The 144,179-nt window shown below is 37.1% G+C and overlaps 5 protein-coding genes and 1 non-coding gene across 13 annotated transcripts in view; 3 read left to right on the forward strand and 3 right to left on the reverse strand.

Annotated features, from left to right (window-relative positions):
* The first annotated feature begins 292 nt into the window (after window positions 1–292).
* Window positions 293–21,888, forward strand: LOC115232590 (glutamine amidotransferase-like class 1 domain-containing protein 3A, mitochondrial). The gene is made up of 7 exons (XM_029802555.2): window positions 293–498; window positions 3,925–3,977; window positions 7,699–7,809; window positions 11,592–11,711; window positions 16,157–16,249; window positions 19,759–19,912; window positions 21,461–21,888. The coding sequence occupies exons 1-7, from the start codon at window positions 391–393 to the stop codon at window positions 21,584–21,586; spliced, it is 765 nt and encodes a 254-aa protein (XP_029658415.1). The 5' UTR covers window positions 293–390; the 3' UTR covers window positions 21,587–21,888.
* Window positions 21,889–33,065: 11,177 nt separating this feature from the next.
* LOC115232547 (pre-mRNA-splicing factor SYF2) lies at window positions 33,066–47,709 on the reverse strand. The gene is made up of 7 exons (XM_029802487.2): window positions 47,595–47,709; window positions 44,826–44,915; window positions 40,429–40,554; window positions 37,558–37,675; window positions 35,990–36,080; window positions 34,684–34,782; window positions 33,066–33,581 (listed from the first exon to the last, which is right to left on the reverse strand). The coding sequence occupies exons 1-7, from the start codon at window positions 47,619–47,621 to the stop codon at window positions 33,416–33,418; spliced, it is 717 nt and encodes a 238-aa protein (XP_029658347.1). The 5' UTR covers window positions 47,622–47,709; the 3' UTR covers window positions 33,066–33,415.
* A 204-nt stretch (window positions 47,710–47,913) lies between these two features.
* Window positions 47,914–47,984, forward strand: Trnag-gcc. The gene has a single exon. It is a non-coding gene; the product is annotated as a tRNA-Gly (tRNA).
* A 26,052-nt stretch (window positions 47,985–74,036) lies between these two features.
* On the forward strand, window positions 74,037–76,080 carry LOC115228090 (CAAX prenyl protease 2). Its single transcript, XM_029798760.2, has one exon. The coding sequence runs from the start codon at window positions 74,065–74,067 to the stop codon at window positions 74,935–74,937; it is 873 nt and encodes a 290-aa protein (XP_029654620.1). The 5' UTR covers window positions 74,037–74,064; the 3' UTR covers window positions 74,938–76,080.
* Window positions 76,081–105,121: 29,041 nt separating this feature from the next.
* Window positions 105,122–112,502, reverse strand: LOC115232393 (protein catecholamines up). Of its 2 annotated transcripts, XM_036512370.1 has the most exons (4): window positions 111,998–112,502; window positions 111,463–111,964; window positions 107,332–107,564; window positions 105,122–105,707 (listed from the first exon to the last, which is right to left on the reverse strand). In XM_036512370.1, the coding sequence occupies exons 1-4, from the start codon at window positions 112,427–112,429 to the stop codon at window positions 105,456–105,458; spliced, it is 1,419 nt and encodes a 472-aa protein (XP_036368263.1). In that variant the 5' UTR covers window positions 112,430–112,502; the 3' UTR covers window positions 105,122–105,455. The 2 variants fall into 2 exon arrangements, with proteins under 2 accessions (XP_036368263.1, XP_029658110.1); XM_029802250.2 differs by having other exon boundaries at window positions 111,463–112,502.
* Window positions 112,503–118,437: 5,935 nt separating this feature from the next.
* The window catches only part of LOC115229345 (armadillo repeat-containing protein 8), a 79,767-nt gene continuing 54,025 nt past the window's right edge, over window positions 118,438–144,179 (reverse strand). For 3 of the 7 annotated variants that reach the window (XM_036512375.1, XM_036512373.1, XM_029799712.2), the window contains exons 14-20: window positions 133,540–133,632; window positions 132,786–132,935; window positions 123,569–123,664; window positions 122,693–122,788; window positions 121,511–121,583; window positions 120,112–120,205; window positions 118,438–119,133 (exon numbers count right to left, since the gene is read on the reverse strand). In XM_036512375.1, the coding sequence (XP_036368268.1) occupies window positions 119,103–119,133; window positions 120,112–120,205; window positions 121,511–121,583; window positions 122,693–122,788; window positions 123,569–123,664; window positions 132,786–132,935; window positions 133,540–133,632 (633 nt within the window). In that variant the 3' untranslated portion in view covers window positions 118,438–119,102. The remainder of the gene's footprint in view (window positions 119,134–120,111; window positions 120,206–121,510; window positions 121,584–122,692; window positions 122,789–123,568; window positions 123,665–132,785; window positions 132,936–133,539; window positions 133,633–144,179) is intronic. The other 4 variants (XM_036512390.1, XM_036512383.1, XM_036512397.1 and 1 more) reach the window with 2 other exon arrangements.

A 144,179-nucleotide genomic window follows, 5' to 3' on the forward strand; every position in this document is an offset into this window, starting at 1 on the left:
TTTTAAAATAAGTATTTCTAATAAGTGTTTTGTGAAGGAATTAAATAGTTTTATATGACCACCACGGAAGAAAGATTTTTTTCATGTCCTAGTTTTGTTTACGTCACAATAAATTTCTTACTTTCTTTACATTTCCACCTTCAGTTTCTCCTTTGCCTATTGTAAAAGTCTGTGTTTTTGTTTTAAAAAAAAGATCGATTGTCCTAACGAGTTCATGGCTTTTTCACGTTTGTTTTGTCTCGTCTCCGTCTATGAATGATGTTGTGTATGTGTGTGATCATTTCGGCAACTTTCGCTAATCTCCGTCAGCCGCCGTCACTGTTGTCGATCTCTCGTGGCGTAGTGAGAAATTTCTTGTTTGGTTTGTTTGATCAAGAAGAAGGGTTCGTTATGTTATCTTTTACAGCTTCCGCTGGTCGGACCCTGTACGCCGGTTCGAATGCTATTCTCCGCAGGGCCTTCAGTTCAAATATCCCGGCCGAGGCCAAAGTTGCTGTGGTAAGTATCAATCCTAAGCCTTTAACTCTTTCTTTCTGTCTTATCATCGCTCTCTGTTTCTTTTTTACTTCAATAATTAATTTACTAACTGCGGTCATTTAACGCACAAACATCATCCTATATTCTCAGTGCATCTATCTATCCTTCTATCTATCGATCTATCTCCTCTTTCGCAGATTTATAGAGATAGGTTATGAGAAAGTTGTAACTTTAAAATACCCATATAAAATATATCTATATTTATTTATCACAAGGACACCAAATTAGGACATTACATAGACATTTGCAAGACACGGTGGAAATGAACTGCTTTTACAGTAAAAAGTTTTTAATTGATATATATATATAATCCGAATTTTATATTGTTAAGTATCCATCACGGCTAGTTTCACCACACACACACAATTCCGTAATAGGGTAGCCACATGAAAGCACCTTGAAAAGCAAACGGTCCAATGTCCTTTACCCAATTGAGTGATGCAAGTGTCCTACACCAGACAATTCCCGATAACATTAACCGACAACAACACCCTCGTAAGGTCATAGGGATCAGATGATGTTTCACTTATTAAGCTATATCGGGCAAGTTCATCTCCACACATACACATTTATAGTTTTGGCGATGCAAACAGGAACAATAGAACTCAAAACATGCGTATATATACGTGTGTGTGTTATTAATATTTAACTGACTCAACAGAGTGACACAAGGGCTGAAAGTTTCGTTCATTAGTTTTGGATCAATTGAATTTGATGTACAGATAGGCGCAGGAGTGGCTGTGTGGGTAAGTAGCTTGTCTACTAACCACATGGTTCCGGGTTCAGTCTCACTGCGTGGCACCTTGGGCAAGTGTCTTCTACTATAGCCTCTGGCCGACCAAAGCCTTGTGAGTGGATTTGGTAGACGGAAACTGAAAGAAGCCCGTCGTGTATATGTGTATATATATATATATATATATATATATATATATATATATATATATATATATATATATATATATATATATATGCGTGTGTGTGTTTGTGTATCTGTGTTTGTCCTCTAGCAGCATTGCTTGACAACCGATGCTGGTGTGTTTATGTCCCCGTTACTTAGCGATTCGGCAAAAGAGAACGATAGAATACGTACTGGGCTTACAAAAGAATAAGTCCCGGGGTCGAGTTGCTCGATTAAAGGCGGTGCTCCAGCATGGCCGCAGTCAAATGACTGAAACAAGTAAAACAGAGATAATTTAATTAATTTTTTTTTAACGAAACACTTTGAAACTTCTGATACTGGTACAATGTGTAACATATAACAGGGTTTGCGCTTAATGACAAAATTTTGTATTTTAGAAGTCGCAAGTTACAGAGTGACAATGGACAAATTCGTGTTTGATAAGTGCCAAAACACGAAACTGTCAGGTTTTGACTTACTCTCTAACTTCTGCCAATGATATATATGCTTATTATACATATACGTGTAAAAAAATCTCATCACACAATCAAATCAATGAAAGAGCTTCTACCTTCTCACTTGACATGCAAAAAAAAGCAGCCAATGTATCCCCCTACCCAAAATTTTATAAAGTAAGATCCTAAATTATTAATTGACACATTATTAATTATCTTATAACAGCAATGCCTGGAAAAATCATGCATTACATAGAAAAATATGAGCATGAAAAGTAATATTCTTAAGATTATATAAGTTATATAAGTTATTATACTTGTAAAAGTATAGGACAAACTATTACTTCAAGTAAAGTAAAGAATAAGAAACTTTTTACTTAAAATATTGCAGCTAAAATTAAAATTTGAATATTAAAAAATATTTTATTATAATTTACAAATAACACTATACTTATTTAAGTAGAATTTGGCTAATTTACTACCTTAAATACAGAAAAAAGTGACTAATTAGACTAACTTACAAATTAACTGAACGGTTTTGTACAATAAATTTAAAAGATGAGAACTGTAAAGAGTGATAAATTAGAAGAACTGGCATTCTTTGCTGCAATATTTTAAGTAAAAAGTTTCTTATTCTTTACTTTACTAGAAGTAATAATTTATCCTATAGCGACTGAGACCTTTAGAGATATGTTGTGCTTGAGAAGACTTGGCAAGTCTAGTGAGATCGTAGTCATTGCTGTTGCTAGTGTCATATAACTGGTCCAGTTAAAAGCCTCCTTCACTTGTTGGAAAACATGCTATGCTTGTAAAGACCTGTTGAACCAAGTAAAATCATAGTCAATGCCATGCCGGTGGCACGTAAAAAGCACCCACTACACTCTGGGAGTGGTTTGCATTAGGAAGGGCATCCACCTGTGGAAACCTTGATTGGAGCCTGGTGTAGTTTCCCTGCTTACCAGTCCTCAGTCAAACCATCCAACCAGCATGGAAAGTGGGCATTAACCAATGATGACAACCTTGAGGATGAGGATGATTATATATATATATATATATATATATATATATATATAGAGAGAGAGAGAGAGATAGATAGATAGATAGATAGATAGATAGATAGATATGTATGTATGTATATATAATGTTTGATTTATGCTGGATTAATGAGAAATATTTGCTTAATATTTATCAACAATATGGCTTTATTGAAGTTTGAATCAGGAGATAATCTTTGTTTCGGTAAAACTGTGTATGTCTATTTGTCTTTGTATGAATAAGTTCCTATTTTGCCTAACTGTATACAACTGTGTCCTTGCAATCTGTGTTCTCGCTTGCAGTCAGCTGCTGAGGCAGGTCCCAGCTTCTTTACACTTTAAACAAAGGACTCACTCAGACCATGTTGTTTGTTTTCTGTTCATTGCTCAATTGATTAAGGGATTATTACCTTGCTTAGAAATAGATGAGGGTTGGTAACGGGAAGGACGTCTAGTTGTAGAAAATTTACCTCAACTAATTCCATTTGACCCATGCAAGCGTGGAAGAAAAAGTGGATGTTAAAACAATGATGTTGATAAGATAATTCTTTGTATATAGGCACAGGCATAACTGTGTAGTTAAGAAGTTTGCTTTTCAACCACATGGTTTAGGGTTCAGTCCCACGGCATGACCCCTTGCTATGGTCCCCTACTATAGTTCTTGGCTGACTGAAACCTTGTGAGTGGATTTTTTTGACCGAAACTAGGAGAAGGCTGCTGTTTGATTGACTTGGGGATTATTGCCTCATTAGGAAACAGGAAAAGCTTTCACCCATTGCAAAATCTGCCCCAACATTGTCTGGCCCATGGAAAAGTAGATGCTAAGTCAATGATGATGAAGAAGTAAGGTAAAGGAGAAATCAATCTCCATCATGCTCTACTTTGTAGCCTAACCCTACACTGCATTGTGCACATATACACACTCACACATGTTACCACATATACACACTTTTTTTAATAGAAATATTAAAATATAACTTTAAATTTTATTTGTTTTTAGGTTCTCTCCGGTTGTGGTGTTTATGATGGCAGTGAAATCCATGAAGCTTCTGCGTAAGTAGATGATGATAATGATAAATGTATTTATGGCATGATAGCAACACACTTACCTTCATCTGTACTGAAAAGAAAGCAGCATATATGAAGAGTATGCATAAGAGAGAGGTGTGTGTGTGTGAGTCTACTCATGTACTCAACACGACCAACTACTGAAATTGAAATAGTTGAAAGGGCAATCAAGGACATGAAGGTAGAGAAAGGAGCTGGACCATCAAATATCACTGAGACATTGAAAATATTTAGCAATGCGGTTTGGCTGTCTTTCAGTTGTGATGACAATTGTTCCAGTTCATCTGATCAACTGAACAGCCTGCTTGTGAAATTAATGTACAAGTGGCTGAGCACTCCACAGACACACATATCCTGAATGTAGTTCTCTGGGAGATTCAGTGTGTCATGGAATGTGACAAGGTTGGCCCTTTGAATTCCAGGTACAACTTATTTTTGCCAGCTGAGTAAATTGGAATATCATGAAATAAAATATCTTGCTCAAGGACACAACACACCACCAAGATTGAACTCATGACCTTACAATTGTGAATCAAATACCCTAGCCATAAAGCCACATGCCCTCTCTCACCAAAGTAGAACATGTTATACACTACTGAAGCTTACCAGGGAATCGAGAGTGGTTCCTTATGGCAGTATCATTATCGTAGTGGACAGTAGATAGTTTGGAAAGATATAGATCGTTACTATTTGATTTCTGGCTGTGTGTGGCAAAGTAACAAAATTTCTTGTACAGAAGAAGAAAGGAAATAAATCTACGAATTGCTACATAAAAATATATATTTAATTTTCTTTGAATTATAAAGTTGAGTTACTTAAATCTAATATTACAAAGTATGAAAATTAGTCGTGTAAATAGTAGAGTTAGATAGTCTTTGCAGGAAAAGCAAAAATTTGGAAATATGCTATGCTTGAGAAGACCTGGCAAGCTAAGTGAGACCTAACCCTTGGCCTATGCCAGTGGTGTAACCAGCCCACTTATGTGTACCTTTCCTTCATTGGACACTAAACTCTGCTTGTGAAGACCTGTTGAGGCAAGTGAAATTGAAATCAAATTCGATGACTGCACTGCACTGCATGACTGGCATCCGTGCTAGTGGAGCGCTGAGAGCACCATCCGAGTGTGATCATTGCCAGGGCTGCTGTATGGCTCCTGTGCTGGTGGCACGTGAAAAGCACCATCTGAGCATGATCATTACCTGTGTCGCCTTACTGGCACATGAAAAACAACATTCGAGCGAGGTCGTTGCCAGTGTTGCTGGACTGGCTCCTGTGCAGGTGGCACATAAAAACACCATTTGAGTGTGGCTGTTGCCAGTACCACCTGACTGGCCCTCGTGCTAGTGGCACGTAAAAGCACCCACTACTCTCTCGGAGTGGTTGGCGTTAGGAAGGGCATCCAACTGTAGAAACTCCGCCAGATCAGATTGGAGCCTGGTGCAGCCATTATGGAAAGCGGACATTAAATGATGATGATAATGATGTAATAACAGAGACGAAAAGAATACGACAATAGAAACATGACTGGCTATAAGAATAGCTAAAAGCAAATCACTGGGTTTGCGAGCTGCTTTTATAAGGAGAATCTTGGGATCTTTTCGGTTTAAACAGCAGTTTTTTATAACGGTGTCATATGAAATTGTCACCCATAATTATGACCCTAGTATCGATCTATTGCATTTCAATGTTTTAGGGTTAGGGGTGGGGGAAGGGTATCTTTTTTTCTTCACAAATGTAAATAAATCCAATCTGTTTCTTAAACGAGGGGCATATTCATACGGCACAGAATGTTTTCACCTCAACAGACGTCATTGATTGGTTGAAATTGCAGACACTGAAGAAAAACAACAAATATCTTACAAACTATAGAATCTTCTCAATAAAGCCTAGAGAAAAAGATGTTTTATAAACACATTCTACCAGTATACGAAGTTTAAAAGTGTTTAGTTACGTGGAAATTATTTTAAAAAGCTGCCGTTCAAACCGAAAAGATCCGAATCCTGGAGTTTTCTAGAACATTCCAGTAGCTCAAATTCTAGAAGCTTCCTAATACGCACGCGATAATCAATAGCAATCAAGGGAGCTCACTCACTGATTTTCCTGCGAAGGGAGCTAATTCTGCGATTTTCTACATTATCAATTGTTACATTTCAAGACAAAATGGATGCTCTATGAAGTGACTGTGGATGCATGAAATTGATGGAGCGAGTAATGAATATAACAGGAAGATTAATGAATTAAGAGTACAATTAGTAAGAGAATTAGCTTAGATAACATGCCACTCAGGTTAGCAAAAGAATGTGGTACCATACACTTTTAATTGCTGAGAACACTAGCTAAATCTGTTGAAGAGTTAGGGATGGGTGTTCCAAAAGCAAAGTAGCCTGAGTAAGAAGTGGGTGGACATCATTCAAGGAGCTATTATCTCTACTGAAATAGTAATGGGATTGGCCTTTTAAGGGCAGAGAGTAGGATGCATATGTGCAATATTGCATAACAGCAAAATATAAACATAGGTGCAGGCATTGCTGTGTGGTAAGAAGTTTTCTTCCCAACCACGTGGTTTCAGGTTCACTCCCACTCCGTGGCATCTTGGACAAGCGTCTTCTACTATAGTCTCAAGTTGACCAAAGTGTTGTGAGTGGATTTGGCAGACAAAAGCTGTAAGAAGCCCATCGTGTTTGTGTTGTGTTTATGTTCCATAACTTAGTGGTTTAACAAAAGGGGTTGATAGAATAATTCCTGAGTTTGTTTCACTCAAAGTTTCTTAAGGGCAATGCCCCAGCATTGCCACAGTTTGGTCAAGGACAAAAGATGTTGAAAGGTTGGAAAGAAATGAGACACTTTTACTCCACCAGACACATGACATTCATGTGAATGAATAATGGACACAAATGAACTGAGAGCAAAACAATAGAAAAGAGTCAGATGTGGTGTATTGGAATGAATGTATGTTGTGCCAAATGATGTTGATGGAATGAAGCTGTAGAAGAGAAGAAGATATGGTGAAGGTCGATCTCAGAATACAGAATCTCATGAAGGAGATAAGACGTCATAAAAAGTGACAAGACATTTTACTAGAATAAACATATCTTGGATCAAAGATGTTTCTGCCATGGTTATCCAGTATTTCTGTATATCTGAAACTAATTCAATGTGGTCTTCATTTTTTTTCTTAGATGTTAAGAAAATTTGACTGTTATTTCCAATCAGTTGTCAATAATTTGTTTGCTATATTTTTACTTTTATACTTTTAATAATTTTGCTTTGTTTCAGATACCATTTCAATGTTGTAGATGTCACTCAATAAACATGATTAAAATGAATATAGAAAAATGGATTTGGTTTTGAGGGGTGTTTTCTTTTTTTTTTTATGATAGTTACCAGCATTGCAGAGTATTATTTGCAATATGAATCCCTTTTCAAGTCCTTGTTGTAACTATTTCACTTCACTTGCATTACTAATGCATGTAAGAAGGGTTAGAATGTCAACAGACTTCCCTGTCCTTTATATATCTAAATCCTTAAATCCTTACATGAAATTACTGTTGCTTTATACTTTGTAGAGAACCATCAGAAATGTTTCATTTTTCTGTTACCCTTTTGCATACCTGAGGAGTCGTGTTTTTCAGAGATGCTGTTGATATTTAAAACGAGTTTAAAATTAATATATTTTCAAATCCTCTCCTCAATTTTTACATGACAGTGTATTGGTGCACTTGAGTCGTAATCAAGCCTGTGTTTCCATGTTTGCACCAGATGTTGAACAGATGCACACTATCAACCACCAAAAGGGAGAACCCATGGAGCCAAACAGGTAGGGGTAAATATCTTTTTGGTTTCTAACCATAGTAGCACATTGTAATCTGTTAGTAATTTTTTTCTGTGTGTGTGTTAGCCTGCATACTCACACACATAATGACTGCAGCTCACTTTCAAGCAATGCCAGTGCTTGATTATTTTCTTAAACATGAGTATTATGGATGTGGATTTTCAGTCCTGTGAAAGACATTATTTTGTAGAAATGTGGAAATGATGGGTGCCTCTTGTAACTGTTACAATATTTTTTCGCTAAATTTTCATATACTGTTTCAGTCTGCCTCCTGATGCACATTCTTTTCCATACTACCTCCAAATAGAAATGTCATATAATGTGTAGTTAATAACAATCCTGAGTATGTGGTTACTCTTATGGCTTGTAAGAACTGCCTTACTTAGACAGATGCACCCACATTCATTGTATGTTAGATTAGGCTTTGTGAATAAACTCTGGTAAATTCACATCAACACCTTTACAACATCTCTTGAGTTGTTCATGCTTGATGTTCTTTTGCTCAAATTCTCTCCTCCTATCATACACTGTTTACCTTCATAATGAACGATTCTTAGCAAGATTTTCCCATCCATTTCCCATGATTTTGCTCTTTTTCAGCGTATTCTTGATGCAGTCCTTATAACAAAATCTTTGGCTGTGCACTGGTCTTTTATCTTGGGCTAACTCACCAAACAGAAATTGCTTAGGGATACAGTCGTCTCCATGCTGGTCACATGACCACTCCATCATAATCTATACTGAAGTACTAAGGATTCTATACTAGTAGACAGACTCATCATCATTATAATTTAACATCTGTGTTCCATACCAACATGGATTGGACAATTTGATAGGATCTGATATGTCCAAGGACTGGATCATGCTCCAATGTCTGATTCGACATGGTTGTCCTTCTTAACACTAACCACTTAACAGTTGGGTTTGTCATACAACACACCACTACAAGCCCTGGGGGCAGGGTGTCAGCTTCATGCTAGGGGATGAGGGATTGAAATATGAGAAGGGGTAGCAGTGCAGGTTCTTGTAGAGGATCTGCATGGTTACTCACATCTAGTAAGTAAAAGGAAGACATAAATGGACAGCAGGGGCTGCAAGAGATAATGGCATTGAGATATTTAGATGATCCCACAAGGCACAAGGTGAGTTGAAGAATCAGTTTGCAAAATTCTATGGGAAGTAGAATGAAGGGATGAAGGTAGGAGTAAACTACTGGAATGGGCAGGGTTGAAGGGCAAATGAGCAAGGAGCCATGAATTAGGGGAAATACACAGTTGCAGAAGATCTGGGGTGGGGAGCTGTAAGTGCAGTAAATGTAATACAATTGTTTGGGGTGGGGAGGGAAAAAGAGAAAGTTTGTAGGAGGCAGGGAGAAGAGGTAGGCCTAATGCATGGGAGGGGGAGAAGAGTCACCATAAACATGGGTGGTAAGCACAATACAAAGCACTTCTAGAACTCAGTTTTGCCAATGAGATGGGCCTTGTCAACAATCTCTTATCACTAGAGATCCCTGTCCTTTGTCATCTTCTCTGTCTGGCTCAGTATCTCGAAGTCACCTACAAATTTGTAGCTCTCTGCAGCCCATCGTAGATTGTCCTGTTGGAACTTCTGACTGGTCTACGTCACTAACTCCTTTTTATTAAAAGCTTCAGTTAAGATGTCTGAGTCCTTCGAGCTCTACATTTGAAATTACTCCTCAGTAACCCATTTGAGTTGTACATTCATCATCTAGGAAAGACTTTGCATTTTCAAGAACGAGGGGGTACATAAAAGTAACCAGAAACATTGTCTGCGGGATAAGCCTGTTGTAGTTCAGGCTTCTGCTGCTAGAAGCCACTTGATGCTACCCTTAGGCATCAATCTACCAACTGGCATTGTCAAGTGAACTCTTACTGCTGCATGGTGTGTCTTGTTTTGCAGGGTTTCTCCCCTGTTTGTCAATTTTTGCGGTGGTTGAAATGAAGAGACAGTGTGCTTCCGTGAAATTCGTTTTACTGCTGGGGAAAATGGCAGCCAAAACAGTTGTGAAGCTTCAAACAGCTTACGAGAAAAACACAAGTTTATAAGTGGTTTTCACACTTCAGGAATGGTTATTTGTCAATTGAAGACCAACCTCATGAAAATTCTTGAACTGATCTTGGAGGACCATCACCAAACAAATGACTAACTTATTGATATGACTGGTGTGTCTTGGAGTTCCTCCCAACAACTTATGAGTGAAGAATTACAAATGAAAAGAGTTTCAGCAAAATTTGTACCTCATTTGCTCACAGAAGATCAAAAGTAGTCATGCATGCCGTGAATTGCAAAAACAGTTGGAAGTTGATCCAAACGTTTTTCAAAGGTTCTCACTGATGATGAAAGCTGGTGTTATGGCTACAACCCAGAAATGAAGCAGCAATCAAATCAATGGAAGCATTCAATGACTCCCCCCCCCCCCCCCCAATGTGTCTCAAGTGAAGTCCAATGTCAAGATGCTGCTGCTTTGTTTCATTGATGCAAAAGGAATTGTCCACACTGCTAACTAGACATTCTACTTGGCAGTTGTGAAGCATTTGCAAGACATGATGAGATGAAAACGTCCTGACATGTGGCAAAATGGAGAGTGGTGGTTCCAACATGACAATGCACTTTCACACACCACCTTGAGTGTCAGACAGTGTTTGACCACCAAAAATGGCACGATTCCTATTCACCTGATCTTGCTCCTTGCAACTTTTTTTTTGTTTCCCTGAATGAAATAGTCCTTAAATGAATATGTTTTGCAGATGTGGGAGAGGTGAAGAAACAACGGAGGCATTAAAAGGCATCACTTTGCAAGAGTTCCAGCTCTGTTTCAAACAGTGGAAAATATATCCGGACCAGTATATTGCTTCAAATGGAGAATAATTTGAAGGCAATAAAAGTGTAAACATATAAAACTAGGTGAATAAAATAGTATTGCAAAGTCCCAGTTTCTTTTGGGTACCCAGTCGTATCTGTTTTCTGCTGAGAATGTGGTCAACCTGGCTTGTATGTCCACCACATCGATAGGTGATCAGTTGTCTGGTTGATTTCCTGTAGTATTTCAGATCATCAAGTCATTTGCATCATAGAATTCCAGAATCTTTGTTCCCTTCTTGTTTTTAGGGCCAATGCCATAATCTTCATTTGCATTAGTGTGCAGCCCAGTGTCCATTGAATTCACTAACCACAACAGGAAAGTCAATGTCATTTATCATTGAGGCCATTGAAAAGAACTGTGCAAAAATTTGTCCTGATCATCCTGCCAGTCTAGAATGTGGCTTATAGGCAGAGGTAAATGTAGATAAGTATGAGTTAGCAGAAAGCAGTGTATGTATCATCATCATAATCATCATTTAAGGTCCATGTTCAATGCTAGCATGGGTTGGACTGTGTTGAGAGACAAACATCTTAGTGTGTGAATAAATATAAATGTCTGTGTCTAGCCAGTGACTAGCATAGCAGTATCATTACAAAGACAAAGTTGTTTTAGAGAAAGGAAATGACAAAGGCATCAAATTGTTGGACCAGGTTTTGAAGGCTATAGAAAGATTAACTGCACAATTAGCTTAGATGAGATGCAGTTTGGTTGTATGTCTGGCAGGTGTACCAAAGATGCCATCTTTCTACAAGAGAAGTTATTTAGCCGCTATACCTAGCATGCATCAATTTGGAGAAAGCCTTTGATATGGTGACACAATCTCTCATCTTATGCTCTCTGTGTTTCAAAATTTTCTCTTTTCCTTTCCGTTTTTTCTCCTCAGGAATGTACTGTTAGAATCAGCTCGCATTGCAAGAGGCAAAATCTCTTCTCTTTCTGAACTGCAAGCAAGTGCCTTTGATGCAGTAATCTTTCCTGGGGGATTTGGAGCTGCCAAAAATTTGTAAGTTGTTTTCCTTTTTTTTTTTTTTTTTTAATCACCATCATCATCATGTAACGTCTGTTTTCCATGCTGGCATGAGTTGGACGGTTTGACTGAGGACTGGCAAGCCAGAAGGCTGCATCAGGCTCCAATTTGATCTGTAAAGTTTCTACAGCTGGATGCCCTTCTTAATGCCAACCATGCCAAGAGTGTTGTGGGTGCTTTTTATGTGCCACTGGTATGAGGGCCAGTCAGGCAGTACAGGCATTGACCACACTTGAATGGTGCTTCTGATGTGCCACTGGCATGGGAGCCAGTCAGGCAGTACTGGTGTTGACCACACTTCAATGGTGTTTTTTATGTGCCACTGGCATGGGAGCCAGTCAGGCAATACTGGCAGTGACCACGCTCAAATGGTGCTTTTTACATGCCAATCAGGCGGTACTGGCATCGGCCACAATGACTTCATTTGACTCAACAGGTCTTCGTAAGTGCAATTTATTGCCCAATGATTGAAGGGTACTCTTAAATGGGCCGGTTATGCTGCACTGGCACAGACCACGGTTATGGTCTCACTTGGCTTGCTGGGTCTTCTCAAGCACAGCATATCTCCAAAGGTCTCAGTTACTTGTCATCGTCTCTGTGAGTCCCAACATTCAAAAGTTCTGCTTCACCACCTCATCTTCCTGGGTCTATTCTCTTTATTTTTATTTTCTTCTTAATTTTTCTTTCTTTTAGAAACACATCTTTCTTTTATCTAAAAATACAGATAAATTGCTCAAGCATATCGTTTTACCACATGTTCATATTTCCACTTCTTTCCAGCATGTTTCTTATTATTCTTGTTAACTCTATTGCACCAGTCACCAGTCCTTCCCGTTCCTATTTGAATTTTGGTAAATTACCTTGTGTTTATTCCTGACTGTTGATGCATGAGTGACAGAAACACTAGAGTATTGAACAAAAGGACTTTTTTTTTTGTATTTAATTTTGTCTCTTTGGCAGCCTTCTGCGATCATCATCATTTAATGTCTGTTATCCATGTTGGCATGGCTTGGATGGTCTGACAGGGCTTGGAAGTTGAGGGCCTGCATAGACTCCAGTTGGATTTGGCATGGTTTTCTATGGCTGGATGGCCTTCCTCACACCAACCACTCTGAGAGTGTAATGGGTGCTCTTACATGCCACTGGCACAGGTGCCAGTTGCATAACACCAGTATCTGTTACAACTATGATTTCACTTAGCTTATAAACAATGTTGTTCATCTCCAGCACTCCATGGAAACATGTCTAGCTACAGTGAATTATTACCTTAGTTGAAAACAGATGGTGGTTGATGACAGGAAGGGCATCTGACCATAGAAAATCTGCGTCAGTTAACTCCATCTGATCCATGCAAGCATGAAAAATTGAACATTAAAATAATGACAATGACGAAGCTACTACTATTGCTGTTGTTGATTGAGCAGAACTTATAGTCAAAGGTGTTCCAATCATGACAATAGCATCATTTTTTCCAGATAGGCACAGGTGTGACTGTGTGGTAAGAAGCTTGCTTCTCAACCGCATGGTTCCAGGTTGAGTCTTACTGCATGGCACCTTGGGCAAGTGTCTTCTACTATAGCTTCGGGCCAACCAAGGCCTTGTGAGTGGATTTGGTAGATAGAAACTGAAAGAAAGCCATTGTGTGTGCCACAATTTGATAACTGGTGTTGGTTTGTTTACATCCACATAACTTAGTGGTGCAGCAAAAGTGACTAATAGAATAAGCACCAGGCTTAAAAAATATAAGTTTAGGGCTTGATTCATTCAACTAAGAATTCTTCAAGACATTGCCCCAGCATAGCCTCAATCTAATGACTGAAACGAGAAAAAGATAAAGTATAAAAATAAAGTGAACATAGGACTGCTTTATCGAGTGTGTCCTTCGTTTTTATCAAGACTTTAGAGTGGGATTTCAGTGAAATTTGGCTGCTGTCTTTTGCATGCTGAACAATTGTTTCAGCTCCCTTGTTGGCGCTTTCAGCTGCTGGCTGTACTGACTCTCCTGAGCTATTGTTCGCACCATATGCATGAAGACTCTCATCAACAATATTATTGTATACCTCAAGACATTAAACTGCTGCTGCTGCTAAAAGTTATTTATTATAGAGATTCATAGATGCAGGTGTGGTTCTATAATTAAGAAGTTTCCAACTATGTAGTCTTGGGTTCTGTCCCACTGCATGGCACCTTGGGCAACTGTCTTCTACTATAGCCTTGAACCAACCAAAACCTTGTGAGTGAATTTGGTAGATGGAAACTGAATGAAGCCTGTTGTATGTGTGTGTACGTTTGTGGCTTAGTGGTTTGGGTCTTTGGCTCATTCATGCTCTGAAGGTCATGGGTTCAATTCCTACCAGTGCATTGTGTCCTTGAGCAAGACACTTTACTTCATGTTGCTCCAGTCCAGTCTGCTGGCAAAATTGAGGTGTCGCTGGAATTGAAAGGGCTGGCCTTGTCACATTCGGTGTCACTCTGAATATTCTTCAGAAGCATGTTAAGGGTATGCATGTCTGTGCAGTGCTCAGCTACCTACATGTTAGTTTCACAATGAAGCTAAGGTATGACAAATGGACAAACATAGGTATCTTGCTATAGAGGAGATCCATGGCTATCTTAGGTCATAGAAAGGTAATTGGGGTAATTTCATATGCCTGTGAGCAGTAATATTGGTTTCAAATGTTTGCATAAGGCCAGCAATTTCAAGGGAGGCAGGTAAGTCAATTACATCAACCCCAGTATTCAGCTGGTACTTATTTTATTGACCCTGAATGGATGAAAGGCAAAGTTGATCTCAGTGGAAATTGAACTCAGAATGTAGAGATGGACAAAATGCCTGGTGTGCTAACAATTCTGCCAGCTTGCTGCCTTAATGTGAGCAGTAATATTAGTTTCAAATTTTGGCTCAAGGCCAGCAATTTTGGGGAAGGAGTTAAATTGATTACACCAACTCCAATGCACAACTGGCACTTATTTTATGAACTCTGAAAGAATGAAAGGCAAAGTTGATCTTGGTGGAATACTGCGAGCAGTAACTTTAAAAACAGGAGGGAACTAATGGAGCATTTAGGAAACAAATTGTAGAGAATATGTTTCTAAACAGTCCGAGACATTTGAGAGCCAGAGATCTGACTTTTTGGTATTAAACAGATGAAAGCTAATAATTCTCTGAATAGCGTGTGGGTAACATTGTTTCGGTAGATTCTTGTTCAGCTGAGCGAATGAAATTGTGTATATTAAATGTAATTCGGCCTAGGAATAAAGCTGTAGTACTTGCGATCCATGAGTAAGTATTCTTTACTCAATCTATGATGCAACTACTAGGTTCTGCATTAAAGTTATCATGCACAACTGTGAGATGGGGTCATGTTGCAAAATCTGTAGCTGTATGAAGATAGTATGAGATATGGTAGGGCTTTTATTTATGCTATTCCGCTATGTTTATTATAAATAACTGATAGCTCTGCTAGTAGCTGCATATACACTCATTTGGAGTGTTGTCATCTTGAGTGGTAGATAATGAAAGATGCATTACTTTGATTGAGATTGAATCCCTGAAGCTTTTTTGTAAATGTCAGTTTGTCTAAATTCACTATCATCATTTTAACATCCACTGTTCCATACTTACATGTGTTGGATGGAATTTGTTAAGCCATATTTTTTATGGCCTGATGATCATCATGTTGTCAACTGTCACCTGTTCTCAAAGTAATTATTCTCCTTGGTTGGACATACTTCCTTGAAACACTGGAAACAAACAAAATGACTTGTTTGATGGTAACGCTTGTTTACAACTATTGCATGATATCAAGATGTGACACACACACACACAAAAAGAACAAAGTCCAATCACAAGGCTTTTGTTGGCCTGGGGCTATGGTAGAAGACACTTGCCCAAAGTGTCCACAGTGGGACTGAACCCGGAACCATGTGGTTGGGAAGTAAACTGGATAGCAAATGTTTACAGTTCAGTGGATACACTATTCAACTACCTACTGGTTGCTGTGTTGACAATTCAAAACCATTTGCATACATTTGGACACTCAATGTATCTTCTGTGCTATGTTCACTGAGCTTTTGAGAACTTCCTGGTCATGATACTTGCAGTTTACTGACTTCTTATCCAGGGAAGAATTAATTTTATCATTTCACAATGGAAACAGAATTAAACATAGGCTATTACACTGTACATCAAAAGCATTAGTGATGTCTGTGTGTTTACAGGGGAAACACTTTTTTGTAGTGGATGTCCATGGTGGTAGTCAACCAAGGAAAACATCAGAAGTGGTTTGCTCAGATCTGAAAATGTTGAGCTTCAGGGCAAAAGATCTGGTTCCACAGATTTATTTGAGAGTAGGCCAACTCATTCCAGGATAAAAAAAAAAAAAGATTAAAATGTTGTTTGATAAATAATTTCATTTCAGATCTTCTTTTGCAATTGATGGGCCTGACATGAAGGTAATTGCAGATGTTGAGCGAATTCTTAAAGAGTTTCATGAAGCCAAGAAACCTGTTGGGTAAGTAGCCAAAGCATTAAAACCATCTTGCTGCAGGCAGTCATATCTTTTGGTTTACCTGAGGTAATGGAAATGGATTGAACTATTGATGGTATTCCTTGCTGGAATTTATATTTACCTTTCATCCTTTAGGTTGTTTGGTATCATAAATAACAACTATATTCAGAATTTACTACCAAAGCACTGGGTAACATATGTCAGTTTAGTTGCCCATAGCTGAAAAAAGTCTTTTGACATGCTGACAAGCTATATGCAATGAATATAAAAGTGTAGTCCAAAAAAGTTAGCACATTTGGAAAGGATTGGAATGCCAACAAAAGTCTTGTTTAATGAGTGTTTCAGCTATCATTTGCTGCAATGTTTCTCTCGGCACCTATTTCACTTAGTTTGATGTACAAAAAGGAAGATTGATATAGCAAATGTTTTTATGCCGTATTTGATGCCATGAGAAGACAGGGCCAAATTATCATTTGGACCAGCCAAATGTGGCTGATGCCAGTACCCCTCTGACTGGCTCCCATGCTGGTGGCATGTAAAAAGCACTATCTGAATGTGATCGATGTCATCCAACTGTAGAAACCTTGCCAGATCAGATTGGAGCCTGGTGGAACTGCTGGCTCTCCAGACCTCTGTCAAACCGTCCAGCATGGAAAACGGATGTTAAACGATGATGATAACAATGTTGATTGAAAGTTGTTTTTTTTACATTGATAGTAAAAACAAACTATGCAATGTTTGAGAAGAATAATAAATTTCCTATTGACTCTGTAATCATGAGAAACAAAGGGAAAAAAACTGTCAGCTATTATTATTGTCAATTGTGGTATCAAAATATAAAGGAATGGAGCTGCAGACCTAGAGATCTATTATTAGATAGGTGATATAAGATTGGATTAGATCACTGAAGACCAAATATAAAATAATCAGCATGGACTTTCAAAGATGAGATGACATGGGATCAAGATGCACAAAGATGCTGTGATACAGATCTCCTTAAATCATACCACCTTGGAAAACACTAATGATAATGGTAACAATATTACCAAGTAAACTCTGCTTTTATTGTTTCAAATAATAAATTATTAGCAGTGAGTGGAGTTTTAGATTTTGCTTTTTTTTCTACACTTTTTGGAATTAAGCTGTTACTTTTGCCTCCAGTCTTTCCTTTAAGTAGTTACACCTTATAGAGTGAAGGTGAATTTTTATGGTTAAGGTGAAGATTAGTTGTCAGATGAATTTGTTTGTTTCTTTTCAATGTTATTTAAATCATCACAAATATTTTTATCCTATTGTTTTATGGGTTTTTTTTGTAGCTCTATTCTTCTTCAACAACTTTTGTTTATCATTTTTGAAATTCGAATAAATTTTACCACTTTTCAGACATATGGCAAAGGGGTGCCAAGTAAACCCCCACCCACCCAAAAAGTTCATTTTTCACACCTGCTTCTTTTTGCTTTTAATCAAGGTTCCAAAGCTACTATTTGAAACATTTGTACTGTGTATTGAGAAGGTGCTGAAAGAACTGTACAGAAATGGTTTTTGCACTTCAATGTTGGGAAATTCAACTTCACAGACTTGCTCTCCATTTTCTGGCTGACTTATTCATTTCAATAAGAATTGATTGAATAAGTTCATCCATGAGGATCTTTGCCAATCCACCAGAAAATTAGCCCCAGCTGATGGGGTACACTCATATCGTTTGTCACCTTCACTTGATGGGTAAGGTCTAAGAACTTGTTGCAAGGGTTGCACATACTCTGCAATTCAGTGCTCCTCTATTACCATCAATTTGCTCACTCAGCATCAGGTTACTTGTGGACAAATGTAGAGTTCTTTATTGCATTATCACTGGTGAGGATAAGTGATATCTTTATTATTTAGTATGAAGCTTTTAGAGAGGCTTAGAAATATTAATATTTCTATTTTTGAAAACCAGGATGTATTCCACTGAATTTAGGTAAATAATCCTTCAATCAGACGGTCAGTAGTAACACCTGCCTGGTTTGGCTGCTCTACATTGATAAGGGGCAAATACCCTGAAACTAGTCTACAGATGCCAGTCCCGACAGGGGGAAGCGACTGACCCCCTCTGTTCGAAGGTTATAATGGACACAGGTTCATGTGTCACATAGCTAGCTAGAGGCGATGGCCTCTTGGAGCTAATCAATGGCAGCATTCGTCCTATTTTTCTGGACTGCCATGTTAGCTTGGCGATAACTATTAATATATATATATATAGATAGATAGATTTATGTAAATATATGTAAAACTGGTTATTGATACTTTCAATTACTTTTGGGTATACATGAGAAAAAATAGAACATTAAACTACACATCGTTTAATGGATGCCCTAGTATAAGTAATAAAGAAAACAATTCCTCCACTCAAAATGAACGAATTTACCTAACCACCCAATATCTTAAGCAAGAAATACTAATCTTTTGAGTTTTGTACTAATTACCTCTCCTTAAGCGTTTATCTGCCTTTATATAAATTCATTGGCAAATGTTCATCTCACTATGGTCTCTTTGCTTGAAATAGCAACCAAATTTTCCTCAAATCATATTCTACTGACAAAGAAGGACATATTGGATATTATATAAAATAGACAGAATGGTTATGATTGAAATGCTTTCAATCAGAGTTCTATTTGACCAAAAGTGATAAGGAGATAATTGTACTATGTAATTATATGACTGTTTTGATAGACAACAGTATTGAACATACAAGAGTCTGACATCTTATTCAGTAGAACGAATGTGCTGCAATAGCTCATTTGTGACTTTGAAAACTGGCCTATACTCCATCACATGACAACAAGTAACAGTGTAACAGTGACAATATCCATTAATGGATGAAATAATTCTTTGTTCTGAGGAAGAGATAAACAACCAGAAAAAGGGTACTTGAATGTCTAATATTCTCAACACAATTTTAGTTATGTATTATTAGTGCTGTTGCATAGTTGAAGATTGAGTTTTTAGACTGGTTTATATTACATTCCTTGTAACTGTATGTAAATTCCAATTAAATGTTTCATAAGGTAAAAACCCTGCCAAAAATAGGTATCTGCGAGATTATGATAAAGGAATTGTGAATGAGAATTTGTCAATCACCATAATACAGCACCCATGACTTCTGGAAACAATTTTTTGCACTCAGAATCACTGAAGAATGGAAGAAATTCCCTGTATCAGTTGTCAGCTGTTGGGACGCTACATCTTCAAAGCTTCCATGCTTCCTTACATTTGGTTTTCACCCCCAATTTATTTTACTTTTCTTTAAACAACTTATTCACTGTTCACTTTCTGTGCATATTCTGTGTACTGTTCATGCACTTTTGGCTACTTTTTCTGATGAGTTGTGGTGCACCTGAGCATTGTATACAATAAATTTATTATTATTGTAACCAAAGTTATAGTTAAGACAGTTGTTCCTTTTGTGAAGAGAATAACAATGATAATTGACAGTATACATTTCTTTTGAATCTTTTATTTCATTAAACCAGTTTGTGCTGCATTGCTCCTGTCTTGGCTGCTAAAGTGATACCTGGTTGTGAGGTGACAGTAGGATCTGACAAAGAAGACGAAAGATGGCCATATGCAAGAACAACAAAGGACATTAAGGAACTGGGTGCCACACATATCAACAAAGATGTTACAATATCCTTTGGTTTCCAATTTAAAAAGTGGTTCTCTTTTCATAAAACTAAAATGAAATGTATTTCTTCTTTTTTGGATTGCAGAAATCTGTTTATTGTATTATTAAGAAATTGGAAAATTATCGCTGTCTGGTAGCCTTTTTCTTAAAGTTTTATCTATTTATTTTCTCATTGAAATGGTTTTGGCTGAAAATGGTTGTATGAACAATTAGAAAAAAAGAAATTGCTGAATAATACTACACAAAATTGATAGAAATGAAAGTAATGTATCCCATCAAAGCCATATTCATTCGGGCAGTTGTTCTTTTGTTAAGGCTTATCACCAAATTTGTTGAGTGTATGCCATGGTTTATGAATATCTAACAATATATTACGAGATATTTACATGAAATTCATATCTTTGTATTACCTTCATCAGGTTGCTCATGATGGCATTACTCTAGTTAGTGTCTGTTGTTTGTTTGTCTCAAAAAATCCTATGGTCCATATTCTTTGACTATTTGGTAGAAAAATTCTGCCTCCTGAAATAACTGTAGACATCTGAAAAGTACATGTATCAGGATAGAAATTAATCATGTTAAGATGAAACACACATCATTTCTAATTTTCAGTATAAGCATAGTCATTACTATGCAGTGAAGAACTTCACTTTCCAACCATGTGGTTTCAGATTCAGTCCCACTGCATGTCCCCTCTTTTACTATAATCTCCGGGCCATAGAAGGGAAACTGAAAGAAGACTTGTGTGTTTGTGTTTACATCTCACTTGTTTCACTTTGTATCATTATCACTCATTGCTGCCATTCATCATCAAACATATACAACAGAGAAAAAGATGGCCAACTCTGATGTCTGTGTCTTATAGTACGAATTTTTATTAGAAATATTGTGTTTGACTGGACTAAAAAGTTCCTTCTACTCTGTATTAGAGTGTTATCTGAGTATCTGCCCTTCTAGATAGATAATCTATGTGGCTTATAAATTTCATCTGTTTGAAATACTATGATGGAGGTTTCAAGACCTTGGCCTTCCAAAAGAGCAAATTATTATTCAGTTGCAGGTTAGCTCTGAATGAAGAAACTTATGATAAAATGTGTTCCACTTGTTACTCTCTTGTCTTTTTGAGTATTTAAAATGATTTGTGGAAAATTTGTCTGCTATTTCTAGTAAGTTGAATGCCTGTATTGCTCCTAGGTTGGAAGGCTGTATGAAAATATAAATTTTTTTCAGTTCACAGAGGTAAGCAGAAAACTGAAAGGAGTTGATGAGGTTGGCCTAGGTAGAAGTGTCGTCAGTGGTTCTCTAACACTTTCTCAGGGTAATAGATGACCCTAATGGTGATTCATTTTGAAAATATCAAAGAATTTATTCAAATAATTGTTATTAAACTGAAGTTTTGATGTAAAGTTTTAATTTAGATAATTTTTAAAATGATGATTTGCCCTTGGTTCTATAATACAGTCTAAGGCAGGTTGGAATTGAAACAGTTTTGATAAAATGGTTTTATTTATTATTTTTTTGTTATTTTTCTTGACCATTTGTTTTTTTATGAAGCCCATATTGATGTCAATAACCGCATTGTGACTGTTCCAGCCTTCATGTGTGAAACAGCAGTACACGAAGTTTTTGATGGTATTGGTGAAATGGTAACAGGAGTACTGAAGCTGGTTAAATAACTTCTTTTTTTTTACTTCCAAGCGTGCAGCAAATATTGCTGTTTTGCTTCTTCTGATTGCAGTTTCATTCACTTATTAGATAACAGTAAAAAAAAAAAAACAATTCAATTATTTAAAAAATTAAATAACATGAAACTAAAAAAAAGAAAGATCTCCCTCAATGGCAACATTAATTTCACACTTGGGAATTTAGAGAAATTTTGAAATGAAGATGCTGTAAAATTGGGCAGATGTTCCCAATAAAACACTCAATGAAGATTTACTGTATTTAATTTTAGTCAAATATATTTATTATATTTCTACACATTTACTCCGGTTTGGTTTACTATATTTTTTGAAAATGTGGTGTATGTCTTCTTTATTTATTTCATCTTATCTAATGCAAGTGGGATCTCTCAGGTAGTTGAGTGGATAGATTTTTCTAAAATCCATTTAGTGTCCAGGGAAACTAGAGACAAGCAGATAAATCTGTCCTCTTTTACATGTTTCAGTCATGTTGGGACATCCCCCCCTCTGAAGTTTAGTCAAACAAATCAACCATAGTACTAATTTTTTAAAGCCTGGTATTTATTCTATTGGTCCCTTTTCCCACTCAAATGTGGAAGGGATATATCTCAATTATGCAAAAGCCTTTGATAAAGTCGCTCATGGTATGATATGTCACAAACTGCATGATCTCGGCATAGTCAGAAAATTGGGAGACTGGCTGTATGACTTTCTGAAAGATAGAAGTCAGGTGGTAGTAGCCAATAGGGTCACCTCCAATGACATGCAAATAGTGAGTGGTATTCTGCAAGGCACTGTTTTGGGACTACTACTGTTCATAATGGCCCTCTCAGACATGCCCTCAGCCACACAGAGAGCCACAATTATAAGTTAAGCAGATGATACAAAAGTCTCACTGGTGATACAGAACCCCGAAGACTGCATCTGCAATGTGAGCTGGATGAAATATACAAGTGGGCTGAAAAGAATAGCATGCAGTTTAATGCTCAAAAGCTTCAAGCCTTGTGCTATCAACATGCAAAGCTAAATGCAATACCTAATAAATACACTGGAACTGGTGGGAGTGCAATCCCAGAGGCACAGTCAGTGCAAAAACTGGGCATTTACATGAGTAATGATGCATCCTTCCATGTGCATATTGCTAAGTTGGCAATGAAATGAAGGTGGCTGATCTGATGGATTCTTAGAACTTTTAGAACAAGAGATTGGGAAACCATGATGGTCCTTTGGAGGACACTTGTTCTAAGACACTTTGACTATTGCTCTCAGCTGTGGTCACGAACCAGTGTCAGATTAATTGCCGAACTTGAGGCAATCCAACGAAGCTACAGAGAAAGATTCAAGAGATTAAGATTTTATTCCTTAGGGCGTAGGCGAGAAAGATATGCCATAATATACATCTGGAAGATCCTGGAGGGGCTTGTCTCAAACTTTGGCATCAAGAGTTACACAAATACTAGAACAGGTCGCCAAGGACTCCAAATTTGCATTCAAGAGATAGGACAAGATACTGCAAGAGCCTGGTCTTCAGGGAATCACAACTCTTCAATATCCTCCCAAAAGACCTGAGAGAACTGCATGGGGTGGATGCAGGTGGCTTCAAAATGAAACTGGACCTCTTACGGTCAAGTGGTCCAGATGAGCCAACTTCTCGGCAGAAGAGGGCAGTGGCATCAAACTCCCTCATGCATCAAGTGTCAATTTCTAAAAAGCAATAGTGAAGTAAAATTATATATCAACATCAAATGGTGGTGTGCCAGCATGGCAACAGCTCATGAGCAGAAACTATATCAAATCAAATCAAACCATATGTGTGTGTGTGTGTGGTAAGTAGCCTGATTAACAACCACACAGTTCAGGGTTCAGACCCACTGCATAGCACCTTGTACAACTGTTTTCTACTAGAGTCTCAGGCCGACCAAAACCTTATGATTGGATTTAGTAGACGGAAACGGAGAGAAGTCTGTCGTAGACATATATGTGTGTGTCTGTGTTTGTGTATTTGTTCCCCTAACATTGCTTGACAACCAATGCTGGTATGTTTACATCCCCTTAACTTAGCAGTTTGGCAAAAGAGAACTATAGAAAAGTACTAGGCATACAAAGAGTAATTCTTGGGGTTGATTTGCTCAACTGAAGGCGGTGCATCAGCATGGCCACAGTCAAATGACTGAAACAAGTACAAGAAAATATATGTGTGTGTATGAGTGTGTGCTTATATACATATGAATATGTATGTATGTATATGTATATATACAAATATATATATATATATATACATATTTGTATATGTACATATGTGTATATATATATATATATCTATGTGTATATATGTATATATAATATATGTGTGTGTGTATATATATAGGTATATTCAGGTACATGAAGCTACTGTCCCCCGTCCCAGGGTCTCACAGGCCCATACCTCCCACACCCTCAGGGTTGGCACACTGAAAGGTAGGTCTGGTGAGATTGTTGAGAAGCTTGAACAGAGATGTGTCGATATGTGCTGCATCCAAGAAGTAACAGGCACAAGATTTTCTGGGCAGGGAACACTGATGGAGTCAGGGGCGTGGGTATACTTCTTGCTGAGAAATGGGTGGATAAGGTAATTGAGGTAGTCAGAGTATGCAACAGAATACTTAAGATTAGATTAGTGCTTCATCATGGGTAGGCAACCATTATCTCGGCCTATGCCCCTCAGCCAGGGCTACCCGATGGACAGAAAGACCGATTCTATGACACCCTCTTGCAGACTACCTCGTTGACAAATGACAGGGACCTTCTCTTTGTGGCTGGTGACTTGGAAGCTTAAAGATCCTGCGAATGGACAGAGATTTAGAAACATATTACTTGAAGCCTTTGACGAAATAGAAGGGGATATAGCTTCACATGGTGTAGAAGACAACTGGAGGTTTCTATGGGACAACCTGCTGAGGGCCACTGACCAGATCTGGTGCAAAGTCCCCTCTCGACCCAAAATAACGTGGTGGTGGAACAATGTTTTTGACTGGGCTGTTAGAGAAAAGAAACAGGCTTGGAAGAACGGTAGTAGCAGGGAATTGTATTAGACTGCCAGAAGGGAAGCTAGGAGGCAGGTTTATTCAGCCAGAGGGGAAGCAGATAAGAAAAAATTTGCCAATGTTCTGCGCCGTGAGGACCAAAGACTTGAGGTATTTCGTGTTGCAAGACAGTGTGTGAGAGAGAATCGTGATGTGGTAGGAGAAAAATGTGTTCACATGGATGATGGTTCACTTGCGTTAAATGAGGATTCAAAGAGAGCGATTTGGAGACGCCACTATGAAAGGTTGCTGAATAAAGAAAATGAATGGGATAAAGAGAGTCTGCTGAATGTCGACCCAACAGAGGGACCAGCAATCCGAGTTGACAGTTCCTTGGTAGTTAAGGCAATTAGAAGCATGAAGACAGTGAAAGCCCCAGGCCCATCAGGAATTACTGCAGAGATGCTCAAAATATCTGGTAGTGACGGCTATAGCCTAGTCACCCGTATAGTTAACCAGGTGATACATGAAGGAGTTATACCCAATGACTGGTGTAGCAGCATACTAGTCAACTGCTACAAAGGTAAAGGTGACGCCCAAGATACAAATAATTACAGAGGTATCAAGCTGTTGGATCAGGTAATGAAGGTTATGGAGAGGGTCATAGCCCAACTGATTAGGGAGAGAGTCAATTGGATGAGATGCAGTTTGGTTTCGTGCCAGGGAAAAGCACCACTGATGCCATATTTCTGGTGAGACAGCTGCAGGAGAAATACCTAGCCAAAGATAAGCCCCTGTACCTAGCTTTCATTGACACGGAGAAAGCCTTTGACGGGGTCCCCCGATCCCTTATCTGGTGGTCAATGAGGAAACTAGGGATACATGAATGGTTCGTGAGAGCTGTGCAAGCCATGTACAGGGATGCTGTCAGTAAGATAATGAGTACACTGAAGAATTCAAGGTAGAGGTTGGGGTCCATGGAGGTTCAGTCCTCAGCCCCTTCCTATTTATCATAGTCCTCCAGGCAATAACGGAGGAATGCAAGACAGGATACCCCTGGGAGCTCCTCTATGCTGACGACCTTGCTCTAATTGCTGAGTCACTATCAGAACTAGAGTAGAAGTTTCAAGTGTGGAAACAAGGATAAGAATCGAAGGGCCTTAAAATCAACCTAGCTAAAACCAAAGTCCTAATAAGTAGGAAGGCAGGCAAACCACAAATCCCTTCAGGTAGATAGCCCTGCTCAATCTGTAGTAGAGGCATAGGTAGAAACTCTATAAGATATACCCAGTGTAAGCTATGGACACATAAGAGGTGCAGTAATATCAAAGCAAGGCTAACTGGGAAGATAGTTTTTGTATGTGGCAGATTCTCGGGAGCAATAAACACTGAAAATGTGCAGAGACCAACTTCTGCCACATTCCAGGGAGAAAAACTAGAAGTAGTTGATAGCTTCCATTATCCAGATGGCCAAGTCAGTAGCGAAGGATGGTGCGCTGAAAGTGTAGCTGCTAGAATAAGAATAGCTGTGTCAAATTTCAGAGAGCTCTTACCTCTGCTGGTGACAAAGGGCCTTTCGCTCAGAGTAAAAGTTAGACTGTATGACGCATGCATACAAACAGCCATGCTACACGGCAGTGAAACATGGGCCGTGACTGCTGAGGACATGCATAAGCTCGCAAGGAATGAAGCCAGTATACTCCGATGGATGTGTAATGTCAGTGTGCATACTCGACAGAGTGTAAGTACTTTGAGAGAAAAGTTGGACCTAAGAAGCATTAGATGTGGTGTGCAAGAGAGAAGACTGCACTGGTATGGTCATGTGGCAAGAATGGGTGAGAATAGCTGCATGAAAAATTGCCACACCCTAGCGGTTGAGGGAAGTTGTAAAAGAGGTAGATCCAGGAAGACCTGGGATGAAGTGGTGAAGCACGACCTTTGAACAGGCCTCACCAAGGAAATGACTAGCGACCGAGACTTATGGAAATATGCTTTGCTCGAGAAGACCCGGCAAGCCAAATGAGACCATAACCTGTGGCCTATGCCAGGAGCGTAACCAGCCCGCTTATGTGTACCTTTTCCTTCTTTGGTCACTAAACTCTGCTTGCGAAGACCTGTTGAGGCAAGTGAAATCAAAATCAAAATCAAAATCAATTCGATGACTGGCATCCGTGCAAGCGGGGTGCAAAGAGCGCCATATGAGTGTAATCGTTGACAGAGCGGCTATTCGAGTATGATCATTACCAACATCGCCTTACTGGCACTTGTGCCTGTGCTAGTAGGGTGCCTAGAGAACCATTTGAGCGTGATCATTACCAATGTCACTTCACTGGCACATGTAAAACGATTTGAGCGAGGTAGTTGCCAGTGACGCCTGACTGGCTCCAGTGCTGGTGGCACGTAAATAGCATCCCCTTCACTTTCGGAATGGTTGGCGTTAGGAAGGGCATCAAGCTGTAGAAACTCTACCAGATCAAGATTGGAGCCTGGTGCAGCCATCTGGCTCGCCAGCCCTCAGTCAAAATCGTCCAACCCATGCTAGCATGGAAAGCGGACATTAAATGATGATGATATACATTTATATATATATATATATATATATATATATATATATATATACATATGCATACATTCATATATATACATATATACATATTTATATACATATATATACATATATATACATATATACATATATATATATATACATGCATATATATATATATACATCATCATCATCATTTAACATCCGTTTACCATGTTAGCATGGATTGGGCGGTTTGACCGGGGTCTGGTAAGCCATGGAGGCTGCACCAGGCTCCAGTCTGGTTTGGCAGTGTTTCTACAGGTTGATGCCCTTCCTAACGCCAATCACTCTGTGAGTGTAGTGGGTGTATTTTACGTGCCACCGGCACAGGGGCTGGATGAGGCTGGCAAGCGGCCACGATCGGTTGGTGCTTTTACATGTCACCAACACGGACGCTAGTCAGGCAGCACTGGCACCTGCCACGATCGGACGGTGCTTTTTACATGTCACCGGCACAGGTGTCTTAACTACAATTTCCATTTGATATATATATATACATATATACTAATATGCATACACATATACCCATATATATATAAATATACACATATATATATATACATGTATATATATATATATTATTTATATATACACCAATATATATACATATATATATATAAAGACACACGCATATATACATACATATACACACACACACACACACACATATATATATACATACATACAAGGACAGAGGTTCACAATTAAAACTAGTTTCACCTGTGCCTCTGAGAACCTAATTTATGTAATAACCTGCTCGGGTTGCAGTCATCAGTACATTGGACAAACGAGTTTAACTTTGAGGAAGAGAATCACTCTGCATAAGGAGCAAATCCGTTTCCTGCAATACAGACAAATTCCTCTTTGTGAACACAGAAAAATGAGCAGGTAACATCAAACCAAATTTTACAGTCTTCCCTTTCTACCAGTGCAAAGACACAATCTCTCAACTAGAACGCTTAAATAAAGAAACTTTTTTCATTGAAAAATACAAAACACGTCTTAATATGCATGCATAACCAACTTTTATATTTTTACATATTACATCATTGTACATAAATCCCCTACTAAACAAGGTCCCCTTTTTTTAAACCTGTCTCCTTTCTGTACACATATTTTTTCCCCACCCAAAACCTAAACAGTCATCTATCTTACACACAACAATAACAATAATAACAACCAATTACCTCCCTTTACTTGTCAACTTGTAAAATCATTCACTCGTGAATTTCATTACAAACAACATCAACCAAATTTCTTCTTAAGAAAAAATATATATATTCATATAAATTAAACATTATATCATGAATAGCGATTGCGAAACCGGTCGATACATTAAAAATTATATTATAACCATGTAAGTGTGCGTATTTTCCTTTTTTAATTTCTTATATATATATATATATATATATATATATATACATATATATATATATTGATACGAACGCAAAAAATAAGACGAACAAAAAGAAAACATGTCCCTTTCTCCATTAGCTGGGATCGAAACGGTGTTCCTGTTGTTCAGGTCAGTGGCATTTCCTTTGTCCTGTCAAGGAGCACAGTTGTTTATGGCCGTAGGCACTTGAACTCTGGCCCTCTATGGTGACAGAGAGTTTAAAGAAGACAAGGTTTTGATAAAGGAAATACCCATTGTTTTGTACGGTATGCCTCTCTTTCTGGCTGGACGGCCTCATATATACGGGTAGCGTTGAGTTGCGGGGCAGTCAGAGAGAGACTGGACTGGGCAGACTTGGTCTGACAGAGACAGACAGAGGTAGAGAGAGATACATGGAGCGAGAGACGGCCAGCTAAACGACCAGGCAAGTGATGTAGTGGGATACTGCGCTTCGAGCTGAGACGTAAAATGAAGAAAATGCTGGTAAATGTTTTTGTATGTTTTAAAGGGAACGAACTTTGTTTAAATGTTAAAAAAAAAACTTTGTGTTGTTAAATGTTTCAAGAAAGAAAATAAAATAAAAGAGACTGTTAAAATTATGACCAGGCCTGGGAGTCAATTTGTTTGACTAGAATTCTTCAAAGTCGGGTTCCAGTATGGGCACAGTCCAACAACTGAAATAAGTAAAGGACAAAAAATTAATAAATTATATGAGTTATCTCGCTTGAACATTCCACGCGTTGTCTCCCTTTACAGAGTTTGTGTATTTCTTTCCAATTGAGTGTCTTTTAACTTCAGTTGAGAATTACGAACAGAGTAATTCGCTTTTGCTGCTTTCTTCAATCTACAATGTCTTGCCTGATAACACTGATGAGCAATGTGACAGCAGATAGGTAAAGGAAGTTGCAGGATATTAGAAATGAAAGATTATGTCGATGAAAGCGGTTTCATCATTGAAACTGTTTGATTAACTTTTCACATCACCAAAGATATTCTTTTATTTTTGTTTACGTTTCAATGATTTTGACTGCCACCAAGCTGGCCGTAAATAGTTTTTAGTCGAAGCAATCGATCCCGCCCCCCAGAACTTATTCCTTTCAAGCCTAGTATTTATTCTATCAGTCCCTTTTGCCGATAGACGTAAACACACCAACATTGGTCGCCAAGCGATGGTGGTGGAGTACAAACACAGACACACGCATAAATATATACATATATATATATATATAAACATATATAACGGGCTTCTTCCAATTCCGTCTACCAAATCCATTCACAAGGCTTTGATCGGCCCGAGGTTATAGTAGACGACACTTGCTCAAGGCATAATACAGTGGAATTGAACCCGGAACCATTTAGTTGAGAAGCCGGTTTCTTACCACACAGTCATGATTGTGCCTGACATGTCCTGGCATCTATTAACTTCTAAAACTTTATGTAAAGAAACAAAGAACTTTTTCTTCTTTATGTGAGAATATGATGTCATAGCAATAAAACATATCTCCTTTGGCCTTTTTCGAGAAAGAAACTGATACATTGTAGTATTATGCATAAAAAAATCTTGAATGAAATTGGATGATATCCTAGAAACAAGTTGAGCACAAGTTAGTGGAGAGAAAAGGATAATAACTGACATATGCAGTAACATCTTTGATATATATTCATGTTAAGCAAATAGATAATATCTGTTAAGTGTAAGACTGCCATGTAATGGTAGTTAAAAGATACGAGAAAAAACGAGAACTGAAAAAATCTTCAGAAAAAGACTAAAGTTTAATGATAAAGTGATGCTTCATTTTTAAATCCAGTGGAATGTGTTTTATATTGCACATCACCTATTCCTCCAATCACTCCTTGCACCTCTGTTTCATTTCTACCCATCTTGTACCTTAAAAGTTCATCCTGACACCTCGTCACCACTACTTTTTATCACTTTACAGCTCCACCCTATTGTCTTATAAAATGCAGGGAGTCATGCTCTGCTCTGGCCCTTTTCTTTCATGCTTTACCCTTCTCTATTCCTCTGGCCTAAACTTGCCCATCCTGCCATGATTTGTAGCCTTGTAAACTGTATGGTAACCTCACCAGTGCTTCCTGAACACATTGTAAAGTGGTTGACATGAAAAAGGGCATCCATCCATGGAAACCATGCCAAAACAAACCACTGGAGTATGATGCAGTCCTTGGACCCATCAGATCCTGTCATACCATACAACCCATGCTAGCATGGAACGTTAAATAATGATGATGCTCTTTTCAATTTACATAATAAAAAATAAAATTATTTAAACTGTAAATTCTGGTAACTCTTATAGCTGAATTACTGTTTAAAATTGTTCATTACCATTAACACCGTATTTCTTTACATTTTGTTTCAATTGGTTCTTTGTCTCACTGTCTTAAAAAAAACCTTAAACCCACATGTGGGCCATAAGTCACACACCAAAACATTTGACAATGTTAATATTTGTGTGCAATATATATTAAATGAATTGTTTTTCTTTCTTTTTGTCTTGGTGCATGACTTTTGGCCTAACCTCTAGACAGGTTCAAAACTTGGAACATTTATTTGTAATATAAGCAACATTTCAAGAAAATTGGTGGCGAGACTCAAGATAATTGGATGCAGTCATTTGGATACTGATAATTTGGCATGGCTGAATGAACATTCAGCCTGTTTTGGCAACACTACATTTTGGCACTAGAAGCAAACACACGCACACACATACATGTATACATGCACATACAGCTAGCAAAAGAGAAAGAGATTATACATACATATAAGCATAATTGGATCCTCACACAGTGAGAGAGAGGGGGGAAGAGAGCATGAACAAGAGATATTTCTCTCCTCCCCCTCTTTCCCAGCTTAAAATATCAGATGTCAAATAAGTCAAAATCAAATCAATGATGCCAAATATACAGCTGTGCCAAAACATCTCATACTCATATTGAGTGACTCTACACGGTAAAACTCTGCCCATGGAATATAAACTTATTCTGATCTGCAGGCATTATTCCTAATACAAAGTGATAATGCTCAAACCACTACACTACCACAGTTCCTATATTTACAATCACAGTGAATTGACCAAAATATAACACCATTTGAGCGTGGCCATTGCCAGTACCGCCCGACTGGCTCTCGTGCCGGTGGCACGTAAAAGCACCCACTACACTCTCGGAGTGGTTGGCATTAGGAAGAGTATCCAGCAGTAGAAACTCTGCCAGATCAAGATTGGAGTCTGGTGCAGCCATCTGGTTCGCCAGTCCTGTCAAATCGTCCAACCCATGCTAGCATGGAAAGCAAACGTTAAACGATGATGATGATGATGATTTTTAATGACTACTTTTCCATTTTCCAAGCTTGCATGAGTCACACAATTTATGTTGGATCAGTGTTTTCTATGGTTGGATGCCCTTCCTGACACCAACCTTCACCTGTTTCTAACCTGCTATCTATTGATAAATTTGAAAGACTAGTACATATTAGAAAATAATGACTAGGAAAACAATTAAACTAGTAAATTGTTAAAATCTTAACTTAAAATCATTTCATTAACCTTACATTTCCAAAAAATTACAATGTAAAAGAAAAGCAATATGATATTAAATTAATATATTTAAATATATTTTTAGAAGAAATAAGTTGTAGTAGTTATCTTTAAAAGAAATTTAGAACAATATTTCCCAAGAGAAATAAATTTAACATTCCAATGAAAGTTGGAATAATTTGAAAAAAAAAAAAAAGAAAAGAAAAATGTATCTACAAATTCTCAGTTGAATTTGTAATTTATTCTGTAGTTAAATTTATTATAAATAAAATTATAAGATTTCTTTGACACCATGAATGTTTGAAATATATGTTAAGAAAATTTTTCTTCAATTTACATAGTACAAAAATATAATTTTCTTAATAGTAAAGAGGTAAAATAACACAAATCTGAAATATTTATTAACAATAAAGAAAAATAATCAGAAATATCTAAGACAGAGTATCAGAAGGAAATGAAAAGATGCACATTTCCATTTAATATCAATATATTCTTATAAACCAGATACAGTTTTTCTTTTCCTTTGGAATAATTTTATGGGCAACAAGTCATTAGGACAAAGTTGCACTGTACATTATTGTAGACCTATGATCACAGGCATTCTAGTCATGACCATTCTGCTGTTTTGGAAGTATATAGGATCACACTGACTAATGTGACCTTCCTTCAGTAAGATGGTAGGTTTAGTTTCAACGAATTTGGTTGCTATTTTGAGCAGATTGAACAACTGCATAGAGGCTGCTTTGTTGGCTCAGTAGAGTTTCCAGGTTCTATTTACTTGGTATCAGGAAAGAGAACAGTAACACCAATATGCCAGAATAAATGAGAAATGACAAATAGTTTGTGGATTTACAGACCTAAGATCAAATCTCACATGATTAGGAATCTATCCAAGATATCTGATGAATCAGATTTTATTTATACTTCCATTTCCCTAAGCCAGCATAAACTAGATAGTTTTCTTTGTTTCCTTATTTCTGTTGTTTTTTTTGTTTTCTTTTGTATTTTTGCAAAGTTTCTTTAACCTGATGGAAACTGTATATCTGCTACAACTAAAAAATTACATGTACAAAAATCTCATCAATATTTTTATTAAATTATACTTCCTTTCATTATTTACAGTAGTTCACTTTCTTAGACTTCCAATCCCTCTAATTACACAGGATGAAATGTTCTGTTAAATTATGATAAATACATCATCAACAACCAGCTTTCGAAAAAAACCTTCTGCAGCATTACAACTGGAAACCAAGGCATAGAGAACCAGCACAAGCTAATGGAATATCAAACAGCAGTACCACGTTCCAAATTCTGTTTAATCTCTGCTGTATATTTCCCATAGAAACGTTCCAACTTTTTGTTGAATTTCATATTTCTCTCATTGATGTAGTCAATATCAGCAGCCTCATCATAAGGTCTTCTTCGGCTGTATTTTTCTCTTTTGTTGATCCTGAAATGCATCAAAAAGGCAAATCAGAATAAAACTATGTGTATACTGAACTTTCATTGTATTACAATATCTTTCTTATCTGTACTTTTAATGTTCATTTTCTTAATCTAGGATTACCAATGAAAGAGTTTACAGCTCATTTCTTGTCACAAACATTATGCTACATACATAAGCAAAACACTTAAATCTCAAATTCCCAATCCATTTGCAGCAATGAGTAACATGAAAAGCACTGCTCACTGCTATAAGCAGTTGGTTGTATCTCTGCATGAATGAAGAATATTTCATTAGATTCAAGTGCTAAATTTAAATCCTTCTATGAATACCCACCAAATTGACTTGCTTTAACTCTTTAGCATTCTGATTATTTTGTCAAATGTAATACTTATTTATACACATTATTTTGTATTAATTATGCATTATCTCATAACTTTTAATGATGTGATTGTTTATTTTCAGAATGACATTTAAAGGTATGAGAGGCTAGATCTGGCTGGTTTGAACATAAAACAGGTTGAATGTTTGGGCTGGATATGGCCGATTTAAAATGCTAAAGGGTTAAATACACTAACTGAAGACCAAATTTTAAAATAATGCTCCTATGATGCTAAAATCTATAAAACTCATACATATATTTCTTGCCATTATGAACTCCTTCATACCTTTTCTTAATCAATGAGCTTAGTCCCAATTCTAGATTGTACATCCGGCAGAGAAAACACATATCACAAAGCAATGACATGCACCAACTCCATGTATAATTGGAGCCTCTTATAAAAAACAGAGGCTCTGAAAAATGGAAAAAATTTTTACAATCATTTTTTCCCCTGAAGTTTCCATATTCGCAGCAATGATCAGATAACAAATACCAGAAATATTTTCTAACTTGGATAGAATGATGCTTTTCCTGTCACTAGAAGTGGAAGTTAACATTCACTCTGTTTGCTGTTTTTCAAAATTTGCACTGCATATATTCTTTTGTTTAATTTTAATTTTTGCCAAATTAGTGTGACTGGGATGGTAATCAATTTTGAGGTAGGACTCACATCAACCTCATGCTAACATAACAAAAAGTTATAAAAATGCTAAGAAATCAACTTACTGTTTCTCCAAATCATTTACCATTCTATCGACGGCTTTCTCAGAGTCAGTGTGTTGCTGCAATCCTAAAGTGTTAGCATCAGGAAAAAATTCTTCTCCTCTTTTTTCAAGAAAATACAAAAGAAAAAAAGAAAAAAAGAGAAATAATCAAAAATGATATTCCTATAGTAAAAAAAATAACAAATCTTACTAAAACAAAGAAAGTAAAAAGAGGTATAAAGTAAAAGATGAAGGTAGATAATAAAAGTATATAGAGAGGTAGGGATAGGAATAATGATTTGTGATGGGAATACAGTTATTAAAGACAGAGGCAGGGATAGAGTTAGACAGAGGTAGGTATAGAGAAAGTTATACAGTTAGCAATAGAAATAGACATAGAAACGTAAATATAGGGAGATAAAGAGGTAGAAGAAATAAAGAAGGGATAAAAGTAGGGACAGAGGGACACATGCAAAGAAAATACAGGAGACAAAAGGAAAATTCATCATTACATTTCTTCATGAACATAACTATTGACATGTCAAATTAAAAGCTGACCATTTACTTTATTCAGCAATTGTGTAGTGCCTGGCTTAGTGGTCAGAGTGTTGGACTCATCACCATCAGATTGTGGTTTCAATTCTTGGACCTGGTGATGCATTGTATTCTTGAGCAAAACACTTAATTTCACATTGCTCCAGTCCATTCAGCAGGCAAAAATGAGTAATCCTGCAATGGACTGGCATCTCACCCAGTGGGGAGTATATACACCAGAAAATCCAGGAAACAAGCCCTATGACTCAAGAAGAATCTTTATCCTTTTATTAGCTAAATTTTATAAGAGTGAAGTATGTTCAATTGAATTACTTCTCATACATATTATCTTTTATTTTCCTCATGTGAGTGAAAATTCATTGGTGAGCAATTTCAAATTTAGTGTCAGACAAAACCTATGGACAAGAAGTTTCCCTGTCTTTGTCTACAGTCTCACAAACAAAATGGACTCATTTGGACAATGTAGTAAGAGTCATAGCTATACAAACAGATAGGATGGTTACATTCAAAATGCTATATGGCTTCAGGATCACACCGATCTAGAGTTAAACAACAACTATACTGAATAAGCACATACTATAAACCCAACAGGCTTCTCTACAGTTTCCAATTTCAATCATGAGGCTCTGACTGGCCTGAGGTTACAGTAGAAGACTATTGTCCTAGGTGGCACAGAGTGAGACAGAACTTGAGATCATGTGGTAACAAAGCAAACCCCACATCTATACAGCCACATCTGCCCTAAATCAGCAAATGAAATTTAAAAGTCTTACTTTTTTTCCATCTGGTTAAAATAAGAATCCATGTCTGGCTTAATCTGTTTGGTATTCCTTTGATACTGGCGGAATGTAGCAGCTTCATAATCTGGAAGTAATAAAGAACTGAATAAACAAAAATTCATCCCATTTCTACCTCAGCTTTATTCATATACTAGCTGGTGTACCTGGTAATTCCTGGGGGTAAAGATGTTCTATTGAAATGCCTTATTACTCTGATATAAGAAAGCAATTTCGTTATAACTGCCACAAAAGGTGTATTTTCTATCACGTAAAAGTACAAAAACTGTCAGCTGGAAGAGGGAGAGATTGTATGTATATAAATATATGAATGAAGTGTTTGAAGAAAGTGCAATAATAACGTTCACACTCGCTGATGGTCACTCTCAGTAACTGCCTTTAGTTTACAGAGTTCTAGTTTTTATAACTATCGAAAAGCAGCCAGAAGGATAAACATATTGTTGAGAACAAATGATTACATTGGAGGTCTGTTATCTCCATTCCAGCCCCTGGTGGCCTAGAAGAGGTTAGAAGGGTCAAGTGGCAAAGACATTATTCTGCTTAGCAAAGGCATCTGGGAAATGTATAACTGCTATCATTCACAGAAAAACTATTGTTTTACCGTGAGAAAAGTGCTGTTGAAGTGTTAAGTGAAACTTGGCAATTGAGGATCGAAACCATGCTATGTATGCATAAAGCCACTACAAATACGTTGTGGAATAAAAAATTTATCTACTGTCATGGAAAAGTGTAACTGTAAAAATGCAGAATTGTCAGATAATGGGCATTCAAAAAAGTATGTATCTATAGAAATGTATGAAGTCTTTAATGCTTAAGATTCAAATTATGGAAATGCAATAATAATGTTTAGCAGTTCAAAACTGTGAGTAGTAAAATGCAGAACTAGGTCAGCTGATTGTGAGAATCAAATATTGATTGCGTCACTAGAAACTGCAGGTGGTATGGGTTATTTCCCTTAGGTTTAAATAAAATATTAGTAATATGTAGTATATAGAAGGATCCATTGGAGGGGCCCTATTATCGATATTTTTCAACAATCTAAGTATGTCACAAGGTTTCCAGACATGAGTTGTACTCACATATCAAATAAAGTAAAAAAGTGATATTGTCTGCAAAAATTAGAAATTGGATACACAAAATATCAATATTCAAAGTAATCAAACATAAACAATGAAATGGGTTATTTCCCTTGAGTATTTAAAAAAAATAATGCAGGTGCTATGGGTTATTTCCCTTGAATGTTAAAAAAAATTAGTTATATGAGGTAGATATAAAGGTCTCTTCCAGGGGCCATATTATTAATTTTTCAACAATCTAAGTATGTCACAAGGTTTCCAGACATAAGTTAAATCAATGTAGGAGGAGTTAGCTAACAACGCCACAAACAAACAAACACCGATTTTCCACATATGTAGTAGATAAACCACTATAAAGATACAAAGAAAATGACAGGATGGTCATGTCTGGAATGCTTTTCACTTCACAATCAGGTTTGATCTAAGGCCAACAACCCAATAGTGTCTTATCCTAAATAGAAAACTTACCAGAGAAACCAGGATCAGGATTCTTCTTTTTTTTCTTGCGTTCCCATTTCTCAGCATCTACAGCACTAATATCAAGCAACTTCACTTGATCATAGTCTTCTCCTTTCGCACTGCATTCCTATTTAGACAGAAAAATATACATGAAAATAAATAACTGGAATCTAACAAGACCTTAATTTTTGAAGAAGGGTGTAGCTAATTAGATTGACCCCGCTTCATGATGAGTACTTTATTTTAATAGCCCTGAAGGATAAAAGGCAATGCCAAACTTGGATGCAGTTGAACTTAGAATGTAGACGATTATAACTAATTACTACAAGGTATTTTTGTCAACTGTCACTTAATGGATTTATCAATCAACAAATTATCAAGAACAGAATTAACCAATCTTTTCTGAAAGCACCAATAATGTTTACAATTATTGCAAATGTAGAATTTAACTATATTATCTATTATTTACATTATTTACGTTTGACGGATATTTGTCTTCATCTTGTTTGTTGTTAACAACTTTCAGCTGATATACTCTCCAACCTTCATTAGGTGTCTTGGGGAAATTTCAAACCTGGGTTCTCATTTCTAAGGTATTTTTTGATTTTGTTGTTATTATTATTATTCAGGTCACTGCCTTGAATTGAACTTGGAATCTTGTGGTTAAGAGCGCAGACTACTAACCCCAAGATTCCGAGTTCGACGACGACAATAATAATAATAATAATAATAATAATAATAATAATGATAATAATATGAGAACCCAAGTTCAAAATTTCCCCAAGACACCTGATGAAGGCTGGAGAGTATATCAGCCGAAACGTTGTGTTAACAACAAACAAGATGAGGACAAATATCCATCAAGTGTAAATAATGTAATGTACATAATTCCTCATCTCTTAAATATAGAACTGTCTTATATCTATTCCAATTGTTTTTAGAGAGATAAAATAAAGAGAAAGCACAGCACTACAAATGCAGAGGTTACTGAAATCTAATTAATTTTATATATTAACAGACCAGACATGTGGCTGGTGCAAGGTCCCAGATAGAGTGAAGGGGATGTGGTAGTGAAATGACAAGGCACATCAGTGCTTCTTAAAGAAGGTGGTACTGCCTATTGGGTGTTTAGGTGGAATTTTATATGGGTACTAGAGACAAAGGGGGCAGTGAAAAGTAATAGAAACATCTGTATAGTGCTCTTCTTAGTCTTTGTCTATTTAAATATTAACTTTAAAATATTTTTAATGTATAGATGCAATAAACACAAGAAATGAACAGAAAACTGATTCTGCCAAATTCCGGGGGTGATACTTAGAAGTAATTGATAGTTTCTGTTATTTGGATAACCATGCCAGAAGTGAAGGTGGATACTCCAAGAGTGCAGCTGCTAGAATAAGAATTAGCTGGGCAAAGTTCAGAGAGCTTTTACCTTTGTTGGTAACAAAGCGCCACTCCCTCAGAGTGAAAGCAGATTGTATAATGCCTGTATGTGGACACCTATGCTACACAGCAGTGAAACATGGGCTGTGACAGAGGACATGCGGGGGCTTGAAAGAAATGAAGTTAATATGCTTTACTGAATGTGCAATGTCAGCGTGCATGTATGACAGAGTGTAAGCATTTTAAGAGAAAAACTGGACATAAGAGGCATCAAATGTGATGTACAAGAGAGAAGACTACTGGTATGGTCATGAGATGTGTATGGACAAGGACAGCTGCATAAAGTGCCAATCACTAACTATGGAGAGAACTCAGGAAGACATGGGACGAAGTGGTAAAACATGATCTTCAGATGTTGGGTCTCACAGAGGCAATGACAAATGATTGAGATCTTTGGCGGTTTGCTGTGCTTGCGAAGACTCATCAGGCCAAGTGAAATCATAGTCTTGGCTGATGCTAGTGACGTGTAAAAGGCATTCACTACACTCTTGGAGTGGTTGGCATTAGGAAGGGTATCCAGCTGTAGAAATCAAGCTAAAATTAGATTGGAGCCAAGTACAGCTCTCTGGCTTACCAGTTCCAGTCAAACTGTCAAACCCATGCCAACATGGGAAACAGATGCTAAATGATGTAATATTATGATAAACTGAACATTACCAGCAATCACAACAAAGACAATAACCTGAGTCTGGCCAAAACCACAAGTTAAAACTTGGATGAATAAATATGGTCAACCCCAGTAGAACCGTCCAACCCATGCTAGCATGGAAAACGGACGCTAAACGATGATGATGATGATGGTAATGCATCAGTTAAGTACTCCTTGTAGTACAGTGGTAGCATGGCAAGTAATTATCAGCAGAAAAGTGATCAGTAAATGAAAAAAGAAAGAGTAGGACTTTAAAGCCTGTATGGGTCTCTCACATCAAGGACTATTTCAACATCTCTAGTGATGGTGCCAAGTGTAAAGTGATTGGCAACAGGAAGAGCATCCAGCTATAGAAATCAAGTCAAATTACAAGCATGAGCACCAGTCCATGGGAGCAGTGGCTCTCAATAACCAATGACTTAGACTGTGATGATCCATCTAACCTATGCCAGTAGGAAAAGTGGACATAAAATGATGATGATGATGATGATTAACAATTAAAGATTACTTTTAATAAACTGAATTACTTTATTTTTTAAATTATGAGGAAACCATAATCCTTTACCATTCAAATTACTGTCATGTTTATTTATTCACATTGATTTTGAATTAATCAGGCATTATCTTATAGCTATGAGATTTTGATGATGCTGTTGTTCATTTTTAGAATGACATTCTAGGATAGATGTGAGAGGCCAGATCTGGCCACTTTGAACATAAAAGAGGTAGAATATTTGAGCTGGCAATGGCCAGTTTAAGTGATAAAGGGCTAATGTAAATTGAAATACCTTCTGCTTTTTTAATTCTTCTTCTTCCCATTCCAGCCGTTTTCGTTTTTCTTCATAATTAGCTGGCAGTCGCTTCTTACGATCTTCTTCAGCAACTTCTTGGTGATTGAGCTTCCTTGCTTCATTCTACAACAAAAATAATAATCACAGATTTGATATGTTAACTGAATAATGACACAGCTATGCAATGACATACAAAACATTTTGTTGTCACATGTTCATTGATTACACTGTGCAACACAATTTTTGTCCTTGGGTAGCAACTGTTATTTCCTATTTGCTTACCCCTAGAAAGTATGAAAAATGGCTAATATTTCCGTTAAAATTTGCTTTTCTTACATTTATTCAAACCTCAAAGAATCCTTCTCAACACATGGCTATGATGCCCTCCCACTACTCCTGCTCAGAGATACACATATTGTCAGCCACTAAGGGACATGCTCAAGTGGTTACGGTCAAGCAACAGACAAACAAATTTATGGTATTGAGCAGAATAATGACATCTCTGCTTCAGCAACTCAGTGCTGAATCTGAAATACAAATGAAAATAGGTCAGTTTCAAAAAACTGATGCCCAAGTGACAAAAGCAAAGTTTGAAAGAAATAGTAGTCATTTCCATTGATTTCTAGAGAAAAGCAAGTAGGAAATAACACTTACCAAAGACAAAGAAAAAAAATTATTTTATTACACAATGTTAGAGAAATTTTAAGTAAAATTCAAACTAAAAAGTTCCATTATCTCACTGACTAACTAAGATTAGAAACTTAAAACTTCCACCCAGTAAGAAAACTGGAATGGTAGTTGCAAATTTATTTTTTTTTATCATTAAAGAGTGTAAAAAAATCAGATTCCAGTGAATTGAACCTATAACTCAGTTGTAATCATCATCAATTTAGCATTCACATTTCCATGCTCACATGGGTCAGACAGAATTTGTCAAGGCAGATTTTCTATAGCCAGATGTGCTTTCTTTTATCAACCCTTACCTGCTTCCAAGTAAGGTAATATTTTCCCCATGGCTGGACAAGTTTTCATGGAACATTGGATATGAAGGATGCTGTTTGCATGATAGCGACACTCATTTTACTAGTCACATGATGTCAAGACAGAGACACCAACTCTCTCTCTCTCTCAAACACACACACATACGTGTGTGTGTGTGTGTGTTATATTTGGGGATGGTCATATTTTGCCAATTAAACACACACACACACTATATGCTTGGTTTTCATTTAGAAAAAAATAATAATAACAATAAAGCTGAAGTGAAGACCAAGCATATAGTATATATGTTGAATTTGCAAAATATGACCACCCCAAATATAACAATATCTGTTTCAACACACAATTTCACATCAGGAATCTTGCAAGAAAAATACATAAATGCATGTGTGTGTCGTCATCATTATTTAACATTTGTTGTCCATTTGATGATGATGATTGATGACACATATATATTTTTCACCTTTATGATATCACATTGTGCATGGATGTTTATATTAATTTTTATATACACATTAGCAATCTGCTAAATCATCCATAAATCTTCATGGTAAATACATATATGCTGACAGAGGATTAAGCCCAGAATCAGCCGAACAAGTGGTCCTTACTGAAGATAAGGAATTCTCCAGTCGGTGCTTTGGGCGATTGTAGCCCCTGTGAGCATATACATATACATTTATGTGCTTTTCCTACAGAATTTAGGCATTTCAGCTCTTATTTCTAGCAATGTAGGTGTCTTGACACCCTTAGTCACATTTGGTGATAATTATATTTTTCCTTTATGGTATCACATTGTGCCTAGCTGTCAATATTAATTTTTATATATTTGTGTGTGTGTGACAGGCTTCTTTCAGTTTCTATCTACTAAATTCACTCAGAGTGCCTTAGTTGGCCTGAGGCTATAGTAGAAGGCACTTGTTCAAAGTGCCAAGCAGTGGGACTGAACCCAGAACCAAGTGGTAGGGAAACAAGCTTCTTGACCACACAGCCATACCAACACCTAACCAATATAATCTTATTCTCCTTAAAGTAAAACCTTACTCTAAAGATGTGTGGTCCTAACAGTTCGAGTGTTGGGCGCACAATCATTAGATCGTAGGTTTCATTCTTGGACCAGACAGCACGTTATGTCTTTGAGTAAGGGACTTCATTTCATCTTGCTTCATTACACACAGCTGAAAATGAGTACCAGCAGCACCTGAGGGTTAACCCTATGATGGACTGGCATGAAATTCAATTGTCTTGTACTCTCAGCTTAAACATCTTGAAAATCTAGATAAACTCCAGCCTCATGAGCCTATAGGCTCAATGCAGCCTTCTTCTAACCCTTATCATTCAGATTTCTCAGTCAAATGTAACACTTATTTATTCACATTGATATAAACTAGCCATGCATTACTTTATAGCTTTGTGGCTTCAATAACATGATTGTTTATCTTTAGAATAATATTGCAGGGCAAGTGTGATCTGGCCAATTTGAAGATAAAACAAGTAGATTATTTTGGCCAGATATGGATGGTTTAAATGGTTAGAAGTTTTCTAAATTATTCAAACTTTAGTATATAAAAAAAAGGCACTATATATTTCTTGTGGAGGAGGGAAATGATAACTAAAATAAAGAAACCTTACAATTTGGAATGAACACTATTAATTATAATTATAATTATAATTTTAAAATCTGTTTTTAAAAGTGGTTGCTAGTTGAACATGTTTCATTTCATATACATCACTAATGCTCATACGATAAATAACATTTCTGTACCTATTAATTAACCTCAAAAAACTCCATTGAGAGATATTCTTGATTATGAATTAGTCATGTATTACCATGTAGCTTTGAGATTTCAATGGTGTGATTGTTTATCTTTAGAACAATGTTGTAGGATAAGTGTGACAGGCCGAATCTTATTACAAAACAGGTGTGGTTGTGTAGTAAGAAGCTTACTTCCCAACAACATGGTTCTGGGTTCAATCCTACTGCATGGCTTCTTGGGCCAACCAAAGCTTTGTTAGTGGATTTGGTAGACGGAAACTGAAAGAAGCCCATCATGTGTGTGTATTTATGTGTCTGTGTTTGTCTCCACTACCGCTTGACAACTAGAGTTGGCGTGTTTATGTCCCTGTAACTTAGCAGTTCAGTAAGAGACCAATAGAATGCCAGCCTTGATAAAAACAAAAGTACTGGGGTCAATTTATTTGACTACAAAATTCTTCAAGGCAGTGTCCCATCATGGCCACAGTCTAATAATTGAAACAAAAGATAGAAGATCTATGCCAGTTGCATAAAATGACAACTGGTTATTCCTTAATAAAATAATTATTGATTAATTTTTTTACTAATCAATGAAGTGATTGGCACTCTTTATTTATTATAACACAGCAATACATTAAAACAGGCAATATTATCACAGTGGCAAGCCCAAGTGAGACCATAAACTCATGGCCTATGCCAGGGTGTAACCAGCCCACTTATGCGTACCTTTCCTTCGTTGGACACTAAACTCTGCTTGTGAAGACCTGTTGAGGCAAGTGAAATCAAAATCAAATCAAATTTGATGACTGGCATCCATGCTAGTGGAGCGCTAAGAGTACCATACGAACATGATCATTGCCAGAGCAACAAACTGGCCTCTGTGCTGGTGGCACATAAAAAGCACCATTTTAGCGTGATTGTTACCTGCGTCACCTTACTGGCACTTGTGCTGGTGGCACGTGAAAAAACATTCGAGCGAGGTCTTTGCCAGTGCCGCTGGGCTGGCTCCTGTGCAGGTGGCACATAAAAAGCACCATTTGAGCGTGGCCATTGCCAGTACCGCCTGACTGGCATGTAAAAGCATCCACTACACTCTCGGAGTGGTTGGCATTAGGAAGGGCATCCAACTGTAGAAATTCTGCCAGATCAGATTGGAGTCTGGTGCAGCCATCTGGTTCGCCAGACCTCAGTCAAATCATCCAACCCATGCTAGCATGGAAAGCGGATGTTAAACGATGATGATGAAACAATATATTGATTTCTTAACTACCCACAAGGGGCTAAACACAGAGGGAACAAACGAGGACAGACAAAGGGATTAAGTCGATTACATCGACCCCAGTACGCAACTGGTACTTAATTTATCGACCCCGAAAGGATGAAAGGCAAAGTCGACCTCGGCGGAATTTGAACTCGGAACGTAACGACAGACAAAATACGGCTACGCATTTCGCCCGGCGTGCTAACGTTTCTGCCAGCTTGCCGCCTTTTAATATATTTATTACCCAAGCACTCAAGTATTGCAAAAGCTTGCAGACCTGCACAAGTGAGGCTAATGTACAGTAAGATCAAATTTTCTGAATTTAGAAACATCAAAAGTACATGGTAGGTAAAAGAAAGAACACAGAAAATACTTTACCATTCGTAACTGAAGATTTTGAAGACGTTGCGATCTTTCCTTACGCTTCCGAGCTGCCTCTTGTTCTTCAGCAGTAGGTGCAGGCTTTTTCTATAATAAAAAAAAAAGCAGGAGGTAATTATATCATCATTATGACCACCATTACAATCTAATCAGTTTTAATGCCCAATTAACACTATTTGTAAATAGTGTTAATGAGGAAGGTACACGGCTGCTTGAGTTCTATGATGCAAATGATCTTTCAATCTGCAACACTAACTTTAGAAAGCCAACCAGCCACCTATTTGCTTATCAATCTGGTGGGAATATAAGCCAGGTTGATTACCTCCTCACCAGGCAAGGAGTCAGACAGATGCTCACAAATGCGAAGTCCTTCCCAGGTGAGTGTACATCCCAACATAGGCCACTAGTTAGTGACTTCAGAATTAGGGCTAGAGAGACTCAAAAACATATCTACATTGGAAAAGATTATGGAAGCTCAAAATTTAGAGACATTATACTTGAGGCCTCTGATGATAGAAAGGAGGAGGAGGAGGAAGGACATGCAGCTTAGCGGACAACTGGAAGTTCCTGCAGGACAATTTACTGGGTGCTGCTGACCAAATCTGTGGTTAGTACAAAGTCCCGTCAGGCCGAGGGTGACTTGGTGATGGAACAAAGAGGTGGACAGTGCTATAAAAGCAGAGACAGGCCAGCAAAGACTGGGAAAACAGTGGAAGCAAAGTATTATATCAGGGAGCCAGAAGGGAGGCTAGGCAACTGATTTACATAGCAAAAGGAACAGCAGAAGGCAAGAAGTTGGCCAATGCTATGCAGCATGAGGATCAGAGGCATGTGGTGTTCAGGATTGCAAAGCAGTGTATCAGAGAAAATAGAGATGTGTTAGGTGAGAAATGTGTGTTACTGGGTAATGGTATGTTTGCACATAGTGACTCAGAGAAGAAAGATACGTGGAGATGCCATTATGAAAGGTTGTTAAATGTGGAGAATGATTGGGGGAAGGAGATTTTTTTCAAATATTGAACCAATTGAGGGACCTGCCATCAGAGTGGATAACAGTATAATAGATAAGGCAATTATCTATTATACTGTTATAAATGAAGACTGGAAAAGCCCCTGGACCATCAGGTATCACTGCTGAGATAATTCAAATATCAGGTAGTGTGGGATACAGCCTAGTCACTTGCATAGTTAATCAGATTATTCAGGAAGGTATCATTCCGAAAGACTGGTGTCGCAGTATTATAGTCAGCTGCTGTAAGGGTAAAGGTGATGCCTCAGACAGAAACAACTACAGAGGTATCAAACTGCTGGATCAGGTTATGAAAATTACAGAGAGAGTGGTATCTCAACTAATTAGGGATAGAATTAAACTAGAGGAGATGCAGTTTGGTTTTGTTCCTGGGAGAAGTACCACAGATGTATTGTACTTAGCCTACACTGACTTAGAGAAAGCTTTCGAAAGGGTTCTCTGCTCTCTTATTTGGTCGTCTCTAAAGAAGTTAGGAGTAGAGGAGTGGCTTGTAAGAGCAGTTCAGGGCATGTACAGTGATGTTGTCAGTAAGGTGAGAGTTGGCCTTAAATACAGTGATGAATTTAATGAACAAGCTGGAGTACACCAGGGATCGGTTCTTAGTCCAGTTTTATTCATCATAGTTCTCCAGGCCATTACAGATGAATTCAAAATTGGATGCCCATGGGAACTACTATATGCTGATGATCCTGCTCTTATTGAAGAATCTGAAGCAGAACTGGAAAAGTTTCGGATTTGGAAGCAAAACCTGGAATCAAAGGGCCTTAAAGTTAACAGAAATTGTCGAATAGTTTCAGGTTTGATAAAGCCAATGACCTCTCGCAGTTACCACACTCAGTGAAAATTGCATCTCAACTGAGGTTTCACTTCAGAACCAGAAAATGCTTCTGTCCCCAAATAGTTCGACACATAATTAACGAATATATTTTGTACTAGAGAGCTGCTCACACGTCTAAGCAAATATGCAAGGCTTTTTTTTCTTCAAGTTTAAAATGAGACATTGCTGGCATAATTTCGTTATACCTATACTCCACAACCCACGGAAATACTCGAGGTGAAATGTCTCAACCTTGTCGAGCTAAATCGAAGGAATGCCCAATTCTGAATCACTTGAAAACGAAGCACCTTAACTTAATAAACAAAACAACAATCACCAAAACAGTCTAACCACTTCCTCTCTGCTAAAGTGTATCCCTTAATTAATTCTCGTACTATGATTAAAGGGTGTAACGATATGATAATCAACTAAATAAATGGCCGTCTTCGTAATTAATTATTCTTCACTCGTTCATTTCTCCACAGCATCATCATCAATCAAACTTCATCGTTACTTTCAACTTAACCTGTTACAAGGGTCTAAACTCAGTGTACTTACCAGCCTTCCCTACACTAAATACCTAGCACAGTTTCTCCACTCCAAAATCCTCCCAATATACCTTGTACTCCAATTCTAAAAGCACTGTTCCCCATTACACACTATTCAATATACAAAAGATACACAGGCTCAGAATCGCCGATATGTAATATATTTTTATGCAAAATATAAGAAAATAAACCAAATATTAGAAATAATGATGTTAATGGCCAGTGCATGTCAAGTGTTGTTATTGATCTATCACTTAGAATGTCAAGGATCACAAATAACTAATATTGAAAACGTCGTTGGAGATAAGCTAACGATAAAGACAATATAACTAGATACTATATATATAAACAAAATAGTGATGCATACTTACGGTAGCTAATGACCGAGGTTTAAACATTTTGATATTGTATAAACTATCCGAATATTTGATACTAAGCTTAAGCAAAACCGGAAGTTAGAAGAAAGGAAGGTCGCTTATAACGTCATGAAATTCAGAGACAATATTAGAAGCGACGATATTCTATTGCATTAAATAGCAGGTCATTATTGATTAAAATTTAGTTTAAAATTAAGATGAATATAAGATGTTTATTATAATTTATAAAACCACTGAAATAAGTAAATTGTACATTCATTTAAAATATTAAAATCTTGTTTATAATGCTTATTGTAAGCCATTGACCTTGTGAGCATCGGTGGTTCAGTGGTAGAATGCTCGCCTGCCACGCGGGCGGCCCGGGTTCGATTCCCGGCCGATGCACAGATTTCTTTTTTTATTTTTAAATTTTCTTATGCAATTTGGTTAAATTTTTACGTGTGCAACTCAGAACTACTTTCAGTGACAAAAAATCAATTTCTAGTAATGATTTATCAATCAAGTGGTCGATTTCAGTTGCTTTTAAGCATTCTTCACCAATGGGAGTTGATCAATAAATTAGCAATCGGCCTATTGATTTTATCTATACCATAAAATGTAATAACATGGTATTTGTAGGAAAAGAGGTGGATAGTGCTAAATCAAGTCAGTCTTTGCTTTCCTTAACAGATAACTCCTGTAACTCTTACCTATTAGAGTGATTGCAATTTGATTCAAATGTTGAAGCAAAGTATCAGATAGCTTATCAGCTAAGTACAGTGCAGGTTATACATCTCTGCAGTGTGAGAAAAATTAATTGTAAAGTTGTGTTTCATATAAAGCCAACAATAAGGAAATTGATTTTTAAAAAGTTGTGAAATTAAAAGAAAAATTGAATGGTATAATTGTAGCTCCACCTATTCTCCTCCCTCTCCATAATCACCACAATATGCTTGACAGTTGATCAAATGTAATATCTCACCTTCTTAATTTCAGAACACTTGGGATCCATCACAAGTCACTCTAGTCTCAATAATGGTCTGAGCATTTATTACTATCTTTTATTTGTTTTAGTCATTGGACTGCAGCTATGATGGGGTACCATCTTGAAGGGTTTAGTTGAACAAATTGGCCCCAGTACTTACTTTTTAAAATCTGGTACCTATATTTTGCTACCTAAGTCTATCAGTCTCTTTTGCCAAACTGCTAGATTACCAAATATCCTGTAATCTAGCAGTGTTTCTGGACTAACATAAAGACTCACACACATTGTCTAACCCATGCCAGCACGGAAAATGGACTTCAAATGGTGGTGGTGGTGGTATATGATGGGCTTCCATACAACTTCTGTCTACCAAATTTACTCATATATCATTGGTCAGCCTGGAGTTATAGTGAAAGACACTTGCCCAAGGTGCAGCACAGTTGGACTGAATTTGAAACCATGTGATTGCAAAGTAAATTTCTTAACCACATAGCCATGCCAGAAACATTTTCAACATGACTTTTTAAAGGAGAAAATAAGTTACACGTATAGAATATCACAAGTGCTCATAGAAACCAGATACCTAATTTTGATTCTTGTAGCAATAAGTAGATAAGAAGCTAAATCTCATATTTGGTGAAAAACTAGTCTAATGCAGATAATTTTACTGGTAAAGGTCTGTGTTCAGTGCCTCTATTTAGATAAAATGCAAAGTATAGAATTTAAGTGTCCTGCCCAGATGTGAACGCAATTTATAAGTGGGTAACCCATTATATCAATTACTGAATCATTTTATCACTTCTTTCATTGACTGTAGTACATATTGAAGAAAGGAACAGGATCTTTTTTTATGTTTAACCTCAGTTAGCTCTGCTTAGACTTATGGCCAGTCGAATATCTTGTTATGGCTTATCATCAAAAGGATTAATTGGATCATTATGTCTGGAGAGGAGTTTATAAGCTGGACACTAGAGTACAAGTGGTTCAAACATTTCCAAGACCACTGACAAAATGTCAATAGCGGCACATGTTCTGGGAAACCCACAACCAAAAGAACTGAGGAAAACACTGCAGATGTGCATGCAGCTATTTGGAAAGACCATCAAATCAGTGTGTAGGTGTTGTAGGAGGATGTGGTCATTAGTTACAGCTCAGTTTGGTCCAATCTCGCTGAAAATTTGGGTGTGAGATATGTTTGATGGAACTGTGTCCCATTCGGTTGAACTTGCTGCAAAAATCTGTCATACCAAACATTCAAGGACTTTGAACATGTGGAGTTTTATTTCTAGCAAGATGGGGCAACTCCCATACTACCATAGTAATGTAAGGGCCTACCTTGATAAGATTTTGCCAAACAAGTGAACTGGATGAAGAGGATCAGTAGATTACTTTTCACATTCACTTGATTTCAAACCACTAGACACTTTTATGGAGATACTTAAGTTTATAGTACAAAACCACCAACTGTCAACAAACTGAGGGAAGCCATAGAATGAGAATGCATGCAAATACCAAACAAACATTTTTTGATGTTTGTGAGTCCATTGCTCTGCATTATCAGTAGTGCCTGGACCAAAACAGTCATCAGTTTGAAAGTAGGAGGTTAGTTTGGGTTAGTCCACATTACTCCATAAGGAGCACAGGGCCAGTTTCCTCATTTCATCATCATCATCATCATCGTTTAACGTCTGCTTTCCATGCTAGCATAGGTTGGACGATTTTGACTGAGGGCTGGAGAACCAGACGGCTGCACCAGGCTCCAATCTTGATTTGGCAGAGTTTCTACAGCTGGATGCCCTTCCTAACACCAACCACTCTGAGAGTGTAATGGGTGCTTTTTATGTGCCACCAGCACGGGGCCAGTCAGGCGGTACTGGCATTGACCTCGCTCAAATCTTTTTACACATGCCACCAGCACAGGTGCCAGTAAGGCAACGTTGGTAACAATCACGCTCGAATGGTGCCCTTTTTACGTGCCAGTTGGCTGTTCTGGCAACGATCACGCTCGGATGGTGCTCTTGGCACCCTACTAGCACAGACACAAGTGCCAGTAAGGTGACGCTGGTAACAATCACACTTGAATGGTGCCCTTTTTATGTGCCACTGGCACGGAAGCCGGTAATCGCTCTGTCAACACTCACCCTCGTATGGTGCTCTTTGCACCCCGCTAGCATGGATGCCAGTTGTCGAATTTGATTTTGGTTTTGATTTCACTTGCCTCAACAGGTCTTCGCAAGCAAAGTTTAGTGACCAGAGAAGGAAAAGGTACGTATAAGCAGGCTGGTTACGCTCCTGGCATAGGCCACAGGTTATGGTCTCATTTGGCTTGCCGGGTCTTCTCAGGCATATATATTCCACCCTGGATGGGATGCTTGTCCATCACAAGATTACTCACTTTTACCAGCGGAGTGGAATGGAGCAATATGAAATTAAGCATTTTGCTCAAGAACACAATACATTGTCCAGTCTAGGGATCAAAACCATTAACTTACAACCATGAGACTAACACCCTAAACACTAAGCCATGTGCCTCCACTTGAAAACAGGAGTTCTTTAAAAAACAGGAAATTCTGCCTGTATATTCTCTTAAATTTTGAAAATGAAATGTATCTATATAAACACTAACTTTATAATCGTTCAAAGTGTGCATACATTTTTGGCAGGGTCACCCTGTATATTACATATAGCAAAACAGTTACATCTATGTAAATTTCTCTCAGTATTCAGCTAACTAAACAACCTGCTAGTTTTCCTAAAAGGAAAATAGACATAGACAAAGTATCACAGCTCAGTTAACTAAACATGTCAGTATTTTCATGAAATCACCATGGCAGTTAATTGCTTTCAATGTAAATGTCAAGGAGACAGAAGGCAGTTGGAGAGACATTGTTAATTTTATTAGTAAACAATATTAAGATTAATTCCCAGGATTTGATAAAAGTAATCTTAGTGTTCCATATAAATTTATTAGATAAATATTTTGTTGTTGATAAAACTTGAACTTTCAATCATTTTTTTTTTTTTCGTATTTCTAATCAACAGATTTATATCCAGAAGCTAAAGAAAAGAGAGAAAAAACAAACACATAGCAGATTTATAAAGAGTGTGGTAGTTTGTCACCCTTAATATTTTCTTTGAGTTATATGTATTAGAGAAGAAAGTATTTCAAAAGAAGTAAGCAGAAACGATGAGAAAGCAATACAGCTACCTCTGTAGGGAAATATATCGTTTTATAATTATTTGAAAATTGCTATCCGACTTATCTGTGTAAAACTGTGGCAAGTAATTAACCTTTATTAGACAAATGAATAAAAAAAATTTCTGAAAACACATTTTGTCTGAAAGCAATAGAATACAGGTAAAACATATCAAAATGAAGTCTTTTTATTCTGAAGGAATTTTTATAAGGAAAAGAAACGTTATTGAAAAAAATTAATCTTTATTTCTATTATGATGCAAATCTATTCAATTTCTTCTTTCAACAATCCCTTATATTTTCCCTCATTTATATACATTCTTTTATCCTTTTACTTGTTTCAGTCATGTGACTACAGTTAAGCTGGAGCACTGCCTTGAAGGGGTCTAGTCAAACAAATCAACACTAGGGCTTTTCTTTTTTTAAGCCTGGTTCTTATTTTATCAGTAACTTTTGCCAAACCGCTAAGTTACAGGAGTGCAAATACATCAACACCATTTGTCAAGCAGTAGAAGTGAGGACAAACAGGCAGCAAACTGGCAGAAACATTAGCATGCCAGGCAAAATGCTTAGCAGTATTTTGTCTGCTGCTACATTCATCATCATCATCATCGTTTAATGTCCGTTTTCTGTGCTAGCACAGGTTGGACGGTTCGACCCGGGGTCTGGGAAGCCAAGAGGCTGTACCAGGCTCCAGTCTGATCTAGCAGTGTTTCTACAGCTGGATACCCTTCCTAACGCCAACCACTCCATGAGTGTAGTGGGCGCTTTTTACGTGCCACCAGCACAGGTGCCAGGGGAGGCTGGCAGCGGCCAGATTCTGAGTTCAAACTTTCTGAGGTCAACTTTACCTTTTATCCTTTCGAAGTTGATTAAATAAGTACCAGTTACGCACTGGGGTCGATATAATCGACTTAATCCATTTGTCTGTCCTTGTTTGTCCCCTCTGCATATAGCCTCTTGTGGGCAGTAAAGAAATAAGAAGTGAGGACAAACACAGACACAAAAACACACATAGATACATACACATATATAAACACTTTGATCAGATCTGCTTTCAGTTTCCATCTACCAAATTCACTCACAAGGCTTTGGTCAGCTCAAGGCTATAGTAGAAGACACTTGCCCAAGTTGCCATGCACTGGGATTGAACCCAGAACCATGTGGTTGGGAAGCAAGCTTCTTACTACACAACCACACCTGCACCTATGATATATATATTTCTTTACTACCCACGAGGGGCTAAATACAGAGGGGACAAACAAGGATAGACAGAGGAATTAAGTCGATTACATCGACTCCAGTGCGAAACTGGTACTTTATTTATCGACCCTGAAAGGATGAAAGGCAAAGTCAACCTCGGCGGAATTTGAACTCAAAACGTAACAACAGACGAAATACCGCTAAACATTTTGCCCGGCGTGTTAACGTTTCTGCCAGCTCGCCGCCTTCCTATGATATATATATGTATATGTGTTCATACAGATATTTTTATTTACACCTATAAATATTTATTGCAATACTAATCCATTGTATCAAACCAGCTTTCATTCATATTATGTGTGGAGTTCACAGTGTCAAATTATCCTCTACATTGACTATATAACATATGTATGATGCATGTGTGTGTGTGTGTGTGTGTGTGTGTTGTGTGTGTGTGTGTGTGTGTGTGTGTGTGTGTGTGTGTGTGTGTGTGTGTGTGTGTGTGTGTTTGTGTGTGTGTGTGTGTGTGTTTGTGTGTGTGTATGTGTGTGTTGTTTGTATGGGTACAAATATAATATATATATATATCACTACCGGAACTAGAAAAGAAATTTTAGGTGTGGGAGCTAGGCTTAGAATCAAAAGGCCTTAGAGTCAATGTAGCAAAGACCAAAGTCTTAGTAAGTAGGAAGGCAAACACACCACACACCCCTTCAGGTAGGTGGCCCTGCTCGATCTGTAGAAAAGGTGTAGGTAGAAACTCCATAAGATGTACCCAGTGTAAGCTATGGACACATTAGAGGTGCAGCACCATCAAAGGAAAATTAACCAAGAATATAGCTTTTGTGTGTGGCAGATGCACAGTGGCAGTAGACACCATTGATACTCAGAAAACAGATTTCATTACACTCCTGGGGGAGAAACTAGAAGTAGTTGATAGTTTCCACTACCTAGGTGACCAAGTTAGTAGTGGGGGTGGATGCTCAGAGAGTGTTACCACTAGAATAAGAATAGCCTGGGCAAAGTTCAGAAAGCTCCTACCCGTACTGGTGACAAAGGGTCTCTCACTCAGAGTGAAAGGTAGATTGTACGACGCATGTGTGCGAACTGCAATGTTTCACAGTAGTGAAACATGGGCAGTGACTGCAGAGCACATGCATAGGCTTGAAAGAAATGAAGCTAGCATGATCTGCTGGATGTGTAATGTCAGTGTGCATACACAACAGAGTGTAAGTGCCCTGAGAGAAATGCTGGACAAAAGAAGCATTGGATGTGGCGTGCAAGAGAGACGTCTGCGCTGGTATGGTCATGTACTATGGATGGATGAGGATAGATGTGTGAAGAAGTGCCACTCCCTAACAGTTGAAGGAATCCAGGGTAGAGGTAGACCCAGGAAGAAATGGCATGAGGTGGTCAAGCATGACCATCAAACGTTGGGTCTCACAGAAGCAATGACGGATGACCAAGACCTCTGGAGATATGCTGTGACTGCGAAGACCTGACAAATAATGTGAGTTCATGGCTGTTTCCTGCACCAGCTTCACATAGAAGACCCAGCCCTTCCAAAGTGCCTTGGATTGCTGTACTTACCTTGGATCGTAGGGCAACCTGCTGTGCTTAAGGAGACCTATTGAGTCAAGTATATCAACATCAAAAAATCAAATGGAAATTGTAGTTGCGATACCTGTGCCGGTGGCATGTAAAATGCACCATCCATATGTGACCGATACCAGCACCGCCTTGACTGACTTCCATGCTTGTGGCACATAAAAAGCACCAACTGATTGTGGCTGTTGCCAGCATCCCCTAGCACCTGTGCCAGTGGCACATAAAAAACACCACCCATACGTGGTCGATGCCACCACCACCTTGACTGGCTTCCATGCTGGTGGCACATAAAAAGCACCCACTACACTCATGGAGTGATTGGCGTTAGGAAGGGTATCCAGCTGTAGAACCGTCCAACCCATGCTAGCATGGAAAACGGACGTTAAACGATGATGATGATGATGATGATGATACATATATATATATATATATATATATATATATATATATATATATATATATATATATATATATATATATATATATATACACAGTATGTATAGTATTAAACATCCATCACAGCTGGTCTTACGAATTGGTTTCATGTAAAGAATACAATGGAGTGTTAGGTAACAAACTAATTATATAACTTTACACTCGTCAAAGTTAGCCGATATGGAAAAGAATATGGTGACTGCTCTCTATTGTCAGAGGTGGATAGGGCAATCTGCTCTCTATTGTCAGAGGTGGATAGGGCAATCAATCAGCAGTTGCTGTGAAATAAAAAAGGGACCAGGGATTAGTTTAGGAATTATGTCTCTTGATTGGGTATGCTGTGAAGCCGGCAAGAGTTATCTTGAAGTGGGGAAAGTGTGTATTAGTAATGTGGTGCTCCTGTGGGAATGGGGTATGTGTCAGTGTCATATGTATAATTTGTATATGTTTATGTATATATTTAAAATATGTTTATGTACACACACACCACACACACACACACACACACACACACATACAAGATCTGATCAAAGAGTATTGGGACTATTGCTATAAAAAAAACTACAACAATTCGGCATTTAATCTCCTTCAAAGAAGTCCCCTTCTGAAGCTGCATATTTTATTCCGTGTTATTTCCATTGCTGGAAGCATTCCTGGAATTCCTTTTTTGAGGATAGTGAGCAGCAGCTGCCTGGTCACATTCTTTTGAATTTCCTTGGCACCTTGAAATCTTGTTTCCTTTCAAGTGGGACTTGAGTTTTCAAATGAGTGGAAAGTTACAAGTAGCAAGATCTGGGGAATATAGTGGTTGTCGGACCTATGGAATGTTATGCTGGGCCAAAAGCTGCTGCAACTGAAAGCAATTTTGGCACAAACTTGACAGACACATATCTCATAACCAAATTTTCAGTGAGATTAGACCAAACTGAACTGTAACTAATGACCACATCCTCCTACAACACCTACACACTGATTTGATGAGACCTCATATATATATGAATGTATATGCATATAAAATCAAAATCAAATTCGATGACTGGCATCCGTGCTAGTGGGGTGCAAAGAGCACCATACGAGTGTGATCGTTGACAGAGTGGATAACCGGCTTCCGTGCCAGTGGCGCATAAAAGGCACCATTCGAGTGTGATCGTTACCAGCGTCGCCTTACTGATTCTTGTGCCCGTGCTAGTAGGGTGCCAAGAGCACCATCCGAGCGTGATCGCTGCCAAAGTGGCTAACTGGCTTCTGTGCCAGTGGCACATAAAAGGGAACCATTCGAGCGTGACCGTTACCAACATCGCCTTATTGGCACCTGTGTCAGTGGCATGAGTAAAAAGATTTGTGCGAGGTCATTACCAGTATCGTCTGACCGGCCCCCGTGCCGGTGGCACATAAAAAGCACCCACTACACTCTCGGAGTGGTTGGTGTTAGGAAGGACATCCAGCTGTAGAAACTCTACCAGATCAAGATTGGAGACTGGTGCAACCATCTGGTTCACCAGCCCTCAGTCAAAATCGTCCGACCCATGCTAGCATGGAAAGCGGACGTTAAACGATGATGATGATATATATATATAATTGTGTGTGTGTACACACACATGCGCACACACACATGTATGCATGCACACACACATGCACACACACACACATGCACACACACACATGTCTGACATTACAGATGCTTTGCATTCCTGAAAATTTTGCTGTAACAAGAAGCTGTGTAACATGAAACCTATTTTCCCATTGACTTTGATGTTACAAAATGAAATGCATTCCAACGAAATATTTTCAGTGAAATAACTAAAAAAAAAGATACATGGCTGTGTAGTTAAGAAGCTTACTTTCCAGCCATGTGGCTTTCGGTTCAGTTCCATAACACAGAACCTTAGTCAAGTGCCTTCTACTATGGCTTCAAGCCAACCACACCACTGTGAGTGGATGTGATAATGGAAACTGAAAGAAGGCAGTTTTACCTTCGAAACACGCATTGAGTCGAAACAGGGGCAGCTGATGAAGGGGAATATTCCTTGTATTGTTTGTCTTGTACTCTGTTTTTTCGTTGTTAAAAAAAGTCCGTTTCCTTGTTTGATTTTATGTTTTCGTTTCTCGTTGTGTTCTACGTTTATTTGTGGTGTCCTGTACTCATATATATATATATATATATATATGCATGTATATATATATATATATATATATATATATATATATATATATATATCATCATCATCATCATCATCATTTAGCGTCCGTTTTCCATGCTAGCATGGGTTGGACGGTTCAACTGGGGTCTGGGGAGCCCGAAGGCTGCACCAGGCCAGTCAGATCTGGCAGTGTTTCTACAGCTGGATGCCCTTCCTAACGCCAACCACTCCGAGAGTGTAGTGGGTGATTTTATGTGCCACCGACACAGGTGCCAGACGAGGCTGGCGAACGGCCACGCTCGGATGGTGTTTTTATGTGCCACCGACACAGGTGCCAGACGAGGCTGGCAAACGGCCACGCTCGGATGGTGTTTTTATGTGCCACCGACACAGGTGCCAGACGAGGCTGGCAGACGGCCACGCTCGGATGGTGTTTTTATGTGCCACCGACACAGGTGCCAGATGAGGCTGGCGGACGGCCACGATCGGATGGTGTTTGTTACGTCCCCAAAGCACGGAGGCCAGTCTATGCGGTACTGGCTACGGCCACGTTCGGATGATTTTCTTGTGTGCCACCGGCACTGGTACCACAAAGATACAAATTCCATTTATGTTCATCTATTTTGATTTGTTTTGATTTGATTTGATTTTCACTTGCCTCAACAGGTCTTCACAAGTGTCACTTGCCTCAACAGGTCTTCACAAGTGTCACAAGAAGGAAGGTATGCACAGGTGGACTGTCTACGTCGCCGGGTCTTCGGATGGTGTCTTTATGTGCCACCGACACAGGTGCCAGATGTGGCTGGCGAACGGCCACGATCGGATGGTTTTCTTGTGTGCCACCGGTACTGGAACCACAAAGATACAAATTCCATTGATGTTCATCTATTTTGATTTGGTTTGATTTTCACTTGCCTCAACAGGTCTTCACAAGTGTCACGCGTGTCACACACTTGCCTCAACAGGTCTCCACAAGTGTCACACACTTGCCTCTGCCTCAACAGGTCTTCACAAGTGTCACACACTTGCCTCTGCCTCAACAGGTCTTCACAAGTGTCATAAGAGGGAAGGTATGCACAGGTGGACTGACTACGTCGCCGGGTCTTTGGATGGTGTTTTTATGTGCCACCGACACAGGTGCCAGGTGAGGCTGGCGAACGGCCACGATCAGATGGTGTTTGTTGTGCCCACAGCACGGAGGCCAGTCGATGCGGTACCAGCTACGGCCACTTCGGATGGTTTTCTTGTGTGCCACCGGTACTGGAACCACAAAGATACAAATTCCATTGATATTCATCTATTTTGATTTGGTTTGATTTTCACTTGCCTCAACAGGTCTTCACAAGTGTCACACACTTGCCTCAACAGGTCTTCACAAGTGTCATAAGAGGGAAGGTATGCACAGGTGGACTGACTACGTCGCCGGGTCTTCGGATGGTGTCTTATGTGCCACCGGCACAGGTGCCAGATGAGGCTGGCGAACGGCCACGATCGGATGGTGTTTGTTGTGCCCACAGCACGGAGGCCAGTCGATGCGGTACTGGTTACGGCCACGTTTGGGTGGTTTTCTTGTGTGCCACCGGCACTGGTACCACAAAGAATACAATTCCACTGATGTTCATCTATTTTGATTTGTTTTGATTTGATTTGATTTTCACTTGCCTCAACAGGTCTTCATAAGTGTCACAAGAAGGAAGGTATGCACAGGACTGACTACGTCCCAGGTCGGGGCCACGGGTTATGGCCTGACTAGTCTTGCCGGGTCTTCTCATGCACAGCATACTTCCATAGGTCTCGGTCTCTAGACATTTCCTTAGTGAGACCTAAAGTTCGAAGGTCGTGCTTCACCACCTCGTCCCAGGTTTTCCTGGGTCTACCTCTTCCACAGGTTCCCTCCACTGCTAGGGTGTAGCACTTTTGCACACAACTATCTTCAGCCTTTCTTGTCACATGACCATACCAGCGCAGCCGTCTCTCTTGCACGCCACAACTGACGCTTCTTAGGTTCAGCTTTTCTCTCAAGGAACTTACACTCTGACGATTATGAACACTGACATTACACATCCATCGGAGCATACTGGCTTCATTTCTTGCGAGCTTACGCATATCCTCAGCAGTCACGGCCCATGTTTCACTACCATGTAGCATGGCTGTACGTACACATGCATCATACAGTCTGCCTTTTACTCTGAGCGAGAGGCCTTTTGTCACCAGCAGGGGTAAGAGCTCTCTAAACTTTGCCCAGGCTATTCTTACTCTATATATATATATATATATATATATATATATAGATGTAGGTGTGTACATATATGTATGTATGTATGCATGTTTTATTTATAAAATTGTTATTATATGATTGAACGCCTCGCGTCGATTTCTTTTTTCTTATTCTCCAAGTAAGTTTTTATATATATAAATATATATATATATATATATATATATATATATTATATATATATATATATATATATATATATATATAATATATATATATATAAATATATATATAAATACATACAATCACACAAACACACACACATATATATACATAATATACATATATTTATACACATATACACATATACATACATATATTTATATATACATATGTAGTGAAGTGTGATCTTCAAACTTTGGGTCTCACAGAGACAATGACTAGTGACTGATACCTTTGACAATATACTGTGCTTGAGAAGACCTGTCAAGCCAAGTGAAATCGTAGTTGTAGCTGATGCTAGTGTCACGTAACTGGTACCCATGCCAGTGGCACATAAAAAGCACTGTTCAAGCATTGGGACTCACAGAAGCAAAGTGGCTGATCCCGGCAGCATGAGAAAAGCTCCATTTGAGTGTTGGGCCTCACAGAGGCAATGACTGAGACTTTTGGCATTATGTCGTACTTAAGAAGAAGACCCATGAAGCCAAATAAAATCGCAGTTGTGACAGATACCAGTGTCACTCAAATGGCACCCATGCCAGTGACACAAGAAAGCACCCATTACTCTCTTGAAAGTAACGTTAGGAAGGGCATTCAGTCGTAGAAACCATGCCAAATCAGACGGGAGTCTAGTGCAGCATTCCAGCTTACCAGCCCTGGTCAAACCATCCAACCCATACCAGCATGGACAATGATACTAAATAATGATGATGATGATACATGCATACATATACATATAGATACATATGTATGTATGTATGTATGTATGTATGTATGTATGTATGTATGTATGTATGTATGTATGTATGTATGCATGTATGTATGTGTATATATATATATATATATATATATATACACATATATATATATATGTATGTGTATATATATATATATATATATATATATACACATATATATATATATGTATGTATGTATGTATGTATGTATGTATACATGCATATGTATATTATTACAAATTTGGGATATTTACCAATAGATAAGCAACTATTTCAGGATAACCTCATGGTATGGACGATACACATACACACACACATACACACACACATACACACACAGATATATACATATATATAAGTGACAGGCTTCTTTCAGTTTCTGTCTATCAAATCAACTCACAAGGCTTTTGTCAGCCAGAGGTTATGGTAGAGGACATTTGCCCAAGGTGTCACACAGTGAGTCTGAACCTGGAACCTTGTGGTCAGGAAGCAAACTTCTTCGCACACAAACTTCTTTTTTCTGTGTGGCATCAACTCTGGTGAAGTCTCTACGCAGCTCCTCCAAAAAAGATCTCTTTCAAATGAGTGTGGTTACAATAAAGAGAATGGTGGTTTTATGCTAGGAAATGAAAGGTTATATATTGAAAGAATGGGCCAGATCAATATAAGTTTTTTGTTGTAGAGGAGTTTACCTGACTATTCACATTATATTGGGTTGTCCGGAAAGTTCATGCCGATTTTTGAAGGAAAGAAAAAGGTCAATAAATACTTGCCATTACATTTTTAATCAACCAAATATGAACCATTTTGTTGCACAATGTGTCTCCATCTTTCCTTTAACTTGATAATACCCTCTTCCCAGAATTGAGGTGGTTTCATGGCAAAGAATTCATCAAGGTATCTTTTTACGTCATCCAAGGAATTGAAATTTTTACCATTAAGACTATTCTGCAGAGACTTGAATAAGTGGAAATCCAAAGGAACAATATCTGGTGAATATGGAGGGTGGGGTAACACATCCCAGCTGAGCTGCAGCAATTTTTGTCTGGTTCCCAAAGCATCAAGTGCCGAAAATGAACTTTCTTATCTTCCATTTTAAAGGCTTACAGAATTAACACAGGTTATAGGAATATAAACCCTCTTCCATGAAAATATAGCTTAAACTGTACTCTAAATGGAGGTGTAGTCAAATCTTATTTTATGGACTCAACCATTTTCTAAAATAAGTCGAAAGGTAAGCTACAATAAATCAGCACAAACTTTCCAGACAACCAAATAGAAGTGGGTGGAAGTAACTGGAGTGGAGCTGGAAAAAGAGAGGAAATAGTGGTAATAAAGTGTCAAGGTGAACCCTTGAGATACAAGATGAACAGAGGTAAGTAGGGACAGAAGAACAGGGAGTGTAGATAGGTAGAGTTTGCAAGAGTGGGGGTGGAGGGGAATATGGGATGCTTAAAGATAGGAACTGGGCCAAGAAGCATCATGAAGGCAATGACAGGTGACTGAGACTGTTTGCGATTTGTTGTGCTTGGGAAGACACGTCAAGCTTAGTGAAATCATAGTCATAGTCAGTGCTGGTGACACACAAAAGGAACACATGCCAGTGACATGTTAAAGGCACTTGTGTCAGTGGCACATATTAGGCACCCTGTACACTCTGTGGAGTGGTTGGCATTAGGAAAGACATCCAGCTGTAGAAGCCAAGGCAAAACAGACTGGAGCCTGGTGCAGTTCTCTGAGCTAGTTCCAATCAAACCATCTAACCCATGCCAACATAGAAAATAAACATTAAATGATGATGATGATGACGATGACAACGATGGTGATGACAATGGTGATGACGATGACAATGATGACGACAACGGCGATGACAATGATGATGATGATGATTATGAAAAGCAAGGCTTGAGGAGTATCGATAATAAATATGCATTGGAAAGAAAGTTGAGAAGGTTGGGAAGGACAGGTGATGACTGTTGAGATTGAGTAAGGTTGAAGGGTGGATGCAGTGAATGGTAGATAGGTAGAAGGAGGGGTGGTTGATGGGACATGGGAGACGTGGGAAAGTGAGGGGAAAGTAGATGATGAAAAGCAAGGAATGGAAGAGGAGAAGGGTGAGGGTAAGTAACAGCAAGAAAGTTGAGAGTGATGAAATATTAAAATTTGAAGTAAAAATTGAACAAATTTAAAGACTTGGGAGACAAACACAAAGACACACATACACAAATGTACATGCACATACACACATGCACAAACACATACACACATATATATATATATACATGACAAGTGTCTACAGTGTTTGTGTCTACCAAATTCACTCATATGGTATTGATCAGCCTGGGGGCTATACTAAAAGTCACTTGCCCAAAGTACCACACAGTAGAACTGAACTGAAAACTATGTAACTGCAAAGCAAGCGTCTTAGTCACACAGATGTGCTTGCATCTGGAATATCCAGTTATCAATATAAACTTAACCTTTAGTGGCAGATTTAATCTATCACTCAGTTTAACACAACAATATGGCCCTTGATGCCTTTAGAAGACTCCATTCAGCTGCAGGCTTCAAAGTAGGTTTCTGGTTGAAAGATAACTTTATTTCTTCCTCTTAGCCTATTACACAGGCCCTAAAAGAAGTCAGTGTATATGCTGCCCTTCTTCTCCTGAATTAACCCTTTAGCATTCAGAAGTGTCTGTCAAATATAATGCATATTTATTCATCATCATCATTTAGCGTCCGCTTTCCATGCTAGCATGGGTTGGACGGTTCAACTGGGGTCTGGGAAGCCAGAAGGCTGCACCAGGTCCAGTCTGATCTGGCATTGTTTCTATGGCTGGATGCCCTTCCTAACGCCAACCACTCCGTGAGTGTAGTGGGTGCTTTTTATGTGCCACCCGCACAGGTGCCAGACAGGGCTGGCAAATGGCCACAGATGGAAGGTGCTTTTTACATGCCACTGGCACGGAGGCCAGTCAGGGCGGCGCTTGTTTGGAATTAATTATGTCTTATTTCATATTTATGAGATTTCAAAGATATAATTCATTATTTTTAGAATAACATTGTAGGTTGTTAGATATAAGAGGGCAGATCTGGCCAGTTTGAACATAAAATAGGTAGAATATTTGGGCCAGATATGGCCAGTTTAAATGCTAAAGGGTTAAAAAAAATTACCAATTACATGCCCTTCAAAAACACATCAAACAAGACTGAACTTAACATAAAATCCCGCAAGATGTTACTTCCTACCGTCGCCAAGAAAACTTATGTGATTTCAAAGTGAGCTTCTTAACTACACACCCATGCAACCATAATAGAGAATGACAGCAAAAACTTAGTAAAATCCAAGTAGCAGTTTATATAATATTTAATTAACAACTTAATCAATAAGCCCAGCTGTTACATGAGCTCAGAGTGGTTGTCAATACAGACAGATTAATTTTAGAATGCATCAATAATTGCACACGTACTAGTAGACATGAACATTATTACTCTTAATCTGGAAATAAAGATTCCTAGTTTAAATCTAGTCAGGGACTATGTACAATGCAATAACTATCATTTACAAATGAGCATGACCTAGTAGCATGTAAGCATGCTTTTGCAAATTGTTTAACGTGCATGTGCAGTCATAAGTAGATGCAAACACATTCTTGTCTTTCTTGTTGTTGACCTATAAAAACATTGAGAATGTAACAGCTTGTGAGAGAGAGCTTGCTGTACCAGCACAAGAGATAGTTTTCAGCTGAGTAGGCCGAGGCAATGAGAAATACCTTGTTCAATGACATAATAAGCAACCCTGTCCAAAAATTGAACTTATGACTTTATACTCATAAACCCAGCACCTTAACCACCATGCCATGTTCTTTACACTAAAGACTAAGTGTATATTCAGAAATGAGATAAGGAATTAAACCAGGACATTGGCTCTCTGGGGTCTGCATGGTCATAGCCCAATGGCCGAAACAAAATAAAAAGTAAATGTTATTTACCAGGTGGCTGGCTGGCTTCCTGAAGTTGGTGTTGCAGATCAATATGTTGCTTGCATCACAGAACTCCGGTAGCCTAGTTCCCTCTTTGCTTCAGGAGCCAATTTCATGGCCCCCATGAACACCATGGAAGATACCAGGTTGCTGTCCAACATGCCCATTAAAATCTCAAGCCACAAAGATTAGATCATTGTCACTCATCTTTGAGGTAGCCTGCAGAATATAAAAGTAGTCCTTCTGTTCATTTGGTAGACCCACATGTGGAGTGTAGACAGAGATATTTGGAGCTATACCATTCTGCAACACTACTTCTATGACATTATGTGTGTGTGTGTGTGTGTAAATAAGGATAAGATCATTAATTTAAATATCGATCTTATCAAGTGGCCAGCATGGAAATAAAAACCTTCAAAGGTAATAATTATTATTAAAATTATAATTTAGGGTATCTAAGAGATACCACCACGCTGGAAATAGCAGCCAAATCTTGACTATAGAACCACAATTAAATATTCATACAGCACCAGGAGAGAAGACAAAAGGACAAAATAAACTAGTAAAAAATTAGTGGATAATTCCAGATCCCGGATTTCTGACTTTGCATAAGAAATGCTTTGCCTCATCGGTGGAATATACACAGACAGTAACATAAATACACATATATATACATATAACATATGAATACTTACATATACAAAGTAGAAAAGTGTCTCAGGGCCATCAAGAAGACCAAAACACATGTTACTAGTGGAGGAAATAGCATAGTCGTGGTAAGATTTCCAACAGAGGGTGAGGTCGGAAAACACTCTACAACAAACCATAAAACGTGAAGCAGTGGTCATCATACCAACCTGCTTTTGTTGCCAGATAGTAACAATAAAGATAGTAGAGATTCCTTCAGAATTAAATATCTACTTATTGGTGGAAACTGTCCTCTTTGACACACAATAAAAAATCAATTTTCTTCAAGTCCAAAGACAGCAGGCCAAGGAATGGAGTTATTCATCCAAATACGTCATGTAAATATGGAAATTATCTTGGACCTGATTAATCTAACAGACAGCTAACATGGCCATTGAGGGCAGAAAACCAAGGTGTCATTTGGGTGGTAACACAAACAATATCAATGCTTTCTGTCCACAGTAAAATATGAGAGAAGCAAGGCCCCTCCACCACTACTTCTATAATCACTATCAGCACATCAGCAACAACATCAACAGCAAAAACAGCAGCAGCATCAAGAGCAGTGTGCGGAAACAACAGCAGCTGCAACACTAAAATCAGCAGTAACAACGCAACAACAATAAAAACAACACCAACAGTGAAAGCAACAGCAACAAAAACAACAAAAGAAACCATACCCTCCAGGGCCACCATATCACCAACAGCAACACCAGCTGAAAGACCCCGAGCAATAAAAACAAAACAAAAAGACAACGACACCTCAGGATAGGCTTCTCCTCGCTTCCCACTCAGACATGTCGCATGGCAAACAAAACAACGGAGAAAGCAAACGGCAAAAAATAGCTCTTCCAGTTCAGAAAGTTAATTCAGAAATCTAGTGAAGAAACAAAATTGATACTACCCCCTGAAACCATACAAGCCATTCGTGAAAAGACAGTAATTTACAAAGTCTATAATATAAAAGAAAAAAAAATAGCGGACGTAAAAAAGGAAATAGTTGAACGGTGTATGGCACCAATATGGAAAAAGGTTCGCTACGTTAGTCGAGGAGTGAGAAGCGCTACGATAGAAGCTCATTTCGAGTCAGCTAGCGTAGCGAAAGAAATTTCAACACAAACATTAAAGAATGAACAAATTATGCTGCTGCCCACTTACTTAGGCCGCAGAACGGCAAAGGTGACGGTCGAAGATATACCCGTGAGTTACGAAGTAATGTGGGTGGTAGCAGCACTTAATTTCGACGTGGGGGAAAATTATCAATATTGAGCATGAAGAAGAAAGAGGCTACGAATTGGAAGGGCCAAGGACTTGAACTGATAGTACAAGCTGACAATTCAACGCTAGAAAGTTTGCGAGATAGAGTCTTCGTGGGGGAGGGGCATACTATACGTGTATCGGTGGAGGGACGTAGGCCCAGGTGTTTCAAGTGCGGACAGAAGGGCCACGTTCGCTCCGAATGCACGAAGAAAAAACGGTTAACGCCCCTCCTCAAAACGCTGTGAAAAACACAGAGAACAACAAGCCAGGCAACTCAGCAACAACAAAAGAAAACACGGGAAAAAAACAAACCGAATATCAAAAGGAGGAAAAGTAACAGCATGAAAAGCGAAACGAAGAAGAAAAGGAGGAAAAAAAATCAAACAGAGGAAAAAGAACAAGAAGAAATGGAGTACACGACTGTAACAAACAAAAGAAAAAATCTAACAACCCGGACTCCCCACCCAAACAAAAATGAAAATTAATAATGTAGACGAACAACACAAAAAAATTCTCCAATCCCACCCCGCTGGTACTACGTTTGTAGGACAGCTTTTCAATAAGCCCCACCCCCAATGCTAAAAGGTGTTTTAAAAAAACTGACAAAATTGTTTCTTTTAATGTGAAAAATGAAAAGGTGCTACGCTTCATTAAAGCAAACAATCGTATAAAAATTTTTAAAGTGACTGACAAAGAGTCTGACACTCATTTCTCCTAGCCGAGGAGGAGGTGCAGGTATGACAGTCCTTATCAGGAAGAACTTGGACTTACAGATAAGTACTGTCTTTCTGGACCCAGAAGGTATGCTGGTCGTCCTGGATGTGACTCATGTGAGTAAGCAGTCCTTCAGGTTGGTAGCTGCCTATGCCCCTAAGGAGCGTAGGCAGTCGGGTTTTTACCGGGACCTGGAGCACTTTCTAGTGACGTCTAAAACGTTAGTTTTGGTAGGGGACTTCAATACTATCCTCAATGCACGGGTCGATAGTGTGGGCTCAACTGATAGGAAAGGGAATCCTTGCCCCAAGGGTCTACTAGAGAGCTATAATCTAGTAGACCGTTACCGACTGGATGAGCCGAGCGTTCTACAGTGGACGTGGAGTAACAACGACGGCTCACGCAGATCGTACCTAGATAGGGTATTTATTAAGGAAAGAGATAAGAATAGCGTTAGTTGTCCACAATTTTGTATTGTGCCTTACACAGATCACAAACTTGTGTGAGGTACATGTAGATAAATGTCATAGACAGGGACCCAGGTATTGGAAAATGAACAAATCTATTTTGACTTGTAAAGCTTTCCGTACCCGGATTAAGGTATAAGTTCAGAGGGCATTATGTGGCACCATCATTAACAATAGATGGTGACAGGCCCCCAAAAGAGTCATCCGTTTGGAGTCCATTAGATTTAGCAAACAGATAAGTTTAGATAGGACTAGAATAGAGGGCGATTTAGTTAAGAATTTAGACGAAGCAATGTAATCTTGTTCTGCATCTAGAGTGTTGGCAGCGATAACAGTCTTATACCGTCACATCAACGCTAAACATGAAGGTTGCAGAGTCAGAGCTAAGCTACGTGCAGGGAAGCGAGAAGGTATTAATGTTGCCGGACGGACACGTCGTGCGGAGAGTCAGCGAGGTAAAAAGTCCTCTATAAATTCTTTAACGGACGAACAGGAACGCAAGATCTATGGACAGGAGGAGATGCAGAAAGTCTTTCACCAGCATTTCGCTCGGTTGTTCGGGGAGATACTGGCAGGTGTCTATGCAAACTGGCAACAGAACGGGAGGATTCCCAGTTCTGTGAGCCGAGGAGTTGTGACGCTGGTCCAGAAAGACCCGAGCAAGGGGGATAGTATCTGTAATTATAGGCCCATAACTCTACTTAATGTAGAGTTAAAGATTTTGGCCAAGGTGTTAGCAAAAAGGTTGACGGCTGTCGTGGAGAAACTTGTCTAGAAGGCACAGACATCTGCAATCCCAGACAGGTCGATCCAGGATAATCTTCACCTTCTCCGCTACACCTTAGATAGGGTTGGGAAATTAGGTGGCAAAGGAGGGCATTGGTCCATTTAGACCAAAGTAAAGCGTTCGATAGGGTAGACCATCAGTACCTTTGGGTGGTCCTCGAAGCGGCTGGGCCCTGGCTTTCACGGGTGGATCTCCGCTATGTACAGTGGCATCAAGTCCACAGTCCAGATAAACGGCTGCCTAACGGAGCCTTTTTCGATCAAGCGTTCTGTTCGTCAAGGGTGTCTCTTGTCTCCGCTTCTGTACGTTTTGGCTCTCGAGCCATTACTGCGGAAGTTGGAGAAGTTAGGAGGCAACCCAAATGAAATCGGATGCGGTAGGTCTGTTTCTGCTTATGCGGATGACGTTACCCTCATCGTGTCCAACGAAACACAGCTACCTCGTGTAGAAGATGCTCTCCGAGGATACGAAGCGGTGGCATGGGCAAAAGTTAACTAGGACAAGTCCATCGGTTTGCGCCTCGGCACCTGGAAGAAGAAGCCGATATCGTCCAGTGTCGTTGGACACTGGACAGATGGTCCTGTTAAGTTGCTTGGAGTTTAGTTTGGCCCGGACTCCCAGACGGAGAAGAATTGGAGCGAGGTAGTGGACAAGGTGGAGGCCATAGTACGGAAGTGGTCCAGATGGCCTCTGTCCTTGAAGGGCAGGGCAGAAGTGGTGCAAGTGTTTATAGCATCTGTAATCACCTACCGCCTGTCCGTTGTGCCTTGTCCCGATTTGTGACTAAACAATTTGGAAAGACTCCTCTTCCGCTTTTTGTGGAAGGGAGGAAAACCACTTGTGAGGCGCTCCGTTTGCTGCCAGGAACCGTTAAAGGGTGGACTGGGAATGCCCTGGCTGATGATGCGCAGACATGCGTTGAGGCTGAGACATCTCTGGTGCCACCTGGAGGGTGATAAGGTGTGCAGTCTGCTGGCGGAGGAGTTCTTGCCGCGACCGGCCTTTTTGGAGCGATTTAAACCCGGTTTCATTAAAAGACGGAACCTGACTTTATGGCAGAAGGAGTGCTGTCAGGCACTCTGGCTGATCCACAAGACGGGCAAGGCCGGCAGCGGGAATACCACCTCGGTGTTCTATAGAGAGCTGGTAGAGGCAAAAAACGATGACGTCCTAGGAGGGGCTCAGGGGTTCGATGAGAACCAATTTACCAACCTGTTCAAAAAAGCTTTCAGGCCGGGGTACTTGGATAACTTCCAAAAATTCCTGACCTGGCAGTGCTACAGGAACGCTTTATCTGTTTGCGATAAGTTATCCAGGCACAGAATGTCAGTGCCACCGACGTGTCCAAGATGCAGGCTGGACAATGAAACTGTCCAGCACGCTTTAGTAGAATGTCGGGAGCTATCTAGCTTGATAAGTTACGTTGAACATGTGCTGTCGCATCTGGGACGAGTACAGCTGTTGGCTGGATCTATAATAAAGATGATACCGCCAACTGGACTCTGAAAGAAAGGTAAGGCATGTTTTTACTGTACGGTTGCAGTACTGAAAGAGTGTGTTTGGAGGACTAGAATGGAAGGTTCTGTGACAGGGTCCTTCATCTCTGGCCCCGGTTTGCTGTCTTACTTCAGATACCATTTGAAGAGCAAGATGAGGTTGGAGAGGAAGACCCTGCCACCGAGTGAATACGAGAAACGATGGAAGAATGTGATGAGAAAGGTAGGTGTCAGTAACCCAGCTTCATCATTGATGAAAGGAAAAGATAGTTGCTGGGCTTTATAGGCTGCCGGGTTCGATCTTTTGAACTTTTATTCGTTTTCTTTCTTTGTTTTCGTTTTTTTTTGTTTTTAAAGTTATTGTTAAAGGTAAAAATTAATCGTCAAGTAAAATATTTTTAAAGTAAATTCTTAATGCTCATTCGAACTCATATAACATTTTTGTATTTGTTTGTCTTGTAATGTCCTTGTCTATGTACGATCAGTTTGATCATAATAAAGATTTTAACAGATTACGCGCCATTTTAAACAAGTGTTTGCATCGAAATGCGTTATACACACTTCCATGAAGACAACCTTTATCATTAAGGTATTTTATACAGTAAATATATATTCTATACATGTTTCTTTCAGTTAATGTGATTGTTAAATTCAACGAACTGATAGAAAATTTATTATTTTGTTTCTAAAGTTATTGCTTTAGTACCAGCTCTACTCACAAGCGAAGTTATTTTACTGACAAATTAGTTTTAAAATTCATAGTAAATATTTCCTATAGTAATAACATTTAAGTAAACATATTTGCCTTGTCAGGATAATAGCTGTCATTATTGACTGTCATACCTCGTTATCTACCCGAAACGAAAATAAGTGAAAATCAAACATCAAGATCTCCGGGTAATTTTTCAGAGTTAATCTGAAAATTTACCTAGATATATATATAAAGTTAATCCAAACATGAAAACACAAAGAGAAAACACAACAACGCGAGGACGTGGAACAAGTATAGTGTTATTGGACGCACAGGAAAGGAAAGAAAGAAGGAGGATTTAACGTTTCGAGCGGAGCTCTTAGTCTGAAACATAGAAAAAGGAAAGATCCAAGGAAGGGAAGACGGAGGAAAAAATCGCTAACGATACACACGCGGTCACATTTTGAATGTATATATATACATACACACACGACGGGCTTCTACACAGTTTCTAACAACCAAATCTACTCACAATGCATTGGTCATCCTGGGGCTATAATAGAAGATACTTGTGCAAGGCGCCACACAGTGCGATTGAACCCCGAAACCACGTGGTTGCAAAGTGAACTTCTTAACCACACAACCGTGTCTGCAAATTGTTTACCAAAGTAACTTATGGAGAAACAGGAAAAACAAATAATGATGATCTTTGTTCAACCTGTCACTTTCTCCTTGAAGCTAGTATCAGTTTGGCAGGCACGGGAGTTATTTTTCCTTTCATTTTTTCTTTTCCGAAGTTAGAACCAGCTTATCATCGAAGATATTTTTAGTGTAATGAAAAATATTTTGTATTAATAATAATAATGAAATTATTGTATACAGTGCTCAGGTGCACCACAACTTGTCAAAAGTGCGTATAAAGTATATGCAGTAATGTACAAATGTCTGGAAAGTGAACAGTGTATGAGTCAGATACATGCTTACGTGTGTATGGAGGGGAGAAAAATCAGGTGTAGTGTTGGCGAATCTCAGGAAGCATGGTAGTTTTGAAGGATGCAGTGCTCCGACAACTAACAACTGATGCCGGCAGTTTGTTCCATGCTTCAGCAACTCTTAGCGTGAAAAAATGTTTCCGAAAGTCATGGGAGCTGTGCTGTTTTCTGACTTTGTAAACATGTCCACGGATGTTAGACAGGTGGAGTTTGAAAAGGTGCTCAGAGTAATTGTTTGTAAGATGGTTAATAATTTTATGGGTGTCTGCCAAGTCAGCTGCCAGACGCCGGAGTTTCAACGTATCCATGCCCAGGGAAGTAAGGCGTTCAGAATATGGCAAATGCCTGATGGAGGGTATTCTCTTGGTTGCACGTCGCTGAATGGCTTCCAGACGATTGATATCCTGGGCAAGATAGGGGTTCCAGACCGGTGATGCAAATTTCAGGTGAGGTCGTACCATAGCTATATAAAGCCGCAGATAGATAGCCGGAGAGCGGCTCACAAAGGACTTGGTGAGTGATGCCAAGACACCCTCAGCCTTCTTGGCAATTTTAGCGATGTGTTTTGTCCAACGCAAATCGCTGTCGACAATAACACCCAGGTCACGTTCACAAGAAGACCTTTTGAGATTAGTGTTGTGGAGGGAGTAAGTAGACGCTGGGTTTTTCCTCCCAAAATGCATGGTGGTACATTTGTCCACAGCCAGCTTGAATTGCCAGTCCATGATCCACTGCTGCATTGTGTCCAGGTCTGCTTGCAATAGAGATCTATAGTGTACAGGATCTGACCTCTTTATTTCGAGGTACAGCTTGATGTCATCTGCATATTTCAGCACTGTGGCATTCTTTAAGTTGGCATTTATGTCATTAACATATGCAACAAAGAAAAGGGGGCCAAGAACAGATCCCTGTGGTATACCAGATGTCATCTCATAGGGTGAAGAGTGCTGTCCTAGAACTGTGACAACCTCTTTTCGGCCGATAATAAAGGACTTCAACCAGTTATAGAGATCGCAAATTCCAAAATTCCACCCATTGCAGAGAGTTTCACCATAAGTCTTTTGTGTGACACAGAATTAAAAGCCTTAGCAAAGTCCATGTAAACAGCATCCACTCAGGATCCACGATTCGGGTAATGTCCTCAAGAAACTCGATGAGTTGCTTACAGCAGCTGGAGTTAGGAATAAAACCAAATTGTGACGGCTGGATGAGGTTGTGAGACTTTCAGAAGTTCCAGAGGGTTTCTCTGATACAGGATTCCATCAGTTTGGCGATGCAGCTAGTAAGACTAACGGGGCAATAGTTGATATTGTTGTTAATTATTCTTGTATATGAACTCATAAAATATTACCAATTAAATAATTCGCATTATTTTAACTGTCAAAGAGTTGAAGTAACGCTTTCAAATTTTCGCACAAAAATAGCAACTTGACAAGGAGGGGTTTAGTGGTTTACATCGACTTCAGTACCTGACTTATAATTTATTTTATGGACTCCGAAAGAATGGAAGCAAAGCTGACCTCGCTGGAATTGAGTTAAAATAACTGTTTCTTTATTACCCACAAAGGGCTAAACATAGAGGGGACAAACAAGGACAGACAAACGGATTAAGTCGATTACATCGACCCCAGTGCGTAACTGGTACTTAATTTATGACCCCGAAAGGATGAAAGGCAAAGTCGACCTCGGCGGAATTTGAACTCAGAACGTAGCGTCGTGTCTATGCAGTCGCTTAACTCTCTAAAAATCGTAGCCAAATCTCTTATAATAATTACACCCTTTCGTCTTGGTGAACTACGACAAAAAAAATGCACAAAGAAATTAGTAATAACAAAGTCTTAATTGTCGGTATGAATAATAACAAAAAAGTCTGAAATGTCTATATGACAATCAAGTTGCCTGCAGCATAGCATAAAATAATTCTTCCACAGACGTCAGAAAACTGATATTAGCTAAAAGTTTGACAAAGTGAAAGTGGCACATTAAGCCCGAAGATCATCAAAATAATTAATTGCCCTTTGAGGCATCCATACATGGAAGACAAACCCATTTAAAATAATAGAAACCTGTAAAGTAGTTTGGATTTTTTTTTCTTCACTTAAAAAAAAAAAACACTTTCTGAAAGTTGTGTTTCTTGTTTTATGCTATCATTGATAAATAGTAAGCAATTTATACAATTTTAATAAATAATAATTATAAACTTATTTCGAAGCGATTTATAACGGTAAAGTTGTTTTGTTTCTGTTCAGAAGAAACGTGTTAGCCACATCACCATTCTCTTAATTTGTGGCTATAAACAGTTTTTAAAATATGATGGTGTTCTATTTAAAGGAAATATCCCTAAACTTGATATATTTTAATATGCTTTTGAAAAATAATAATGCAATTAACTTAAAATTAAAAGAGAAATGCAATAAAACGAGTTATCAAGACTATCAGAAATGAGATTGTGCTGTCGTAAAAAGTCAACAAAACTGCAGATGATGTGAATATAAGATATACTATTGAATTTATATGTGTGTGTGTGTGTATATATATTATCTTACTTAGGTGCATATATTTCCACATTAATTCAAATATTTATTTAATTTGTTTTTATATGTTAAATTTATTTGCTGTCGTCTACCGGTGTTGTTGCGTTAGTTATCTCCTCCTATGCCAGAAACATGGAGCCCGTCTTGTTTGCTCTACACGCCTGGCAAGCTGTTTTACTTTGCTTGCTTTTTGCTGTTATTTATGTTGGCAGTCTGTATGCTTGGATTAACAATACCAACAGAACTCGAGATCACCCTGAAATTATCAAACGAAGATTTGTCAGTGTCGGTATAGTTGCATTAATTGTACCACCTCTTTTGTGGTGCTTCAGCAAGTACCAAACTTCCACCAATCCTGATGGCCGCACTTTATTTGAATGGCTAGGGCTACGTTTCTGGGGATTTATACCTGCATTTGTACTCCCCCTACTACTTACTATGGTCTTGTTCTCTGGTCCACTTTATTTACATTACATTGATGGTGTATTTAGCTTGTATTTGGAACCGAAATATTGGTCAAGTAGTTTTAAGTCACTAATCTGGCTCCGGAATCATTTAGTGGCTCCATTTTCGGAAGAATTCATATTCCGGGCTTGTATGTTACCGGTTTTGGTTCCGTCTTTTGGAGAATGGTATGCCGTTTTCTGTTGTCCACTCTTCTTCGGGGTCGCTCACTTTCACCACATGATCGAAACGGTTATATTCGGACACCAAGCAGTTAAAGATGCCTTGAAGCAGTCTATTTTCCAATTGTTCTATACCACTATATTTGGAGCCTACTCAGCATTCCTCTTTCTACGAACTGGTCACTTAGTGGCGCCTGTCATTGCACACGCATTTTGCAACCACATGGGATTTCCACCTTTCAACGAAGTAATGGCTCATCAACAACCTGGACGAACCAAAATCATTTTCTTCTTTATTGCTGGACTTTCTGCTTGGTTGATTCTTCTTTATCCTCTCACCGACCCAAGTTTTTATTCCAACGTAGTATATAATCTATAAAACAGTTCAAATCTTGGCGAAAGTACTGAATTACTACTATATTCACACACAATTACATTCACAAAGAGACAGAAATATCCTAAATCATGAATTGCCTTAAAATGTAATTATGAAAGAAAAATATTTTTATTACATTTTTTTTATATTTTTCCCCTTCCCTCCATCCCAAATTCATACAGACCCTTATGGAATTAAGTCGACTTTTAACATAATGGATTTCGACTTAAAACAAAGGTATTGACCATTTTCAAATTTCTGGTTAGTAATTTCTCTACTGCTACATTCAATCATATTACATGAACTCTACCATTACATCTTTTTCTCTTAATCATTTTTTTCTCATTCCTTATTTCAACTGCTAAACAAAATTCAAATTCCTTAAATCTATCTGTTCGTCGTTCGAAGTTCTCCTTCAAATTTTTCGTTGATTCAATGACCTGTTATCCCTTAATGTGACACGAAGGCGGTACAGAACCAGTTCACTGCTGTTTGGGAGGCAATACCTGTCACTATTAAAATTGGTTTTCTCCTCGAAATCTTGCCTGTCTCTATTGAAGGACAAACAAAAAACAAGACAGTAAAAGTTCATATTTTCTCTTTCACCAGTTGTAACTTAAGCTTTTAATTTTCTTTTTTTTTTCTTTTGTTTATTCTGTGATCGTCATTATGACTAAGATTTGTAAATATTAGAATCGACGCCTTCTATTTTATTTATTTTATTTTTACCCTCTTGAAAAGTTCCTTGGGAAAGAGAGAAAAAAAAAAGAACAAATGAAATTCTTGTATTTAGTTGGAATTTTAGAATCAACGAAACTGTCTAACTTGGGATTTTCATCTACAGAGCTTAAAAAGTTGTTTTCTTTTTTTAAAAAAAAAATCCAAAACTTTCATGACTAGTGCCTTAACTATACGAAAACTGATTCGTGTTTGACTGGAAAGAAGTTCGGTTACGATAACTGATCCATATTAAATGGAAGAGCTGATGTTAGTTACTCTTGAACTGATCTTTAACATGTAGACCGACCAATCCCTTTAAATATATCCTTTATATTTCCTGTGAAATATAAATTATTAATATTAAATAAATGGCAAAAAAAATGACGAAATCCCTTTACTTGGCTTAATAAATTATTCAAAGTGTCATTTCGATTTTTATTTGAATTTATATATTGTTTTTTCTAAATCATTTATGAAACCGCCCCAACGTTGTTCTATCCTTTAGCTTAAAAAGTAGCGAACAGGAAATAACTTGAGATATTGTCATAATCAGATAAAAAAAAAAGACTTGAAAGTAACATGCTCTCATTTCAAATTCGTATTCAATTCGTGGACGTGTATGAAATCAATAGTCAGATTTTTTTTTAGAAGTATGTTAATATGAAAAGAATGAGTTACAATCGTGAAAAATGGTATCGTGAAGAACGTTAGAGTGCCACGAAAAGTATATATTTTATATTTAGGTTGGGCCTGTTGTGAGAGATGACCAATTATATTCGAGCCTGTATGCGGTTTTCTACCTTCTAGAAATAGCAGCCAAATCTCAGATACAACCTATTGTCTAAAGAAAAGAGAAGAAAACGTATAATGTAGTCTTAGATACACTGTCTGAAAATACAATGGAATGGTCACGGTCAAAATTCCTCTCATATTCTGTTCTATCAGTGCCGTCCTATAATTAATGATCATCGAACATTAGTTTGATAAGAGTTGGGCTTGTTCCTTCGTAATTTACTACAATGTTTAATAGGATTTTTTTTTAATATTAAGTAAAGTAACCTATTTCGCATGCTTATTTGAGTGGATGGTTTTTGTTGGAACAAATAATTTTATGGCTGGATGCCCTTCCGAAATCCCTTTACTTGAGTTAACCACTCAACTAGAAAGTATGGATGAAATCTGTTTTTGTTTTTTTTTTTGTTAGATGAACTGGAACCTGCTGGGTGACGATTCGTGATCTGGAGGTCGATAGTTCACCTGCTTTCCTAGACATGAGCAAATCAGGTTCAACTAGTTAACTTGTTGAACCTACAAAATATTACACCTTGATAAACTAATTAAATATATTTCATGATTGTTTTACGATGGCCCATGCTGATTATTGCCAAATGCAAAAATAACTTGGAGTGCTTAAGTTATTGGAGTATGTTAAATTTTCCTTTGACAGGCATTATATTCTTTAGAACTGAATGTTTTTATTATCATTAAAAAGGTTTACATTGATGAAAATTAAAGCCTAAAATCTAAATTATTGCTTCTGTGACTATATCACTGTATCGATCAGACTAGCAGATACACACTGCTTGTCACAATGCACTGCTCGTTACCTTCAAATGATGCCACCCTTGCTGGCTAGGCAGGCAGGCCAACATTATTCTCAGAATGGAATGCCAATCCTTCACAGGGTTACCTATTTACAACTGAGCGGGCTGGAACTACGTGAAATAAAGTGCACCCGTGACCTTGCAATTGTGATTGTAACACTCTAACCACCAGATCGCACACCTTCACTTTGTATGACTATATATCAAATGAAATTCATTGCTTCTATGATTTAATTTTTAAAATCAAGAATTTTTAAGGATTTGGGATTTAATGAAATAGTTTACTTTTTCATCAAGTTTGAAACATGTTTATGCAAAATTATAAATGAAAGATCTTGTTTTAAATATGAATACTTCACAATAAGAAGTTTTATATCCCTGAACCAGAGATGGTTTCAGGCAAATTGATATCTAATGTGTTAAAATAACCCATATCTAACCTACACATTAAAAAAATCATGTTAAAATTAGTATAAAGAAATTAGTTGTGGAAACATTAGATGAAGTGTTTAGTGGTATATGTGGTGGCCCCTGACATTCTAAGTTCAAGTCATATTTGCCTTTTCTCCTTCTAGGGTCAGCAAAATTTAGTATCAGTCAAAGTAGGTGTGAGAGGCCAGTTTGAACATAAATGTCCGTTTTCCATGTTGACATGGGTTGGATGGTTTGACAAAAGCTGGTAGGCTCCGGTTCCATTGTTTCTATGGCTTGATGCCCTTCTTAATACCAACTACTTTACAGAGTGCATTTGGTGCTTTTTATGTAGCACCAACACTGGTCTCAATTCTGCTGCAGTGGACAGGTCTAACTAGAAGATTGTTATGAAGTGACACATGGTTGATGTACACTACTGTCAATTAACATGACATTAAATGATGATGATATAACACCCTACATTATTGCTGATACAATACTCGTACTTTCTTGAAGCAAATCCATTAAAAGGGATTTCTTAAAAAAAGCACTTATGGAATCAGTAGAATGTCAGATTCATAAACTTTTACTTTGGTTGAAATAGAAAAAGATTCTTTAAGATGCACTGGTTTGAGTAATCAGGACCACTGTTAACCACAACTCTGGTCAGGCTCCAAATATAAATGCATGCTAGCAATATATATTTTAAAATTATAAAATAATGAAATTTTTCTTTTTATAAAATTGAACTGGGGGCCATTGGTACAGTCCATATTTTTGATACCTCTGAGCTATAACCTTGAAGACAGTTTCCCAAATTGCCTTAGTCTAATAACTGAAACCAAGAGTGCAGCAGCCAATACAACAGCTTGGTGAGACTATAAGTGCACAACAATAGATGCAGCCTTCTATTTCCATATTTTCTGGTTATAAGCCAACTAATCCAATATGGTATTTGAGTTGTTCTGCATAACAATGCCATGTTTCAACAGGCAGATAAATTGGTAGTACCTATCCTATCAAGGTATGAGAAAGGTATGTGGTATCCAGCAAGATTAACTCTTTATTTAGCATTCAGATTACTTTCTCAAATGTAATGGTTATTTGTTCACATTGCTTTTTAATTGATTACACATGAGCTCATGTCTTCAAGATTTTGACAATGTGATTGCTTATTTTTAGAATGACATTGTGGAGTAGGTGTGAGAGGCCAGTTTGAACATAAAACAGGTAGAATATTTGGATCAGATATGACTTGTTTAAAAACTAAAGTGCTAAAAATAAAATGTGATAAAGCAAATCCTGTTAGCAACTTGCATGTACATAAAAGGAGGAAAACAAGAATTGAAACTCAAATAAAGGATTAGCAATGAAACAAAGGTCATGATATGATTAAACATAAACGTATAGATTCTTTTTTTTTAATGAATGTTGTTTTTATAACTAGCATTTCTACAAGAGAAAAGAATGTCATTCAAGTCAAAACCATTTTCAGTTATAAAAAAATAGTAAAAGATGAAAGCAAAATAGAAAAAGTTTCAAGATTGCCAGATAGCCTATCATGCCATTTCTCTTTGTTACTTTACCCTGATTTGTTTTACAAGTGTTAAAAATTTTGAGACAGCTGTTAATATTTTCATGAATAGTTTTTTTATATATATATAATACAATGGTTACAATGCCCATGCCTCAATTGCTTTTAGTCATCAAGACTGTCTAATGTCTTACTTTTAAGACATTTAACTGAGTCATAACCTAATAAATATAATTGAAACAAAAATGAAAACCTGTAGAAGGGAAAAAACCCAAATGTTTTAATGAAATACTTATGAAATTACTAAAACAAATGAATGCCCCATTTTCATTAATATTTTATTCTGATTTTTTTTTTTTTTTTTTTTTTTTTTTTTTTTTTTTCAATTATAAATGCAGTAACTCAAAATGATATATACTTAGTATTTTCTCAAATTGTCCATGTTTGAATTATTTAGACAAAGCTGTACACTACATTTGACTTCAAAGATAATGCACAAAGTAAGACTGAGTTTATGAATTATGATAAAATTAACATGCTTTATTTCTAATTGGTAATAAGATATAATATTTTCATTGCAATAGGATATAATAATCACATTTATCCACATGTAAATGCTTTTACCATATCCTCTTTAGTCATCTGCTTTCAAGTTTTCAAAACGTGTGAGAGAAAGAGACAAATATCAAATATTTACAATCTTTGTATAGAATTTTATAATCAGTGCTGCTCATAAATGGCTGATCAGTCTTATTGATTTTTGTACAGAGAATATGGCAATTAAGATGTTCGTAGTTTTTCTCAAGGGCATCGTCAATGCTACTGCAGAAAATATAGATTCAATCAATGTAAAAGACAAATTGGAAAGTAGATTGTTTTTCATTCCATGATAAATACAATGAGAATATATATTGTCTATTTACCACTCATAAGTTAATTTGAAAAGACATGTCCAAGTGGTAAGATTGGTACAAAAGGCTTTCAATTTTGGCATCAAGAAATGGTTGGCAAAATATAGTGAAATGTTCTGGAACAAGAAATTAATTTGTAAGCTAAATTTTGATTTGTAATTGTTTAACACCTTTGATATCAATTTACATGAGACTACATCTGGCCTATGATGCAAAAACCTCATTATAAATTGCTGGGTCGGTTTTAACGTAAAACAGAATATTTGGGCTGGATATCGCTGGTTTAGATGCTAAAGGATTAAAATATTGATGATGATACTGTAAAATATGTTTTTATTTTGTTTAAGTAAATATTCCAGATGAAAGCAAGCTGGCAAGTGATGAATTTTATGTTCTTGGTATAGAGTAGACTGTTCTGTTCATAATAACATGTTTTAAATACTGTTCTGTTGATGGTATCATGTGTATGATGATCAGTACTACAAGTTTGTTAAAATAAACCATGTCCAGGAGACAGCATGTATGTAAAGATTTGTGTTGACTGGCAAGCTGCTGAACTGTGTTGCTGCTTACAACAATTTGGTATACCTGTTAATACAGCATCATGCATATTGCTGATTAATTGATGAGATTCTTTTAAATCACTTCAGCCATTACATAAATTTTCATGGGCATGAGTCTACACTGTTGGCACATCACAAAACATAGTTCACTCTTTTTAGGAGAGGTTCACTAAAAGTGCTATGTGAACACTGTACATCTACCAAAGATAAAAAAATTCTTTTATAATAATTATGTTCTTGGAGTATCATAATATACGTTGTTGTAATTTGTTTACAGAGCTGATAATACACAGTCAGAAAGAAAAATTCAGATTGAACTCATTATGTATAGAAATAGCCTAAAGTTTGTATGTTTTGTAGTTATCCCAAAGTCCTGAGGTGCTATTGTAGATTCAGCACAGTAGCACACTATGTGACAACTACCATACATCAATTGATTTTTGTACAACTACCATACATCACTTGATTAACCAGAAAATGATATAGTCATGGACTAGGTGTTATAAAAACTTTTAACTCTACCCAACTATACTTACTAAATTTAATACTCAAGATTTTTTTTAATAGAGGTGAAAAGTTATGAAATGAAATAATTCAAAATAATTCTAACATGGATGCATTGTACAGCTGATGGCTGAAACTTATCTTTGCTCTACATCAGAGGGTTCACAATTCCCAGACTCTGGGGTCACACAGAGAATAAAATTTTAAATTTTATTTTCATTTTATTCACTATCACAGTCTGCAGAATTTTATTATAGTGTCCATAAATTATTTTTACAACTTCCACAATTTATATTATCTATATTTTGCATACAACCAATTGAGCCAAAATGGAAGTGTTCTGATGTTTCTAATAAAACTTTATTTGTTTGCCTATGTTATCCAATAAACTCTGCTGAGTTATCCTTACTTTTCATTTTTTTCTGAACTTTTCAAATTGTAAAGGTAATTTATGGACACCCTATATATATGTATAACGTATATGTAATAATTAAATTATATGTTAAGCACTTTATTGCATTTTGTTAAACACATCATCCACCAATCTGTAGGAAAATCATCTTGCATGATACCAGTCCATGATATTAAGGTTGAGGGTTGCTGCTCTACACAACTTAATTCTTTAACATTTAAACTGGCCAGATCTGACCACTCACATCTAGCCTAAAATGTCATTTAAAAAATATACCTCAACATTGAAATCTCAAAGTTATGAGATAACGTATGGTGAACTGAAAATGATGTGAATAAATAAAGATTATGTTTGACAGAATATGAACGCTAAAGGGTTAACTACAAATGGAATGATACTCTCTTCATTAACAGAAACTTTAATGCAGGTTTTTCTAAACATTATCATCCACTTTTACAGGTTATCAAAATTTATATCACAGTCAAGTGATATTTTTCTTCATTTATTGTTACTGTGATGATTTTAATCTAAAGTGATATTGCAGGTATGACTTTACAGTTAAGGAGTTTTGCTTCCCGGCTCCCTGTTTTAAATTCAGTACTTCTGAGTAGCACCTTCAGTAAATGTCTTCTACTAGAGTTCCCAAGCTAACCAAAGCCTTGTTTGTGGATTTGGCTGATGGAAACTGAAATAAGTTCATTATTTATATATATATATATATGATTAGCTTCTTTCAGTTTCCATATATACACGTGTATGTGTTTATGCTTCCTTATGTTACATTGTGTGATAGTTGTTAAATGAGTGTCATCATCATAGAAGTAGTGTCTGTCATTTCCAAACCTTGCTTGGAAATGAGTGAAGGTTGGTGAAGGTAAGTCATCCAGCTATAGAATGGTTTTCTTCTAAACCATGGAAAAGTAATTGCTAAAAGGATGATGATGATGTCAGCTTCCAAACATACTTCTAAAATTAATTTACTGATCTGAAAGCTAAAATTAAGCAGATTACTCACCTGCAGCAATTCTGTTTTAAATCAACATTTTTGTGTCCTTATTCCCATCTCAGTATAGGATGAATGGGTCTGTTGCAGTCCTTTGTCATGTTTTTTCATTTCATGAGGTTAGGCTTCACTAGTTCACTTCTTTTGCAATATTCTTCTGCTGGCTTCTTCCTCTTAAAATCTTTTGACACATTTTTTATACAATAATCTTCTTTCAAAGAAGTGAATTGGAGGTCATTAAAACATTAAATAGAATGACTCATGGTATTAGTTCCAACTCTCTGTGCACTGAGTTCAAATCCTGCCATGGTCAACTTTACCTTTCATCCATTCTGGGTTGATAAAATGCCAATTTAAGTGCTGGAATTAACATTATTAATGAAACCCTTCTCTTAAAATTGCTAGCCTTGTGCCTAAATCAAAAAACATCATTATTATTATTATTAAGGCAGCAAGTTGGCGGAATCATTAATTAGCATGCCAGGCAAAATGCTTAGCAGCATTCTGAGTTCAAATTCCACAGAGGTCAATAAAATAAGTACCAATTGAGCATTAGGGTCAATGTAATCAACTAGTCTCCCAAAATTTCAGGCGTTGTGCCTACAACAGAAAGGATTATTAAGCTAGCAGAATCATTAGCACACCAGAGAAAATGCTTAGTGATGTTTCTTCTGATTTTATCTTGTTCCAATTCAATTGAGGCCGACTTTACCTTTCATTCTACTAGCAGCAGTTGAACACTTGGCTTGATGTATTCAACTAGTCCCCTTCCACAAAATGTCAGGCCTTGTACCTATAGTAGAAAGGTTATCATCGAGACAAACTAGCAGACAAAATGTCATTTCTTGTTCTGAGTTCAAATGCTGCCAAGATTAACTTTGCCTTTCGTTGGGGTTGATGAAAAAAATACCAGTCCTGATCAGTGGAATGGCAGAATTGTTAGAACATCAGACAGAATGCTGCATTTGTTCCAGCTCTGCATTCTCAGTTCAAATCCTACCCCATCACAAAAAAACAGACACTTCTGTCAGCAGTTTCATTAAATCATTGGAAACAGCCCCCTTGGTTCAATTGAAAGATCAACTGCCATTATCATATGCATCACATGTCCATAAGTGCAATCTCTCTTGCACATTCCATCTGATTCTTCTTCTGCACAGTTTTCTTCTCAGCTCACCTGTTTATATGCATCCAGCAGAGCCTGTTGACCTTATTTCTTTCCACTCTACACATATATCAGTGTTTGTGTCTTACTATAATATAGCATATTATGTAAACAAGGAATTATTATCAACACAGGCAATAATTCCTTAAACTATTTCCACTATTATTACATTATTCAGAGTAAGATGTGCTTTCATCACAGCCACTTCCACTGCTGATTAAGTCCATCAAATTATGAAAATTAACTACTTTAAGCTAATCTGCTAGGTAGTTGATAGATTTCATTTTTTGGAGTGAACTTATTGCTTGCTGCTTTTGTTCATCTAATGCATATGAAATTCTTCCTATCTTTGGACTGCCTGTTTTTTGAAGGGTGTCTTCATGTACCCATGGCTTGCATTGAGCATTCAGTACAGTTTCTAACTAATCCCTTGCTACACATCAAGATTGATCACTTCCTAAATGGCAGTAGTTTTCTTTCCCCACTTTTCCTCCAATTCAACAGACTGTTTGGAGATCAAGATCAACAATATACAGAAATGCACATGGACAGCCCGTTTTCTGCTCTCATGTTATGACTGTATACTATTATAAACAGAAGCAGGACTGAGAGGCAAGCCCTGATAAATACCTATCTGCATGCTAAACCCTTTACTGAGCTTCATCTTGAGAGTAAGCATCCCTGTACATTGTATGGCCCTCACAAGCTATATATTCAAACTCAATTTTGGGGCTCTGGATTGAGTTGAAAGTGTACTTGGAGACTGTACCATCAGGTATGGCCAGGAAAGTCCATGGTCACCTCCACTTCTTCCAGATTAAATAATTAAGAAAAACTTAAATATGGGAAACAAACATCAAAAAGGTCTTGATAGAAATGCATTTAAAATTTTTTTTTTTATTCAGAACTCATTTGCACTACTTCAATTACAGGGTGAACCATAAAATTTAACATGCTTTAAACAAATTAAACTTTCATATGGAAATTTAATAAAAATTCTAAATCTGATACCAGCAATATACAAAGAACTTTGAAGTATTTTTTTACAAGGTGCAGGAGCAGCAGTATGGTAAGATTGTGAGTGGATCTGGTAAAAAAGAAAAAAAAAAACTCAAAGAAATCCACACACGCGTGTGCATATGCATGCATACATACACACAGTAATCCCCTCAACTATCATGGGTGTTGCATTCCAACCCCGCCCCTGCGATAGGTGAAAATCTGTATATTTTTATAATTTGTATACATTATAGATGCAAAGCACCATGGAGGAATCAGCATAAGCTTAAATAAACAATATGGTGAGGGATGTGTTTGTCCCCCACTCCACCCAACATTGATGACCAATGTTGGTGCATTTACTTCCCCATAACTTTGCAGTTCAGCAAAAGAGACCAATAAAATAAGTACTAGGGTTGATTTGATCAACTAAAAGGCAGTGCCCCAGCATAGCCACAGTTAAATGACTGAAACCAGTAAAAAGAATAGTAAACAAGGTACAAAAAAAAAAAAAATCGTATCTTGGGAACCTGTGGTCCAGTTTACATGAAATTTGATTTATTACATTTGTATTCACATTTCGATGGTACCATACTGTCAAAGCATTTTTCCCCGTTTTGCACCAGTCTGGCTATTTATAAAAAGGTACCAAAAAAGAGTTGACTTTATTTGGCCTCTTCAGTGATGGAACCCAAATGTTTTGAACTAAACTGAAAAAAGTTTTCATATAGAAATCACTACACAAAACATTTTCTGGCTAACAAGAAAGCTAGCCATGTTAGAATTAAATAGCATCTTTGAAACGGCTTTAGATTAAAATACAGTAAAAAAATTTGTCAAAGTTAAGTTTAGTAAAACTATTCAAATTTTGATTCTAAATGTTAGCAAAATTTACCTTAGAAGGTTCCCCTAAGATTTTCAAATTAACCACTGATAATTCAGTTAATGTACATGTTTTTGCATAGATGTGAAGCCAATAACTTTATATTGCCTTCTTATGACCAGCATTTTTTTTTTTCTTTAGTTTCCTGTCAAAACTAGATAGTATTCAGTATGTAGTTTCACTATTACCTTTTCCATGTGGATAAAGACTAAAATTTCTAAAGAAAAGGATCAAACCAGTTATATGCATCTCATTAGTGGTTACAACAAGGTGTTCTTGTAGGGAACATACCTTTGCAATGCTCAACAGTATTACTTGCAGCATCCAGCTCTTCACTAATATTTCAGCTGTGTATGCTTGCTAATAAAAGCATTACAGCATCCACTAGCATTTAATACTGAGTAAAAGGGGGAAGTGGCCATGCAGTTGCTCTATCAACAAGAATAACCTAATGTCTCCCAAATCGCTTAAAAAGAACACAGATAATGTTATCCTAAAGATATAAATGAAAAGAAATAATCACCATTGAAATGCTTTTAACATATCCTTATCCAGAGGACCTGCTTGAGTCAATTCAATTACTGATATGATTAAAAAAAAAAAAAAGATATTTAGCACCATTAACTGATTAATCTCTATAAACAATTAAAGATTAGAAGCAAATAGCCACAAGTAATTTTAATTAAAATTTATTGAACTTTACTGATCAAATACTATGGCAAGAATAGCCATCACAAATTAATCTGAAATACATTTACAAAAACAAACGTTTTGCAAGAACCCCTTATCCTTATCAAAAGGGGGTTTTAAATTTTTAAATTTCACAATTCTTTATTGTCATGGGTATAAGGTAAATATTTTGATCATTGCGAAACCTGTAGTCATGGTTATAAATGGGATATTTTTACAGCAATTTCATATATAAGTAACCATCAAATCTTGTCTGTTTGGTTATTTAAAAAAAATCTGAGGTTTATGATCCAATTGCAACAACAAATATTTCCTGTATAAATTCCTTTATTTGTAGTGATAACTACACAATTAAATGACAATGCTATTTTAGTAATTAGTCCAGCACTGATTATAAAAGCTACGTGAAATTGTATGAATATTTAAACCAATTCTTAAGTAGATTAGGTAAAACAAAATGCAAACCCTTAAAATATTAACTTGTATTTTCTAATGGAATAAAATGAATAGATTAAAACTTGACAATTCAATCATATTATTGACTATATTTGAACAATCTATACAAAAGAAAATTGGAAGAGAAAAATAGAAATTACATCCTTTGATGTCAACTTAAAAAGCATGAAAGAAAAAAATGATTCCAGAAAAGAATTAATCAAATACTAATGTTACGAACTTTGGAATAACTTTCATTGTTGATGGATTTTGAAATTCAACTACCAATAACAAAAATGGTTTCATAAGTATGAGGTGGAGTTGTAAGAAAAAACGAAAATAACAGGTTTATATCTGTGAAACAAGTTTTTGTTTTGTTTTATTTTTCCCCGTTCACGTATAATTCAGGAATTTTTGTATCCTCGAACCATAGCCAGAACAGAAATATTCCCGTTATGCCATATGACGGAGCATTCACCTAAAATAAAATATATTTAGTGGATTAATAAAAAAAATTGTTACATCACTAGAACAAGAAATATATCAGACGATAAAATTTTATTGGTGTTTAAAATTCGATTTTATTTATAATGAATTTTATCTTTCTATAAATTTATCTCTTTATTGCCCACAAGGGGCTAAACATAGAGGGGACAAACAAGGACAGACAAAGGGATTAAGTCGATTACAACGACCGCAGTGCGAAACTGGTACTTTATTTATCGACCCCGAAAGGATGAAAGGCAAAGTCGACCTCGGCGGAATTTGAACTCAGAACGTAGCGGCAGACGAAATACCTATTTCTTTATTACCCACAAGGGGCTAAACATAGAGGGGACAAACAAGGACAGACATAGGTATTATGTCGATTACATCGACCCCAGTGCGTAACTGGTACTTAATTTATCGACCCCGAAAGGATGAAAGGCAAAGTCGACCTCGGCGGAATTTGAACTCACAACGTAACAGCAGACGAAATACCGCTGAGCATTTCACCCGACGTGCTAACGATTCTGCCAGCTCGCTCGCCTTCTATAAATTTGTTTAGAGAAACATTGGAAAATTCACGAATGAAACAGAAATAAAGGGGAACAACTTTGATGGGCTTACTGGAAACTATCAACCCGCATTAAAAATTTTTTTAATTTAACCCTTTAACTACCAACCCACCTGAAACTGCTTAACGTGTTTAAATTTAAGTTTTGGAGTGAAATTATTATTTGAAACAATTTTAACAAACATTTAAACTTTTCATATTCTTTATTCTTCTCAATAGCTTGTCTTTCACGAATTAACTTTTGGTGTTAGGGGGTACTGAAGATAAAGGCAATGCTAACATAAAATATAGATTTCTAATGTTAGCACAAATTTGAGAGGTGAGTAAAGTCGATAAAAACAACCCTCTGCTTGACATCATTTTATCGACAAAATTGTCGAGTAAAGTTGACCTCGGACTGAAAAGTAACTAAATACCAAAGCACGAAGTGGTGTACAGACCGGATAGAACTGCTACTTTATATACGTGTGCTTCTTGTAATCAAATATATGTTACGTTTAAGGAAGCCAATTTGGTTACTGGCAAAGTGGTCAAAACCCGCGCTACACCACGTTTAATCCACGACTAAATATTTTGATTGACGTTCTGACGGATTCTGCTACTCCACTATCAAAATTATAGAATATTTACATCAAGCATCAGGAAGAATCAGTGTTCTAGTACATAATATAAAGAATAAAAATACCTCTTGATGCAGGATCTCCAGAAAACGTTGTTGCAACATATTGGTTAGGACTCCTTTGAGAAATGGTACACACACCTGCAATATAAAAAGAGATGTCATGCGTAGTAATTACATTGCTTTTGTCAGTTCTGATATCTGCTTCGTATTTTGGCAAGAATTGTTGTAAAATTAATCTAAAGTGATAAGATCTCGGCGAACCGGGTTACGAACTCGCTTCGATTTCAATGGAAGCTAAATCAGCTTATGCTGTTGATATCTTTGAAAATAGCAAGGAAAAATACATTCCATCTCCAATAAATAAGTGACTGAGTAAAGAAACAAGATAAGCTTCAGTTTTTCTTAGAGTAGCGAATAAAATATTTTGCAATGATTAGCTAAGTCCATAGTTTAAATCTCGTTGAGGTTGATTGAATTTTATTTTCCAGTATTCATGAAATAAAGCTCTAATCAAATACTAGTCAATGCCATTAACTATACTCCTCCCCTTAAATTTCTCCAGTTGTTCTCGAAAAAGGTTTTCAATTTCAATCTGTCTAATATATTTCGATAAAAGAGAAAATAATTAGGTCGTTTATCTCGATTTAGAGCTACTTGTTTAAAACAAACACCTGCTCAAAACACACGCAAGTTCAGATATAAAGTATAATTTTGTAAGATGTTTTCGATTTGACCAACATCAAAGTGCTGATTTATAAAAGAAAACAAACCAGAAACATTGGTGTCAATGAATTTAACTAGGACTGGAAAACCATCGATTCAGCTTACACAACTGTCAAAGAGTCCCGGTATTTAATACGATTTAAACAACTGTACAAAATTCTACCATATTATATAATATATTTAATAAGATAGTTATAAAGGAGGGGTGGGGCTTTCAATTTGATTTTAAAATTCTTTGCCCGTTAATTCCAGCCAATTTAGTTGATGAAAAATTTCGTCAAACAATTTAGAAGTTATATAATTATGAATGAAACCGGCAGAAAATACCAGAACGGTCAAAGTTTCTAAATATCAAAGACAAAAGGAAGTTTTATAATCTTTACATAAATAAAAACGAAGTTTATTTAGCATCAAACTGGATCGACTGACCTTGATATCGGAGATTTCGCCAAAGTCGGAGATGTTGAAAAGACAAATTAATTATCCTGTCAGACCATTTCTGGGCAAGTTCTTTAATATAATTGCTGTGCGGGCCAATGACTTTCTCTATTGCCTGGCAAAAGAGAACATCGACAAGTTACAATTACTAAAACGGATTGTGAAATTCAAACGATGATTGGTATTGAATGTTAACTGTTTATAGTCGACTGCCCATCATTACTTTTATATGTAGTAAACTACAAGAATAATCAAAAGTGACTGGATGGTTGATGTATTGATCTACTGGCTGACTGAAGGGGTTGACTTGCTTTATCCGAATCATTTATGTAATGTCAAAGACGAGAACGACAAATACCTTACGATCCCGCTGGATCAATACATACAAAATAGGTACTTAATTTAACTTAAACTACACTTCTGTTGGATTTCTAATCCAATGTGAGAAAAAGTATAAAAAGCAGGCCGTAATTCTGTTTTAAAAGAGTCCCGGGACACTAATGTCGAAATTCTTTTGTTTAGATATGCTGCGATATGAAGTAAGAGTTAACTAATAACCTTCATTGCGTCTGTCTTCAACGAAAAATCCTAAAATCCGTGATTTAATCGTAAATTACGTTTTTCAACCAGAGCTGTTCAGAAGCGGCATACCGCTGACAAAGGATATTCCGTCATTGTTGACGTCTCTCCTTATCTGGTGCCCTCATTTTCGCAATTACTACGTTTGGAGTTAACTTAATTTTTGGACGAATGTGCAGGTTTATTTTCTTCACTAATTTTTGTTGTTACAATACATTTTTGTAAATTAACGGTCAAAGGAATATAACAGTTGAAATATATTAATATGTAATATCCTTTCCACTATAGGAAAAAGGCCTGAAATTTGGTGGGAGGGGGACTGTCGATTACATCGACTCCAGTGCTCGACTGGTACTAATTTTATTGACTCTGCAAGGATGAAAAGCAAAGACGATCTCGGCGGAATTCGAACTCAGAACGTAAAGACGGACGAAGTCATTAAACATTTCACCCGGCGTGCTAACGACTCTGCCAATTCGCCGCCTTACATTCATATGTAACATCAACGGCACTGATAATATAACAAACATAGACTTGGTATTCTGACAAAGCGAAACAAATACGTAAATTTGCAATGATTCAGTGAAAAGGAATATATTTTACACAAGAATAACAAAACAGTATTTTGATATAATCCAAGTTCCGGCTAGTCACATCGAATGATAAGGAACACATAATATTGTTTAAGATAAACAATTATTTGGTATTTCACTCGACAGGTAAATCCGGAGTTCGCTTCCTAGGATTTTATAGAGCATACAGAATACATATTCAAGACATTTCTTTTCATGATGTTTTGTGTGTATATGTGTATGTATGTATGTATCGCTTTTTATTCATAAATCATATTTGAGGAATTTGAAATTAATTTAGATTTCGTCCCTTATAAAGAGATATTGGTAATCCATTTCATACTCACATCGATAATAATTTCAATTGCTTCCGCTGCATCGAATTCTACGTTTGATCTCGCATCCACCTAAAAGTGGCAAAGTATATAATACGATTAGGCATACACAAACATTTTTTTTAATGAAAACTCCTATTTGTGACGTTCCTGCTTCTCCCAATAATATAAATTAGCTGCATTAGTGAATTTGCTTCTAGTAGAAGGTAATATTGGTTCAAGATGTTGATTAACCAAATGTATATTAAGTTATGTTTCTGAATGAATTTCTAAGCCTAGAAAAAAAAACACGGTGATTTTTGCAGGAAACATGCCTTTTTTTTTTTTGAGAAAAAAGTGGGGGCAGGAGATGTTAAGTGCAGTTTTATGAGATTATATATATTAGACAAGAAAAGCGCAAGTATTAAAGATATAACCAAGACAGGATGCAAAAGATGAATTGAGCAGGATGCTATAGAATTGTGTTAAGAGTTAAGCTATTTCACTAATCCCCCCCCCTTTTTTTTTTCTTCAATTCAATAAGCAATTAAACTTCAACGGAGAAAACTCACTTTTACTGGGTAATTAGTTGGAGAAGGACAAATATAACGTTCTTGTACACGCTGCTTTTCTATAAAACGTGCTTGGTCTTTTAATTTATCGGCGCTATAGTAGTACGATTCCAAAAAAGTTGGCTGTACGTAAAAATGTGAATAGGACATTTTGCTTCAACTCACTGATGTTCTGTTTCGACTGTCCAGCATTACTTTTATATGTATACAAGTTCACCCTACCATTCATTTCATTTTAGCGCACTAGCAACATTTCTTCCGACTCTTTATGTTCTGAGTTCAAATTTGGCCGAGGTCGATATAGCCTTTTATTCTTTCGCAATAGATAAAATAGATATGAGTTGAGCACTAGCACCTAAATTGCTGGCCTTGGGCCACAATTATTGTTATTATTTTCTTATTTTTTATTTCATCTTCCGACCGGGTTTCAACTAGAGACCTAAGGCACGTATATATTAGCTGGAGAGAAACTTCCTGAGATGAGCGGTTGATGTCAGCACAATTCTTATTAGGTACACACATGGAATTTTAAAAAGTCAAATTGCTCTTGATGTTTGGTTTAAATATCAGTTACTGTTAAAAAAAAAATAATGAAATTGTAAAGTTTAGGACGCTGGAAGTTCTTAGAGTATCATATCCGCCACCTTTTCTTTTTCATTCCACCTAAGCTTGTAATAGAAGCAATACCCCGTAGCAAGGAAAGTCTTCCTCAAGCAGTGAAGACCCTCTTTGGTGACAAACGTGGATCAAAAGTATCTACTGCTGATATAGCAGCAATAGATACTTTTGCGCAAACAGTATTATGAGCCAACGAGATGTATTTATGTGGTTCCTTACTTAATGGAACTTTAAAATTAATCTCTAATATTAATAGTAGAGATGTACGAATAAAGAGTAAATAGCTGAGACATATTCATTGAAGTGTATCAGATAAATAGTGATTGATAAATTATTGATAAAGATAGTAAAGATAGTAAAGTTGTGAAATGAATTCTGGTCAAGTAAACTTATGATCAAAGTGGTTCGAGTTATGACCATTTTTGCTTTTTTATATATTGTATGTTTTGGTTTCGTTTTTCAGGCATAGTGTTTCAAGAACTATTGAATACATCCTTCGTTTATTAAAACAATAGTTGTGATTTGAAGGAGATATAGTTGCTATTTCTAGCAGGTCAATCGTCCACGTAGAGGCTCCCTTGTTAGCTCATGTGAAAGGTGATTTAGTAGAGGTGATTTGTTTCACATTAAGTAAGTTTGGTTAGAAAATTATTAAAGGCTTAGTTATTGGTTTTAAATTTTGGCACGAGGCCAGCAACTTCGGGGGAGGAGTAAGTCAATTGCATCGACCCCAGTGCTCAACTGGTACTTATTTTATCAACGCGCGAAAGGATGAAAAATGAAGTCAACCTCGGCAGAATTTGAACTCAGAACGTAAAGACGGACGAAATACTGCTAAGCATTTTGCCTGGTGTGCCAACGATTCTGCCTGCTTGCCGCCCTAGGTAATATTTATTCCATACAACACCTCAAAATTGGTGTAAGGATTGCTGTATCTTATACGTTACATTTTATAAGTTACGTTTTCTTTAAAAGAAAAGTGTCTCAAAAAGAATCACTCTGGGTCCCATATGTGAGGTTGGGTCTCCCATAAGCTTTCTGAATACACACTGCTGAAATTAGTGTGCGCCAATATGCCCGTTCGTCTTTTATGCTATCAAATACGGAATATCAACTTCAGTATTTGACTATCAGAATGTAAAGGATCGTAACTAGATACCAAAAGTATTTTGTTCAACGCTCTTACGATTTTGCCCATCCACCGCTCTTATCCCTTTGTGGATCTTTTCCCTTTGAACGGCAGATCAAGAAATTGATTAAAGTAACTAAATACTTTCAAAATTCGGACACTGGCAGAATATGTCATATAAAATATCTTTTACTCTTAGCATTTTTGAGAAAAGTTTATATTTACGAAGTTATTTCGTGTTAAAGTTGTCGTATTTCGGTAATTTCAACCAATCGATGACGTGTATTCAACTGAATAAAATTACTGCCGTTCTTTGTCAACAACTATCGGCGGTGTATATTTCGTTTGTCACTGTTATTTATGACATCGTTCGTGCGTTTGTACTAGTTTTAGCTTTAAGGTTTAGAGTTAGGGGGTTAGGATTAGGGTTTTAGAGTTAGGGTTAGGGTTGGGGTTTTAGGGTTAGAATTACGAAAAAAAGGAAGAAATTGGAGGGGTAGGGGTAGGGGGACAAAAAAGTTTTTTCCGAAAATAGTAGCTGAAAAACAGGAAAAAAACAAACTAAAAGCAGTAGAAATGCACGAACGATTATGGTGGTGCCATGAAGTAAACATGCTTCAGAGTGTCGTTTATTCATACAAACGTAACTGAGATGAAATATGTCATAAATAACAGTGACAAACCTCCGAGACCCATTATAAATGCATTCTATTAACAGTTAGTATAATACATTCATCGGGTTTTTTTGGGTTTTTTTTTAGGGATTCTTATGCTCTACTGGTGATATCATGTGGAGTTACAGCATAACCAGTACAACCCGTGAAAACCACTTGTCTGAATGTTATGCTGGGGCTGTGTAGCTCCACCTCTACCACATCGTTCAGACACAATATATAGTTAGCTTTTTAAATGACTTAAATGGAATTCATATGGCCATCCTACAAGATATTTGAAGAAGCCGAGAGGCGGTCCGATATATTACGTTATATATTTTCGGGAAGGAGTGGGGAAAACTGAAGGACCGCTCCGGATGGCACAAACTCTAGCAACGTCTTTGATTCCCTATCTGAAGTTCGCATAGTACACTAACTCACAACGGTTTATTGCATGGGTACAGTGTGATAGTCTGTAGATGTTGCCATTCTCACACTGTCCTATTCAGCAAATGTAGGCAAAGTGAACTCAGTTAAAACAATGGTTATTTCTCTTCAGTTCTTCTTTCAGAGTAGTGCGTACCCTTGCACAGTATTTGAAGCTACGATGTTATTGATGTTGTATTTATCTATCTTGACAGTGTTCTCTGCATTGTATTTTTGCAGTATTGTACATGTAACTTGGTATTTAGAACTCAATGATATTTGATATTGCTGTATTTAAGAAGTCTGCCAGTAATTTTGTTGTCATTGATCAGTTAAATCGTTTCCGCTCCTACAACCATCTGACAACTTGTACTACATTTACCCTTCAAACAAACCTCATTGAAAAGCTATCACTTTCAGAAGTTGAACATTTAGTAGAAAGATGGAGGAAGTGCTTCATTTCTTCTTTCAGAATTATATTTCCATTAAACTACTGCTATAGATAACAGTAATTTATTTCGTTCTCCTGTCATCTTAATTTATCCAATCCCTCCTCTATGCACGATTTAATTACATCAACGTAAGAAGTAGTATTTTACTGACATGCGACACATAAAAAAATATCCAATAAAAGCAAAAATGCAATAGAATAATATTATCAATAGTGCCGTCTGACCATCCAAGTAGATGTCGGTAACACAATCGTGTTGTAGAATAATAAAACAGCTACATCAAGAAATACGTGACAATCAACATAAAACATGACTGACATTTTCTCTATAACCGTAACTGAAAACGTCCAAAACTATTCCTTGTTATTTAAACGTCTATAATTCTTTTGGTTTGGAGCAGTGTTTTCTTAACTACTGTGGTAAATTGGCTTCTCGATTTCCACCATTGTCAGAGGCTGGTACGTTCAATGAAATAAGATATTGTTTCATAACTTATCACATTTGATGTGAAGCTGCTGCCCACGCTACCAGAGCCTATGCCAACTTGCCCGTCTTGTCACCCAAGGTCATCCTCAAACTTGACCATAAGAATGCCTTCAACTTCATCAGCCGCGATGCTGTCCTCAGCTCAGTAAGATAGAAGGCCCTACAACTCTACCGCCTTGTATGGTAGGCTTATTGGGAGCCCTCCTATCTCTTCAAATCATCACCTCCGCCTCAGGAGTCCAACAGTCCTACTCGGGCTCGCTCTGTTCGCACTGTGTATTGATGACATCGCCAAGATGGGGGTCGAGCTAGACCTCAACGTTTGGTATCTTGACGATGTTTGTTTGGGGAGGCCTCTGGACAGGGTTCTCGCCATTGCAAACATGATAGTTGGGGGAGCTCAGTAGCCGAGGTCTTCAAGTAAACAGCTCCCAATGTGAGCTCTAGATCTTCAACCACACGGTTTCTCAACATCAACCAACTATTGACCTTTTTGCAGAGTCTTTCCCTTCCACTGCAATCCCTCTCCCATCGGCTTGGTGCTCCTTAAGAGCCTCAGTCACTAACCTTGCCTTTCAGTCCATCTTCCAGTCGAAGGTGGCTGCCCTTGAGCAATTGCTGAAAAATATTGAAGCTATCGAACCCCATCAAGGTTTTTTTCATACTTAGGAATTACTCCTTGATCCCTAAGCTTCTATATTTGCTCAGAGTCAGCTCATCTTACCGATTCCCATCGTGCCCCCAACGCTTCGACAACCTAATCTTTGAGAGACTCGAATGCTTGTTCAATGTCAGACTCTTTCCAACGTCCCGCGATCAGGCTGCATTACCCAAACGATTTGGAGGTCTTGGTCTTCGTCCCTCTCTCTCGCCTGCTTCCTTTCCTCAACTCACGCCTAGTCCACCCTGGCGAGCAACATCCTCTCCTCTCCAACATAGACCAATTTCAACAGGGAGTTGGATGAAGCTCTCCAACACTGGAGGAAATTGGGCTTGTCTGCTCCTAAGAAGGTGGAGGACTATCGGAGTCAGAGAGCTTGGAACAACATAACTTTGAAGGCCACCTTCGACTCCCTCTTCATCCAGCCGGACCAGTTTTCAAGGTGTCGCTTACTATCTGCTAGCTCCAAATACTCAGGTGACTAGATTGATCTATCCCTGTGGCTAATGTTGGTGGCCTACTCAGCTTAGACGAACTTCGTGTCTCCATTGCCCTCAGAGGTGGAGCTGACATATGTACAGGTTTGATCTGTCGTTGTGACAGGCTCCTCGACTCCACAGGCCTCCATGGCCTTTCTTGCCGCCTGAATGCTGGTCGCTTCGCGTGTCATACGGAGTTGAACCTGATACTCAAGAGGAGCTTGGCTCGGGCAAACATCCCCTTCATCTTGGAAGTATCTGGATTGTCCAGATGTGATGGGAAGAGACCTGACGCCTCACCCTATGCCCTTGGTCGCGAGGCAGATGCTTTGTCTGGGATGTCACAGTTAGCGACTCCTTTGCTTCTTCTCACATCCTGGATGCTACGGTCAGGGTAAGACCCACAGCTTCTGCAGCCGAACGGAACAAAATCCTGAAATACCGCGATCTGTCGGCCAACTACATTTTCCATCTTGTGGCGTTCGAGACGTTTGGTGGGGTCGTACCACTAACCACGAGATTTCTGTCTTCACGGGCAACTCGTCTTGCAGAGGTAGCTGGTGAGACTCGTGAGGGCGCTTGGCTGTTCCAGTGCATCAGCCTCGCCATCATCGGCGGAAACGCTGCAAGCGTGCCGGCGTGCCTCAACAGCCATTAAAGAGGTTTCCCAACACCCCCAACTTTTCAAACCAAGGAGGTGACCTGTTTTTCTTTTTTTTTCTTTTTAATTTTGTCAATTGTGTTCTCTGTTTTGTCCAATTTTCTAATTTAATTTTGTAAAACGGTAAACACTGTGAAAGCAATAAATTGGGAGTCCGGTATGTCCGCCGTCTGAAGAGCAGTATTTGTTGTTTGAACTAACATACAAACTAAGAATATCTTTGAAATACTTATTCCAAAAAATGATTACAATAGAGAAAGATTTACTAAGGCATCAGATAAATCGTCTATATGATTTAATTGTGGCCCTTTACGTTTCTGAGTTTAAACCCTACCGACGTAAACTTTGCCTTTCATCTTTTTGAGGCCGATTAAATAAAGCACCAATCAACTACAGGATTCCAGTTAGTCGATTGTACTCTTTCTCAAAATATGCGGGAGTTCTAATGTTAGAAACCAAGACAGGTCGTCGTCGACTTAAACCACAATTGGTTTCCACTGACTGGTCGTAAGTCGGTCTATAGACCTACATAGCATTGTTTTATATTTTTTACATTCTTAAAGTACATTCTCAGGTAAAAGTCACACACAGCATTTTGTATTATACTACTATACTGCCATTAGTCAAAAATTTCGGTGTTTCAAGCTTATTAACAAATACGGGGTTGCCTCAATATCTCTGCGACAGGATAGTCATCCAACACAGTGGCGATCGATAACCAAACCTAGGGGAAGCGTTTGTTAGCTGATATCATCCATAGACGGGTTAATTTCTAAAAAATTAAATCCATTGAATTATTTATTATTGCTGCCGGTGGCTGGCGCGCCAATCGTCGTAAAGTCGATCGGTCGTAAGTCGACGACGACCTGTATTTTATGTTCTGTTTTCTTGCTGTATATGATTCTTGTACAAAAAGATTCCATTTCAACTATATAGGTCAGTGAATTATCTCCAGTTCCACTTCTTTTTCTTTTTACCTTTTCAAATATGGAATTTAATACATAATGTCTTTTCTCTCACAATTAAGAATTGAAACGATGGGTATGCAGTCCAAAGGTTCGTATCGTGTTACAGTTACTGCATTGTGTCCATCAATAAGAAAATTCACACTAGTTTTCTGTACAGTAACAACGTACTTTACGAGGACCCGGGTTTACGAATTTATTTTTTAGCTCACTTTTGTGTGGTGAACTGAAATTTTTCAAGCACAAGATCCAAATTTTGATCGAAGTGCAAAAATTTATACTTCCACAACATTGAGAGCGAAAAAAAAAGCTTCTAAACAAATAATTCTAGGCTTGTTTTTAAAATAGAAATCTACAAGTCCGTCTACACGGGCTTGTGAATCGGCGATCGCTCTACAAGTGATGGTGTGCGAGAGAAACTGATTCAGAAAACAATTATATTTTTTATCATAAATGATCTTCACATTCTTTTTACCTTGCATAAAATATTCTTTACATTCTACTGTTGTTTTATTGCCATTTATTTATGAGTATAATAAATTTTATTGGTAAAATATATTTCTGGGAACGAATTACGATTTTGAATATTGCTATTATGGGAAATTATTGCTCTGTTTTACGAGTTTTCGCTTTACAAGCGGTCTCCGGGAACAAATTAACTCGTACATCGAGGCATTACTGTATCTCGTAGTAAATGGTTACAACAAAGAACCGCTAGCACAAATATCCTTCAAATCATACCCACCGTCTTAGAAAAGGACATGTTATATAAAATAATTCTACATACTCGCAAAAAGACAGGATGATCACGATTTGAATATATTTAATCGTGGGTTTTTCTCAGTCAGAGATAGGCTGGAGTTAACAATAAGCCCTGTATGATCGTTTAATCATATCTTTCTATAAGATTGTTGGGCTCTGCAAGATTGAATTAACCTAAACATAGTACATATAAATGAATTTTTCAATTGGTATTTCTACAGCCACATTTGTAGTAAAATTAATGACTTTTTTTTTTAATCGTTTCATAGATGAAGTTTTTACAAGAATTCAAAACTTTCTGTATATCGCAGCTCTACTAGTCACAATTTGTGGTTTCCCTTCTTACATTAAAAACTGAAAATGATATGTGAGGTCAAATAAGAAAACACTAAGTCTCTTGGAAAAAGCCTCCTCTATCTGTTGCAACATGCGTAAACTTCAATCTAAACTCACTACCCACTACTAATGCATCTTATTCCTCTCTGAGAGTATATCTCTTATCTTCTATTTCTAACCCATCTCTACTGCTCAGGTTACAACTTCATACTGAAAAGTAGTGTATCCCATTTAATTAAAATCAACTCTCCCTACCATTTACCTCTCTTATCTAGGTATCAGCAACAAAAAATTTCCAGTTACACTGCCTTAAAGTCTTTCTTCATTTTACTAAATGCATCTACAGTCTTTCAGAACTTCTCCAGCTACAAGTAGTAATTCCACTAGCTTACATATTGTATAGAAGACATTTCTCAGACATAAATATCGGGTCTTTTGATTCTGATTCTAAACTCCTTACTCACTATTCTTAACTGTCCACAGCTGACAGAATTCAAACCCAGTCTTTACTCAGCTGTTGCATTTTTCTACACATCTTTTCATCTAACATTTATTACATCTTTCTCTCACACAAAACATCCTAAACCTAAAAGCCAACTAACTGGTAGAAGCTCTCTCAATCTTATGCCAACTACACCTGGCAATAAATGTTCTTTGCAGCCAACATATCTGAAGCAGTGAAGTAGACTGAAACCCTCCTATGCATGTTCTTCATAAAAACCAAACTGAACCCTGAAGTGATTTGTCTGTGGCAGTACAGGAAAAGAACACTGCTTAGTAAACCAAGAGAAAGTCACCCACCACCAATACAAACTGAGACATGAGTCAGCGAGGGAGCCTCTACGAGGATATTTGAACTATCATAACAAACAGATCTTTGTTAAAAAAATCTATCCTAACTCACAGATTTTTGTTAAAGCATACTCTAACTCTCTGAAAAAGAAAGAACAGTGAAAATAAAATGGGATTATTATGACTAGAACATTTATGATCATAGGTCTGCTCAATTAGAGCTATATTGCAACAATCAACAAAGGCGCAGGAGTGGCTGTGTGGTAAGTAGCTTGCTTACCAACCACATGGTTCTGGGTTCATTCCCACTGCATAGCACTTTGGGCAAGTGTCTTCTACTATAGCCTCGGGCCAACCAAAGCCTTCTGAGTGGATTTCATAGACGGAAACTGAAAGAAGCCCGTCGTATATATATATGTGTGTGTATATGTTTGTGTGTCTGTGTTTGTCCCCCCAACATCGCTTGACAACCGATGGTGGTGTGTTTATGTCCCTGTAACTTAGCGGTTTGGCAAAAGAGACCAATAGAATAAGTACTAGGCTTCTAAAAAATAAGGCCTGGGGTCGATTTGTTTGATTAAAGGCGGTGCACCAGCATGGCCGCAGTCAAATGACTGAAACAAGTAAAAGAGTAAAAGAGAGTAAGAGTACCTCAAAGTCAACCATCAGAAAAGCCAAAATTACCTTCTTCTTCCAAAATTGCAGTAGATAATTTTGTTGCTTTGCCAAGAGGATTTCTATGAATTTTATGAACTATTAACAGTTAAATCCTGTCTTTAAAAAATAATTTCAATCACTTCAAGCCAATTGACATAGAGCATGTCCCTTTCATTATCTTCAAACAATGCACCACAAGACTAGCGTCCATCAATGCCAAATTTTTGTATCACTCTCTCTCCCTCTGCAAGGATGTCTTCCATCATTGAAAACATGCTACAGTCCATTCCAAAGGCAGCCCCACTGGCCCTGTCAACTATCAATCTTTTGCTCTTTCAACAATTTCATTCCCCCTCTTCTGTGGCAATTTGTATGGCTACCGTATATCTGGATCCATTGGCAACCTTCTCTATGCAACAGGCAAAACTAGTGTCATTGTACCTGATAATCAACCACTTCACTCATTGCTACTTCTTGAATGTCAACCCTCTGTACTTCTCATACTTGCCACATTTTTATCTATACATTAACTTGTACATGTTCCAAGTTGAACATAAACCATATTTATCTGACCAGTCTTGTGGTTACTGTCCTTCTTCCAGACTAAGCCATAGAATAAGAGGTTAACCAACAATTTGCTATGGATTAGGATTAGAATTAAACGTCTTATTTAGTCATCATCGTTGTTGTTTCAATGTCAACTTTTCCATGCTTGTAAGGGTCAAGCAGATTTTCTATAACTGGATACCCTTCCTGTTGCCAACTCTCACCTGTTTCTGAGCAAAGTTATATTTCTCCATGGATAGACTGTGCCAAGAAAACAAAAAGAAAACTAATCCCAGATTGAATACTTTTGACCTTAGATCTACTCAATCAAGGCTCATCTGGGAATAAAGAACTAAAACAGGTGAGTAGCTTCACAAGAACCTGAAAATACTGTTATATTTCCCATAATGTAACCAGGGCAGACTCTATAGAGTAGCTAGATCTGCTGAGAATGGTTTCAAATTTTGGAACAAGACCAACAAATTTAGTTGGGAGAATATTATTCAACCCCAGAACCTGAAAGGATGAGAAGCAATGTTAACTTCAATGGGATTTGGGCTCAGAACATAAAGAACCAAAAGAAATGTCACTAGGCATTTAGCTTGACATTCTGCCTATCCACCAGCATTTGCTCAACATGCTACCTATCCACCAGTCCATTTCTGCAAGGAATAGCAGTCAAATATTCTTGAAATCACACTCCACTATCTTCAAAACAAGGCACAGATAATGTAGGCCAAGATACATCATTACTGTCAGTTTAATGTCCTATTTCCCTCCTTGCATGATTCAGATGAAATCCATTGAGGCGAGATATTGTACAGATGGATGCCTTACTTCTCACCACTTTCCAAGCAAGGTATTTTCCTTCATTTTCAAAGATCAGAACAAATGACACTGCTTGTATAACGACACTAGTTCAGAAGCACTACATGATGTCAAGACAGATGCATACAAATTTTATACACACACACACATATATTATTTCATCCATCATTGTCAATGATAATGAAGGACATCAAAGGCATAAAAAGGCAGGTCATGATGTGTCTAGTTATGGCCAATCAATTCAATATATGCCCAGAAGACTCTGCGTTAGGTCAGGTACTGGGGACTGAAGGCAGAGAGTTTGCTCTGGACTTGTGCAGCTTGCATTTTCTTTGTGCCCATTGAATCCTATTTTGTTCATAAAAAGTGGCACCTGTATTGGTGCAGCTTTGCCAGGCAGGTCAGTCTGGTGCTGGTGTTTTTAAGTATCATCACCATCATCATCGTTTAACGTCCTCCATCCATGCTGGCCAGATAGGAGCCTGCACCATGTTTCTGTGTCTGTTTTGGCATGGTTTTTATGGCTAATGCCCTTCGAAATGCCAACCACTTCAGTGTAGACTGACTGCTTTTTAAGTGGAATCTGCACTGGAAAGGTCACAGAGTAACTTTGCAAGACAAGGAATCTTTGAGAGAGGAGGAGGCATTGGAGGTGTCGGATAATGAAAGGTTAGAGTGTGACAGAGAGGCAGAAACAGAGGTCTTGTTGTAGAGATGTATATAATATATATACACACACACACATGCACAATGGACTTCTTCCCACCTACCAACTTCCACTCACAAGGATTTGGTTGGCCTGGAACATACTCTCATAGAATACTGGAAATGAATAACACTGCTGGTATGATGGTAACACTCATTTACAATTATCACATGATGTCAAGACAAGGAGACACAAACACACACACACGCATGAACATGAAGGGCTTCTTTCAGCCACTGTCTAAATCCATCACAAGGATTTGGTTGGCCAAGGGCTATAGTAGAAGACATTTACCCAAAGTGCTACACAGTGGGATTGAACAGAAAATCATGTTTAGAAAGCAAATACCTCAGCCACAGACACATCTGCACATCAGATATATATATATATATATACACACACACACACATGAATCATTATTTTTACATCTGCTTTTGCCATGCTAGCATGAAGACAAGACTTATTGAGACAAATTTCTCATGGCTACATGCCCTTCCTATCACCAACCCTCACTGGTTTTAAGGTAATATATCCGTTGAACCAGATATATCTTCACAGCAGATTGGAAACAATGGACACTACTTGCATGATGGTGACACTCACAACAATCACGATTGTTGTGAGACAATAGCTAACACATCCACTTATAAGTATATAATCCTCCTTTCTTTCCTTTCCTGAGCATCCAATAACACTATACTCATTCCACGTCCTCGCGTTGTTGTATTTTCTCTTTGTGTTTTCATCTTTGGATTAACTTTATATATATAAAATTGCCACATCAATATGGCTGTTCAGTCTTACTACTAGTTTAACCCTAGGCAGATCTTATAGGTGCAGCCTGCACTTAGTGCATATATATTGCCAGCAGGCGAGTGAACCCTTATCCTCCAGCAGACAACAGGATTGCAAGACCAATTTGGTTTCAAGTTAGTTTGCTCTCCTCAGTCGCAAGTGCATAGCAACCTCACTAATGCTGGTGCCACAAAAAAAGCATCCAATATATTGTAAAGTGGTTGGTATTAAGAAGAAATTATGCCAAAGCAGATACTGTTAAACTGTCTGACTCAAAGAAATTCACACACCAGTCAAAATGTGTTGATTTTTGAGATGGCTAACATCTCTCAGTTGTAATGCCTTTTTACCCTCCAAGCTTCATATGCAATTGGGAAAGCATGAAGAGAATGATAAGAGTTTATATGCTGGTAGTGTGGCACAACCGAATCATCAGATCCTGTTAAACTGTCTAACTCTTGCTAGCATGGAAGTTAAAAGATGATGGTGGTGAGAATAATGAGAATGGTGATGACAGCATCCTGAATTAGCATAGATTTCTCATTTTCCTATGATAGACAATATGTCTTTTTCACATGAACTGTATATAGTTTTAGCTATCTGTTAATTAGCTTCCTGGAACAGGTAATAGTAACTTTTAATTCAGGCAAAAGGCTAGCATTCGTTTTATCAACTTCAGGATTAAAGACAATGTTGACCATGGCAAGATTTGAACTCAACATGTAAAGAACCAACAGAAATACTGCCAAGTATTTTGTTTAACACTGTAATTGATTCTGCCAATCCACTATCTTCAGGAACAGTTAATAATCCTTTCTAATTTTGGCACAGTCAGCAATTTGGGGAAGACGGGACAGTTGATTACATCCCCCCCCACTCAACTGATACTTATTTTATTAACCCCCCCCCAAAAAAAAACATTCGAGTGAGGTCATGGCTAGTGCTGCTGGACTGGCTCCTGTGCAGGTGGCACATAAAAAACACTTGAGCGTGGCCGTTGCCAGTACCTCCTGACTAGCCCTCATGCCGGTGGCACGTAAAAGCACCCACTACACTCTTGGAGTGGTTGACGTTAGGAAGGGCATCCAGCTGTAGAAACTCTGCCATTTCAAGATTGGAGCCTGGTGCAGCCATCTGGTTCGCCAGTGCTCAGTCAAATCGTCCAACCCATGCTAGCATGGAAAGCGGGCATCAAATGATGATGATGACGATGATGAGAAAGAAAGACAAAATCAACCACTGAGCATGTGAACTCAGAATGTAAAGCTGGAAGAAATGCCACTAAACATTTTGTCAGAGATGCTAACGATTCTGCCAGCTTGCCACCTTATTAGCAGTTTATGAAATTAAACTTATTACAAATTATCTAATTACCATTTTAGTCTATGTTATTTCTTTTCAGATTCAGCATTACCGAATTTTTACTGTGGATTTAAGCACCTTAAATAGAAATAAAACTGTGGAAGAGGATATTTTTCTATCATTTTTTTTTATACAAAAAGCATTGAATGCAATAAATATTTATTAAATATTTTTCTTTTTTTTATTTGATATTCTTTCTCTTTCCCCAACTTATCAACTTCCAAAGAAATTCACACACCAGTTAAAATGTGTTGATTTTTGAGATGACTAACATCTCTCAGTTGTAATGCCTTTTTACCCTACAAGCTTCATATGCAATTGGGAAAGCATGAGGAGAATGATAAGAGTTTATATGCCAGCAGTATGGCACAACCAAATTCAAAGACCAACCCAATCTTCAGCAACACAACAATGCTAATAACAATAGTTAAAAATGTTACATTTCTGATAAACTGATGTGTCAAATTGGCCAAAAGTGTCATAGTTAGCAAATTTATTCATAACTTGCAATAAGGACCATCATATAAACCCCCAATATTAGAGCAACTATTTCTTTAATAGACTGGCGGAAACTGGATTCTATAAGAAGTTCTGGAATAACAGAGACAGTGGCAATATAAATAAATCCTCCAGCAGTGAAAGGGAGCACCCAAGCTGTAGCTGTAATTCCTGTGCTTCCTGCTACTAAACTGCATATTGTTCCCATCATGGCACCAAGTGCTGTTGATAGTTGAAGCAGCATTGCCTGTGGAGTACAAATAAAAGAAAAGGCATATATTAATTAACAGACTAAACATTTGTATATTTCGGAAATAAATATAAAATAGATTATTACTAAGAGATTTAACCATAAAAATTATATTCCTTTCTTTATCCTTTTTCATGGGGGTTAGATGAATCTGAAAGTCTGAACAATTACAGGAAGTCTATGACTGGAATTCCTTCTTCACACAAACCATTAAAAACTTAAATGAAATAGATCAAAGTACATTTTGGAAGCATACTACACACAAGCAGGATTTGAAACCTCCACAAACTATTTTGCTGCTTGAAGAAACAATGCTTTGCCTTGGGCTTTCAATTCACAGAGGCATCATCATGAACTACAGCATCTTTGGGACATTTTTAGACATGGCAGAGCCTATCCCTCTCCAGGCTTGACTAGAACATGACTGGTAATTTATTTCTCAATCTTGAAAAATATGAAAGGCTAAGTTGACTTCAGTAAGTTTTGTTTAAATTCAGAGTGTAGTGAGCCAGAACAAATATCATAAAATAATCTGACACTCAAATACCTCTGCCAACTGACTGCCTTGACAGGAAGGGTAAGAGTAACAAAATGCTCCAATTTATCATATCAACAATATAAATTAGGAACCTGCCCCAAATATTAAAGGCAATTTACAAATTGTTTCTTTCCTTATTATTCCCCACAATCACTAAAAAGTCTAACAGTGTATGCCACTTTTCAAGGTATTAAGCAGTTGAAAGTCCCTGCCCCCACCCACTCTGGAGAACAGAGAGAGAGAGAGATTACTAATATTCCAAACATTTTCCTCTGAATCCAATACTGTGGATTATCAAAAGCTTAACAAATACGTAATAGTTGAATGTATTATCAAACTACTTCACTTAGTTTCATTCGCCACCATTATATTTCTTCAGCGGATTATTCACAGGAACAGGACTTTACATCTGTTTTTATGCAATGCACTCTTAGCATAATTAAAATTGGAAAATGAGTTAAGACATGAACACAATCTGTTCCAACCCATATTGTCTCTGTAACTACATGTCTGGCCTTCTACAATTAACTAAATACATTAGCTAATTACCAGAACACTATATCAGCATCCAAAAATCACTATTTTTTCCATTTAATCTAGACAAACACAAGATAGTTGCAAAACTCTGTGCAATGATTATCAATGGGATCAAGCTATCTGACAATAACACTATTCCCTTTAGTTTTTGCCTTACTGTTGCCATTTTCAGTAGTTTTGATCATTAATGAAGAGATTAGACAGCAAATTAAACACAGCACACTAATTCTTACACTTCATTTAACACTATTAACAACTGCAAAACAGAAACTATAGTGTCTGATCTGATATGAAACTATTAAAGCATTTATGTTTACAGGTTTTGTACTTGTAGAATTCACTCTGAAACAAAAATTTAATCATTGATAATATATAGATTTTGTTGCAATTTTATTTATTTAAAATTTTATTTTTCCTTTTATGAATAAGAAATTTACTACACCATCAAATATTTATATAATTTTGTACATTTTGTATATTTTTTTAAACTGAAGCTAATTTAAGAGAACAAAAATTACTGGAAAATTATTTTGAAAATTAACTTACTCTTTTCTTGGTGCAACCAGATTTCACAAGAATAGCAAAATCTCCAATTTCATGAGGAATTTCATGCAGGAAGATAGTGATGGTTGTTACAATTCCAACATTACGGCCAACAAGGAAAGAAGCACCAATGGCCAACCCATCAGTGAAATTATGAGCAAAATCTGCGGCAAGATTCAAGTAACCAGATACAGCAATTTCGTTTTGGACTTGTGAGTCTGTTTCTTTAGATGATGCTGAAGTAAACAATAAACCAGTTTTTATTCACTTTATACAGAGGTAACAAATAATAATTCAATTATTATTGTTTGTCTATATCACCTAAACGAGTTACATTCACTCTATATAGAAGTAATGACTAATAAACAACAAAATTACTATTTAATTACCTGCCACATAAAATGATGGTGGGGGGGGGGCTAATGCAGTTTTGCACCTCTCCTTGAAAAATGCATTTAAAAAATAAATTTTTTTCGGATTCCTATGTTTTTTGATGTCAGAGATTACGAATATGCAAAATTTAAAATTTTGAACTTTTTTGAAAATTTGTTTTTTCCTATATTTTAGATGACGGAGATTCCGAATATGCAAGAAACCACATTTTCAAAATCTTAAATTCAATAAGCATACGAATATCTTCCTGGGGCTAAAAACAACAGTAATACCATTTTCTATAGGACCACCACATTTAGATGACAAATATATTTTATGAATAAACAGATAGGGATAAATAAATAGACAGACAAATAAATAAATGGATGAAAAAGTTCAAAATTTAAAATTGGGGAAGTGGGTGAAATTTGAGCCCCTTCTATATAACATTAATTATTAAACATTACTGTTTGTTTCTCATAAAATGGTGTATATTTAATTTACATTAAATTATTATTTATGATTATTTAAGGCAAATACAAGTAAAACGCAAATTCTTTTCACTTTAATGTTTTTGTCTATATCTAATTTCAATTTGATTAAGTTCATCAATTCACTACAATCTCCTTAAAGTAAATAAAATCAAAAATTTTAATTGGGGTGGGGGTGTTGGGGGAAAGGAGGTGAGATTGAAAAATTTTATTTTGCATATTCATAATCTTCAACATCTAAAACGTAGCAATGTAATTAGAGCTGTTTACTATACAGAATTATATCATTCTACATAAAAAGTTTAAAATGAAATATTATTGCAAATCATAGTGTGTTGTATAAAAGGATTTAGTGTACTGAAAAGATCACTTAATTATCAATCTGCTTCAAAAAGTTCTAATTCTTTTCTGTAATTAATAGCTTCAATGCTACCAACCTCTGTAGATGACCTCTTTAGCAGTATGACATTGGTAGCCTTACAACTAGGTACTTCTTGAAACTGCATATCATTTCTCATGAATTGTATACTGAATTGGATTTCTATTTTTATCCTAACTACCATAAATACCAAGTATATATTTAACTAGTTCTGCTATAAAATTTAAGTGCATTACTCTATATTGGCTACTACAATTTCTATGCTTGTAAAATGTGAAAAATAATTCTGTTGCTTAAGAAACAAACATAGACACCATCATTATCAATTTGTGTTCATTTTCCCATGCAACATTGGTTGGACAGGTTTTCTGAGGCAGTGCTTTTATGGTCAGATGCCTAACACACAAACCAGGATACACAGTCACCATCATCGTCATATTATGTCCATTTTCCATGCTGACATGGGTCAGATGCAGAATCTGAGGAATCGCAGGGTTGCATGGTCCACAGGGCTGCATCATGCTCCATGTCAGCTTTGTCATGGGTTCTACAGTTGGATACCCTTCCTAACATCAACTACTTTGCAGTGCACTGAGTGCTTTTTTCATGCCACTGTCATTAGTGAGATTGCCAAGTAATTTGTAAGGTAAGAAAGAACAAGAAAAGCATGCTTAAAAAATGGTCATAAACAAAAATGGACTGTTCCATTCATTAAATGCATTTAGAAAAGAAATTTTAATAAAATTTCCTCTTTATCCTGTAATTCCATAGGATATGGGGCAAAGTTAGTAACCGGTGTAAAATGACTAACTTCTGCTCATTTTCTTCTAACTGTTTGGAATCATTGGTAGCCTTGTATTGTACCACCATTGTGTACTGTAACATCATCGTTGGGAGTAAAATTTGGTCAGCATAGTTGTTGATGTTGAAGTTGAGAGAGTTTGGAACATAGGTAGCAGATACTTTTTATTCAATAAAACTTTCTCCTCAACTTTGACCCAGTTGTAATTGAGGTTTCTAATAAAAAATCTGGATAAGTTTTGGTGTTTAACAATCAATATTCTTTTCTCTGTTGGATTCCAAGAGAAATGTTTAGCTTTCATGAGATCATGTATCTGTTTAGCCGTAATCTCGCAGATCTGTTATCAAAAACATCCTAGCCGTGACCATCCGGCTCTTTATATATCTAGGATTACATTGTCCTGAGTCCTTAAGATAATAGTGTAATTTAAGTGAATTTTAATCGCTGCGTTTCAAAATTAGACTCCCCATAACTCAGAAAAGAAGTTTAGTCCCATTTTTTTTTAGTATTCTTGTTTGATACAACGGAAATAACAATTCTGAAAACAATTTGTTCTTTTCAAATATGTCAATTTTTTTTTTTTACATATTTGCCCACCCACTTCCGTAACCTTTTCCTTTCCCATGGAGTGTGGGGTGCTTTGAGACGAAACTCCGTCGAGGCTCTGTTTCTCCGATCAATTATAGCTATATCAACAGGTGTCTTTTTTTTTTCCTTTTTTTGTAATTGAACTAACAATACAAATAAAAAAGTAATATAGGCTATCGTATGTTTATATTGACACTGGTTAACTTGAAATGAATACAGAAACTACTAAATAATAAACAGCAATGAATTGCCGTACAGTACGGAATAGTAACAATGTTTTTCACTAGAAAATATAAGATTAAGAAGGAAATTATTCATTTTATCAATAGTACCTGTAAGTAGACGTTGTGTTGACAAGAAATGTTTAAACGAGATCAAATAAAGCAATTTTAGTATAGTTATACAAAATATAATTTTATCCGACCATTTGAAATACTAAAAAATTATTTTATTCGTTTGTTTGAGTCAAATGTTTTTATTAACCTTTGTAAATAAGAGCCTTGTAGGTAATATCAAAGGATCCAAGGGGTTAATTAATCTAACTAGCAAAATTAGTATCTATTAACTGTTCACGCATTTGCAAGAGACAGGAAGCTACCTGCCTAGTAATCAACATAACTTTACTCACTACTCAATCATTTCAAAATTCTTTCATGCCTATCAAATAGGTTTAGTAACAAGTTGGTGAGGAAGAAATGTTATTTTTATTTTATATTGTTTTCTCTTTATAGTCTTCAGTAGTTAATTTAACATATTTTAGGATCAAATATTGCACAATTACTAATAGAGAGCCGAACTTCTGGTATAAGTATTATGAGGGAAAGAATAAAAATAAACAATTAGAAGTATATCTTTTCCTTTTTATCGTAAGACTCAGCAAATGTTACACACGAAAATAGTTATTCCCTCGAAAAAAATCAGATTTATACACAAAGTAAACGATAATTTCATTTTACGTCAAAACATGTGCTAAAATCTTTCTATGATTAAACAAACCTTAGAATCTAGTTAGTTAAAAAATATATATTTTGCTGTAACTGATACTACTCATAAATTGAGGTTTATAGGGATTAGCGACAATAAATAAAAAAATTGTGAGAAATTTCTCAGGAATAGTAAAAAAACAACAGTTCGTCACTAGATTCACACGTCAGTCGTTATAAAACGAAAAGTATCTTAATTTTTGTGTTACAAATAATTTCTATTTTTATTATTTTCGTAATTTTACTTCCTAAAATAACTTCAAAATAAGCAATAGCGGAAAATCAAATTTTTCCCCATTTTTATACTATTTACATATGTAAACTGGGTCCTTTTTCAGATACAGACATGCCTTGTTGAAAGTTTAAAAGAAATAACTATAAAAATTACATTAATTCTGTACTTTCCAATAATATCTAGCGGACATTAAAGAGAGATACCCTAACTTATGTTGAAATTTGATCTTAATTATTTGACCGAAAAATACTACATAAGAAAAAAAATAACAAATATACACTTACAATTCTCTTCCTTTTCTTTTTTGTCATCTCCTTCATCATCAGATGTCTTCTCTTTCTTTTTTTCTTGGCTGTGAGAATGGCTATGAGAATGGCTATGTGATCCTTTCAGATGACGAACTACTTTCTCAACAGTGAGGAAGACTATAATCCCAGTCAGAACCCACAGACCGATGGACAAATCATGACTGTGGCCTCCACCACCGTGTGAGTGACCATGATGATGATCATGACCACCATCTGAATCATCAGAATTCTGGGAACCAGAATGTGGAATTAGATGTAAAAATGCATCACCTAAAAGACCTCCAGATGCAAAACTAAGAAGTATTTTAAGAAAAGGTAAATTATCCTCGGTATTTTCTAAAGGAATGAAAAACAGGATAACCACTGGAGCCGCACTGATGATAAGAGTAGCCCCAATAGCCTGGAGCCAGAGTACTGGTCCCATAACTTTAGGTTGGTGGGTATGTTTGCTGTCTTCAGAACCGCTGTGATGAGAGTGACCATGATGAGAGTGAGCGTGACCGTCGTGAGAGTGATCGTGGTGAGCGTGACCGTCGTGAGAGTGATCGTGGTGAGCGGGCTCTGAATGAGGAACTTCGTTAGCTTCCCGACTATACCTAAAGTTTGCAGTTTCAGAGCCTGAAGGGTCTTCGTGTGCATGGCCATGATGTGCATGTCCGTGTCCGTGATGTGCATGACCGTGGCCGTGATGTACATGACCGTGGCCGTGATGTGCATGACCGTGGTCATGATGTGCATGACCATGTTCGAAGTGGTCTTCGTGACACTGTCCAAAACTGATCACTAAACATAAAATCACCACTGTATAAATCATATTAAGCGGTATAGATCTACAGTGACTAAAATAAATACTTGTTGAATTTTTTCTGTGCCTTTTAAAATTGCGGGAGTAGTTACAGCTGGAGAACACGTTTAAGTGACTAGGGTTACTCTCAGTGCCCATCTGTACTGTTGTAATATTTCCTCCAAACCTCCACTATGTGACAGTTATGCAGACGTGGCTTTTCTAATGACGCTCTCTATGCTATACGTGATTATTTCCCTTTAATCTGGATTTTTTGGTTCCATTATTTTCCTTGTATTGTTCACATAAGTTAACTTTCATATTAAAAAATACATATTTTGTAAGGAGAGTTTATACTTTTATAATAAACTATAATTGAACGAAAAAATAAAATTTATTCACTGTGTTCCTCGATTTTAATACGTTTTAATACGTATATTTAGACTATAAGATTGATTCTATCACTGATGACAAGATTTTAAAATCTCTAGAACAATAAAAATTATTCAGTTTGAGAAAACAGGAAGTCAAATCTCAAATTTAAAAATTAAGATGAATGGTTACAACTTCATTCAGTCTGGTTGCATCAGATATCCAGGTGTATACTAAGAGAACAGATTACAGAGTAAGGATTCCAAGACAACCCTCCATACACACACAAGCATGTTCACTTTCCAGACATTTCTACATTACTGCATGTACTTTATATGCACTTTCTGACAAGTTGTGGTGCACCTGAGCACTGTATACAATAATTTCATTATTATAGAAATATAAAGATATATTTGTCAAAGCATGCTACTATGAAATTTTTACTGATCCTTATTTTCCATTCACTAAACTATTGGCTGATAAATATAAATACAACCCATAAATAATTACGTAGAGAAAATATTTAGGTTCCAAAAATAAGTGAACCACCACACCAAGTAACTTTTAAAATAAGCAAAACAATTCTCTAAATAAATTACATTTTTATTCCAAGTTTACTAAAAAGAAGTTTTTCAGTAAAGAAAATTCTATGTGGCTTCAATAACTATTTCATAGCCACAAATAACATTCAATGAAAGCAATAAAAATTCCTTGTTATGCCTTTATAAATATATATATATATATATATATATATAATGCTTTACAATTCCAGTGAAAGTACAGTCTTTTCATAAAAGGACAATCTTTCATAGAAATTCTTTACTGGTATATTTTAATTTAATTTAATTCCCTCTCTAAGTTCAAAACTGGGAGACATATATAAATATTATATTGATTCCAATTGATTCAACATCCAGATGTTCTACAACTTTATATAGATTATGTGTCACCTACTACTACTACCACCACCATCACCACCAATTTTTGCTTCAGTCAGTAAAATGAATGCCTCATCTCCCCTCTCCTGCACAAAGAATCTTAAATACCTGTAAATTATTTTACACTCACTGAAATGACTACACTTAGGTCAGCTAAAACTTTCCCCATTCATTTATAGTTTATGTTAACTGTCTATTACTCTTTATTTTTATATTCTTTTACTGGTTTCAGTCATAGAACCGAGACCATGTTGGGGACTGCCCTCTAGAATTTAGTCAGTATCAACTCCATTATTTAAATGAGTTTGGTTCTTATTTTATCTATCTTTGTTTTTTAAGATGCTAAGTCACAGAACATATAGGGATACAACATAAATAATATGGATTCAAGGTTGTTGTCAGTGTAATCACAGACATAGGCATGCATGCACACACACACACACACACACACACATTACATAGGCTTTTCAGCTCTCTCATCTTTATCCTCTCTGCGACTAGTACCTTGATAAAATGTACCTGGTGCATTCTGCAAAGTGTAGGGTTGAGAGGACTCTTTAGTCTCATCAAAGTCACAGCCACCTCCCTAGTGCTGGTGCCATGAAAAAATATACTCAATGCACTCTGTAAAGTAGTTGACCTTAAGAAAGGCAGCTAGCAGTAGAAACCAAACCAAAATTAAAATTTATAAGTGAGATATGGTTCCTTCAATTATCTAGAAGAGGAGAAATGCCCCATCCAACACATGTCAGCATGGAAAGTAGACATAAAAGTAATGCTACTGCTGATATATTAGTATAGTTTGTATGAAGCGTTGTCGGGTATACATAAATGCTTTGAATTTTTGTTTTAAACTAAAACAATGTAATGTAATTCAATATTGAATTAGAGGTAAAAGTACAAACTATCAACTTGGTGTGGCTGTGTGGTAAGAAGTTTGCTTCACAACCATATGGTTCCAGGTTCACTCCTACTACGTGGTACCTTGGGTAGGTATCTTCTACTAAAGCCTTGGGAGCAGATTTGGGAAATTTAAACTAAAAGAAACCCATGATGTGTGTGTGTGTGTGTGTGCATTTTTGTATTTGTCCCATACCACCATTTGACAACTGGTGTTGGTGTGTTTAATACCCCATAGCTTAGTGGTTTGCCAAAAGAAATTGATAGAACAAGTACCATGCTTAAAAAAAGTACTGGGGTCAGTTCATTCAAATAAAAATTTTGGCTGATATACCCTCCAGCCTTCATCAGGTGTCTTGGGGAAATTTTGAACCTGGGTTCTCATTCCTAAGGTATTTTTTGATGTTGTTGTTATTATTATCATTATTATTAAAATACCTAAGGAATGAGAACCAAGGTTCAAAATCTCCCCAAGACACCTGATGAAGGCTGGAGGGCAGCCAAAACGTTGTGTTAACAACAAACAAGATGCGGACAAATATCCATCAAATATAAATAATGTAAATAATGTACATAAATCTTCATCTTTTAAATATAGTATGGATAGTTTGACAAGGAGCTGGCTGGCTGGCTGGGAGCTGTCCAGACTCCAACTGTCTGTTGTGGCGTGATTTCTATGGCTGGATACCCTTCCTATTGCCAACTACTTAACAGAGTGTGCTGGGTGCTTTTTACATGCCACCAGCATAGGTACATTTATATAGCACTGACACAGGTGGCACTGGTACTTGAAAGAACAAGCCTGTGTGTGTGGAGGCCCAGCATGGTCATAGCCTAATGATTGAAACAAGTTAAAGAAAACAAAAGTAATGTGTGTGTGTGTGTATCATCCCATTTTAACATCCACTTTTCTATGCTTGTTTGGATTGGACAGACTTTCTACAGCCCTTCCTGTCACCAAACCTCACCTGTTTTCAAGGAAAGTAATATTTCCCCATGGCTGAACATGTTTTTATGAAAGATTGGAAATTTGAAATGCTTGTATGATGGTGATACTTGCTTACAGCTATCATGTGATATGAGAACAAGGAGACACACAAACACACTCGTATATATATACACATCACCATAATTTAATGTCCACTTTTCCTTGCTTGCATGGGTGAGACAAAATTTGTTCAAGCAGATTTTCTATGGCCAGATACTATTCCTGTCACCAAGATATACACACAATGAGCTTCTTATAGTTTCCCTTCACAAAATCCACTAACAAGGCTTTGGTTGGCCCACGACTATAGTAGAAGACACTTACCCAGTGGAACTGAACCTGAAACTATATGGATAGGAAGCAAACTAATTAACCATACACACACACACACATGTTCATGTGTCTATGTATACAGCAGGCTCCCACAGTATTCATTTACCAAATTCCACTCATAACATAGTGATTTAGCTGAAGCCATAGGATAAGGTGCCAAACCATCAGATTGAAGCCAAAACTACATAACTGCAAAACAAACTTCTTAACTACATCAAATCTGTTTTTCTTTTATATTCTTCAATGTATTTATTATATATGAAACTATGTAAACTACATCAGTGAGTAAATAAACAATTGTCTAGACTTATATCGAAGAGTGTGCTGGGTGCTTTTTACATGCCACCAGCACAGGTACATTTATGCAGCACTGGTACTTCAAAGAACAAGCCTGTATGTGTGGAGGCCAGTAATTTTACTTAGCTTGATGTGTCTTATCAAGTACAGAAAATTGCCATAACTCCTGGTCCCTCATCATTTCCTCAGTGAAGCCCAGCATCTGAAGATACTTTTTCGCCACTCTGTTCCACATCTTCCTAGTCTACCCTTTCCACAGGCGCTTCTTTATGTAGCTCTCCGCATCCATATGTATCACATGACCAAACCACTACAGTATTCTCTCTTGCACACATCTGATGTCTCTTATTTATTTTTAGAATGACATTGTAGGGTAGGTGTGAAAGGCTGGATTGGGTTAACTTGAACATAAAATAGGTAGGATATTTTGGCTGAATATAGTTGGCCTAAATGCTAAAGGGTTAAGGAAACTACACAGATTTGTGAAAAAAAATCAATTTGAAAATATTATTCGCTAACATTATTTACATTATTTATATTTGACGGATATTTGTCCTCATCTCGTTTGTTGTTAACACGTTTTGGCTTATATACCCTCCAGCCTTCATCAGGTGTCTTGGGGGGAATTTTGAACCTGGGTTCTCATTCCTAAGATATTTTTTGATGTTGTTGTTATTATTATTATTATACCTTAGGAATGAGAACCCAGGTTCAAAATTTTCCCAAGACACCTCATGAAGGCTGGAGAGCATATCAGCCAAAACGTTGTGTTAACAACAAACAAGATGAGGACAAATATCCGTCAAATATAAATAATGTAAACAATTCCTCATCTCTTAAATATAGAACTGTATAATTCATTAAATCATTATAATTCAACCAGATAATTTAGAAAGATAACCACTATATCAGCCTGATACAAATTAAAATATGAATTCATGTACACTCTGTAAAGGGCTGTGAAAGCCGGTGCTCCTTTGGCAGGTGATCTACAAGGAAGATTGCTTTAGGTAACTTTCAAAATTATTTTGTACATACTTAGCATTGTAAATGTATTTTTTCAAAATTCTTACTATTTTAATAATAAGAAAACTATATAATTATTAGAAAAATATCATACAAAAACACAAGTGGTTTCCCAACAAGTCACAACTGCTACTCTGTTTTGTGATTTTTGTTTGTAACCATTTCATATCCTCTATAGTGTTAATGGGTTGGCAACTAAGTTCCTGTCGTTTTTTTAAATTTAAATTTTTTAATAGGTTTAATAAAAAATAACAACTAATTAATCAATAATGTATTCACCCTTGTTGTTCACAATTTCTTCCCAAAGTTCCACAAGATTTTCAATACCTCATTGGTAGAAATCACCCGATTTCAACTCGAAAAATTGAATGCAAAAACATAATATTAACAAGAGCAAAATAATTTCAAAACCATCTTTATTCAGTTTTAATATTTGTTTTAATTAGTAATCAGCAGCATGTGAATTAATGTTGTTTAAAAAAACTTCTTAACTGCCAAAATACCAACACTATTGTGATAGTCAAATGTATGACTTCCCTTTAAGAAGTTTGCACACCATATTTCAAAGTACTTTTATTCTGTATCATTTGTAAGGCCTAACTTTATAATATATGATTAAACTATTAAATTATAAGTTCACTTTGATTCCCTCACTAGCCACTCCATTATTTCTTGCCATCTCATGACATTTTTTAATCAAACACAATTCATAGAGTTGTCCTCTTAGCAGGCAATAACTTCTAATCACCAACTTAAACTTAACCTGTCTTCTTTGTCCACAATGGATACTGTACATACTTTCTTCATCTCAAACTCTTAAGCCTTCTTTGATTTACCATTATCTACCATATTGCAGATATAGACACTCTCCTTATGTTCAACATTTTGATTGAATCCTAAATACCAACAAAAGTAATAATTCACCTGCTTACCAACCAAGACAACATGTTACTGCTAGTTTTTCCATCCTAACAATATATACTTGTTAACCATTACCATTCAGATTACTCTGTCAAATGTAATGTTTATTTATTCACATTGTTTTGAATTAATTATGAATTACTTTGTATCTTCAAGATTTTGATGAGGTGGTTGCATATTTTTAGAATTAAATTGTAGGGTAGATGTGAGAAGCCAGATCTGGCCTGTTTGGACACAAGACAGAATAATTTGGACCAGATATGGCCAGTTTAAATGCTAAAGGGTTAAAAATAATCTTTAAAATATCTTTGACATTTATGCAGATGAGCAGTTAAAAGTGAAGTTCCTGAAAATGAAACTAGAGATTGAATAAAAAAAAATAATCAAAGGACTTGTTCGATATGACAATATGACAGTTTATTTTACTTGGGTTACAAATCACTGACATTCCAAGTATCCAGTCAGATAATAGGGAAATTTTAATGATGAAATCAAAGGAAATTGTTTAAAAAAAATAAAAACTAATGTCATGCATACTGATGTGTTTCTGTGTGTATACTGAATTTATTTTTAAGAACACACACAAAATTTCACATGGACACATACATGTATATACACAGACACTTTTATCTAATAAAGAGCAAAACTTTAAATCATATAAATCTCGTTTTAGAAGGCACATCAAGAAAATGTACCTTGTCACACACTCACATTACCAACGTATTTAAAAGTCTGCAATGTACAGTAACCCAACGTTTGCTGTTAACCACTTGATTATGTTAATAGAGTGCATATGTTGTAGCAAAATCTTACACACACACAAAATCATTCCGGTGATTAGCAATACAACAGAAAATGCAATATTATTTGCACTTGTATTCCAAAATCTCCAGCTAGTCAAGGTGAGAAACAAACTTCATCATGTCTTGCCTACAATAACTGGACAAGAAATAGCAGCGATGTTGTTTGAGAAAGCATTCTGCTCTCTGCCAATAGTTGTTGGGATATCCTGCTACAGTCTCTGCTCGGGATCCACAGCAAATAGTTTCAGATATTGTCAGGAAAATTGCTGAAGAGCTAGCTTCACCCTGAAACAGAGAGAGAAAAATCACATGTCTAGAGAATTTCAAAAATAGTTATTCATTTTAGTTAAACTCAGTTAGTTTTGTTAAGGCTACCATTTAAATACCTTTTCAAATCTACATTTAAAAAATTCATCATCATCATCATCGTTTAACGTCCGCTTTCCATGCTAGCATGGGTTGGACGATTTTGACTGAGGGCTGGTGAACCAGATGGCTGCACCAGGCTCCAATCTTGATCTGGCAGAGTTTCTACAGCTGGATGCCCTTCCTAACGCCAACCACTCCGAGAGTGTAGTGGGTGCTTTTTACGTGCCACTGGCATGGGGGCCAGTCAGGCGGTATTGGCAATGACCTCACTGGAATCTTTTTACACATGCCACCGGTACAGGTGCCAGCAAGGCAACGTTGGTAACGATCACGCTCGAATGGTGCCCTTTTTACGTGTCACCAGCACAGAAGCCAGTTGGCTGCTCTGGCAACGATCATGCTTGGATGGTGCTCCTGGCACCCTACTAGCACGGGCACAAGTGCCAGTAAGGCGACGCTGGTAATGATCACACTCGAATGGTGCCTTTTATGTCCCACTGGCACGGAAGCCGGTTATCCGCTCTGTCAACGATCACATTCACATGGTGCTCTCTGCACCCTGCTAGCACGGATGCCAAAATTAAAAGATGTGTCTAGAATGTGCTTTTCTTTTTTTTTCTTTTTACAGAATTCAACTCTGTATCTAAAATTAATAATCAGTACAGCCAGCCAACATCATCAAATATCCATGTTCTATGCTGGCATGGCTTTTTATGGCCATATTATATTGTAAACACCAGTTCTCCAACCAAATTCTAAATATTACTGTAACATGAGAACTCAATATATTTCTGATTTCCTAATATCAAACTAATAGCTATTAACACTAAGAAGTGAGATGTGAACTAGATGTGATAAATAGATTAATGTCATAAGAAATCAAACATGACAGACCTTTGTTGCAGATCCCCTGTAGTTGTTGTGGACAGTTGTTGAAGAGATTTCTGAACACCTAAATCTCGCAGCCGTGCTTGTCTTTCTGCCGACCCTGAAGCAAAGAGTAAGTGAATAATTTGTTTGAAAAGGACCAGGAGAGATAGAATAATACCAACTTTAATGTAAATATAATTTCTAAGTATAATTATAATTTAACAAAGATCGCAAACACCAAAAGAAAACTACAGATACCATGAAAAACACTTTATTTTGAAGTAAATCATTAAATTGTCCAGTCAGAGCTTCTGGAAACTAGTATCGGCCTTAATTTAGAACAAATAGTGAAAAGTGACAGAAATGACGTATAATTTTGAAATATCTATGCCAAAATCTTAAGTAAATTTCAAAAATTCAAAGCGCACCAATGAGCAGGAAGGAACGTGATAATCAAATCAATACTATCAACTACAATATGTGATTAAAACAAAATTCAAAGGCTCACTGACCAAACAGATATAGATCTCTCAGTTTTTTTATGCTATACGTTCAGTTCCAATGATAAATATTATGATCTTGAACAAGTTTGATCTACTTGTGTTAAGAACAGAATGAACTGCTTCACACCATGATAGAATTGTATTGATAGATATAACTGAAAGGGCACAGAATCTAAAAAAATGCTCCACAAGAGATTCCACAACAACCAAAACAATATTTTAAAGGACAAAAGCAAGCAAGAAATATAAAAATGGAATAGAATAATTTTTAAAAATATTTACTCTTGTAGTGGAAATACCTAATTGTAATTTTTTGATGAAGGAAAAACAATACAAAAATTTATTTTTTTAATTTAATAAACAACTAAGTAAAAAAAACAATAATAATCATGATTGCTACTAACATAGACACAAAACCCCAAATTAGGAGGAAGAGAGGTTAAATCAATCAAATCAACCCCAGTACTTAAACTAGTACTTTATTTTGTCAACCCCAGGGGGATGACAGGAATTTGAACTCAGTATGTAAATGCCAGAGAATTACTACAAGGTACTTTGTCCATTGGTCTAATGATTTTGCCAATACCCTGTTCAAAAACAATTCATAACTGCTTCTAATTTAAGTACAAGGCTAGCAGTTTTTGAGTAAGAGGTTTGGCCAATTAAATCAACTTCACTGTTTGACTAGTCCATAATTTTGTCAATAGCTGGACAGAGGAAAGTGAAGTTAACCTTGAAAGGATTTTAATGCAGAACATAAATACCACATGAACAAACGCCACATGACATTTTGACAAAAATTCTAATGGTTCTGCCAGTCTCTTGTAAAGAATTAATTCCAATCAAGTGCATTTTATTTATCAAAAACAATGTGACATTTTTGTAAAGTTCACAAAAAATATCATTTAAAAGCATCATACCCTCATCATCATTCCACACCAGGTTACAGATGCAATAGACTGCAGCTAGTTGGACTTTTTCATTATTGTGTACCTGATGAAGAAAAGAATGTAAACAAAATTAGAATTAATTCCAGATATCAAAAGAAAGACATATAAATATAACTAGAAAGCATTTGATTGTACTAAAGCAGCATGAGACTTGTTGTCTATCAGGTTATAACCCAAACCTTATTTTAGAGCAAAGTTAAATATAGGCACAGGAGTGGCTGTGTGGTAAGTAGCTTGCTTACCAACCACATGGTTCCGGGTTCAGTCCCACTAGATGGCATCTTGAGCAAGTGTCTTCTACTATAACCTCGGGCCGACCAAAGCCTTGTGAGTAGATTTGGTAGACAGAAACTGAAAGAAGCCCGTCATATATATGTATATATATATGTGTGTGTCTGTGTTTGTCCCCCTAGAATTGTTTGACAACCGATGCTGGTGTGTTTATGTCCCCCGTCCCTTAGCAGTTTGGCAAAAGAGACTGATCGAATAAGTACTAGGCTTACAAAGAATAAGTCCCAGGCTCGATTTGCTCGACTAAAAGCGGTGCTCCAGCATGGCCGCAGTCAAATGACAGGAACAAGTAAAAGAGAATATATTAAGCAATAAATAGCAGTAACGTCAGTCCCTATGGAACAGCCATGTTTAAGTGGTGATAAGCATTAGCTCTAAATATATATTTGCTTTTGCATTGGTTTTTCCATGTCTGCATGGGTGAGATAAATATGTTACTGAGGCATTATATGACAGCCAGATGCATTTCCTGATGCTAACTCTTACCTGTTTTTCAACTAAGAAATTTCTTATTTTACATCTGTATGAAAGCATAGAGTGAATGAAATGTAAACGAAAAAAACACATATTTATATATATGATCAACAGTCTTCTTATAGTATCTGTCTACTAAATACACTCACAAGGCTTTCATCAGCCCAGAACTATAGTAGAAGATACTTGTTCAAGGTGCCATGTAGTGACACTGAACCTGAAGCCACATAGTTGGCAAGCAAACTTCTTAACCACACATCCATTCATGCCTGAGGAAATTAATTTAATACAATTGCTTGAGTACTACAAAATGCAAAATATTATTGTACTTAAAGTTTTGTTCAGCTATAAAAAAAAACAAAAAAAAAACAGATCAATAAGACTTACCATATAATTTATTAATTTTCGAAGAACATCTTCATTCCCCACGATGAAATCCTTAGCAGTCTTTCCATCAGCAATATGACCTAATATACACAGAGCCTATGGAGACAAAAATATGTAATTTTATGAATAAATAGAATCATATGGACCTCAACAATCGAATCACCAAATGTTGCATAATGGCTTAATGTAATAATCAGAAAACAAGCTACAACAAATTGGAATAGTGAAAACAGTCAGTGAGTGATTAAAGATTATTGTTGCTTCCCTAGGCATAGATACTTATAGCTACATTTTCTGATCAGTTGTAGTGCACCTCAGCACTGTATACAATAAGTTCATTATCATTATTATTATTATTACTACCTAGTTAGAAACAGACACAAAACTTGACTACAGCTATTATTTCTAGCCAATCAAGTGACTATACACAAGCTTCTTCATTCACTCAAGTTACAAAGATGATGCTATATGTCATTGAAACAGAAAGCCAAAGAAGATTTATAAAAGTTGGAGATGAAGAAAGTAAATACAAATTAGACTGCTATTTCTAGCAGATTGAGTGATCATGAAGAAGCTCTTTCATTACATTAGTCTCAAATATCATCATCATTTAGTGTCTACTTTCCATGCTGGCATGGCTTAGATGGTTTGACTGGAACTAGTAAGGCAGAGAGCTGTACCAGGCTTGGTTTCTGCAACTGGATGCTCTTCCTAATGCCAACCACTCCAAGAGTGTAATGGGTGTCTTTTACGTGTCACTGACAAGGGCACCTTAGAAATCTACCTACGCACAGTACCTAAGCAGATCTATCATGTTAAATAAAGTCAACAAGTTTTACATTCTGTGTTTTATAAATAAAATTACCATAAACATACCTGTTCCTTGATATCAACACAATGTTCACCTTCCAAGATAAAAACAACAGCTTGCATAATTTGGTCGCCATAGCCATTCATAACATTGTCAATGTGCTGAAAAATAATAGAAACAGAACATGGAGCAGAGTATATGACTGTGTCTGTGTACACACAAACACATGCTCACAAATTTTCGCATATTTCATTTTTCCATGCTAATCCTGGAAACAGAGGGTACCTGCTATGTGCAACAAGTCCTTAATAAAAATCCGGATGAGTCGACCACTGAACACTAGTAATGTAGTTTAACAATGTACTTGCAAAGAGAAGTAATACAAAGAGAACAAATAGAAGCTAGTTTGAAAACCTCCCAAAAGGATTATATAAAATGATATTATATAGGTACAGGCATGACTGTGTGGTTAAGAAGCTAACTTTGGAACTTCGTGGTTCTGAGCTCAGTCTCACTGTATATCTTGAGCAAGTGTCTTCTAATATCTCTATATATTACCTTTCACCTGTTTCAGTCATTGAATTGTGACCATACTGGAGCAATTTCATGACAGGTTTAGTCAAACAAATCAGCTCAGTACATATTTTTTTGGAAGCCTGGCACTTATTCAGTCAGTGAGTTTTGTTAAATTGCTAAGTTATGGAGACATAAATAAACCAACACTGGTTGGCAAGTGGTGGCGCAGGACAAGCACTTACACAAAAACACATAGACAAACAGATAGATACACACACACATGCGCATGTGTGTGTGAAGGGCTTCTTTCAATTTCCATCAACCAAATCCACACACAAGGCTTTCATTGTAGAAAACACTAACCCACGGTACCACATAATGGGACTGAACCCATCCACGCACAAGGCTTTCATATAGTCTTATGCTATACGTTCAGTTCCAATGATAAATATTATGATCTTGAACAAGTTTGATCTACTTGTATTAAAAACAGAACGAACTGCTTCACACCATGATAGAATTGTATTGATAGATATAACTGAAAGGGCACAGAATCTAAAAAAATGCTCCACAAGAGATTCCACAACAACAAAAACAATATTTTAAAGGACAAAAGCAAGCAAGAAATATAAAAATGGTAGAAAACACTAACCCACGGTACCACATAATGGGACTGAACCCAGAATCATGTGGCTGGGAAGCAAGCTTCTTACCACACAGCCACATACGTACGTATGTATGTATGTATGTGTGTGCCTTTGTATTAGTGTTTGTTTGATTAAACCATTCAAGACAGTGCCTCAGTATGGCGACAGCCCAGTGACCAAAACAAGTAAAAAGTAAAAGATAAACGATACATTGGAGATTCATCACCATATCCTTATTTATAATACAGTTGTACAACTGATAGATCAATCCTCTGGTTTCAATAAAACAATAGTAGTAGAAGTACATTTATTAATGTTTTAGTTTTAACTGTTCTGTAGCACAGAACCTTAACTACACTTCTTTCAGAGAGGTTGATTCATGCCAAGCGTGCTGCAATGTCAAAATTTTGTTGAAAATTGCAATGAGTTCTCCTTTTGTCCTATACAAGCTGAAAAAGTTACAAGCTAATTATTTTGCTGTGATTTTTAATAAGCTGATGTGCAAAGACAGTTTTTAAAAACGTTCTCTGTTAAAATATTGTGTGAGGTCATGTTTATATGTGATGAATTTATTTTTCAGAGAGGAACAATCTAGGGGGCATAACTCTGCTTACCTTGATAAGTTAGTAACTAATATTAAGTGTTCTAATCTTATGTAACTTCATATTGAAGATATTGTAGAATATGTAACTTTTTGGAAGTATCTATTTTATTTAAATTTATACTGAATGATGGATTAAATTCAAAGCTAATATTTACCTACTCTTAAGGGCAGAAATGTTTTACTAATAAATCAAAACATTTTGCACCAGCTGTTACATCACATGTCCAGCCACCTATTGATTTCTTTCCATTCCTAATTCTGCTTTACATCTACTATGGATTAATAATATCCATTTGGATACATACAAAAAATTATGAAAAGTGGCCTTCTAGAATTTTTGAACATTTTTCTTACAGCTATCAGCTTGGAACATTTCAAGCATAACATTAATGGCATCAATCTCACAAATCTCATCCTTGAAACCCCCAATGAATATATTAGCCTCTTGCCATATATATATATATATTATCTTCTTAATTGTCTTAGATATTATCTTTTGAAATTATGAGCATGTCATTTGTGATTTTTATAAAAATACAAATTATAATTCTTTTAAAATCTTATATTCTGCTTCAAAAATTACAGAAACATTTTGTAATTTAACCAAAAGAACCATGGAAAAAGATATTTTTTCATGTGAGAGAACATTTTGTGTCATTAACAAAAATATTTTGTAAAAGTATATAGAACATGGAAGGTCACTAAAAACATATACAGAGCTTAAATAAAATGGATACACACTATTATAATAGGCAAGATTGTCTTCCATCAGTTTTCCAACAAGACATGCAAAAGGTGTTAAGTCAAATCACTGTAGATCATATTTAAAACTTAACTTCATGCTAAACTTTCATTGAAAGACAAAAATCATAATCCTACACAAAAGCACAAAAAACATATAGCAGTATTTCTAACTTAACACGGAGCAAAATTGTCAGAGAGAAACAAGGTTATATTCAGTTTCTCTTTATTAGGTTTTTCAACATAACTTCATTGAAAGTACAAGGTTTCAGAAACACAACACTGTTGAATGAAGTCAAATCTTTTTCCCTTATCTACTTCTCTGGTCTTTTTCAGTCAGCAACAAGATCTATGTAATCACATAAGTAAATGTATGCACATATGCACCCATGCAAGCATGCACGCACACACACACACACACACACACTTAAACTCATGCTAATATAAAACTACTAGCCTTTAGTAGAATTTTATGCTGCAAGTCAAGTCTTCAAATTACTGACTTAATTTGTTTCTAGAGCAATCAGAGTATGGTTTTATTGTTAGTATCAAATGTGGTTTATTATAAGAATGTGTTATTTGTATATTCAGTTTGTTACATTTAGCTATTTAAATTCATCTCAATGGAAGCTGCATTTTACAAACAAAGCAATAAAATAAAACATTTTATCAAGAACAGATATTTAAGTTTGTGAATCAAATTATTATATTTATTTGTGTACAATAGACATATTTTCTAGATTTTAAACCTAAAAATAAGGAGTGCACATAAAACATGGCAACTAAATCTTACCTATCTTTTAAAGTATGTGTCAATATTCTAAACAGAATTACTTAAGTTTATTTTATCTATTACCCAAGTTAACTGATTTGTAATGAAGAATTTAAACCACTATAACATGTTTCTATGATAGGGATAACACATATATAGTCATATACTAATAGGTAACTGGTAGTTTTTTTATTCAAATAATGGATATGAAAAAACAGCCTGCAGCTTATTTACTTAACTTTGCTCTGGATTTGGAATCCAGTGTGCATTAATATATACTCACATACACCCACCCACCAGCAATGATTGAGTAGATGTCACTGTGCAGTCTATATAAATATCAGCATTGTAAATAAACACAGGAGATATTACACATGAAATCAAACATGACCACATATGAAGAATCTGTGTTTGCTAAAACAAAAGTTTCTGTGATGATAGTCATGTTACGTTGCTCATATCTGTCTAAAGTTTTCCCTGTACCAGCAGAAATTCATTGGTAGAAGTGTTGGAAATAATTCTTAACCCTTTCGTTACTGTATTTATTTTGAGATGCTCTGTGTTTCTTTCAATTATTTTAAATATAACAAAGAATTAAGTAAAATAACTTGGTTATCATTAAGCTAGTGTTAGGAACATAAATTGTGACTAAGGTTTCGTGGAAGATTTTAATTCAAAACTTATGAAAACAGGACATTTGTACTACAAAGCCAGAACTGGTTTCAGCCAGGTTGGTATCAAAAGGGTTAAAGACAAAAGTGATTAGAAGCTAAACCATGAACACTAAAGGATATAATGAAACTGGTTTTAAGCTGCGTGTTACTGAATATGCTGAACAGTATTGAAACAGTAAGTGCTAAGATGGATTCATGCATTGGAAAAATTATTGAGAGACTGTTGAAAACACAGAGTCAAGAAAATACCAACTGTAATAACCTGTCTTTTTATGTAAGAAACTGGAGAAAGATTTATATACTAGGGCATGTGAATTACATGCGAATAGATTTGTCACAATGAGAAAAAAATAATCAATAGATAACTCACAGCTATCAATGGATAGCTTACAGTTCTCCAGGAATAGAGGTATGCGTAATGTTACACAAAAGTTCCACAAATGCAAATCATGAACAGAGATGGACTTCCCTTACATCAGCAAGCTGGTGGTGATGACTAATTCATGAAACCATTTTGTGGTTATTATAAACACATTTAAGGCTGCGAGCTGGCAGAATTATTATCATGCTAGATGAGATGCTGAGCAGCATTTCATCTGTCTTTATGTTCTGAATTCAAATGCTACTAATGTCAACTTTGCCTTTCATCCTTTTGGGGGGGGTCAATAACATAAGTACCATTTGAACACTGTGATCAATATAACTGACTGCTCCTTCCTCACAATTTTAGGCTTTGTGTCTACAGTAGAAAGGATTATAAATACAATCTGAATTGTGTTCATTAAAATCGTCATCATCATCATCATCATCATTTAGCGTCCGCTTTCCATGCTAGCATAGGTTGGACGGTTCAACTGGGGTCTGGGAAGCCAGAAGGCTGCACCAGGCCCAGTCTGATCTGGCAATGTTTCTACAGCTGGATGCCCTTCCTAACGCCAACCACTCCGTGAGTGTAGTGGGTGCTTTTTACGTGCCACCGGCACCTGTGTCAGACGGGGCTGGCAAACGGCCACGGTTGGATGGTGCTTTTTATGTGCCACTATTTCATTCTAACTCCACCTCATGAATTTAATGAAAGTATTTAAATGGAAACATTCAATAATAAATGTTATAACATTGTGCATTATGCCATTTATATCCTTTTGCACTGATGGTTGACAGCAATAACTCCATACATTTGCTAGTAAAGTAAAAAGATCACTTTTAACTGGTAAAGTTCAATAATTAGTTAAAATTTGCTTTTTTTTTTCAAAATACATAACTTATTCAAAAAATTTTATACAGCAGTTATACTGGTACAAAGTGTGTTGTAATTGCAATGACATCTGATCAAAATTAATGAAGTGTTTGAACCCGTTTACATCCATTCATATTGTGTTTCAATTTTACCTGTAAATATCTTTATGATCCCTCTTTGTCACTCCTTCCTCTATATACATAAAGAGACATGATTCTTATGGCACGGAACATACACCTAACAAAACTGGAGAAAGAAACTAGGTCTACATCAATGGTTTGTTTTGACCAATGATTTATTCAGAAACAGATTTATACACACCTACTGAATGACATTTATAATATCATAATACCCAGTCCAATGGATTGAAAATTCAGATTAAGTAATAATGTAGCAAGAAAGCAAATATCAAAGGTATCTAAGTTGGAGTAGTGATTGACAACACAAACACAGAAAGGCAGTAATATTTTAGTTTTGTAATAATCCACTTGAAATCTCATACATACAGTTACAAATAATAATTCTTTTAATTGATAATGTAATGTATGAAAGCAGACCATGGAATGAAGACAGAGATACAAACACAAACATACATGAACTCTAGAATATGTTAAAGACAGTTTCTTTGCTAAAAACAAATAAATCTGTTTAAATATATGTATAGGTATACAAATATCCACAAACATATATTTACACACACACATATATATATATATATTTATATAATCATCATCATTGTTTTATTATCCACTTTGTCAAATGGAGTTTGTAGAAGCAAATTTTCCACAGATGGATGCCCTACCTGCTTCCAAGCTAAGTAATTTTTTTCACAGAAGACTAGAAATGGGGACACGGCTTGTAATAAGGTGATGCTCATTGGCAACTATCACGTGATATCAAGACAGTATCTATTTTACACACACACAAACATATATATATATATGGAAAACAGATACTGCTGAATGCTAGGAAGGTTCCCTAGAAGTATGGGTCTAAGTAGCAGTGTTCAGAGAACAGTTACTAAAGTAAGAAAGGCTGGAAAATAGTTCAGGGAGCTACTACCGCTACTGGAAGCAAAAGGCTTCTCCCTCAGGGTTAAGTACAGATTGCATGATATATGTGTATCAAGTGCAATGTTACATGGTAGTGGGACATGGACTTTGTATATAGAGAATTTTTAGAGGCTAGAAAGAAATGAAGCAAGCATGTTTCACTTGATGTGAAATGTCATGTGCATGAATGACAGAACATTAAAGAACCGAAAAAAAAACTGCATATTAGAAGAGTCAGATGTAGTGTGCAAGTGAGAAGATTGTGATATATATTGACATGTAATATGTATGGAGGATAATAGCTGTATAAAGAAGTGCCATACACTCAGAATGAATGGTACCTGTAGAAACAGGAAGATCAACAGAAAATTGGGACCAATTGTGCCCAATACACAACCTTCATTCTCCCCTCACCTTCCATCATACTCACGTTCCTTTTCGCTCACACATTCTGGGTTTCTATCACCATTCTATCTCCTGGATGTTACCTTCTGTCCACATTGTCTTCAATATATGTACATATCTAAGACCATTGAGTATCCTTATCACTCATCTCACTGTCATGTATCCCTCCTATCATTATCATTCATGGGATCACAGGAAAACTAACAGAGAAGACACGCACAGATACAATAAGTACTAAAGCACCTGTAAAATATATTTCCTCAAATCCCCGGATGGCTCCCTAAGAAATAGCTAGCTTTTGTTACCAGATGACTTAATTAGTAATAGAGGTGGGTGATCTGAAAGTGTTTCAGCCAGTGTAAAATTGAATCTGAAGTTCAAGGAGCTATTTCTGGTATAAAAAAAAAAAAAAGAAATTGTATGATGCTTTTGTATGTACTACAGTGATGCATGGTAGTGAGATATGGGCCTTGAATGCAGATTTGCAAAAGCTAGAAAGAAATGATAAAGTAGTGTTAGTGCATTTGATTAACTGAGCAGAAATGAGCTGAGAGAAAAACTAGATATGAGAGAAGTCAGATGTAGAGTACAAGAAAGAAAACTGCACTGATAAGGATATGTAATGCATATGAAGGATATCAGTTGTGTATAAATTAGTGTAGAGATTTCAAAGATGATGGAACCTGTGGAAAAGCGGCACGTAAGAAGTCATCCGACATTCCAAAATGATGAAGACCAAACTTAGGATGTTGACCTCATGGAGGAGATGACAAAAGACAAAAAGTATTGGCAGCAGATAGTGCTGGAGAGAATGTGTCTATCTTTGTAACCATTGCAAACCAAACGTTTAAATGGTGGTAATGATGAGAGGTGTGTATGTGTGTGTATATATATATATATATATATATATAATGGCATTTATATGAACCTCACCATGCCATGACTAAGAAAAATAGTCTAATAATGGGGCATATAAGCTTTTGACAGAAAATGTAGGCTTTCCTATTCGCATGAGACTCAAACCCACATCCTTTTGTTAACACAACTAAGTGTGTTACCATTACACCAGCGAACTAGCCTCCCTATTTCTGTCAAATTTAAGAACTATTTTAGTTCATAGCTGTTTTTGTAAACAAACTTTCTATATACTTTTGGTGCAAATCGTTTTGTCATATGGTGCCAGGTTTTACAAACCTGTAAATAATAACAATGGTATTTATATAAGCCTAAAGCTTATATAAATTATTATTAAAATAACTTAAATGTACAGAATATCAACAGACCTGGTTGTAAGAACATTCAGAGCAAACACAAAATGTTCTGCTTTTTTTCAGGAATACATTTTCTCACAGTTACCTAAACTATTGCATACAGCTGTGTTTGCTTCATATGTTAAGCTCACTACTGAAATGGAAGCAATCCAAAGGACCTTCACAAAAATGACTGACACCCCATACACCAGACAAGCTATGAGATTGTATTCCCTGAAATGAAGAAGATAGCCATATGCAGATATCTGTATCTGGAAATTTTTGGATGGTCTGGTGACAAAGTTTGGCATTGCAAACCATGGGTACAACTGTAAAAGTATTGACCTTTTTAAAAACAATGTGATAAATTCAACATCATAATACGCTAAAGTAAGTGTTGTAAATCTTGGCCTCAGATGACACATACAAAAGGAGAACTCACTCCCACTTCAATAATTAGTAAGAAGCCAGATGTTAAAATACATACATCAAAAATTAATCTATAAATTTTACATATATAGAACCATCACCATCACAATAAAAGAAACAAAAAAAAAACCCCAAATATTTCAATGCAAACTAGCAAGTTGATGGACTTAATATATCAAGTTAAATAAATTTTCAAATAATTTAAAACTTGTTTCTTGAATATGTTAGATAACACAAACAGATGAATGATTTTAGAATGCACTTCAGTACAAACTACATAAGAACAAAAAATAAAAAATTGAACTGATTGATCCATTTTGAATTCATATTTTAGAGTTTCCTTTTAACAATATCTGAAACTCCTTCCTTGTTGGATGAAATGAAATGAACACACACACACATTCTCTCTCTCTCTCACACACACATACACACATACCAACTGGGAAATAAATAAAAACAAAGAAAAACTGCAAAGCGGTTGTAACCCATTTCCATGGTTTCCAAATTCACAGAGGGGAATAAAAAGCCATTAATTTGTCAGCTTTGAATGTTAGTAAATTGTGTTTGCCTAATTGATTTAGTCAAAAAGTGATGCCAACAATTTAAAAAATTTTACTTCTTGTTTTTCAATGTTATTAGTCAATAAATTAATATGTAGTAATAGCATAACTTTGTTAGTTAACTGGACCAGAATATTTATAGCCTTTTGCAACTACACGTTCCAAATTCATACAGATCAATAGATATATAACACAATCATAAGGCAGATGAAAAGATAAGTTAGAGCAACATTTCTCCCTAAAATTCATAAAACCTACAGCAAGAAAAGCCTTTGATTACAAGCTTCAAGAAGAAGTGAAAGAAAAAAGCTATATGACAATGAAATAATATTGGAAGATGATTTTGGCAATATTGTTACTTATGATGATAAAGATATGGGATTGAATCAACTTACTGTTTTGGGAGAAAGTAGATTCCTTAGAAGTCCTAGTGTCTTGAGCAATACATTAGGATCAGGGTCAGACAGCAAGCGGAATAACTGTTCTGTCTGTAATGATTCCAGGATCTGGTGTTTCATCTTGTCACTCACTTGGAAAGTCATGTTCTGAATTATAAATCATCATAGTATTAGAATATATTGCCACTGAGCATATAGCAGGATGTTGGGGCAAACTAGAAAATATTACTGATGAATAAAATTATATTCCAGTACTAAACTATGAAGATTTACTACATTTTAATAGATACCTTGACCAATTAATGCCTGGTATCATGAATTTATCTGACTGATATCTGGTATCATAAAAAATCTCCATTTGAATAGAACATTACATAAAGAATTTTGATTTATTTAAAAATATATTGGTATGGTTCATATTTAGGTAATTTTTAAACATTGTGGAAACTATAGTTGAACCATCATAAAATACATTTTAGCTCATTGCAAAATAGTTACAACAGAATTATTTAAAAGAACACCAGTCTAAACCACATCAACACAGTGAAGTCAGATTAAAATATATAATTACAAACTAGAGAGAAATGTGTGTGTAAATGTGTGTATGTGTGAGTGTGTGTGTGTGCATGTGTGTATGTGTCTGTGCATGTATATGTATGTGTGTATATATATGTATAAGTGTATATGTGTGTGTGTGTGTATGCATGTGTGTGCACACGCTTCTGAAAAGCTTATGGAAAAAATAACTTACCATTAAGCCCCAGACACCATTTAATCGGAGCAAGGAATCATCACTGTTGGTCAGCTTGACCAGAATGTTCAAACCCCCAGTTTCAAGAATAGGCTATGAAACCAAATAGACACAGATTACTAATATAAGTATAAAACTATGTTTAAAGATTAGCCTTGAATAAAGCACTGAAAAACAGTTGCAGAGCTATAACTGAAATTACGAATTCATATATTTATCAAAATCTTGATAATAATACATTTTAGATTTAACTTCTACAGTTATATCTGATCCAGCTATAGAATATAGTAATCCTTTAAACAAAGTCTCAAACTAAACTAATTAACTGTACCAATCAAAGTAAACAATAACAGAATATGAAACATTTTATTTCTAAAATAGAAACTAATGAGAAAATCTAGTTGAAATTTTTAGAACTTCAAATATACAAAAACTTTATGATTGATTTTAATTTTTCCTAGAGCTCTCACAATTCACAAAATCACGATTCAAATAAGATTCTTTAATTCTTTAAAATAAATTATGAAAAATTTATCTTCGTTTAAAGTGTAGAAAATAATCCTAACATACCACATAAACACATTCAGAGCATAAAGTAATGTATTTTATGAAAAATTATATTTGGTCACGATGAAAATAATAAAAAGCATAAATAGGAAATATATTTTTAAAACTACATATATAAACACTGAAAGCATCGTACTTGTTGAGATAGCAGTCATCTAGATAATGAATTCCTTTCCTTTCCAAAAAGGATATAATCATATTCTATATACATCTACACACACACACACACAAATTTAAACACATGTCTATATATGTATATCTATATTTGTGCATGTCTGTTTGCATACATGTATACATATAATATATACACTCATACATAACACACACAGGTGTAAGCATGGTTGTATAGTTAAAAAGTTTACTTTACGACTGACTATGCAGTCTCAGGTTTAGTCCAACTACTGCAACACCTTAGGCAAGAATCTTGTACAATAGCCTCAATCCAATCAATGCCTTATGAAATGACTAGAATTGGTAGATAGAAACTACACAGAAGCCTAGGTGCATGATTGAAATATAGGCATGTACACTTGGATGTGAAAAGACCATCACTGCAGAAAATGTCTTGAGCATAAAATTTTCCTTATAAACAATATGTGTGAAAACATTTCACTGGGCTATGAATGACATGCTTATACCATAGGCCATGTGCATATCAACACTATGATGCTTCAACAGCTACAAATACAGAATCCATCATTTACAGCCCGCAAACAATAAAAGAAAGCCATTCTTATATTTAAACAGCAAATAATACATTCGCTGATGTGTGCAAAGGTTGGTCAAGCTGAAATTAATTATTATTGCTGGAACTATTTGCTATTTAAGTATCAATTCAACAGTTCTTCATGGGCTGTGAACAACAGATTTGAGGCCCAAAGCTGATGAAATGTAACAATGCAGAAACACATGGATTCTATAGTCCAATGAGACCATTCACAGCATAGTAGTTTTGTTTCAAACATGTTATCTATCTATAAGGTGTATTTTTCTCCTCAGACAATTTCCACAGCAAATGACTTTCCATTAACAAGTGTATAGAATACTTTAAATATAATTACTCTATATAGGGTGGGGGATGGGAGGAAGGGGGCAGCATGAAGTTGTTATTTCCAATTGTTCACCAGAGAATGCCTGAACTGAAACTGCTGCCACCATTTTGCTTACTTCCCCATCTTGTAGAACACTAGTTTCACATTTCACTAAAGCAAAATTCTTAAAATCTCCTGATAATAGGAATAGTAGCGAGCCGTGAAATACTATCTTCCTTAAGTATCCAACTTTACAAGCATTGCAAAATAAACAAAAAGCAATCACACTTGCAGATATACACCATTCATAAACACACACACACATATTTGTAAGTATGGCATGCGGTTGTATACATATAAACGCACACACATATATTCTATAATATAAATTAGACATGGGTGATCGTTGTATTCTTTCTTGTCTTGAGGTTCACAGCCAAACGACTGGGTGGATTCACGTTAAAAACGGCACACAGGGGGAGACGGGTGCATAGATTGGAATGCAGTTTGTATTTTTTCTAAGCCCCCATAGTTACCGAGAAAATCGATTAAAACTTTTTATAATGGAATTCCCCCGCCATTAAAACAACCAGTTGCTCACACAGCCGGCATATATCATTTCACTACCAACAGGATGATGATCAGCCAAAGCCATTCATACATAACCTCTCTCTCTCCTTTTCTCTGTCAGTCACTCACACATTCACTCACTACAAAAAGTGAATAATAAAATTTCAGTTATCTCTCTCTCAGCCATACATAGATACATATATATATATATATATATATATATATATATATTATATATATATATACATACATAACAACCTGCGTGCTTGTGTGTGTGTGTGTATGTCACTGAAGCCATTCATACATACATACATACACAACCCCTCTCTCTCTCTCTCTTGCTTTTTCTGTCAATCACTCACACATTCACTCACTACAAAAAGTGAATAAAAAATTTCAGTTATCTCTCTCTTTCTCTCACATACACACACACCACACATTCTGTCTCATACACCCTGTCAAACACACACGCACATCAATTTTTCTGCTTCATGCCAACTTCAAAAGAACTTCACTCATATAATTGCTCTCTCTCTCTCTCTCTGTGACTTTCACTTTCACGCCGACTTCAAAAGAGCCCCTTTCCACCGAACCCCATACTAAAAAAATTTAATTTGTTTACGGAAACTAACGATCATCTTCAAATATGTAAATAAACACATGTGGTTTATAAGTGGTTTTTAGTGACAGCCGTGTGTTCCCATATCGAAAGATCGCCCAATGTTTTAATGATTAGACAGAGGTCCAACAGAACAGCGCTCAGAAACAGACTACGTACAAATTCGTTCTTCACAACTCCTGAAGCTGTTTTCTGTCAGGGGTGGGGTGGTCAGAAAATTTTCATACACCTGGAAACTCCAATCAAAACAGGGGACCCAAAATGATATGGTTAAGAAATGCTGTTATAGATTATGCCTAACTGAAAACGATCACAACCACATCATCCAAATAGACCGGGTGAAACCGGACTTAGCTGCTAGTATATATATATATATAGGGAGAGTTTACGAAAAAAAAAGATGAAGACAGGTGGTGTACAAAACAAACAGATATATTAGTATAACACTCAAGAATAGAAAAAGTCTTTTATGTTTCGAGCCTATGCTCTTCTACAGAAAGGGACACAGAAAAAACAAGGAGAGAAAAAAATGTGTGTAGTGGCTAACGATCTATCATGGCGACTGACTTCGGACAGAAGGGTCACACACGAGAGGCCAGAAGCAGAGGAGATAACAAAGTAAAGAGGACCCCCAACACAAAGGTGTGTGTGTGTGTGCATGTGAAAGAGGGCTGATGGTATGGACATGTGTGTGTATGTATGTGTAGGTGTGAAAATGTGGGGATGGATGTGTGGGTGGTGTGTTGTGATGTGATGTGTAATGTCGTATGGTGTAGTGTGGTGTGATGTTGTTGGGAGGTCGGAGAGGCAAGAGTGGGGAAAGCACAGGTGGAGTGTGGGTTCGGCTGAGGGTTGGGGTAGAGTCGGGGTTTGTGGGTAGGCAGAAGGTGGGGTGGGGTATGTGGGAGAGGGCATGTGGGATAGGATGGGGGATGGGATGGATAGGGAAGGTGGAGTAGGAATGTGTGGGGGTGGGTGGGCTTATGGGGGAGGGGAAGGTGGGTATGTGAGGAGAGAGGGAAGGAGAGAAGAAAGAGAGTAAGAGAGAAAGAGAGTAAGAGAGAAGAGGGAAAGAGAGTAGGGGTGAAGAGAAGTAGGAGTGGAGAGAAGTAGGAGTCAGGGCAAGTGAGGAGAGTTGGGTGGGAGGATGTAGGAGGGAGGGGGAGAAGAGAGAAAGACAGAAGAGGGAAAAAGAGTAGGGGTGAAGAGATGTAGGAGTGAAGAGGAGTAAGAGTCGGGGCAAGAGAGGAGAGTTGGGTGGGAGGAAGTAGGAGGGAGGGGGAGAGAGGCAAAGGGAGGAGGTTAGATGAAGAGGGGAGGAGAGTTGAGTCCAAATGGCATAAAGGAGTGAAGAGAAAAGATTAATCCCTGCTCACGGCGCAAACGGGAGTCCGGATGGCCTCTGTGCAAGGACAATCTGAACACAGACAGGTGTTGTAAAGAGTGACCGGTAGAGTGAAAATGGTGTGAGACCGGAGTGTCATTGTCGAGGCATAAACATATATACTCATTCATTCTTTTTATTGTCACACTTTTACTATTAATAGTATATACATATATATATATAATAATAAGGGTAAGGGTAAAGACCCCCTTCGGTCATGAGTGACCATGGGTTTGCACCTAGAGAGTTACCCTCTGAGGCACAAGTCTGGGCAAGGTTGTTTATGGAAGACCAGCAGTCGCCCATGCATACCGGCCTCCCCTCTCCACGTCACCGATGTTATCCAAGGGAAAGGCAAAGGGGCCGATACAGCTTGGCATCTGTGACGTCGCAACTCATTTCTACAGCTGAGTGAACTGGAGCAACATGAAATAAAGTGCCTTGCTCAAGAACACAACACATATACACACACACATATATATATATACTAGCTGACGTACCCAATAATTCCTAGGCATCTCATCTATGCTAACCCTCTCCCTAATTAGTTGGGCTATGGCCCTCTCTGTAACTTTCATCACCTGATGCAATAATTTGATACCCCTGTAGTTATTTCTATCTAAAGCATCACCTTTTCCCTTGTAGCAGTTGACTAAGGAGCTGCCACACCAGTCATTGGGTATGATTCCTTCATGAACTACCTGATTTACAATGCAGGTGACAAGACTATAACACACACCACCCAATATTTTAAGAATCCTGATGGGGCAGGTGCTTTCCCTGTCTTCATATCCTTAATTGATTTATCTACCTAGGTACTGTTGATTCGGATAGCTGGTCCCTCAACTGGGTTAACCTTTTGCAGACTCTCCTCCTCCCATTCATTCTCCACATTCAGCAGTTTCCATAATGGCTTCGCCAAGCCTTTTTCTTTGCAGAATCATTAAACGCAAGGTCACCATCATCCATGCGGACACATTTCTCTCCTATGACATCATGGTTTTCTCTCTTACTCTGTCTTGCAATCCAAAATACTTCAGTTCTCTGGTCCTCATGTCACTGAACATTAGCAAACGTCTTCTTTTCTCCTACTTCCTTGGCTACATATACCTGTCTCTTACCTTCACTTTTTGCTATCTGATACATTCTCCTGCTACCCCCTCTTCCAGGCATTCCAGACTTGTATCTTTGCTCTAATGGCACTGTTTACATTGTTGTTCCCCCACCATGTTACCCTAGGTCAGGAAGGAACTTGCACCAGCCACAGATTTGGTCTGTGGCTGCATGATTTCCTAAAAGACAGGAGCCAAACTGTAGCAGCCAATGGAGCTCTCTCCACAGAGACACTAATAGTGAGTGGAGTGCCCCAGGGCACTGTGCTGGGGCCATTGCTTTTCATGGTAGCCCTATCAGATATGCCATCAGTGACAGAGGCAGACATGCTTACCAGCTATGCCAACGACACAAAAGTCACACAGTCAAGGAAACCTTTGATGCTACACTCTTGCAGAAAGATCTAGATACCATCTATACATGGGCTGAGGATAACAACATGCAATTTAATGCAAGTAAATTCCAGGCCCTCTGCCACCAGTTAAGCACTGCTCAGGAATCATGACATCAGTATGTTGGAGTAAATGGAGCAACAATCCCAGAATCAAATACAGTGCTTGATCTTGGAATAGAAATGAGCAACAATGCCTCTAAACTGCGATCCTACGACTGCGAGGCCATTGCCTTAACTAATGGGCCATTGCACCTCCACTTATATATACATGCATATGTATATATATACACATAACTATACACAAATATATATACACATACATATATATCTATATGCATGTACATATATATATATATATAATATATATACATACATGCATATATATATATATATGTATATATACATACATGCATATATATGTATATATGCATACATCCATATAAATATATGTATATATACACATACATGCATATAAATATATGTATATACATACATGCATATATATATATATGTATATACATACATGCATATATATATATATGTATATACATACATGCATATATATATATGTATATACATACATGCATATATATATGTATATACATACATGCATATATATATGTATATACATACATGCATATATATATATATGTATATACATACATGCATATATATATATATGTATATACATACATGCATATATATATATATGTATATACATACATGCATATATATATATGTATATACATACATGCATATATATCATCATCATCATCATCATTTAACGTCCGCTTTCCATGCTAGCATGGGTTGGACGGTTCAACTGGGGTCTGGGGAGCCCGAAAGCTGCACCAGTCCAGTCAGATCTGGCAGTGTTTCTACAGCTGGATGCCCTTCCTAACGCCAACCACTCCGAGAGTGTAGTGGGTGATTTTATGTGCCACCGACACAGGTGCCAGACGAGGCTGGCAAACGGCCACGCTCGGATGGTGTTTTTATGTGTGCACCGACACAGGTGCCAGACGAGGCTGGCAGACGGCCACGCTCGGATGGTGTTTTTATGTACCACCGACACAGGTGCCAGATGAGGCTGGCAAACGGCCACGATCGGATGGTGCTTGTTACGTGCCCACAGCATGGAGGCCAGTCGATGCGGTACTGGCTACGGCCACGTTCGGATGTTTTTATGTGTGCCACGTGCCACCGGCACTGGTACCACAAAGATACAAATTCCATTGATGTTCATCTATTTTGATTTGTTTTGATTTGATTTTCACTTGCCTCAACAGGTCTTCACAAGTGTCACAAGAAGGAAGGTATGCACAGGTGGACTGACTACGTCCCAGGTAGGGGCCATGGTTATGGCCTGACTAGTCTTGCCGGGTCTTCGGATGGTGTTTTTATGTGCCACCGACACAGGTGCTAGATGAGGCTGGCGAACGGCCACGATCGGATGGTGTTTGTCATGTGCCCACCGCACTGACTACAGCACTGATGGATTTCTTGTGTGCCACAGGCACTGGTACCACAAGATACAAATTCATTGATGTTCATCTATTTTGTCTATTTTGTCTATTTTGATTTGATTTGATTTGATTTGATTTTCACTTGCCTCAACCGGTCTTCACAAGTGTCACAAGAAGGAAGGTATGCACAGGTGGACTGACTAGTCTTGCCGGGTCTTCGGAAGGGTGTTTATGTGCCACCGACACAGGTGCCAGATGAGGCTGGCGAACGGCCATGATCGGATGGTGTTTGTTACGTGCCCACAGCACGGAGGCCGGTCGATGCGGAACTGGCTACGGCCACGTTCAGATGGTTCTCTTGTGTGCCACCGCACTGGTACCACAAGTGTGTGCCACCGGCACTGGTACCACAAAGATACAGATTCCATTGATGTTCATCTATTTTGATTTGTTTTGATTTTGATTTTGATTTTCACTTGCCTCAACAGGTCTTCACAAGTGTCACAAGAAGGAAGGTATGCACAGGTGGACTGACTACGTCCCAGGTAGGGGCCATGGGTTATGGCCTGACTAGTCTTGCCGGGTCTTTGGATGGTGTTTTTATGTGCCACCGACACAGGTGCTAGATGAGGCTGGCGAACGGCCACGATCGGATGGTGTTTGTCATGTGCCCACAGCACGGAGGCCAGTAGTCGATGCGGTACTGGCTACGGCCACTTTCGGATGTGCCCACAGCACGGAGGCCAGTCGATGCGGTACTGGCTACGGCCACTTTCGGATGGTTTTCTCTTGTGTGCCACCGGCACTGGTACCACAAAGATACAAATTCCATTGATGTCATCTATTTTGATTTGTTTTGATTTTTTGATTTTGATTTTCACTTGCCTCAACAGGCCTTCACAAGTATCACAAGGAGGAAGGTATGCACAGGTGGACTGACTACGTCCCAGGTAGGGGCCATGGTTTATGGCCTGACTAGTCTTGCCGGGTCTTCGGATGGTGTTTTTATGTGCCACCGACACAGGTGCTAGATGAGGCTGGCGAACGGCCACGACTGGATGGTGTTTGTTATGTGCCCACAGCACGATGGCCAGTGATGCGGTACTGACTACGGCCATGTTCGGATGGATTCTTGTGTGCCACCGGCACTGGTACCGCAAGCGGTACTGACTACTTTTTATGTGCCACCGACACAGGTGCTAGATGAGGCTGGCGAACAGCCACGACCGGATGGTGTTTGTTATGTGCCCACAGCACGATGGCCAGTGATGCGGTACTGACTACGGCCATGTTCGGATGGATTCTTGTGTGCCACCGGCACTGGTACCACAAGCGGTACTGACTACGGCCACGTTCGGATGGATTCTTGTGTGCCACCGGCACTGGTACCACAAAGATACAAATTCCATTGATGTTCATCTATTTTGATTTGTTTTGATTTTCACTTGCCTCAACAGGTCTTCACAAGTGTCACAAGAAGGAAGGTATGTACAGGTGGACTGACTACGTCCCAGGTAGGGCCCACGGGTTATGACCTGACTAGTCTTGCCGGGTCTTCGGATGGTGTTTTTATGTGCCACTATGTTCCCACAGCACGGAGGCCAGTCGATGCGGTACTGGCTACGGCCACGTTCGGATGGTTTTCTTGTGTGCCACAGGCACTGGTACCACAAAGATACAAATTCCATTGATGTTCATCTATTTTGATTGATTTTCACTTGCCTCAGCAGGTCTTCACAAGTGTCACAAGAAGGAAGGTATGCACAGGTGGATCGACTACGTCCCAGGTAGGGGCCACGGGATATGGCCTGACTAGTCCTGCCGGGTCCTCTCATGCACAGCACACTTCCATAGGACTTGGTCTTCAGTCATTTCCTTGGTGAGACCTAAAGTTCGAAGGTCGTGCTTCACCACCTCGTCCCAGGTTTTCCTGGGTCTACCTCTTCCACAGGTTCCCTCAACTGCTAGGGTGTAGCACTTTTGCACACAACTATCTTCAGCCGGTTATGACGACGAGCGTTCCAGTTGATCCAATCAACAGAACAGCTTGCTCATGAGATTAACATGCAAGTGGCTGAGCACTCCACAGGCACATGTACCCTTAATGTAGTTCTTGGGGAGATTCAGCGTGACACAGAGTGTGACAAGGTTGGCCCTTTGAAATACAGGTACAACAGAAACAGGAAGAAAAAAGTGAGAGAAAGTTGTGGTGAAAGAGTACAGTAGGGTCGCCACCACTCCCAGCCAGAGCCTCGTTGAGCTTCATGTGTTTTCACTCAATAAACACTCACAACACCCGGTCTAGTAATCAAAACCGCGATCCTACGACCGCGAGTTCGCTGCCCTAACCACTAGGCCATTATGCCTCCACGAGAGAGAGAGAGACACACACATACATAAACCCATTCCCAGCAGGCTTAGTTTCTGTCCACTGAACAAAGACATTTACTCAAAATGTCACACAGTGAGATTGATCCCAGAATCATGTGATTGGAAAGGAAGCTTCATGAAGCATACAGCCGCAGCTGTACCTTTTTTAAAAATCATTATTATTTATTATCGCACTGGGAGAAATGCTTAGCGTCATTTCGTCTGTCTTTATGTTCTGAGTTCAAATTCCACCGAGGTCGACTTTACCTTTCCTCCTTTCAGGGTTGATGAATAAAGTAACAGTTGCATACTGGGGTCGATGTAATTGATTGGCCACCTTCAAAGCCTTGTGCCTAGAGTAGAAATAATTATTATATTATTTATTTTAAAATAATTTAAATAATATGGATGTGTGGTAGGAGTCTGGCTTCTCAATCACATGGTTCGGGTTCAGTCCCACTGCATGACACCTTGGGCAAATGTCTTCTTCCATAGCTTCAGGCTTACCAAAGCCATGTGTGTGGCTTTGGTGGATGGAAACAGAAAGAACCTTGTTGTAGTGTTAGCTGTTAGAAAGGGCTTCCAGCCATGGAAACCATGCCAAAACAGTAATGGGCTGTGGTCAGCTCCTGTCAGACCATTCAACTCATGCAGCATGGAAAATGGACGTTAAATGATGATGATGATGATGATGATATATACATACAGCTACATAATCCTTTATCTGGAACCCTTTGGGACAGTTGTGTTTCGAATTTCATATTCTTTTGGACTTCAGAACAAAAGCCAACTGCCCCAGATTATAAATTCGACATCAAAGCAGATGTCCTACTATGGTAACAAAAGCACATGTGTATGTACTCACAATCAGTGGGAAAAATAAATAATTGTAGGGTAATATAATGGTAAATTAATTAGTGAGATAATTAAGATCATAAATAGCAAAATACATTTATTGGGATAATTTAAAACAAAAATACACGATTCACAACTACAGGTATATACATTACCATAATATTTCAGTAGATAGAGACACATGGGTATTTACACTAATTTGAATAAAGAAAGATCATAACTGGCATACAGTTTATCATATGTGAGTGCCATAAACTGGTTTAAACTAGGC

The sequence above is a fragment of the Octopus sinensis genome, linkage group LG2 (assembly GCF_006345805.1).
Source record: "Octopus sinensis linkage group LG2, ASM634580v1, whole genome shotgun sequence".
NCBI classification, from domain to species: Eukaryota; Metazoa; Mollusca; class Cephalopoda; order Octopoda; family Octopodidae; genus Octopus; species Octopus sinensis.

Excerpts from the sequence above, each read along its gene's own strand:
- LOC115228090 (XM_029798760.2), top strand. The coding sequence starts at position 74,065 with ATGGAGCCCGTCTTGTTTGCTCTACACGCCTGGCAAGCTGTTTTACTT.
- LOC115232393 (XM_029802250.2), bottom strand. The coding sequence starts at position 112,429 with ATGGGCACTGAGAGTAACCCTAGTCACTTAAACGTGTTCTCCAGCTGT. Across the intron at positions 107,565-111,462 it reads AAAAGAAAAGGAAGAGAATT|CATCATCTAAAGAAACAGAC; the intron begins GTAAGTGTATAT and ends TGTTTACTTCAG. Across the intron at positions 105,708-107,331 it reads CTGGTTGCACCAAGAAAAGA|GCAATGCTGCTTCAACTATC; the intron begins GTAAGTTAATTT and ends TGTACTCCACAG.
- LOC115232547 (XM_029802487.2), bottom strand. The coding sequence starts at position 47,621 with ATGTTTAAACCTCGGTCATTAGCTACC. Across the intron at positions 37,676-40,428 it reads AAGAATTAAAAAAGCAGAAG|GAATGCAGTGCGAAAGGAGA; the intron begins GTATTTCAATTT and ends CTGTCTAAATAG. Across the intron at positions 34,783-35,989 it reads TTTAACCAGATGGAAAAAAA|AGGAGAAGAATTTTTTCCTG; the intron begins GTAAGACTTTTA and ends TCTTGAAAAAAG.
- LOC115232590 (XM_029802555.2), top strand. The coding sequence starts at position 391 with ATGTTATCTTTTACAGCTTCCGCTGGTCGGACCCTGTACGCCGGTTCG. Across the intron at positions 3,978-7,698 it reads GAAATCCATGAAGCTTCTGC|TGTATTGGTGCACTTGAGTC; the intron begins GTAAGTAGATGA and ends TTTACATGACAG. Across the intron at positions 16,250-19,758 it reads GAAGCCAAGAAACCTGTTGG|TTTGTGCTGCATTGCTCCTG; the intron begins GTAAGTAGCCAA and ends TCATTAAACCAG.